Here is a 144,179-nt window from a genome sequence, read left to right on the forward strand (position 1 = left end):
ATAGGACATAGGCATGGCAATGTTTATATGGTAGACTTGAATGATTTAACTAAATTAGACATGCAATGTCTAGTTTCCTTAAATGTTAAAATAAATGAGACTAGTTGGCTGTGGCATCGTAGACTTGCACACATTAGCATGCATTCTCTCTCAAAATTAATTAAAAAGGATTTAGTTCTCGGTTTGCCAAAACTGAATTTTGAAAAGGATAGAATTTGTGATGCATGCCAATTAGGTAAACAAACTAGAGTATCATTTAAACCCAAAAACACTGTTTCAACTTCTAGACCTTTAGAGCTCTTACATATGGATTTATTTGGACCAACTAGAACCACTAGTCTAGGAAGAAAACGATATGGATTTGTAATAATAGATGATTACTCTCGTTTTACTTGGATTTTTTTTTTAGCTCACAAAAATGAAACTTTTCATATTTTCACTAAATTTCATCGAAAAGTCTCTAATGAAAAAGGGTTTTCAATTCAAAATATTAGAAGTGATCATGGAACTGAATTTGAAAATCAAGATTTTGAAAATTTTTGTGATGAAAATGGAATTGGCCATAACTTCTCTGCTCCTAGGACACCCCAACAGAATGGGGTAGTAGAAAGAAAAAACAGAACCTTAAAAGAAATGGCCCGTACCATGCTTTGTGAAAGCAACCTTCCAAAATATTTTTGGGCTGAAGCAATTAACACAGCATGTTACATTTTAAATCGTGCTTTAATTAGACAATTTTTAAAGAAAACCCCCTATGAACTTTGGAAAGGAAGAAAACCAAATATTGCATATTTTCATGTCTTTGGTTGCCGATGTTTTGTATTAAATAATGGAAAAGAAAAACTTGATAAATTTGATGCAAAATCAGATGAAGCAATCTTTTTAGGTTACTCCTCCACTAGTAAAGCATATAGAGTTTTCAACAAAAGAACTTTAGTAGTTGAGGAGTCCATACATGTTGTTTTTGATGAATCTAACGATCTTCCTTCAAGGAAGAATGAGGGTGTTGATGATGCAGAGCCACTAATAGAAGGTATGAAGGAGATCACTCTGAAAGACTCAGCAACTCCAAAAGACAAGGATCAAGAAGACGAACAAAATGAAAGAGGTGAAGAAATTCAAGAACAACCTCAAGGTACAAATGACCTACCCAAGGAATGGAGGTATGTTCACAACCACCCTAAGGAGTTAATTATCGGTGATCCTATGCATGGGGTAAAAACATGTTCTTCACTTAGAGATGTACTTAATCATTGTGCTTTTGTATCTCAACTTGAACCTAAAACTTTTGAAGAGGCTGAAAATGATCATAACTGGATTAATGCTATGCAAGAGGAACTTAATCAATTTGAAAGAAATAATGTTTGGACCTTAGTATCAAGACCTAAAGATTACTCAATAATTGGAACAAAATGGGTCTTTAGAAATAAATTAGATGAGCATGAAAATGTAATTAGAAATAAAGCAAGACTGGTTGCTAAGGGATATAATCAAGAAGAAGGAATTGATTTTGATGAAACCTTTGCACCTGTTGCTAGATTAGAAGCTATTAGACTTCTACTTGCATATGCTTGCTTTATGAATTTCAAGTTATTTCAAATGGATGTTAAAAGTGCATTTTTAAATGGATATATCTCTAAAGAAGTATATGTAGAACAACCCCCTGGATTTGAAAATCATGCTTTTCCTAATCATGTCTTTAGATTAAATAAAGCTTTATATGGATTAAAACAAGCACCTAGAGCATGGTATGAAAGGCTAAGCAAATTTCTACTAAATAATGGTTTCTCAAGAGGCAATGTAGATACAACCCTATTTATTAAAAGAAACGAAAATAATATGCTAATTATACAAATTTATGTTGATGACATAATTTTTGGGTCTACTAATGAATCCCTTTGTCAAGACTTTGCTAAGCTTATGCAGGGAGAGTTCGAGATGAGCATGATGGGAGAACTCACCTTCTTCCTCGGACTCCAAATCAAACAATCAAAAGAGGGAATCTCCATCACCCAAAGCAAGTACATCAAGGAACTACTCAAAAGATTTGGAATGGAGAACTGCAAACCAATTGGCACACCAATGAGTCCCTCAAGTAAGCTTGACAAGGATGATGAAGGTAAAAGCGTAGACTTAAAATACTATAGAGGTATGATTGGCTCATTATTATATCTAACTGCAAGTAGGCCTGATATCATGTTTAGTGTTTGTTCATGTGCTAGATATCAATCTAATCCTAAAGAATCTCATTTGAATGCTGTTAAAAGAATCCTTAGATACTTAAATGGTACACAAACTATAGGGTTATGGTACTCTAAGGACTCACAAATTAATTTGTTAGGATATTCAGATGCTGATTTTGCTGGATGTAAATTAGATAGAAAAAGCACAAGTGGAACTTGCCAATTTCTTGGAGTAAACCTAATCTCATGGTTTAGCAAGAAACAAAATTCGGTGGCACTGTCTACGGCTGAGGCCGAATACATTGCAGCCGGAAGTTGTTGTGCTCAAATCTTGTGGATTAAGCAACAACTCGAAGACTTTGGAATCAAACTTAATGAAATACCAATAAGATGTGACAACACAAGTGCCATAAATCTATCTAAAAATCCAATTCAACATTCAAGATCCAAACATATTGAAATAAGACATCATTTCATAAGAGAACATGCTCAAAATAAAAATATAATTCTTAAATATGTTTGCACTGAGAATCAATTAGCTGATATCTTTACAAAGGCCCTTAGTGAGGATAGATTCTGTGAAATCAGGAGAAATCTAGGAATTCTAGATCCATTTGCCTAAAATTTCTCAATTTTCAAAGAATTGATTAGAGCTCAAGTTTCAACATCTATCCTGGTTTCAAAAGCTCAGATTTATCACTCTAAAAACTTATTATTGAGCAAAATTCCTTCACTCAAAATTTCAAATTTTTCTGGAATTTATTCACATTTTTCCTGATTTTCTGAACTTCATGAGTCGACCCCCATAAGTCGACTCAATGGCAAACTTGTAAATCCCACAAACTTCCCACGGGCTCATTGTTTTTAAACGGAAACCCTGTTTGTGAGACGACTCATCTTCTCATCGTTCTTCTTCCAAAAGCCGTCTTCTCCAACTCTTCTTGCTCCAAATCCAAGGATCAATTTTGAGGCAATTCTCCCTCCTCTCCACCAAAAATCGCCTCCTTCAAAAGGATTTTCTGTGCTTTCTCGCTTTGCTTGGCGCGGTTGGAACGTGCCCTAGCACTTCACCGAACTTTCAAAATCCACTTCTTTTTTCCACTAAAATTCCTCTTTACTCTCTTGTGATCTCTCCTCCACTCAATTCAAGTCTTCTTGTCTGCTACTTTATTGTATATGACTCCAAAGATGAAACTTTCCCAAAGAAGGAAATCAATCCGTGAGCCTGAGAAAATTGTCCGAAAGAAAAGGCATGCTCAGTCTTCCAGTGTTCCCGATCCAGTTTCAGTACCTGCTCAAGGTCCCTCTCAATCCACCATAAGCCCCAGTATAAATCCTCTTTCTGATAGAAAAGTAGAAACCGGAAAAAATATAGATTTTCGGTTCTTTGAGAAAGAAGGCTTTACTTTTGCAAGTAAGATCAAAAATCAAGGATGGGAACTTTACTGCTCCCTTAAGGAAGTCACCTATGTTGATCTAGTTAGAGAGTTCTACCAGAACCTAAATTATGGAAATGGGTCAGTGACTTCAACTGTAAAGGGGATTGACATATGCTTGGATTCTAGGATATTGGGAGAAATACTTCCGTTGCCTAGTGAAGGATACTCATATATGGAACTCCCAATTAAAGAAGAAGGGATCAGAATTATCTTAGGAGAAGCTTTTTCAGGAAGTTTAAACAAATTGGAAACAAAGCTATTATCCATTGAGATGAGGGTCATGCATCAGATTGTAACAAAACTCTTCTTTCCTAGGAGTGGTAGGCATGATCTACTATCTGGCAGAGATGTATGTGTCATGTTTCATATCATCACTCAGACCCCCCTAAACCTCCCTGCACTTATGATAGAGGCCATGAGAGAAACTTTGAACAGATCCAAGGCACACTTGCCTTATGGTATGGCCCTTACTAGAGTATTTAGGAGGTTTGGAGTTAGCTGTGAGGGGGAGGCACCTACCAAGCTCTCACATGTGGACACTTTCAACCAACACAGCCTGCACCGAATGGGAATTACAAAGACTGTTGGTGGTTGGATCAAGGGCTCTGAAGAAAGAGCTGAGGAGAGAGTTGAGGAAAGAGCTGAAGACAGAACTGAAGGCAGAGTAGAAGAAGAAGGTCCATCTTCTCCTGTACATGACTTCAGGACAGCTTCACCAGATACCCAGTTCATTCCTGATACTGAGGCTGGCCCTTCTGAGTTTACTAGGATGCCCACACCAGTGTATCAGCCAGAGAGCAGAGCACCTCATTCAGAGTTCAGACTGGCTGACGATCAGATCGAGCATATATCTCAGCGTGTAGCTTCTTTGCTGTCTAGCCAGTGGAGTAGTACTTCTTTTGCACCTGGAGCTACCTCTTCTGATCAGACCATTACTCCCCACATCTTCACTGTATTTCAGATGATTTCAGATCAGTCCATCAGGATACAGCAGCTTGAGGACACAGTCTGGAGACTGACTGGCAGAGTTCTTGACTTGCAGGGGCAAGTCCTTGCATTGGCCCATCCCCAGCCACAGGAGTCTACTATTGAGGTCACAGACCTCACTGCAGAGGCTGGCAGGCTCAGAGGAGCACTAGAAGGTGGATATGAATTACTGAGGAAAGAGATCCGAGGATCGAGTGAGCATGCTACCACCCAGTTCACTGCTCTACTTCAATCTATTTCCAGAGCACTGAACGTACTTGATTCTATTAGACTCACCATTTCTGTTCAGTCCCTAGCATCTCAGCGTTCTCAGCCACCCAGTTCATCTCGTTCTCCTGCTCGTGCCAGAGGCAGACGGGGTAGAGGACGCACTTCTGATCCATCATCTCCTCACCCTATATCTGATGACTCCGATCATTGACTTATCTTGATCTTTACTAGATCCTAGGTGTTAGTATCTTGTTCTAGGATCTATACCTTGGGGCCATGTATTGACAATTAGCTGGTTGAATTTTATTTTTAAGAACTATGTATTGAAACAATTATGATATTAATGGAATCATCTTTTACCTATATTTCTACCTCTTTGTAATGATCATATCTTGTTGAGATATTGTCTTCTCCTTGTTGTTGTTTGCTGTTGATAATTGCTATATTAAGGGGGAGCAAATATCTGTGAAAAACTCTAAAGGGGAAGAAATTAAAGAATATTTCAAAAAAAAAAGGAAGAGTTAACTATGTTTGATGATGTCAAAAAGGGGGAGAAATTAAACAAAAACAAAAATTGAAATTAAACAAAAAGCAAAACCCTAAATTATGAGAAAAAGGGAGAGAAATTAAACAAAAACAAGAATTGGAAGATTAAACCAAACTTGAGAAATTAAACAAAAATTGGAAGATTAAAAAATATATATATATTAGAAAATAAATATTGGAGAAATTAAATAAAACTTTGAGAAATTTGGTATCGAAATTTGGTATTAGACAGAACTTAAACAAAAAGCCATCCATCAAAAGCAAAATCATAAGTACAATGCAAATAAGTATTTTTTTTATATGCTCTGATATATTTCAAAATTCAAACTTGCTCTGATACATCTTTTGAAATTTTATTCACCTTGATACATCTTAAGAAATTTGTTTTACTCTGATACACCCTACAATTTCTTTTAACTTGCTCTGATACATGATAAAATTTAATCTGATACAGTGTGAAAGTTTCTCTGATATATTATAATATTTGCTCTGATACAGTGTGAAATTTTCTCTGACATTTGCTCTAATACAGTGTGAAAGTTTTTCTGATATATTATAACATTTGCTCTGATACAGTGTGAAATTTTCTCTGACATTTGCTCTAATACAGTGTAAAATTTTCTCTGATATATTATAAAATTTTCTTGCTCTGATACATTGTAAAATCTTTTCTGATAACATTGTAAAAAAAAAATATATATTTTTCTTGCTCTGATACATTGCAAAATTTATTTCTCTTCTCTTGCTCTGATATATCTTAAACTCAAAATGATCTAATACCCTTTTCAAATCTTTAAGAAAATGGACAAACTATTTTTGCATTTATATTACATGCCAAAAGAATCATACTCTTTTCAAGCATATACACCTATAATGGATTCTTTTGAAATTAATGCATTAACATAAATATTTTTGTTCAAATATTTTGTCATCATCAAAAAGGGGGAGATTGTTGCTCCTAGATTGATTTTGATGATTACAAAGCAGATTGAAGGGATACAAACAATTTTAAATTGAAAAAATCCTTATGCTCTTCAAGGACAAAATCATAATTTCACTAAAATCCTGATTTGATAGTATCATTTGGTAGAACAAAAGATTTGTGATCCAATGGTGAAAATTTTATTGATTTTGGACTTGTATTTTGAAAGTTATGCATGTTTGAAAATCATGAGTCAACCCGTGAGTCAACTCATGGCACAATGAGCTGATTGGCACACCCTGTGAGTCGACCCTCATGAGTCGACCCCCAGGCATGAGTCGACCCCCATGAGTCGACCCCAATGAGTCGACCCCTGCAGTTTTAGGCTAAAAATTGCAGAAACTCATTTTCTGGCTGTTGCAACAGAAGTCGACTCATGAGTCGACTCCTGATGCATGAGTTGACTCATGAGTCGACCCCTACGACGGAAAATGTCAGTAACGGCTATTTTTTTGCCCATTTTAATTGCCATTTATGCTTCCTAAAATTGCTCTAACGGCTCTTTATCTACCTAAATTGTTTTCTCTTGCTTCTAATGCTACAAAATGCTTAAAATGGTGAAAGAAATTGCAGATTAAATAGCGGATCAAATGTGAAATCAAAAACGAGAAGAACAGAAGAGAGGATCCGAAATTTGCAAGAAAAAGCCTGAGATCAACGAAAAATCCAAAAAGAAAAAGAGAGAGGATCCACAATATACCAGAGATATTATGAAAGAGAAAAGCAAGATCTTTCAAGGAGAGAATCTTTCAAGCTTATTGTTTCTACCTTGGTCTAGAGATCGTTTCAAAGCTTTCAAGAGATCTTCAATCAACAATCAACCTCTTCTCAAGCATTCAAGCGTTCATCCACTTTGAGAAAATCCGAAAAAGGGGTTCTTCATTTGAGTAAAGCTTTTATTGTTATATTCGCTCATTTAAGGAGCTGTTATTGTATTAATCTGTGCTCAAAATTTTCTAACTCTTTGTGAGTTTTTGTTCTTGTTTTTGGAGGATTTCCAAAACAAGGAAAGGTTGATCCGAACCTGAAATCGGAGTGTTTTGGGTTTACTTGTACCCGGGAAACAAGTGATCTAGCTTGGGATAGCTAGTGTCGGAGTTTCCGACGTTTTGTATTCGGGTTGAATACAAAGGATAGTGGATTGAAATTCCCAAGTAGGATCTTGGGGAGTGGATGTAGGTGCAAGGTTAGCACCGAACCACTATAAATCCTTGTGTTTGTGGTGTGCTTTATCGCTTCACCTTATTTCTTTATTATATTCTTGCATTCCTACTTTAGGTAATTAATATTGAATTAAAGTCTTTGTTTTGTTCTTCATAAGTAATCTGTTGGGCTTAAAATTTTTAGAAACCCAATTCACCCCCCCTCTTGGGTTGCATAGCTGGGCAACATTTGCTGTTGGAAAAAAAGGAAGAGACCTGTGTGGGTAGCAACAAGGATTTGGTCATCTGAGGTGAGGATTTTGATTTCCTAAACTAAGTTTACACTAAACCTTAAATGATTTCTAACTGATATTAGGTTTAAATGATTTAAAGATTTTTGGATTAAAAATTAGGAAGTAAAAGCTACTACTAGTTTTTTTAAAATTTATCTGAGTTATTTTAGAAAAAGAGGTTTATGTTAGAATTGGTTGAATATGAAAGGAGTTCTGGATGGAAAATATGGATTAAATTGCTGGAATTCTCAAGTTATATTGAGGATTAGATAACTCTAGGTAAAGTAAATAGCATAGAACTAACATGAAAAATAGAAAAAGTTAGAAACTAAGTAAATAAAGCAAAGTATGATCTTCATTCTCATATATCATGTGGTACTATAATTGATAAGTATGTATCTACTTCTTATAAGAGAGAAAGAGAGCCCAAAGGGGGCTTTGGATCAATCAAGCACCAAGGTGGTGCAGCAGCTGTGGTGAGTGAAATTCTATCTAACTCTAGTGTTTCATTATATTTTGATATAAAAAGATCTTATCTTGAAAAAAAGGTCAATTTCTTATTATTTTATAGCTTATACACTTGTATGAAGTATAGAAATAGGATTGTTCTTTTGATAACTCATGAATACAACTTCTATATATTATGCATAAGTGTTTATGGTTTGAACAGCATGACAAATCATGATTTGAAATGTGTTGAAACAGCTTATCAAGTTTTTATCGAATATGTTTTCAATAGGCCACCCATAGGAGTGATTAACCTTTTGAATGTTCCTGAGTACCAACGATACCTCCTTATGAGACATTATTGTTGGGAATAGTGTCCCAAAGCCAATCGTCAGTCTGTTGACGGTTGTGCTCCTTTTGTATTAGTACATGAATTATAAATAAATAAAAATTATTTTAGTATTTTTTCATCACAAATGTTTCATCTTCTAATGAACTCCTGTGTTGTGGTGAAGTCCTTAGGACTATTTAGACTCGACAACGTTTATCGAGCATAGGTCGTTGTGTGCCATATGGGTTGGTTGTCCTCATAACCAATGAGTGTGGAGACACTGGTATGGCATACAGGTGAGATATAATGGTACATCTGCACTGAACGTGACCAACTCCGGAGCTATTTCTGCTGTCAAGATTTGCTCCGATGGGATATGGGTATAAATATCCCTCCGACCTGAGACCGCCACGGTGACTTGCAAGCAACTCACTGCACTTAGGCACTGGACTACCTGAATTTCTAATTCAATGACGGAAGACTGCTGGGTGTAGTCAAGTACATGACTTGTCGGTGCGTGTGTCAAGATGGGATTGACCACTCCAGTTTAGGAGCTGTGTACAGTCGTGTTTCAATTTAGCAAAACCTTGGCCAGGATAGTCCTAGTGAGGAGTCACAGGACTAATTGAGTTGAGCACGATTCGGATAATATCATCAGGGTTGACAGTTTAACCCTGAGTCGTCCTAAACACAGGGGTCAAAAGGGATGAATTATACGGTAACCATATTCACGTAGGTTCTGAATGTTGCGATTATGATTATTCGACCTATCCGATCGTCGGGTACCATTGCTAGATGGTCACTTCGATTAGTACAGGAATTGGTTCCTGTGCTACCGGCTTAGGTTCGAACCTGCGGGGTCACACACATTAGTGGTTCCTTTCTAATCTGATGGCTGATTATGAGTCTTATCTATCTGAGACTCTATGATTGAGAATTAGGATTCTCTGATCATGAGTTCCACACATTTTGAGTACCGGGGTCAAAATTTTGAATTTCAAATTTTGAATTTGAAATTTGAACTCTTTGATCAGGGTTTCATATCGATGGTCTCTGATGCCTGATTGCCCATCGGATTTGGACTCAATATTTATGAGAAATTTAATTAGTGATTTAATCACTAATTAACTCAATTTGATTGAGTAATTATTTTTGGATCAAGTTCAATTGAATTGGATTCAGTTTGGATTGACCCGATTAGGTTAAATGTTGACCTAATCGCTAAAGTGGTTTAGTCCCTGATTTGATCAAGGATTAGGTTTAGTTAATTCCTGATTTGATTAAAATTTTATTAAGCCTAATTAAGCCTAATTATGTTGGGTTTAATCTGGTCTAATTGTGCTTAACTTATTTTAAACTAGGTTGGCTCAATTTGAATCAAACCACCTTGTTTTAAATTCCCTGCGACACCCAACTTCCTTGCACCCATTTGAATTCACGAGAAGAAACTTCTCGTGAAATTTTTCTCACGCAAAAACCTTCCCCACGCTCTCATTTGTGCGCCATATGGATGGATAAAATAATTAGTTAGCCATTCAAATTCAAAGCATGTTTGAATTTGAATGGATAACTTATCACTTGCCCCTTCATCCTTATCCATTTTGTGCGCCACATTACTTACACGAGAAAAGGTTTCTCATGAAACATTTTTCACGCACAAAGAGCCACGCCCCTTCTCTTCTCACGTCCAAAAGGATAGGGATAAGTTGGTTTTCGTTTGAATTCAAATTTGATTTGAATTCAAATGTGTAACCTCTTATCTTTATCCTCTCACGCGGATAAGACACGTTCGACGTTGTTTTAAAAATGGAAGAAAGGTGGGGCGTGCGTAGAAAAATTAAGAAAAAGAAAGTGGGGCATGAGGAAGGCTGGTGTGTGAGGTGAAGGTCCAAAACCTTCCGAGAGAAAAAGAAAGAAAAGAGAGAACATTGGGCGCAGGGTTTTTTAGTGTGTACCCTAGGGTTTCTACCTAGGGATCGGGAAGTGAGATTGGTGTGCCACGAGTGTCGTGAGTCCATCAAATTTTAGGGAGAGATCCATCAGCCTCTCAAGCAACTGTGCAGATGATCCAGAGCGTCCGAGAAGTTGGCACACATCGATCGAAGGAGTTCGATCAACATCTGCCATCAAAGGATGAAATCACGAACTAGCATTCGTGAGGAGCTGATCAGAAGGAAGCTTCGTGTGGACAATCCGCAGAGGCCAGATATTTGTGTGGCTGCGACGTGACGATCAGAGCCCTTCGACGGTGATCAGATTGCGGTGATCGACTATCCGCAAAAGGTGATGTGTTCTGAACACAATACTGTAAAAGGTTTACTGATTTAAATTTGAATTTCAAATTTAAATGCATGCTGTTGTATCATATTTATATCCTAGTGTAAGATTAATTAGTATTAATTAATGAGATTAATTAATAATTCTGCTGTAAAATAATAATTTTGAAAAAATTTTAAAATTACCATTTTGTCTCTGCACTAAATTTTCGCTACAAATGGTATCAAAATTTCAAATTCAAAGATTGGAAATTCAAAATTTGAAATTTGGTTGAAATCTCAAATTTAAAATTTAAAATTTAAAATTTGAAATTTGAGATTTGAAATTCAAAATTTAAATTTTGAAATTGGTATATTTAGATATACTTGATCCAAGTAGCAAGTAATCTAATTGGGTTGGTTGCCATGGCCGTCCGGTCATAGGAGAAAAGTAGGGTTTAAAGGCCCTCTCTTCCCATTCGATGGGGTCTCCTATGGCGGTAGGGGTGCCGATGCAATTATATCCCATGCCGATGAAGCAGTGAAAGGACTTAATTAAGAAATTTATCATGAATGTGTTAGATTAGATCTAAAAAAAAATTTATGATTTATTTTGAGTTATTTTCTGTTATGAAATGAGCAATAGAATTATTGTTTATGAAATGTGCTGACCCGTTTGTGAAATGAGTCAACACATTTGGTGAACAGAAAATAAAATCTTTCAAAATTTGAAAATTATTTTCGAAATGCCAAACCCTGACCCATCAGCCTAAGTACTTAATTAAAAAAATTAAGTGTTGTCTAGTAGGTCTAGAATTATGAATTAAGACCTAAGACAGTTGCATAAACTTGTGGGTCAATGGGTTAGATGAATTAGGTCCATAATTGGGTTAGACCTAAGGTTAGCTTAAAAAATAGACTAAATGGAGTAATTGGTCAAATCTAATCAAAAGTTGAATTAGATTAGGTCAAGGATACTCTAGACTCAACTTCAATAGTTGTAGTTGAATGGGTCCATGTCTTTAACTAGATCAAGATGGACTTAATTCATGGCTACGCGGTGGAGCCCTATTTACTAAGTTGATCAAAATTAAAACTAATGAACCGGTTGGTGTCTAAGGTAAGTTCGGCAGTTTTGACCAGTGGTTCTTAAGCGGGAGCTACTCACATTGATTCGATCATTGACGAGTTAATGGCAAATCCCCACCACTGATCTCACTTACCTGGCCAATCTGGTAAGTTAGATTTTGATTAGATCACTTGGTGATTAGAGCTCACCCATGTCATTAGGTAAATCAGTGTGACTGATTTAGGTGCTCCTAATGCCAGCTTTAATTAAATTCTTTTTTTTAATCTGACTTGGTGAAGTCAGTGGGAGGATTGAAATTGGCTGGACGATTTCTTCTCTACTATTCTTTAATAAAATCCTCAAAATTATTAGGTCCCTAAAATGATTAAGTTATAATGATAACTATGTCATAGCCTCCCATTAAGTGAATGATAATGAGTCCATTAGTTCAATGATCATTGGAGGCCCAAAGGCCTGGTGCTCATTGGCTAATGAAATTATTATTCATAATATGATAATTTGATTGAGTCTTTCTGATGGTGGTTAGGTTGGCCGGCCAAAGTCGGGCCTGATCATTTATTGGTCCGATTCACTAAATTAAGTCATGTTAATAGTTGGACCTAACCAGATCTTTTCAGTGGAGGCCAAAGCCTACTGATTAGGTTTTGGGGCAAAATCAATTACTAGAAGTTGTTTAGAGAAACAACTGGTTAAGAACCTACCCATAGATGCACATGGGTTGACCAACCAAAGTTGGGCTCGTGTGTAGTCTGTGTGGATTCTAGTACCCATTAAGGAATTAAAGTAATTCTTCGAATTGGAGGATGAGGCTACCAGTTCGTAAAAATATTGGAAAAAACTTTAGACTAAAGTTCAAGTCTTTAGTATTAATTTATGTACTAATAGAGGTCTCATTTTTCTTTATGCAGCTATGGCCACTACCCTGTCGCTCCGGTCATTATTAGATAATGACAAGCTCATGGGACCTAATTTTGATAGCTGGTATCGAAAATTGAAAATCATCCTTGAGCATGAGCGGATCCTTTATGTAGTAACGGATCCAGCACTTGAGGAGCCAGCTCCGAACGCTAGTAAGGCGATCCGAGACACTTACTTGAAATGGCTCAATGATCGCACCACCGTTCGATGTATTATGCTGGCAGCAATGAATGACGAGTTCAGTCAAAGGTTTGAGAACGCCCAGCCACAGGAGATGCTTCAAATGTTGAACGACTCCTTTGGCACGCCTGACGATGTTGAAAGGCACAAAACTAGTTATGCCATTTTCAATGCTCGGATGAGGGATGGGGCCTCAGTCACTGATCATGTACTGTACATGATCGAGATGATTGAGCGCCTAAGCAAATTGAGCTTTCCTCTACACGAGCAGCTCGGTAAGGATGCGATCCTTAATTCCTTGCCCAAGTCCTTCCTCCCATTCCTTACTTATTTTCGAATGACAAAGCCTGCAGTAAACTACCACGGATTGTTGGGGTTGCTGCAGAACTTTGAGAAGGATCACCAACTCCATAAGGAGTCGGTGAATGTAGTGGGAGGGTCTTCTTCTCGTCGTCAACCCTTTGGAAAGGGGAAGAAGAACAAGAAGAAGAAAAATAAGAAGGTACAATCTCATGCTGGGACAGTAGCACAGGGTCAGACCAAGAAGCACAAGCACGATCAGAGCCAGGCGGAGTGCTTCTTTTGCAAGAAGCACGGGCATTGGAAGAGGAACTGTCCTCAATACATTGCCTCCCTGGACCCGAACAGGCCAAAGAAGAAGCAAGGTAATTATATGATAACTCCTTGCAACTTTTCAATTTGTGATACTACTGCCTGGGTATTGGATACCGGAAGCCCTTATCATATTTGTAATTCGATGCAGGGTCTGCAGATCAGTAGGAGATTTGATGAAGGTGAGAGGTTCCTGAACGTTGGAGATGGAAGCAAAGTTTCAGTTCTAGCTTTAGGAATCATGAGTCTTGTAATCAATTCTCGTAATATAATTCTGAGTGAATGTTACTATTGTCCAAGTTTTTTATTAAATATTATTTCTGTAGGCCTTTTGGCCATGTACGGTTATAATTTTTTAATAAAAAGAAATATTTGCAATATCATTTTGAATGGTGTTACAATATTTGTTGGATAATTAAATAATAAAATTTATTTACTATCACAGCCTGTTAATGTGGTTCAAAACTTCGATAAACGCTCTAGAATAGATAATGTATTAGAAGTCTACCTTTGGCACTGTAGGCTAGGTCATATCAATAAGAACAGGATAAACAGGTTGGCTCAAGAAGGAATTCTTGAAGTTAGTGATTATGAATCACTTCCAACCTGTGAGTCCTGTCTTCTTGAGAAGATGACCAAGTCACCTTTTACTGGAAAAGGTGAGCGAGCCAGTGAACTCTTAGGTCTGGTACATTCTGATGTATGTGGACCCATGAGCTCAAGTGCAAGAGGTGGATTTTTCTACTTCATAACCTTCATAGACGACCTATCTAGGTATGGGTATGTCTATTTAATGAAGCATAAGTCGAAATCATTTAAAATGTTCAAACTATTTCGAAATGAGGTAGAAAAATAAACTGGAAAGTGTATTAAAACTTTTCGATTTGATCGAGGAGGTGAATACCTTTTCAATGAGTTTCTGACGTATCTAGAGGAGAATGTGATTCTCTCTCAGTGGATCCTCCGGAACACCACAGCATAATGGTGTGTTTGAAAGGAAGAATCGGACCCTGTTAGACATGGTTCGATCCATGATGGGGTTTGCTGGTCTGCCGATCTCCCTCTGGGGATATGCGCTCGAATCGGCTTGTTACCTTCTAAATAGAGTTTCGAGTAAGTCTGTAGCCAAAACGCCATATGAGATATGGATAGGACGTAAGCCAGTACTCTCGCACCTTAGAGTTTGGGGATGTCCGGCTTATGTTAAACGTTTAATTACAGACAAGCTTGAAATCTGACAGATGGATGTGAAGACAGCTTTTCTAAACGGAGAGCTGGACGAAGAGGTGTATATGATACAACCTGAAGGGTTCACATCCACAGATGAGTCTAAGGTGTGCAAGCTACAAAGGTCCATTTATGGACTTAAGCAAGCATCTCAGAGTTGGAACATACGTTTTGATAGGACGATCAAAACGTATGGCTTCGTTAAGAACGGAGAAGAGCCCTGCATTTATAAGTGGGCTAATGGTCCAGTAGTAGTATTTCTTGTATTGTATGTGGATGACATTCTCTTAATCGGGAATGATGTCCCTGCATTACAGAGAATAAAGATTTGACTATCGTCACAGTTCTCCATGAAGGATCTGGGAGAAGCTTCCTACATCCTAGGGATGAGGATCTATAGGGATAGATCCAAAAAGTTGCTTGGCTTATCCCAGTCCACGTACATTGATACTATACTGAAAAAGTTCAGCATGAAAAATTTCAAGAAAGGCTATCTACCGATAGGCCATGGAATTTCTCTCTCGAAGAGGGATTGTCCGACAACACCTCAAGAGAGAGAGCGTATGGGTAGGATTTCATATGCTTCGACAGTGGGATCTATCATGTACGTCATGACATGTACACGACCAGATGTGGCATACTCACTAGGAGTAGTGAGTAGATACCAATCTGATCCAGGAGAGAATCACTAGAAGGTTGTTAAAACCATCCTGAAATATTTAAGAAATACTATGGACCAGTGGCTTATATATGGTGAATCGGACTTGAGACTTATAGGGTTTACAGACTCTAGTTTTCAGTCTGATCGCGATGATAGCAAGAGTGTGTCAGGATTTATTTTTATCCTTAATGGTGGGGCTGTCTGCTGGAAGAGTTTCAAGCAGCACACTGTGGCTGATTCAGTATGCGAGGTGGAGTATATTGCTGCATCAGATGCTGCCAAAGAAGCGGTGTGGCTGAGAAAATTCATCACCGAGCTCGGAGTAGCACCCTCCCTTGTTGGTCCAGTTCTGCTCTACTGCGACAGCTCTGGAGCCATTGCTCAGGCGAAGGAACCAAAGGCACACCAGCGGACGAAGCATATTCTGCGCCGCTACCATCTCATCCGGGAGATCGTGGATCGAGGTGACGTCGACCTTCAGAAGATCGACGGGAAGGAGAACCTAGCCGACCCATTCACTAAAGCCATTGCGGTGAAGGAGTTCAACGACTACAAGTCGAAGATGGGTATTAGATACTGCACCGATAGGCTTTAGGCCAAGTGGGAGATTGTTGGGAATAGTATCCCAAAGCCAATCGTCAGCCTGTTGACGGTTGTGCTCCTTTTGTATTAGTACATGAATTATAAATAAATAAAAGTTATTTTGGTATTTTTTCATCATAAATGTTTCATCTTCTAATGAACTCCTATGTTGTGGTGAAGTCCTTAGGACTATTTAGACTCGACAAAGGAGGATTTGTCGCTTAGTCCTTAAACATGTTCGTGACCAAATGATACGTTGTTACCAAGGACGACAACGTTTATCGAGCATAGGTCGTTGTGTGCCATATGGGTTGGTTGTCCTCATAATCAATGAGTATGGAGACACTGGTATGGCATACAGATGAGATGTAATGGTACATCTGCACTGAATGTGACCAACTCCGGAGCTATTTCTGCTGTCAAGATTTGCTCCGATGGGATATGGGTATAAATGTTTCTCCGACCTGAGACCGCCACGGTGACTTGCAAGCAACTCACTGCACTTAGGCACTGGACTACCTGAATTTCTAATTCAATGACGGAAGGCTACTGGGTGTAGTCAAGTACTTGACTTGTCAGTGCGTGTGTCAAGATGGGATTGACCACTCCAGTTTAGGAGCTGTGTACAGTCGTGTTTCAATTTAGCAAAACTTTGGCCAGGGTAGTCCTAGTGAGGAGTCACAGGACTAATTGAGTTGAGCACGATTCGGATGATATCATCAGGGTTGACAGTTTAAACCTGAGTCGTCCTAAACACAGGGGTCAAAAGAGATGAATTATACGGTAACCATATTCACGTAGGTTCTGAATGTTGCGATTGTGATTATTCGATCTATCCGATCGTCGGATACCATTGCTAGATGGTCATTTCGATTAATACAGGAATTGGTTCCTGTGCTACCGGCTTAGGTTCGAACCTACGGGGTCACACACATTAGTGATTTCTTTCTGATCTGATGGCTGATTATGAGTCTTATCTATCTGAGACTCTATGATTGAGAATTAGGATTCTCTGATCATGAGTTCCACACATTTTGGGTACCGGGGTCAAAATTTTGAATTTCAAATTTTGAATTTAAAATTTGAACTCTTTGATCAGGGTTTCATATCAATGGTTTCTGATGCCTGATTGCCCATCGGATTTGGACTCAATATTTATGAGAGGTTTAATTAGTGATTTAATCACTAATTAACTCAATTTGATTGAGTAATTATTTTTGGATCAAGTCCAATTGAATTGGATTCAGTTTGGATTGACCCGATTAGGTTAAATGTTGACCTAATCGCTAAGGTGGTTTAGTCCCTGATTTGATCAGGGGTTAAGTTTAGTTAATTTCTGATTTGATTAGGATTTTATTGAGCCTAATTAAGCCTAATTATGTTGGGTTTAATCTGGTCTAATTGTGCTTAACCTATTTTAATCTAGGTTGGCTCAATTTGAATCAAACCACCTTGTTTTAAATTTCCTGCGACACCCAACTTCCTTGCACCCATTTGAATTCACGAGAAAAAACTTCTCATGAAATTTTTCTCACGCAAAAACCTTCCCCACGCCCTCATTTGTGCGCTATATGGATGGATAAAATAATTAGTTAGCCATTCAAATTCAAAGCATGTTTGAATTTGAATGGATAACTTATCACTTGCCCCTTCATCCTTATCCATTTTGTGCGCCACATTACTTACACGAGAAAAGATTTCTCGTGAAACATTTTTCACGCACAAAGAGCCACGCCCCTTCTCTTCTCACGCCCAAAAGGATAGGGATAAGTTGGTTTTCGTTTGAATTCAAATTTGATTTGAATTCAAATGTGTAACCTCTTATCTTTATCCTCTCACGCAGATAAGACACGTTCGACGTTATTTTAAAAATGAAAGAAAGGTGGGGCATGCATAGAAAAATTAAGAAAAAGAAAGTGGGGCGTGAGGAAGGCTGGTGTGTGAGGTGAAGGTCCAAAACCTTCCGAGAGAAAAAGAAAGAAAAGAGAGAACATTGGGCGCAGGGTTTTTTGGTGTGTACCCTAGGGTTTCTACCTAGGGATCGGGAAGTGAGATTGGTGTGCCACGAGTGTCGTGAGTCCACCAAATTTCAGAGAGAGATCCATCAGCCTCTCAAGCAACTGTGCAGATGATCCGGAGTATCCGAGAAGTCAGCACACATCGATCGAAGGAGTTCGATCAACATCTGCCATCAAAGGGTGAAATCACGAACTAGCATTCGTGAGGAGCTGATCAGAAGGAAGCGTCGTGTGGACGATCCGCAGAGGCCAGATATTTATGTGGTTGTGACATGACGATCAGAGCCCACCGACGGTGATCAGATTGCGGTGATCGACTACCCGCAAAAGGTGATGTGTTCTGAACACAGTACTGTAAAAGGTTTATTGATTCAAATTTGAATTTCAAATTTAAATGCATGTTGTTGTATCATATTTAGATTCTAGTGTAGGGTTAATTAGTATTAATTAATGAGATTAATTAATAATTTCACTGTAAAATAGTAATTTTGAAAAAGTTTTAAAATTACCATTTTGCCCCGGCACTAAATTTTCGCTACAATTATGTCCATGGAGACCTAGTTGTATCAGACGTACCGTATCGATAATCTATGATAGAGGTGCACTGTGGGGTAGTCGGCGGTAGCCCAATGGCACCTTCTTGTGATTCTATATGTCTATTGGGGTCCAATTTTATCCGACGTACCGTATCAACTATCCATAGTAGGGGTGCACTGTAGTGTAGTTGTCAATAATTCGATTATTTTTTGCTTTGATATTACTTGCACCATTTTATGTTTGTTTGGCACATAAAGTTTTAAAAGCCTATTAATTGCTTATGACATATGTATCATGAGTACTACAGTAAATCTTCATGTTTTCCCACTGTTCGATGGATTGTTCACTTACTAGGACCAGTGTCTCATTATGTATTTCTATTTTTTTTTTTTTGACAGCTTTAAGGCTTTATAACTCTGCATAGCAATTGCATCCTCAGCACTCATTCCAGTGGAGATTGGTCATGACGATTAGAGGGAGAAGTATTCATTTTGGATCCTTCATCCTTGTGCATGCTAGTGAGTGTAGGGAGCTCATTTTAGGGGATCATATTTTAAAATTGTATTCTATATTGAGTTATATTTGGGGTGGAGTATGTATAGACTAAAAGAAAGTGGCAATGGGATGTACTGCAAGCTTAATGTAAAGGTATGGATATTGAATGAAACTTAGTGTAGCTCTTCAACCATGTTAAACAAGTGGAACTTGACTCTACTTTATGGTTGTGTTGATTGTTGGCTAGTATTAGTATGGTATTTGCTTTACATTGTAACAAGTTGGATATCTAGTTAAAACTTTGGCAGGTTGCAGTAAACAGCTACGATTTTATAGTATTTTGTGAACTGCGGCACAAGATGCTACCAAAACTCTATCCGAATGTCACATTTTTGCCCGATCTAGAAAGGGATGTGACATTTGTTGGTATCAGAGCAAAGATTATAGATTCCATGGGTATAAACATAGCATCAATCATTGCAAATAGTGTTGTTTAGTAAATTAATTTGAAAAGAGAAAGGTGTGGTCTTTGGAGCCAACTCAATCTTATCGGAGTTGACTCATTTTCTTCTCGAGTCGACTCAAAAATATTTTGAGCCAACTCGGATCTCGGGGTGCAAAAATTTGGCTTTCTGTTTTTCTAAGAGAGCCGACCCGAATGGTGTTCGAGCCAACCCGAGTGATGTTGGAGCCGAGTCGGCTTAGGTTCGAGCCGACTCGATGTTGTGCCAAACTTGTATACCAGCTTTTAAATTATGTTGGAGCTGACTCTATTTTATTTCGAACTAACTTCAATATCTTTTGTATGATCTTTTATATAAAATTTATTTCTAATTCATGTCCAACTTGCTCCAGGTGTTCTTAATTGTTTTCTATTCCATTTTAATATTGTTTCCCATTTATAAAAGCATTCTTAAGAATGATTTGAAGAATCATAGTATACTTTGTGATGTCATGTTTTGCTGTCATTAAAGTCATTTTGGGGGTTAATAAAAAATTTGATTGATCTAATTATATTCTGTAGGAAAATGGTTCAAATCAGATCAGATCTTGGTGGAGGACAAGCCCCAGATAGGGGAGACGTCGAGGTCGAGATCGAGGTAGACCAAGAAGAGTAGATAAGAATGACCAACCTTATAAGACAGCATCTAATGCTTCATCTTCTGCCCCGAGGGTGGAAGCAAAAGATTCATAGTTGCACGATCATGTGCATGATTTTTCATCCATTACACCAGTATCAGTACCCCCAGTGTAGATACAGATATCCATTCCTAGATTACAAGAATTGATAGATATAATCACTCAGGCTGTTGCTGCTGCTGTAACTTCTATTCTTAATTTACAATCCCATAATACCAAAAATGAAAGAAGTTATGAAAGGGCAAGAAAATTGGGAGCAACGAAATTCTCAAGTACAACAGATCCAATAGAGACAGAAAATTGGTTTCAAAAAATAAAAAAGATATTTGCACTAATGAAAAGTACAGATGAGCAGAAGATAAGTATTGCTACATTTCTATTAGAAGGTCGAGCCCGATATTGGTGGAAGTCTTATGTCGTTAGGCAGCCACAAAATTTTGCTATCACTTGGGATGAGTTTAGAAAGGAGTTTTACTAGCAATATTACTCAGCTATGTATCAAGATCAGAAGAGGAGAAAATTTCTCAGTTTGATATGGGGAAGGATGACAGCAGCTGATTATAAAGCTAAGTTTGTTAGACTATCCCATTTTGCTTCTGTGTTTGTAGCTGATGAGAAAGAAAAATACAGCTTGTTCCAAGATGGGCTGTGTCTTGAGGTCAAGGCAAAGACAAAGATGTATAACTATGATAGTTTTGCAGATTTGGTTGCAGGAGCAGCTAGGGCAGAGAAAATTGAGGAGTTTTATAACTGAAAATAGGAAAGGGATAAGAGAAGATGAAATGAGAAACAAATATCCACACTTATTTTAGATTGGAGGTAATGAAATTTTGGGATGAAATTTTTTAAAAAGAGGGGAGAAATGTAACACCCCGAGTCAAGACTATGGTAATTAAAAACTTGCATGTACACTAGCATTCATCTTGGAATGTGGCATAGCATGTCATTCATGATACACTTGAGTATTTATATGTTAACTAAAATAGCAGTAGCAAAGTCCAGATTTAATAATCAATTAAGAAGAAAATGATCGAGGAATGATCAAGAAAAAATGAAGGAATTGAATCGATACTTTTGGCTAAAATAGGGGTTCGAGTCGACTCGAATTTTAGTGGAGTTGGCTTGACGGTCGACAAACAGTCAGATGAGGTTGAAACTCTAGATATTTTGGGTTTCAATTTAAAACAAATATGTGGAGGATCTACTAAGCAGCTTCATTTCATAAATAAAAAATTGAAAATTCTCTTAGCATCACATCAATAAGTCTATAATTGAGTGGCTTTTCATGGGGTTGACATCTAGCAAATTAAACTTTAGTTTATTCTTATCTCAAAGCTTAGTCACCAATCCTTTTACTGCTGAATTTATCTCCTAGTTAAAACAGAAACGTTAGTGAAGGAAGGGAGCTAGAAAAGAAGAAAATTCTTGAGCAAAATTTGAAGGGAATTCAACTAGAAATGAATGTTTTATTGAAAGCTAGTTCGAAAGAGAAAAAATTACTGTTGGGAGAAAAGGAAGAAATCTATGTAGATAGCAGCAGAGATTTGATCATCTGAGGTGAGGATTTTAATTTTCTAAACTGAGTTTACACTAAACCTTAAATGATTTCTGGATTACAAATCAGGAAGTAAAAGCTACTACTAATTTTTTTGAAATTTATCTGAATTATTTCAGAAAAAGGGGTTTAAGTTAGAATTGGCTGAATATGAAAGGAGTCATGGAAGGAAGATATAGATTGAATTGCTGGAAAACTCTCAAGTTATATTGAGGATCAGCTAACTTTAGATAAAATAAACAATATAGAACTAAAGTGAAAAATAAAAAAAATTAGAAACTAAGTAAATAAAGCAAAGTATACATCTTCATCCTCATATATCATGTAGTACTATAATTGATAAGTGTGTATCTACTTCTTATAGGAGAGGAAGAGAGCCCAAAGGGGGCTTTGGATCAATCAAGCACTGAAGTGGTGCAGTAGCTGTGGTGAGTGAAAATCCATCTAATTGTAGTGTTTCATTATATTTTGATATAAAAAGATCTTATTTTGAAAAGAAGACTAATTTCTTATTATTTTATAGCTTATACACTTGTATGAAATATGAAAACAGGATTATTCTTTTGTTAACTTATAAATACAACTTCTGTATATTATGTATAAGTGTTTATGGTTTGAACAACATGACAAATCGTGGTTTGGAATGTGTTGAAATAGCTTATCAAATTTTTATCGAATACATTTCAGCAGACCACCCATAGGAGTAATCAACCTTTTGGGTGTTCCTGAGTACCAGCGGTACCTTCTTGTGAAATATTATGTCCACAGGGATCCAATTGTATTAGACACATCATATTGACTATCCTTGATAGGGGTGCACTATAAGATAGTCAACAGTAGCCCAACGGCACCTCTTTATGATTTTGTATGCCCAGTGGAGTCCAGTTTTATCCAACGTACCGTATCAACTATCCATAGTAGAGATGCACTATGGTGTAGTTGTCGATAACTCAGTTGTTTTCTATTTTGATGTTACTTGCACCACTTTATGCTTGTTTGGCACGTAATGTTTTGAAAGCCTATTAATTGCTTATGATATATGTATCATGAGTACTACAGCAAATCTTCATATTTTCTCACTGTTCGATGGATTGTTCACTCACTGAGACTAGTGTCTCATTTCGTATTTCTATTTTCTTTCCCTATTGACAAATTTAAAGCTTTATAACTCTGCATAGTAGTTACATTCTCAACACTCATTCTAGCGGAGGTTGATCATGGTGATTAGAGGGACAAGTATTCATTTTGGGTCCTTCAACCTTGCGCATGCTAGCGACTGTAGAGAGCTCATTTTGGAGGATTATAATTTTGGATCGTATTCTATGTTGAGTTATATTTTGGGTGGAGTACGTATAGACTAAAAGAAAGTGGCAATGGGATGTACTGCAACCTTAATGTAAATGTGTGGATGTTGAATGAGAAACTTAGTGTTGCTCTTCAACCATGTTAAATGAGTGGAACTTAACTCTACTTTATGGTTGTGTAGATTGTTGGCTAGTGTAAGTATGGTATTTGCTTTACATTGTAGCAGATTGGATATCCAATTAAAACTTTGATAAGTTATAGTAAACGACCAAGGTTTAATAGTGTTTTGCGAATTGCGGTATAAGATGCTACCAAAACTCTATCCGATTGCCACACTCTTATCCAGTCTAGGAAGGGGTGTGACAGCAGGGGCCGCAGGGTCTGACCGATGAGGTCGGGGTAGCCGCAGGCGAGGTGGGGTTGGGGTGGCTGGCTTAGGGCCACGGCGTAGGAGCTAGGCACCGATGGGGTCAAGGCGGCCATGGGCGAGGCAGGGCCGGGGCGGTGGGCTCAGGGCCGCAACGTAGGAGGCGTCAGCAGGGTCGGGATCGGGGTGGCTGCAGGCGAGGTGGGGTCGGGGAAGCTGGCTCGGGACTGTGGCATAGGAGGCATTGGTGTGGCCGAGGTGGCTCGCTTGTGGCTGGGGCGGCTCGCTTGTGGCCATGGCGTAGGAGGCACAGGTGGGGTCAGGGCGACCATGGGTGAGGTGAGGCCGAGGTGACAGGCTCAGATCCATGATGTAGGAGGTACCAACTAGGTTGGGACGTTAGGAAGGAGGACGTGCAGGGAGCATGGAACGCCGGGAAGGATGCACCAGGGAGGGGGGTCGCCGCCAATCAGGAGAAGGCATCGGTGAAGTGGGGAAAAGTCGGGGAGGAGGAGAATGAGAGGGGATTCATGGGAAGGAGGAGAATGAGCGCAAATTTTTTTTTTCCTCTGACGGGCTGGGGGTGTAGTTTAGCCGGACTATTACCGACAACAACAGCAGCCATCGACAATATGATCGGTAATACCCTCCATTTTGCATGCCAGGATATTAGCGACTGCATGTTCCATCGCTAATACCCATCCGCCTCGTTAATACTATCAAATTTTTTTAAAATATTAAATTTTAATATTAAATTTTTTAAATTTTTTTAAAATAATATTTTTTTCAAAATTATTAACGATGGCATATTATTTCGTTGCTAATGCCGTCTCTAATACTATTAAATTTATTTTAATAATAAATTTTAATATTAAAAATTTTTTTCTCCTTGGTCATTTTTTGGGTGGCTAAAAATCATTATTGAATTTTATTAAATTTTTAGACTTAATTAATTTATGGATCAAGTCTTAATTGATTTAAATTAAATTTAATTTAATTAGGCTTAACATAATTTGAGGCTAATTAGATTTTAATATTTCAAGTAGGACTTAAATTCAAAGTCTAATTGAACTAGATTTGACAAGATTTCGAATTAGACTCGAATCAGATTCGAATTGGATTGGAATTAAATTATGGATCAAGTCCTAATTGATTTAAATCAAATTTAACTTAATTAAATTTGACTTAATTTGAAACTAATTAGATTTTATAATCCAAGTAAGATTTGAATTCAAAGCCTGATTGAATTAGGTTTGACAAGATTTCAAATTGGATTCGAATCGAATTCGAATTGAATTCGAATTGAGTTATGGATCTAGTCCTAATTGATTTAAATCATATTTAATTAAATTAATTTTGACTTAATTTGAGGCTAATTGGATTTTATAGTCTAAGTAAGACTTAGATTCAAAGCCTAATTGAATTAGATTTGACAAGATTTCGAATTGGATTCAAATTGAATCATGGATCAAGTCCTAATTGACTTAAATTAGATTTAATTTAATTAGATTTGATTTAATTTGAGGCTAATTGGATTTTATAATCCAAGTAGGATTTGGATTCAAAGCCTAATTGAATTAGGTTTGACAGGATTTGGAATGAGATTCGAATTGAATCATGGATCAAGTTCTAATTGATTTAAATTAGTTTAATTTAAGTAAACTTGATTTAATTTGAGGCTAATTAAATTTTATAATCCAAATAGGATTTGGATTCAAAGCCTAATTGAATTAAGTTTGATAGGATTTCGAATTGGATTCGAATTGGATTCGAATTGGGTTCGAATTGGATTCGAATTAAATCATGGATCAAGTCCTATTTGATTTAAATTAGATTTAATTTAAATAATCTTGACTTAATTTGAGGTTAATTAGATTTTATAATCCAAATAGAATTTAAATTCAAAATCTAATTAAATTAAGTTTGACAGGATTTCAAATTAGATTCGTATTGGATTCGAATTAAACCTAAATTGAAAGTTATTTTCTTCTAATTGATTTAAATCAGATTAAATTTAATTAAATTTGACTTAATTTGAGAGTAATTAGATTTTACAATTCAATTAGGACTTGGATTTAAAGTCTAATTAAATTAGGTTTGACAGGATTTCGAATTGAACTCAAATTAAAAATTATTTTTTTAATTAATTTAAATCAGATTAAATTTATTTAGATATGACTTAATTTGAAGGTAATTAAGTTTTATAATCCAAGTAAAACTTTGATTCAAAATCTAATTAAATTAGGATTGATAAGATTTCAAATTGGATTCAAATCGAATTCGAATTGGATTCGAATTAAATCCAAATTGAAAATTATTTTTTTAATTAATTTAAATTTAATTTAATTAATTTTAACTTATTTTAAGATTAATTAAATTTTATAATCTAAGTCGGACTTAGATTCAAAGCCTAATTAAATTAGATTTGACAGAATTTGAATTAGATTCGAATCGGATTAGAATTAGATTCGAATTGAACCCAAATTATTTTCTGAATTATTAGCGACAAAAAAATATCACCATCGCTAATTTGATCGCTAATAATATTTTCAAAAAAAATATTTTTTCAAGTTATTATTCAAATTTTTTAAAAAAATTATTAACGACGGTAAGTTTTTCGTCGCTAATAATCCTAATTCACCATCGCTAATAATTATTTTATGTTTAAATACTATAAAAAAATTTAAAAAAATTAAATACTTTTAGTGATGGCATTTGCTATCCTTAATAATTATTTTGCCGTCGCTAATATTATTAGCGATGATAAGATTTTTTATCGATTTTGTGGTGGCTAAAAGATATTATTAACGATGGAATTTTTTTCGTCACTATTATTGTCACTAATATTCAATATTCTTGTAATGTTATTTGTTATGGAATATATATATATATATATATATATATATATATATATTCATTGAAATTATGACATATATATTTTTTTATAAAGGTATTTCCATTCATGCATCTGATTTGAACTCTTAGTCTAACTATGTTTAGTGGACTCTATTAATGAGGATTATGCATTGGTATTCAGCGGACTCTACTAATAGGAGTTATGTATTGGTATTCAATAAAGCATACTAATAGAGGTTATATATTACTATTTAGTAGATCCTACCAATAAGAATTGTATATTGGTATTTATTAGACCCTGCTACTCAGAATTGTATATTGGTATTTAGTAAATCCTACCAATGAGGTTATGCATTAGCACTCTAATTATTATTGAGCTTTGGCCCCACCAAAGAGTATAAATATAGTCATAGTTAAAGGCTATTGAGTTATATATGGTTTATTTCAAATCGAATTTATGATTATATATATATATATATATATGAATATTTAAAAAATTTTAATTTATACTAATTAGTATTAATATATTCATATATTTATTTATGGTATTTATTTTTAAATATCATATCCTAAGATAATATCTAAACTATCTAGTTGAGATATTTATTACTTACTAGACTATCGAGCTCATTATCTCTCCTTTCTTTTCAAATTTAAATTCTTTATTTTAGACACGAGTACTGCTTAGGAATGAGTTTAGAGGCCAGAATCGATAGTATCAATCAAGTTTGGATATAGATTTATTATTATAATTTACAAAATTATTATTTGAGATTTAATTGATGTACAATCTTTTAAATATTATCATAATTTTATGGAAGATTAAAGTTGATTTTAATTAGTTAAATTTTAGATTGAATTTATTATTAATTTTGCTATGATGTATTGATATCATGTTTGAAATACCTTACATGCTTATGAAGAGAGTTCTCCATGAATATGTGGTGATTGTCATGACCCCTAAGCTTATAAATCTTGAATCGGAGGTATGACAAATAAGCTTAGCATTGTTTCTTTTTTTTTTTTTTTTTTTTTTAGTTTAATGTAACAGATATAAGCTTTCAGTCATCTCTTGATTGGCTGCATGCACCAACAGTGAGCTAGCTACTCCTTGATGCCTGGCCACAATCAATAGGGATTTTAGCAAAATCTCCACCCAAAGAATGCACATTTCCATGATCAACTGAACTCAAGGATGACTATTTGTACATCTTCTGTATACCTTAGGAATCACAGGATACTACTCAAACGCGTAAGGTATCATAGAATATGTTATTTCACTACTTAAGCTTTACAAAAACATTAGGACATACTGAATAACTTAGCTATGTGATCGTTTACATGCTTGATTTCATGGAAAAAGAATTGAAGCTTGTTGAAACACCCATATGTTAATTTCAATTCGACAGGTGGATGGTGGTCCAGCATCAGAGATGGTGGCTGGCAAGAGACTGCGTGAAGAGAAGTGATGCAGGATGACCAAGTTTAGCGTCAGATATGCTAATTTGAAACCAAGTTCAAATTACTCATGAATAGTTCATTAAAAAATCTAGTAAAAACCTAAGTCAGAAAGTCAAGAAGGGCAGATTACCTGCTCCTAATTAAAAAGTAGATATGGGTCTACAAATATGATATGATAAACTGTTAGGTTGGATTTAGATGTTGAAATCAGATTTCAAGTTTTATTGGTTCTAGATTAGTAGATCTATACCCAAAAATCCAAAACTCGACTCAATTGTATCGATAGATAGATGGGGATGGATATACTCAAATCGATCGCTACTCAAGTTTGGTTAGATTTTGATGGGATGATGAGAATCTCGTATTGATAATCTAAGCCGTAAGATATGATCTAAAGAGCCATGACCCATGCATAAATAATTTTAAATATATATATATATATATATATTATTTAATCTATCTAATTTTAAGATTATTTGATACATAGACTAAAAAGTTTTGGATCATAAATTTTTTTTTTACATATAAATAATTTAAAGATAATACATCGTATTCACTATTTTATAATATTATAACATTCAATATTTCGGATCGGATTCTCATCATTCAATTCCGGCATGATTGAATATTCAATGGGGGATATATAGAGGGGGGGGGGGGGGGGGGGGGGAGATTGACGTATGCTCTCTTCTTGCCCTCTTACGTACAATTTAATATTTTAATTCAAGCGAGGAAACTCCGAAACTATGCCTTTACCGCTCGCATGGCTGCACCACGGGTGCAAACGGTTACGACTTAGGAAAGCCTCTCTTTCCACTGGCACGGTCACCCCGGCCAATCCGAAGAGAGCAACGGTCAGCGCGGCGGTCCCCGCACCCCCTCTACCAACCTCTTAACAGCAAACACTCAATACACCTAACAAAAACTGCCACGCAGTCATTCCAACACACACCAGTGGGGCCCACTCGCAATACATCGTCATTTGCCCTAAATGGAACCATGTTTTGCTGTTCTCTCGGAACAGCCATCCGCCTGCTTTTGCCCTCGACCACGGGGCCTCGGGACTCGCCTTGCTCCCGAGGAAAGAGACCAGTTGTGTTCGCCCGACTCTTATCTCCCCCTCCGTCTTCTATTTCGTCAAGCATATGTAAGAACGAAGAGGAAAAGAAAAATCTCTCTTTTTTTTTGGTCATTTTTTGTGTGTTTTCCGATTTTGTTCTTTTTCAGATTTCTTGTTCTTGTTGATGCCAATTGGCTTTTTTTTTTCTTGGATCGGCGTGGACTTAGGTGGGGCGCACAATGCGATCTGATCTTTACGCCCCAAGACCATGATTAAACGGGAGAACAAAGGTATGGTTCTCCCCTCCATGCACTGGGTCCTTGAATATTCTCTATTTTTGTTTGGAAATAATTTCTGGGTGTGATTGTGGGATGCCCATAATGCTGATCTCGAGATATTGTATGTTTATATTCTGGTGTCTTTTTCCCAGAATGGAAATTGAGAACTTTAAGTTTTTGTGATATCGGTTATCGATGATGTTTTGATCTTTAAGGAGGTTTCTGCGCGCGATCACCACTTACTCTGATCAAAAACTGGTTCTTGGGAAATTTGGAGATGAGTAAGAAAGAAAAGTTTTGATCTTTATTTTGTTTGCCGTTTCATTTTTATGGGGATGGTCACTTAAGCGAGCCAGCGAGAGATGGCCAGATTTTTTTTCTAAGGTATCACTCTGAGAATCTCGTTGAATTCTCTTCATGTATAATAGTATATTGACTATGTTGCTGGAATAAAGGTATGAAAATTAGTCATGGCATCCATAGTAGGTTGTCGTTATTGAGGGTCTACAGGCTTATGAACTGGAATTTTCGTAATTTAAATGTTGGGCGAAGATTTTAGTATTGTGAAAAGTATTAAAACAAAGGAAAGGAAATTGTTCAAAACTCCAAGATCTAAGTGTTATTCTTGTATGTGTTATTGTTGACTGTTCCTTCCCTTTTTTGTCTGGACTCTTTCCACATATATTGTTCTTATATCTCTTTCCAAAACTGGTCATGGATCAGTTTTCTTTTCCCTGTACCTGTCCTTTCCTAATCGCTGGATCAGATTGCATGATGAAAGAAGAGACCATCTTAACCAACAAGAACGGTGTTCATGCAAAATAAGGATCGTGTTTGTTTGTCTAAGATAGACTCAATGAAGCCCTATGTCATTTCAAATGGAACTTCTCAGATAAAAAATTTGTGGTGTCAGGTTTGCTTCAAAAATGAAAAGGGTTGATGGATAAAACAGAACTCTATATATACATGGTGTCTAATGGCAACATGGATGCGGCAGTCAAAGACATTAAAGTTGCAAGATCTAGATTTGGCTACAAATGTTGTACATGCCTATGTACATAGATATGCAGCAAATTTATAGTAAAATATCTAGGATCACTGCATATTTGGCCATCTTTATACCTTATTTGGCAGAACCAAACCGGGAATGGTTGCATGAGCAGGTGCGGGTGCAAGGAAGTTGATGTTTTAGAAACACTTGAAGTAAGGAAGCACTTGGTAAGTTGGTTTGGATTTGAGAATATTAGGAAGATTCCGAAGTGCACATGAGCCTAGGTAGACAATTCCGGTTACTAAGCTTTATACGACACAAGTAACTTTGAGATGTAAACATGCAAAACTTTGTCTGCAAGTATGACATGCGCACCCAGAAAAAACAGAGATGCTGATCTTTCTTAGCTGTACTGTCAAGCAATGCTTGGAAGCATGGGTAGTTTATGCTCCATGTTAAGGAGTTGAACATCCTAAGCTTCTTTCATTGGAAATCCAGCTTCAAATGTCATTTGGATTTTACATAATTGCTGGCTTGCTGCTTTTGTTTTATCTTTTGTGGGTTGCTCTTTGGAGTTAAAGTTAGCCCAATGTGTAAAATACACCACTCATATAACCTCTTGGTAAAAGTTTACATTTTCAATTGAAAGTCCCCATTTCTTTTGCCTACAATAGTACATTCTTCATTTCCTTTTGCTTATGTTATCTCTTTGATTTCAGAAACGATGCAAGGAAGGATCGAGGCATCCTCAGGATGCCTTAGGACCAAGGCATTTTGCCTTAACTCACATGAATGTGGTAATGCCTTTGAAAGGTTTCCTGAGCCCAAGAAGGAAATGAACATCGATCCTGGTGGTACTATGGAATCAGGCAATCCATCAAAGAGGGAGTCATCTGCACCACCAAATCAGGCATACAGTAGACCTTGCTACCAACAGGATTGGCCAAACTTTCATCCTGATGTTCAGAATTTTTGGCAAAGCCCTGTGAATATAGTAGAGACCCATTTCTACCCAATGAACAGGGAATATGCTTTTCCTGTTGAAAATAAGTTTCACTATCCACCATTCAGGATGTTTGCTCATGGTTACCCGCATGAATTTCAGTTTCAAGAATTTCAGTATTTTGTGGTTATCGATTTTGAGGCAACTTGTGACAAAGAAAAGAATCCATATCCACAAGAGATCATTGAATTCCCATCTGTTTTAGTTAATAGCATGACTGGGCAATTGGAAGCTTCTTTCCAAACATATGTGCGGCCTTTATATCATCAATGCCTAACCGATTACTGCAAGGAGCTCACTGGAATTCAGCAAATCGAAGTAATCATGAACTCATCCTTGTCAAGTTGTTTTGATTTATTATATGAATATACAGCTTTGCTTACATTCCAATTTACTGTTTAGTTATTGATGCAAGCATAACCTGTGAACTGCCATGCTTTTTCTCATTGCCTTCACTTTTTGTTATCCACTTAGTTGCTTATTTGTCAACAAATTTCTTGTGTTCTTGATGCTCATGTAACTTGCATAATTCGCAGCAGAATTTTCTGCTTGCAAGGTTTGCTTTATCTATTAATAATACTCTTTCTGAAAGATGTGGTTGCTGGTTCCTCACTGATTTGATGTTCCAAATAATTTTGCTTATTCAAAAGAATACCATTTTGATCCTGTCTTGTTGGTACTTGGTGCATCTTTTTGAAGTTCATAGTCCGATACAGAAATTTAGCTCGTTTTTTGGTTGGGATGCTCTAGAACCTATGATGTACCCTTAGAAATGTTGTAGAGAGACACAAGAAGAACGGGAGTACCACTGGCAAGTTTGGGCATGTCTTGTTGTAAGGTGGCCATAGTGTTGATTCAAAAAAGATGACATGATGCTAATGATAAATGATGATTGATGACATATGTCTCACACAAAACTAAATTGTTGATTCCAAAAGATGACATGAGGCTCAGGCATGCACAGATAATGGATTACGGGCACGAGGAGCAAAGTTTCTGTTGTGAAGATGCAGTATGCTGCAAGATTGGTGGTTAGGTTCATAAGCAAGCTGATATGCTACTGAGGACAGATTGAAGGAGCATGTAGCTTTTGGGCCAAAATCTAACCTAAGCATTATATGGTATTGCTGATGACTGAGTGGACCTCTTAATTGATGGGTTTAGCAGTTCAGAAGCACATGTTGATGAATTACATTGGTGTTGAGGTGAACCAGCTGGGGAAATTGACTATTAGTATTAGCTACATTTGTTGTCTAGTGAAGTTGATGGTGATTAAGTAATCATATCAATGGATTCCAGAATTTGCAAGTATTTATAACAAGGCAAGGCATCAGTATATGCAAGATAGGGCAAGGTTGTTGAGGCTTCTGGCAAGAAACTTTAGATGTTGAGCTGGGGCTGGAAAGGGAAAATGAGTAAGAGACTGAGTCAGTTTAGATAGTTGGTGTTGAAGCTGTAAGGATATTAAGGCATTCACAAGCTATAAGGATATTGAGGCATTCGCAAGCATTTTTGATGCAAGAAGTTTGAATAGCTAGTGCACATATGACAATAGCACATCTTGTGATACTTCAGCCTGGACACAATTTTTTGGTAAGCGAGGCAAGTCCAACATAAGTATGTTACCAAAGGGATAGTTAAAGAAGCAGGCAAAGAAATCAAGGCACAGATTTGACCTAGAGATGAGACAAAGGGCAACACCAAGACAATTTGATGTTGCAACAAAAGAGTAACATTTTTGAGCAATGATTGCATGATCGGTTATTGATACAAAATGATAATTGCACTTCAGCACAATGAAGAACCACTCTTGATCAAGATGGTGTGAGTCAAGGGTGAATATGTGAAAGCCTAGCAGTTGACTAAAGAAGGTGAGTAAGCCTTGAAGCAGAAGCGATGATTTGCTCACAAATCAGAAATAGGGTTAAGAAGCTTAGTTTCAGATAATAGGGGAGATGATACTGAACTGAAAGAGTAACACAAACATCTGTACATGAAGAAGTTACACCAAAACTTAATTGCATGATAGGTTATTGATACAAAATGATAATTGCACTTCAGCACAATGAAGAACCACTCTTGATCAAGATGGTGTGAGTCAAGGGTGAATATGTGAAAGCCTAGCAGTTGACTAAAGAAGGTGAGTAAGCCTTGAAGCAGAAGCGATGATTTTCTCACAAATCAGAAATAGGGTTGAGAAGCTTAATTTCAGATAATAGGGGAGATGATACTGAACTGAAAGAGTAACACAAACATCTGTACATGAAGAAGTTACACCAAAACTTTTGTGGTTCATGGAGTCAGCTCGCTTGACTAAAGATGCCCTGGCCATCAATTTGCGCCAATTTCATGACTGTTTGATGTTGATAGCACTTTGTGAAAAAAAATCTGCTCAATACATCCATGAGGCCTTCTTGGCTTGATGTTGTGATTTATGGCTGAAACATTTTCAAAGGAAAAGGCTTGAAAGATGATGATTTGACTGAAACAAAGTAAAAGTTTGACCTTTAGAGAGTGTTGGTTAGTGATCAGAACCCATGTAAGAGGTTTGGAAGATGATGATTTGACTGAAACAAGGTAAAAGCTGGACCTTTGGAGAGTGTTGGTTGGTGATGAGAATCCATGGATGAGAGACTTTTCATGTGATGAAGGAAACCCTTGCAACTATTTGGTGGAGATTGGTGAAGGATATCCATATCTTTTCCCATAAGACTTTGATTCGTTTTATTTTAACATGGTTCTTGGGAAGGTGATCCTTTCCTTGATATCTTGTAAGTTGAGTGTGTTTACAATTGGATTTACTATCTTGCATAATGTAACTTTCAAACACTTATACGTGCGACATCTTTCAAAGAAGATCAGGTTATCTGCACTCATCGTGCACATGTAGAGCAAGTATATTGACAACATCATGTATATAGAAAGAATGAACATGCTTATGTGGATGGTACATTAAATATCTTTCTGTTGTAATTTATTGAAATAAAAGTAGCTATGTTTGCACAAAAAAAGGATCTTGGAACAATAGGGAAAGCTGCTTGATTCTGATGAAGATTCATAGTGGCAAGTGAGTACAGTGCTTTGGTGGCTTCTAAAGGTGTCGCTTGATTTGAAAATGTTTGGAGGACAGTTCTGTGCGATGAAGATTCATGGTGGCCAGTGAGTACAGTGCTTTGGTGGCTTCTAAAGGTGTCGCTTGATTTGAAAATGTTTGGAGGACACTTCTGTGGGGCATCCAAGAGGAAAGAATAAACATAGACACAAACAAGTGTCTTTCCATGGGTTTTTCTTCTTCCTTGGTGGATCCTTCTCTGTCAATGCTTCTATTCATAGTCAAGTCTCTTAACTTGAAAGTTATTTTTGATTTTTTTAGTGAACTATTATATGAAGTCCTTTTTGTCTCACAGGTCTCCTGTTCCTCAATTCATCTTCACTGCTTTCATCAAGTAATTATGTGTCTTTTGCCCATGATTCCTGTTCTAGTTTAGTAACTCATAACTTTTCTTGAACATACATGGTTTTTGACAATATAATATCACATTTGAGGTGCCTCCCATCTCACCGACCTTGTTTCAGTTTTCTAGGTGACATCATCCCCTATATCTCCATCCTTTTAGATTTGATAATTAATTCAACTGAGGAACTTCTTCAATTTCAATAGCATCCTTGATTTTGTATAATCACACTAAGGTTTTATACCATACACTTTGTTATACTTAATGCTTGAAGCCTTGCCATTCACATTTTTTTCACTTTTTTCAGTTAAAATTTAACACCCTATCTGATTTTGATAAAACTTGGTTATCTCATAATAGCATAAACAAGTGAACCTCTTCTTGAATGTAAACAATTATATCTTAAAACTTGAAATGATTTTGTTGTAAACATCCTTCTGCATACTATGCAGATATTTCCAACCTCTTCCTGATAAGTTGTTATTTTTGGTTATTTTCTCATACATGTCTTAGATTATAAGAAAATGCACTCATTATGCCTTGAATCCTTATTACAGCCCACCCGCACACACCCCCCCCCCCCCAAAAAAAAAAAGGTTCCACTAACCAAACAAGTAGCTTTCTCTGCTTATCATTCTGTATTCTAGGTTTCATTTTTATGATTAAAGTGGCCTTCACTGGTAATCTGGCACCATTTAATTGGAATTTTGGCTTAAGCTTGATATCTGATTGTTAAAATCTACTCATTTAAGTATCATGATCTGCGACCACTCCCACTTTGATGGGAGAAGAATTGGATGATGATGTTGATGTTGACAGTTGACGGTGATATTGTTGACTTCTATTTGCAGTAACTATATTCTTTGTTTGGTTGAAAGATACTTGAAGTGGTCACAATGTTTATGTTGGTCATGATAATGTTGACTTCTATTCACAGTAACCATATTCTCTGAGTAGTTGTAAGATACTTCAAGTATTCACGTGATGTTTCATGCTAGGGTTAGGGCTGCGTTCAGACATTGGCAGACCAGAGGGAATAAGGTTTCTTAGAACTTTAAAGCTTTTAGGTGCTTCTTGTCCCAGAGAGGTGACATATCTGAATTTGATCCTAATCAAAGTGGGAAGAAGAGAGTTCGTGAAGTTGTTCTATGGTGTATGGAATGTTTCAGAACCATGTGAATGATTTCTGGGGCTCTGAGAATGTCAAACTTGATGAGCTTATGGCAGAAATTGATATTCAGGTTCAAGGAGATTTGAAGAAGTGAAAAGGAAGTCTTCTGCATCCGATCAAGCATTAATTTCATGAATCTGATGAGCTATGCTGAACTCCATCAATTAGGAATGACAACAGCATTAACTAATAATTAAAATTAAGAAGGATGAGGCTTTGATAGATCTGATTTTGATATTATGCAGAAACTAATTTAGAGCAGAGATAAACCGGCAAGTAGAGGAATACCAGTAGAAATGAGTAGGAGGGAAAATGCTAGTATAAAGAGGAGAATAAATAATAGAAGAAGAATTAAGAGAAGAGAAGCTGTACCAGGCTTTTTCTCATTTTGTCAATGATACGTTACATACAATGCTTTGGATGCCTAATGCAGTTCATTAGAAAACCAGATGGCTCCTATTCTTTCCTATTTTAGAGGCTTAGATTCTTCAATCTTGGGAACCAATTGGACTTTATTAATAATGAAAGAAAGAAAGGAAAAGCATTCACTGGGCATCACCATTTGCAGTACTGTAGCATGAACTGTGCCAAACAGTGACATCCCCTTATTTCAATTTTAAAAACACTTCTCAAACTATCTCCAGACTCAACTAAATACAACATACCCTAGGCTAAACTAAATCTGAACTCTTTGAGCAGATTTCAGACTTCAATTTGCTCTTCATAAACACTGATTCGATGGATTCTTGGATTGATGATCACACGATTTCAGCCCTCCGTTGCTTGGATAGATGACCTGACAGCCATTCGGGCTGGTTTTTCCATCCTTTGTATCCTCCCTTAGTGTCAACAAGTGATCAGATCAAGTACTGCTACAATCTGTTTCTCTCCTGTGATCGAATTAATTTTCAGTTATTCAATTAAGTATGAATCTTATAATTCATCGTCAATTGCTTTTCCTATATACAAATATTTATGAACTACAGAATACCAACAATATTTAGTTTTGTTGTTAGCATTTCTTTCACTTTTGTTTATAGTTATTGCTCTCCTATGCTTGTTATTTGCCTAAATAAATATGCAAATACATTAAAAAAAATTCCATCTTCTATTTGATTTTTTTCTGGTTGTGTTAGCCAAATCATTTTCATACTTTGAGCAATTCCCCTCATCCTTTCTTAATTTCTGTAATTTGCCTTCAGTTAAATTGTTTCCAGACTCTGAACTTATCTTCTTCTATTGGAATATTGCATAATCATCAGCCTCCTTACAATCCATTTTTCAATTTTATTCCCTTAAAAACCTCTATGTTCCTTTGCCGTTTGATGACCCTCTTAATTGCTGGTCTCTTGAACTTTAACATCCAGCACTTCATTTGTGGTGTTGCTTCAAGATTACTCTTCTCTCCTTTAATGAATTTTCTCATTGACAAAAGTTACTCTTATTCTATCATATTATGTTATTTCTCATTCATTTTGTTTATTTCAGTTCCCACTAAATGCCTTTTCCGCCATTCAGATATTTTGGTTGTCATGCTCTGTGATAGCCCAACCAAGCCCAGCCCAACCAGCAGATCAAAGCCCAAAATAAAAAAATAAAAAAATAAATAGGGGATGCAAAACCGGGAAGAAGACTCCCGATAGGAGTCTCTTTCTCCGGCAAAATCCGGGCTAGATCGGGACTCCTAGGACCCCACGGAGTCCTAGGACCCCCTATAAGAATACCCCTCCCCCTTGAGACCGAAGATCGACCTTCTCCCTCTCTCTTTCTCTCCGTTTTTCTCGATCGAAGGCCGCGGACACCCTTTGATTTCTCGCCGTGATTGCCGCCGGCGAGCTCTCCGGAGGCTGAGGTAAGTTTCCCTCTTCCTCCCCTCTTTCTTCTCCTTCCTCCCCGTGCATTGTGCGCGCTGCCGGCGATGAGAGTCGCCGATTTTCGGTCGGGGAAAGAGACCTCTGTTTTGGTCTCTTTCCCGTGGATTTTTCCGGCACCGGCGATCGAAATCGATCGCCGGCCACGCTTCTCCTTGATCAGGGGAGTGGCCCCCGTCGGCCGCCGGCCTCCGCCGCGGCGGCCGTGGCCTGAACGGCCTGGCCAAGGATGGGCCACACCGTCCCCTGTTCTGGCACGGGAAGAACCAAGAAAAGAAGAAAAAGAAAAAGAAGAAAAAGAAAAGAGAAAGAAGGAAAAAGAGAAAAAGAGAAAAAAAGAAAAGGAAAGAAAAAAGGAAGAAAAAGAAGAAAAAGAAAAGAAGAAAAAGAAAAGAAAAGAAAAGAAAAGAAAATAATAATAATAATAATAATAATATATATATATATATATTTATATATATATATATGAACAAATAAGTAAGTAAATAAATAAATAAATAAAAAAAATTGAAATTGACGAGAGAGAGAGTTTCTCTCTCTTCTTTCAGTCTGAACCCTGATTTTCTCTCTCTGGAATTGGACTTTCTCTCTCTACTTTCTCTCTAGAATTTTCTCTCTCTAGCTTGTTTCTCTCTCTCTTGATGGATTTCTCTCTCTAAAGTTATTCCTCTAGGGTTAGCGTAGGGGAAGGCTTCATCTGATGATTCTGATCGAGTTTAGAAACGAGTTTGATTTTAAGCGAGATTTTAATTTTGGGATTTGTTAGATTTAATTTTGAATTAAATTAATGTAAAAATATAATTTTGGATAATAGGCAAGGAAGAATCTCCTAGAAGTTAGTCGATCTATTCGTTCAGTGCTCCGTGAAAGGTAAGTAATGAATCATCTTCTCGAGATATTCCATATTTATTCTGAAAATAAATAATTATTGTCTGAAATTATGCATGATTTATGAAATTATATTTTGAAAGAAAAGTGCTTTTGAAATATTTTGGTATGTCGATTTATGCACATGTTCAGTGAAATATTTATGATGTATTATGATACAAAGTGTTTTGATACGGATCGGATTTATGCTCTCAGCCTAACTATGTTTCTGTGGACCCTGCCAGTGGGGGTTGTGCGCTGGTATTTGTGGACCCTACCAGTGGGGATTGTGCGCTGGTATTTGTGGACCCTGCCAGTGGGGGTTGTGCGCTGGTATTTCTGGACCCTGCCAGTAGGGGTTGTGCGCTGGTATTCTGTGGACCCCACCAATGGGGGTTAAACGTTGGTCATAGTCGAGGCTGTTGAGTTACGAGTGTTTTGAATCGAATCGAATTTATGATTATATTATATGTGAATATTTAAAATTATTGGATTTACATTAAATCAGCATGAAATATACTCTTATGTTTATTTGCAGCATTGTTCTTGAAAATTATATAATATCTGAAATATCTGGTTGAGATATTTGTTACTTACTGGGCTGTCTAGCTCATTACCTTACTTTCTATTTTTCAGATTCAGATAATTAATTTCGAGCGTGGAAAGAAATATTGGGACAGAGCTTTTAGAGGCGAGATTTAGTATTGTCAACTTCATTGAACTTAGATCTATTAGATTTATTGTTTTAGTAAAAATTTTATTGGATGTAAGACATTTGATTTAATTACTTGAATTACAGTTGAATAATAATTATTTGAATTTATTCCGCTGCGATGCATTGATATCGTGATGAGATGCCTTGCATGCTTATGGAGAGAGTTCTTCATGAGTATGCGGCGGTTGCCGCGACCCTCGATTCACAAATCTCGGGTCGGGGGCGTGACAATTAATATGGTATCAGAGCATAAGTGGATAAATTATGACACATAGAATTTAACATAATATGAGTGTAGGTGGGTAGACATTAGGAATATTGGGACGTTAGAGTATGAGCATCATAATAAACCTATCCTAACAAATAGATAAATGAATCTAATAAGGTTTTACTACTACAAGGTTACCATGCCTCCCCGTAGAATGACAAGAACTACTCAAGGAATTGCAAGAGAGACATCACAACCACGGGATGGTAGCACTCTCCATCTGACCAGTGGCACCCCTCAGGAGGAGGGAGTCGTAGATCCTAATGGGAGTGCTTCGAGAGCACGTCAAGAACCAGATATGGCTCAGTTAATGCAGACCCTAATCAGGATGGTACAAGCGCAACAACAAATGCAGCAGCAAATGTTTGAACAACAGCAGATACAATGAGATACACAACAACATCAGCATCCACCACCACAACATGGAGAGCAACCAGTACAACGGAACAATATTTCAGAATTTAAAAAAAGCTTACTCCTCCAGCTTTCAAGGGGACTACTGAACCTTTGGAGGCTGACAACTGGATAATGGAGATGGAGAAGGCTTTTGCTGTCCAAGAGTGTCTTGATGAAGAAAAGATTCGATATGCAGCTTATTTACTACAAGGAGAAGCATACAACTGGTGTCAGCGACTACAGCGCAAGCATGAACAAGACGGCGAAATACTTACCTAGAAAAGATTTCGGATTGCATTCTATGATCAGTATTTTCCTCGGAGTATAAGGATCCAGAAAGAGCAAGAGTTTATTTATTTGAAGCAAAAGGGTATGAGTGTGACTGAATATGAAGCAAAATTTACAGAGTTAGCAAAATTTGCTCCGAGATTAGTGGATGGTGAGCAAGAACGTGTTCACAAGTTTGAGATGGGACTGAGAACTGAGATTCGAAAACAAGTGGTTCCATATGAATTGACAACTTATGCAGATGTGGTAAATAAAGCACTGATAATTGAAAGGGAAGTCAATGAAGAACGCATGGAAAGGGAAAGAAAACAAAGAAAGAGAGCACAATCAAATGATACACAATGACAGAATAATAAAAACATCAAAAGATCAGCTAAGGGAGCAGTAGACAATAAGACTCAACAGGTTGATGGTGAGCCGTGCTCCAGATGTGGTAAAAATCATGAAGACAAGGATTGCTATTGGAATACCGGTGCTTGTTTCAAATGTGGACAGAAGGATCATAAAATTGCTAGCTGCCCGCTAAATACTGAAAATCAAGTTGGCCAAAGAACTCATGAAGGACAACATAAGGGTGGCGGACAGATTTCTAAAATCCAGGGAAGAGTTTATGTGCTTACTCAACAGAATCCACAGGCTTCCAATACAATGGTGACAGGTATGAAAAATTTCGAGGACGAAATTTCTTTTTAGGGGTGAAGAATGTGATAGCCCAACCAAGTCCAGCCCAGCCAGCAGATCAAAGCCCAAAATAAAAAATAAAAAAAAAAAACAGGGGATGCAAAACCGGGAAGAAGACTCCCGATAGGAGTCTCCTTCTCCGGCGAAATCTGGGCTAGATCGGGACTCCTAGGACCCCACGGAGTCCTAGGACCCCCTATAAGAATACCCCTCCCCCTTGAGACCGAAGATCGACCTTCTCCCTCTCTCTTTCTCTCCGTTTTTCTCGATCGAAGGCCGCGGACACCCTTTGATTTCTCGCCGTGATTGCCGCCGGCGAGCTCTCCGGAGGCTGAGGTAAGTTTTCCTCTTCCTCCCCTCTTTCTTCTCCTTCCTCCTCGTGCATTGTGCGCGCTGCCGGCGACGAGAGTCGCCGATTTCCGGTCGGGGAAAGAGACCTCTGTTTTGGTCTCTTTCTCGTGGATTTTTTCGACACCGGCGATCGAAATTGATCGCCGGCCACGCTTCTCCTTGATCAGGGGAGTGGCCCCTGTCGGCCGCCGGCCTCCGCCGCGGCGGCCGTGGCCTGAACGGCCCGGCCAAGGATGGGCCACACCGTCCCCTGTTCTGGCACGGGAAGAACCAAGAAAAGAAGAAAAGAAGAAAAAGAAAAAGAAGAAAAAGAAAAGAGAAAGAAGGAAAAAGAGAAAAAAAGAAAAGGAAAGAAAAAAGGAAGAAAAAGAAGAAAAAGAAAAGAAGAAAAAGAAAAGAAAAGAAAAGAAAATAATAATAATAATAATAATATATATATATATATATATTTATATATATATATATATGAACAAATAAGTAAGTAAATAAATAAATAAATAAATAAATAAATAAAATTGAAATTGATGAGAGAGAGAGTTTCTCTCTCTTCTTTCAGTCTGAACCCTGATTTTCTCTCTCTGGAATTGGACTTTCTCTCTCTACTTTCTCTCTCTAGAATTTTCTCTCTCTAGCTTGTTTCTCTCTCTCTTGATGGATTTCTCTCTCTAAAGTTATTCTTCTAGGGTTAGCGTAGGGGAAGGCTTCATCTGATGATTCTGATCGAGTGTAGAGACGAGTCTGATTTTAAGCGAGATTTTAATTTTGGGATTTGTTAGATTTAATTTTGAATTAAATTAATGTAAAAATATAATTTTGGATAATAGGCAAGGAAGAATCTCCTAGAAGTTAGTCGATCTATTCGTTCAGTGCTCCGTGAAAGGTAAGTAATGAATCATCTTCTCGAGATATTCCATATTTATTCTGAAAATAAATAATTATTGTCTGAAATTATGCATGATTTATGAAATTATGTTTTGAAAGAAAAGTGCTTTTGAAATATTTTGGTATGTCGATTTATGCACATGTTCAGTGAAATATTTATGATGTATTATGATACAAAGTGTTTTGATACGGATCGGATTTATGCTCTCAGCCTAACTATGTTTCTGTGGACCCTGCCAGTGGGGGTTGTGCGCTGGTATTTGTGGACCCTACCAGTGGGGATTGTAAGCTGGTATTTGTGGACCCTGCCAGTGGGGGTTGTGCGCTGGTAGTTGTGGACCCTGCCAGTGGGGGTTGTGCGCTGGTATTCTGTGGACTCCACCAATGGGGGTTAAACGTTGGTCATAGTCGAGGCTGTTGAGTTACGAGTGTTTTGAATCGAATCGGATTTATGATTATATTATATGTGAATATTTGAAATTATTGGATTTACATTAAATCAGCATGAAATATACTCTTATGTTTATTTGCAGCATTGTTCTTGAAAATTATATAATATCTGAAATATCTTGTTGAGATATTTGTTACTTACTGGGCTGTCTAGCTCATTACCTTTCTTTTTATTTTTCAGATTCAGATAATTAATTTCGAGCGTGGGAAGAAATATTGGGACAGAGCTTTTAGAGGCGAGATTTAGCATTGTCAACTTCATTGAACTTAGATCTATTAGATTTATTGTTTTAGTAAAAATTTTATTGGATGTAAGACATTTGATTTAATTACTTGAATTACAGTTGAATAATAATTATTTGAATTTATTCCGCTGCGATGCATTGATATCGTGATGAGATGCCTTGCATGCTTATGGAGAGAGTTCTTCATGAGTATGCGGCGGTTGCCGCGACCCTCGATTCACAAATCTCGGGTCGGGGGCGTGACATGCTCTTTCAAGGTTTACCTTTGAGATGAATAAAAAAATAAGGGAAAAAGGAGGGGTAGAATTGCCACTGGCATCATGAGACTGGGGATCACTCTAGTGCCCTTAGCCAAAACATGGATATGGATGGACTATCTTGTGGTTATGTCCCACTCGATCTCAGAGTCCATCTTATGTAGAAGTGTTCCAATGTTCAGATTCCATAATCAAGAGAGAAGTTGTCCATCTCTTTTCCAACGGATAGATTAGTTTTCCAAGGTATAATTATTGCAATGAGTATCGAGATACTCCGTATTTTTGGGTTTCAAGGCCACCGGTCAACATCTCATACATTAGTTCCCTTTCAGCAGAGGAAAAATAATCTTTTTCTGAAAATTATTTTCACTTTAAACTATTTCTCTTATAAAATCACTTCTTTGCTATTTGATCTGACATCTTTACTTGATGTAAACTACTGTGTGCAATTACATGTCATAGTAAAGTTTATATATATATAGTCTTTTCTAATTAACTAAGCCATTGTAAGTAAAATATAGGTCATCATGCAGTAAGTTTTTTTTTTCTTGTGTGTGGAACCATTTTTTGATGATACACTTGGACACTTGCCCTTCCTAGTATGACATATGTCACATCAGGTTTTCTTTTAAGTAGACAACATATCTATGTTTATGTTTGTAGGATAGGTTAGGTGGGTTTTTTTTGTCTCTATAAGTGACCAATACATCTTGGAAAAATGCTTTTGCTGTGCAGGGTCCTTAACTTTGTACCTGCAGCAGTGCAGATGAACAAATTAACAAGACATATTTCTGGTGATGGAACTTCTGCATTTTTCGTTAAAAAATGATGAGCTAGTAGCATGATGACAAAGATATGACTTGATGGAAACTTCTTCGTAATATGCTTAGCTAAGGAGACTTTATTGTGCTTTCAAAGGGCTATACAAGGCAAGGTTTTAAATTTTATGGGATGGAGGTGTCCTGGTCTCTCCATAGAATGGGATGCCCCGCTGTCCTGTCAGACCCCATCCCATCCTGATCATGCAACCTGATAGATATCTTTTGTCTCCCTCACATTCTTTTCTTTTATTTTTTTTCTTTCTTTCCTTCTTTTCTTTATTTTTCTTTTACCTTCCTTTATTTCCTTTTATTTTTCTTTCCTTTCTTATCAGTTCTTTTCTTTCTTTTTTCTTTTTTCTTCTTCTTGTTTCTTTCTTCCTTCTTTCCTTCCTTTCTTTTCTTCTCTTCTTTTTTTCTTTCATTTTTCTTCTTCTTCCATCTTTTTACTTTTTCCTTTTCTTTATCTTTCCTTCCTTTCTCTCTCCTCTTTCTTCTCTCCCCATATGGATGGTTTCGGAATCCCAACCCCATCTTGGTCCAATTTTCACACAGGAATAGGACGGGATGGCCGAGACGCCTCCCATCCCACGAGGACATAAAACCTTGATGCAAGGTATGGACTAAAACATCCAATATTGGTGAATTATTTATGCCCTTCCAAATCAATATGTGGATCACTGGCGATGATCTTTTATGCATTGCTTGTGCACTCAAGGATATTATAATTCTTAATTAACTGGATCATGGTCACGTTGGTGCACTCTGGAAGATGGCATTGTTGTTGCTGACAGACAGGCCTGGAAAGAGCCGGCCATTAGAAATTTAGAATAGTTTATGGTTTTGCTGACAGCTGAGAGTAGAGAAGCTGTTCATGTTATTTTTTTATTTTTCTTTTTTTTTTAAAGAATATATTTGACACAAAATAACTTACAGATTTAGTGGAAACTACATGCTTATACATAGACTAGGAATGCTTTTTTCTTATTCTTTTTTCTTTTCGAAGTAATTGAAATTATTGACTTCTAAACATCGATGTTATCTTCAATCTTGCAGTTCACTTTGACTGTTATTGTGTAGAAGATTTTGATTGGGTTGGTGGAAGAGCAGTACTTCTCTACCATCTGTTGCTTTCTATCCTTATTCTTTCTCTGTTGTTCTTTCATAATGAAATCCTATGGGTTATTAAGAAGGAAAGCATGCTAGATGATTGTAATAGTTTCTAGATGACAACTTAAGTTCCAACTGAAAGCCATTAGCAAGTGGTTAGCTGTCTTAAGTTTTGCTCAGTTTTCAAGTTGCTTATTTTTTGATAAAATAGAAATCCTATTTTCACAAATGAGATTCAGTTGGCTGAATTTCTTATTATAATATAGTTTATTTGGCATTCAGTTTAGTGTTGTAAATAAATTTAGAGAGGGATAGCATATTGGCCCTTGGCATGTCACTCTGGGATTATAGGGACTACAATCATCTTACTGTTTAATGTTTAGTGAATTGTTTATTTCCCACTTTTCATTCTTTCAGTCCAAATTTTTATGCAGCTAATCAGTTTCTTTTTTGCAGCTTTACCTTGTATTTTCCAAACTGTTATACCTTCTATTTTTATGGAGTGAAATGAAGTCAGAATGCATACTCAATTATGGATTACTGCCTTGACATATCATGAATGCATCTCAGTGATTCTGTTTCATTTTAGATGCTTATTTTCAGGTGATTTATTGATCAGATTATTGGCAAGATCTCAAATATGCAACCATATGATATGTTTTATATAATTCTGTTGACTTTTCTGTTATAAAGGTTTTATCCTTCATATCTTATGAACAAATATGAAGGATCTACGAAAACCCCTTGAATACATGCAATACATTTATTGTTAATGTTATTTAGAAATTCTTCTAGAAGTTTGTTGAGGATGACCAAATTATATGCTTTAGTTATTGCAATATCCATGATTAAATGGGTAGTGTCCTAACTACAGAGCTTTATGGTGCTGGCTTGTATTTTGTTTTGCAAGAGAGATTAAGCTGCAGCTATGACATAGCAATAAATTTATGCTAATTCATAGTGGCAACATTTTTTTTTGATGTGCTAATACAAGGAAGGTATGGACCTTTTACATTGTGTGCATTTCAGGTGGACAGAGGAGTTCCTCTAAGTGAAGCTTTACTTATGCATGATAAGTGGTTGGAGGACAAAGGCATTAAGCAGAAAAACTTTGCTGTGGTGACATGGGGTGACTGGGACTGTCGTGTGATGTTGGAATCAGAGTGCAGATTCAAAAGTCTCAGGAAGCCTCCCTATTTTAATAGGTAATTGACCCAACAAGGCTTCATTTTCAGAGAAAATCAATCTTGCCATTTCATATATACAAGAATCACATCCTTGTCAAATCTATTGAGTACTATTTTCCTTTTGCTTTTTCTTTTTTTGGGGTCTGCCTCTCCCTGGCAGCCTTTATATGCTTCACTATTTTTATTTTCTTTTTATTCTTTGTGACTTTTTTTCTATCTGCTAGTTTGGGCACAAGAGGAAGGTGTTGTTTCTTTCATTTGTTATTATTTGGCCCTATTTTTTTGGTTATGCATGTCAGAGCCATGGACTCTAAACAGCTGTTTTTGGCATATGCGTGCATGTAAGTGGCTATGACCTATTGTAACCATAATAGGTTGTCATTCCTTATTCTAGTGGATTCCTATAAATGCCGCTCTCCAACCCTTGCTTTGATCATGGCTAAGTGCGCTTCATAAGATCTTTGCTATAGCTTTAGTAACTTATAGCGAAAGAATAGCTCATCCCTTACTGTTTAACAGGGTTGCCTTCTCATCCTTTACCTTGTTTCTTCCAAAATACAATTACTTGCTTGCAAAAACCATTGACTTGGTTGCTTCTGACCTTAACAAGTTGCTGGAGCCCGACCATGGCATAAAGCACCTGTTGAAACTTTTCCAAGCATTAGAACTTATACTTGGAATTTCAATCAGTGAAAGCAGGTTGAACTAGTTGATTTTGCTTGGATTCCCTTGGTATTGGCAAAGAATGTCTTAAAACACCTTTTCCAGTTATTCATTTCATATCGCTTTTCAAGTCCACAAACCTTTTGCACTTGCATTTGTTCCCCCATCATAAGTGCCTTAAAGCTGTCTTGCCATTTGAAGCATCCATAGCCCTAGTCATAACCAAGAAACCAGCCCAAACTTGTCCCAACCAATCTGTCTCTTTTTGATTTGCCCATTTTCTTTTAGACCTTGTTGACTCCATTGTATCCCTCTTATTTTATCTTCAGTCATTTCCAAATGCTTCATGGATGTTCGTGTGGGTCTTTGTAGCTCTGATACCTGAATATTTCAATTTTAAGCTGCCTGGAAGTGTCAACATTTTCAGACACTTGGACATGGTACTACACAATGCAACACATCCGGGCATTCCACTTTGAAATGTCCTGCTGACATCTGCAGAAGTATTTGACACTGCACTTTTTTTGGAGTGCCAGGGTACTCTTAGTTTTTATTGCTTGACACTTCAAGCAGAGTGTCATTATATTTTCAGTATAAAATTATCATATTTATATTAACACTTTATGTATCTCAAACATCTTAAGTATCTTTAAATAAACCTACTGAATAAATTAAACAAGTTGCAACTCATGTATTCTCCATTGAATTTATTTATTAGATAGCATCTATAATTCTAAATTTCTCTTTTTCTCAACAAGCATCAGAACAAATAAACACGTGTGCATATGTAATATATGTGCATGTATTTATGTATATGTATAAACATGTGTGTGCACATGACCAATGACTCTTCCTCATGTTTATGGCCAATGTTAGATGTTACATGTACTTGACATAATCTTCTTTCTTCTAGCAGCACAGGATTTCTTTTAGAAGATGTCATGTTCATACTTGTAGGCACATCAACGTGGATTGTAATAGCATTACTACTTTACAACTCCAGTTTGTCTGTTTATTCCCAAGCCCTATGCTATGTCAATTCTAAATTCTTCTTCTTAATTACCTTTTTTATACTTTTCTTCTGATATTTTGTTGTCTTGTTTGATTTTGCTTCCTTAAATTATCATCTTTGGTTGATACTTAACCTCATTGTCAGCATCTCTCAAGTTCTTAATCTTGATGCCTGTTCTAGGAGCTAGGGGTGTAATTCGGTGCGGTTCGGTTTGAACTGTTATACCAAACCCAAAAAAACCGAATAAGAAAAAAAATGACACCAAACCAAATCCAAAATAAACAAAAACCGAGCCACACGAAACCGACTTATTCGGTTCGGTTCGGTGCAGTTTATTCGATTTTCACCATTCCCTCTTCTTGGGCTGCTCTCTCTTCTTCGTGCTTTCCGATCTAAGCCGAACCATTCTCTCCCAACCACCTCTCTCCAAGACCGCCGGCACCGGAGCATGTTTGGAGCTCGGGTGCCGCCCTCCGATCTCGATCGGGCCCTTGCATGCCGCCCTCGGCCCTCCTCATCCTCAGATTTCACGGCCTCGCCGTCTCTATCGTAGGCGACAAGGGCTCTGCCTCCAGCGCCCTAGCCATTGCCGGCACCGGCACGTCCTTCTCCGCCTCTCCTCCCAAGAAAGGCGACAGCACCCCAATCTTCATCCGGTCTACCGCCTCACGGAGATGGCCCATGAGCTTCTCCTTGAGCTCCCGAGCCCTCTGTCGTTGTCATCGTCATCGCAGCCGCCACCCTCCACCTCCTCCGGCTTTCAGATCCGCGCTATAGAAGGAAGGGCTCTCCGTTCGCCGACCGAAATTCCAAAACTGCCACCCTCCGATTTTGTGTGATGTGGAGACGTCGACGAGAGACGAGAGCGAGAAGGTCTGAGGGATCAGGGTTGGAAAGGAGGGAGGCTGAAATGAATATTAAGGAATAGGAATAAGATTAGACAATTCGGTGCGGTTCGATTTTTTCGGTTTTTCATTGATTTTAAATCAAATCGAACCGAAAATTGAGATTTCTTAAATTCCAAAACTGCACCACACTAAATATCAAAAAAACAGCACCGATTTGCCTTGTTCAATTCAGTTTGGTTCGGTAACCAAAAAAACCGAACCAAACTTACACCCCTACTAGGAGCTCCCCTCTCCCAATACTCCTTGGTATGACCATGCCTGTCCAATCTCATCTATTGACAATCTTGCCGATTTCTTATCACAATCAAGTGCACACTCCTTTTCATTGGTATTTCTTCTGAAATATCGGTAGTGTAAAACAATTTGTTTTCACAAAGAGTAGTCTAGAATTGGGGGATTGGCAAGCTCCCTTGACCCTCAAGATCTCTCTTTCATGCCTCTCAAAGAAGTGAATTCCACCTTTACCAGAAGATATCCTGTAGATAGCTTCAGAAAAGGTAGGAGCATGCACTCTCAATATCTAGTAGGCATTAGTGAGCTCCCAGACAATAACCAACTTGAGTATGAGGGTATGGTGCCAGAGCTATGGACCATATACATGTACTCTCCTTCCATATAGTACATCGAGTGAATCCATTGCCTTGTTGCAAAATAAACAAGGACATCTATAAGTTAGAATATATAGAGGTTTTTGTGCAGCATTCTCTCTTGATCCAATATTCCCACTTCAGTGTTTTAAACCTCAGAACAAATGTTGTGTTTCTACCATCTTAGCCATGAGAACCTGATAATCTCAGATGTTTCAGAGGATATTTTATCTTGCAGTACAATCATGTGACAGCTAAGTATGTTGTCACTTCTAAATGACTTCAGATTACCAGCCAGCTAACTTTTGTAGGTAGAAATATTTTCCAATCTGGATTTATTCCCATTGTCTATATAATGTCTTATTTTCAGGCTATTTTGCATTTGACATCAAAACGATTTCATTGTTCCTGAACTTGTATGCAGGTGGATCAACTTGAAGGTTCTTTTCCAAGAGGTGTTTGGTATGCGCTGCAATCTAGGAGAGGCAGTTCAGCAGGCTGGCCTGGCATTTGAGGGCCGTCCTCACTGTGGCCTTGATGATGCCCGCAACACCGCTCGCCTCCTCACCCACCTCATGCACCGGGGGGTCAAGTTCTCTATAACCAACTCACTAGTATGGCAGCCTGGGGATTGCCCGCTGACGTGGCAGTCACCACCTGACCACCCAATGGACCCTGGCCAGCAAACTCAGAAGCTGAAAGAGCTGCAGGTCCCTCCCTTCCAGTTCCATCCCTTCATGGAACCCATCACCGGGGAGATATGCGGCAACTGTTTTTGTGGGGTGAGGTGCAGCAAATCTGTGGTTCGCAAGCCTGGGCCAATGCAGGGCAGGTGCTTCTTTGGGTGTGGGAGATGGACACCTACAAGACGTGCCGTCTGTAATTACTTCAGGTGGGCCTCACCTTAAATCAAAGAGAAGATTTCCAGTACCAGAATGTATTCTCAGGAAAATCATTTCTACACAAGGGGTGAAGTTTAACCTGATAAATAGTTGGGAAAGGAATAAAACTGCAGCTTAATGGGATTGTTGCTTCCATATATATGTTGTTACATGTATAAGACTAGAACCCTTTGGTCTTTGTCTGACCTCCCAAACTGACTTCTTATCGATAGAAGTGAAGGGGGATGACTTTGCTGCTTAGGGTGCTTCACATGTATAAGACATGTTTGTTTATCTAAATGAGCTGTTAGAGTTGGACCTTGTTCTTTTTTTTCTCTTATGGAAATCTGCTAAATTTCTTGCTTGGGGAATGGCCATTGCTTCTATTAAGTTCTGATATGAGTCAAGGATAATTGAGGTATATGCAACAGAAGTTGCATACCAACTCAGCTAATGATTAAGATGTATATTTCTGTGGAAAGGGAGACTATTTGCATGAAGTTGTGTATCTAATTCACTATATTTGCTATTGATATATTATAATGACTCAAGACCTTAGCAAAAAAAGACTAGCTGAAAGGTATTACTTAGATTTTTTGATTCTGTATAAGTATGCAAAATCTTTCTAACAAATAATTGAGGTAGTGTTAAACACACATTCGTATGAGTCTTTACATACTTTTTTTATTTAAGCTCTGATATCTTCGTCAGGCTAAAAATTCAAATCCATGCATCTATTCATAAATATTACAATCAGTCCATGGTCAATTCCAATGAACTTATGTTATAGTTTCTCCTAATCCGTATAGATTATGAGCTAGATCAATTCTGATATCATTTTCAACAACCCACGATCTTATTTCAAAAAGACTAGCTAAAAGGTATTATTTAGGTTCCTTGATCCTATATAAATATTCAAGATCTTTCTAGTGAATAATCGATGTGGAATTAAATATATATACCAACATGAATTCTTATATATATTATGCTCAAGGCTTTTGTATGTTGATACTGATTGTTAATCAGATATTCGAAGATAAGTAGTAAACTTAAAAGAGATAAATATATACATTGAATAAGTTGTTTTAGCGTATATTTCTTTTTTTTTTATTTTGATTTGCACAGGAAAAGTCATGCAAAATGGTGTATTTGGAAATATAATTTTAACGTATTGGATGATTATCTAACATGGTATAAAGTAGTAGTGCGTGTATACCAAGCTAGGAGCATGGCAACAAATAGCACACAAAATAAATAGATAGGAAGGATTTTTTATGGGTGACCATATACGAAGCTTACCTGCTTTTTTCTTCACTATTGGATTGCAGGTGATGCCTTATTGTATTTCTGAATTTGATTTTTCTCAATGATCGGTGAGATGTTCCGATTAGGAGTTAGAATTTAGTCATGGAATTTAGCAGGGAAAATGCCCTTAAATTATATCTGGCCGGTGCAATGATCGATGGAGGTTAAAATTTTTGCTCTATTTTGCTTCTTTGATTGGTGCACCCATATATTTACACTAAAAAAATCCAACTCATCTCACATATTTTTATATGGTCATTAGTCATTTTACTTATTATATCCTTGAGAAATTCTTGGTACACTACCCCCATTGGAGAAAAATACACCGTTTCACTAGATTGAGTCACATAGTGATTAATAAGAGGGTAGATATTTAACGCAGCTCAATTTTTTTTTTTCAATTTTTTTCAGATAAAATGCCATTTCTCTCCTTTTTACTCTATTTTGCTCAACTAAGATGTTATAGGTAATAACAAGATGTCATAATAATGATATGACATCCTATTATATCCTACATATAATTATCGAAATATCATAAAAACTAAGATATCATAATAATATTATGACATCATATTATAATGCTATAATACTTTGTTGCATCATATATATTATTATCGAGATGTTATAAAAACTAATAGGACATCATAATCATATTATGCCATCCCGTTGCATCTTATAAATAATTATCGAAATGTCATAAAAACTAACAGGACGTCATAATATCCTGTTGCAATCTTATAATATCCTGTTGCATCCTATAGATAATCATCGAGATGCCATAAAAACTTACATGACATCATAATAATATTATGATATCTTGTTACAATCATATGACATTTTGTTGCATGCTATAGACAATTATCAAGATATTATAAAAATTTACAGGTTGCATCTTATTGACAATTATCGAGATGTCATAAAAACTAAGAAGACGTCGTAATAATATTATCACATCTTGTTACAATCCTATAATATTCTTTTACATTCTACAAACAATTATCAGGATATCATAAATGCTAATAGGATGACATGATAATATTATGACATCCTGTTACAGTTCTATGATATTCTGTTGCATCCTATAGATAATTATCGGGATACTATAAAAATTTACAGGATGTCATAATTGTTACAATCTTATGATATCCTATTGCATCTCATATATAATTATCAAGATGTCATAAAAATTAACAGGACGTCATAATAATATTATGACATTATGTTATAATCTTTTGACACCCTGTCCATCATATAAACAATCATCAAGATGTCATAAAAATTAACAGGACGTCATAATAATATTATGACATCCAATTTGTATCTTATGATATCCTATTATATTTTACAAAAAAATAATAAAATATTATAATATTAAAAAAATTATTTTTATCAAAATTATTTTAAAAAAATTTAAATTATATTAAATATTTATTTTTTTATTAATTATACTGTACGGTGCAATGTGATGAAATGATGTTTCTTTTTCTCTGCCGGGCGCCGTGGAGGAAGAATTACTGATTTCGGCCGTCAAATCTTGCTTTGAACATACACCCTCCAATTAAAGATAATTACCAGGAAGGATAATGTAATGAGTGGCCACGAACACAGGGGCCGTACATTTACTTACAGACTTGGGAGTTCACAAAACAGCACGAAAAAGCTTTCTCCTTCGTCGCCTCCCAAATCATCCATGGCGGTAGAGCTTCGATCGAACCTCTCATGGACGATGTTAAGAAAGAAGAAATCCATCGCGTCTATCCACTACTCTTTCCGCCTCGATCTCTTCCTTCTTCTTTTCCTTCTTTCCATCCCTCGATCGATCTCCGAACTGAATACGATGCAAGGGGTGAGCGTTTCCGAGATCCCTGGCTGGTCTTAAAATCCCAATCTTTCGGTCTCTGATCTATAACTCGGGTGAACTTGATGAAGTATTGGTGTAAATTTTATAGTTCTGTGCTGTTGCAAGTGATTCGGACTGCAGCTCGTCCTTTACGAAGATTTTGATCAAGGGAGGGACCGTAGTGAATGCTCATCACAAGGAGGTAGCGGATGTGTACATCGAGGACGGGATCATTGTCTCTGTGCGACCTAACATCAAGGTCAGTTTCAGATGATAATTTGTTGTTCTCGTATATAATTTCTATTTTTTTTTCTTTTCTTTTCTACTTGGATGTTGAATTGGATATAATCTATGTTAAATAGCAATACTGGAAGGTAAAATTCAATTTCTTTAGGGCCTGTTTGGATGGTTCGGCCTAGAATCCTATGGGATTCGTGCGCTGGGCCAATACAACCGCCAAACTTATTAAATTGTACGTAGGGCTAACCTATGTTTATAACTATGCTGAACAACATTGTGAGTGGGTTGGTCCGAATTTCATAGGGAGAAAAAAATAATCTCACCAGATTATTTTTTGAGATTATTTTTTTGCCCTAGCTAGAAAAAATATAGCCGAGAATAGATGTAAACATAGGCCTAGCACAGCCTATCATCCAATGCTTATGATGGTTGGGCCATGAATCCCATAAGATTTTGGGCCCAACCATCCGAACCGTCTCTATCTGCATGTATTTAAACCATACATGTATACTCCGAGATCTTAACCCTTTCCAATACTTTGAATTCTAACTCCATATTTCCCTGTTATACTAAACTTACATCTTAGCAACCTGGACTGTACTACTAATCTCATTGTCATGGCTAGTCATTTTGATTTCTAATTTAATTATACTGTAGAGGAATTATTTTACATAACAAACTCAAACTTCAGAAATGTTTCTTTCTTCTTTCTTTTATTGTGTATTCCTGTTACAATGAATATGCATTTGAATCTTTACTACAGGTTGGGGATGAAGTGAAAATAGTTGATGCAACCGGGAAATATGTCATGCCAGGTCTGTTTAAATTTTATTATACAGTCATTGTAACAAGCATATTTTTTACGTCATTGCATGAAGATAAAGAGTAAATATCTTCTGAATATCTATCTGCAAGCAGATGATAACTACAGGGATCTCTATCTGTATTGGAACAGGCGGGATTGATCCTCACACTCACCTAGAGATGGAGTTTATGGGAACTGTGATGATAGATGATTTTTTCACTGGTCAAGCTGCTGCACTGGCAGGAGGAACAACCATGCACATTGACTTTATTATACCAGTTAATGGAAGTTTGTCTGCAGGTTTTGATTCCTATATAAAAAAAGCAAAAAATGCAGTAATGGACTATGGTTTTCATATGGCCATCACAAAATGGGATGAAGAAGTTGCAAAAGACATGGAGTTAATGGTTAAAGAGAATGGTTTGTATAATTTATGCTACTCCAATGGAAACTTATTCTGATTAATGAATAAGTGTTTGATTTTGAATCCTCATATGAAAGCAGCTAAATCTGGTTGTTTGGTTTTTATTATAAGTGAACCTTCCTAAAGTTTTCTGACCTTAATATCAGGGATCAACTCTTTTAAATTCTTTATGGCATACAAAGGAGCCTTGATGGTCAATGATGAGCTTTTAATGCAAGGCTTGGTAAAATGCAAGTCTCTTGGTGCATTGGCTATGGTTCATGCAGAAAATGGAGATGCTATTGCTGAAGGACAGAAAAGAATGATAGATCTTGGAATAACAGGACCAGAGGGGCATTCTCTTTCAAGGCCTCCAGTGGTGATTCTCAAAACCTGTCTCTTTTACTATACAATATTAATAGTAGCTCTTCATTTTACTTTCAAGTTATCTAGTAAGTTTTGGGCTATTTTTCCATTTGACTATTCCTTTTCTGTATATGGGTTTTATTCTTCCTCTTTATTGAATTGTTTCTTCTATTAGGTTCAAGAATCTGTCACTTGAATCTATACTTTGCTACATACATATGTTGATATAGCTGTTACAAGCTTTTAAAAAAAATGGTATTGGAGGTTTTTGGCCAGACTGTACATTAGTGGGCCATCCCATACCGACACACGTATGGAGTTTCATATCGTTACCATAATGGAATGACCAAAAATCATTTTTAATTATTTTTTCATTATCTTTTTGCATTTTTATACATGATGAAGATGTTTAAGCTGGCTTGTTTTGTATTTTTTAATATTTAAAGGATTCTTTTAAAGGCTATGTGATAGTTGAGTGTCGATATCAATACAAATGTTTAATTATCAAACAAATATTAAAATTTATGAGTGAAGAATAGAAAATACAATATATTATTGAAAAAACGAGAATCAATATGCCTCATATGCATTTGAGTGTCTATGCCTCTCTTATGCATTTTAATAGTCCAATCTCATGTAAAGTGTCTATGCCTCTCATATGCATTTGAGTGTTGCCGGTAGTTAATCAATAGCTGGAAAATCAGAAAATTCAATAAAATAAAAGATGGCAATTTTAGAACTTATTTTGTTAATTATCAATGTATATTGCATATTTATTACATTTAACTAACATTTTTCAAATTTCTATTTATTTTTTCATTAAAAATAATCTAGAAACATGAAACATCCTTTAATTATTGAAACATGTGACAAATAAATTTAAAATATTATTTACACTTTAGGACATTTATTGACAATTCCTCGATTAAAATTTCAGGAACTTGGGAAATTTTTTATTCTTTTCTTGATTAAAATATTAGTTAAATGATTGTAAATATTTTCAAGAATATATTTCATCCACCAAAGTTGTAGCCTGTGCATACTACAAATACAAGCATGCAATGATTTTTAGGACTAAATCGCATATATTTTATTTTTTATTAAAATTTTAATATAAAAATATATAGTATTTCTTAAAGAAATAAGATATTGATTAAAAAATCATCATATTGTAGGTTGTTGCCTTCCCTAAAACATATCCAAAATTAAAATAAAAATTTTGACATGGGTTTCCCCTTTTTTGACTTTTGCAAAATTTGGGCCAAAAAAAATAGTACATTAGATGGCCTCACCAGAATGGTGTACCTTCCCCTACTGTGATGTTGATGATATCTCTCTAATGAGAGGAAAAAAAGCCCTCTCCTTCCCTCTCTCTCTTTCTCTCTCTCCTCTATCCTCTCTTCTACTATCACACTCTCTTTCTTACATTATGGAGTCAAAAGAGCCTCGTAAGATGTCTAAAAGGATCTTTGAACCGAGCTAGCCCCCCTTCTTTTAACAAAGAATCACAGGGCATCTTGGTTGGGATGGCTCATACCAACAATACCGATTTTGATATCAGTTGGTACTATTTTGTTTCTACTTGGATACCGATACAAGTGTTGTCTCGATAAGACTAGGGTTTGTTCTAGCTAGTACCAACCCCTTCTGATCGGATGCCCCGTCTAATTGGTTCCGGCAACCCAAGCCCTATGATGGTGTCGGAATTCTATCGAGAAAGTACGGTATCGCCAGTACCATCATGTTCTACTGATATTTCAAATCATGTTTTTTTACAAAAGTGTGATATCTTCAATATTGTATTCTATCTTTCTATATTTGAAAATCATAATGTTTGTCTTTTCTACAGATTTTGGCATTTTTTCGTTTCATCTAGGCAAGCACCAGGGAACTCAGGATCCCAAAGAACTTGGTTTGCTAATGGAGAAAGGTGCCGAGCCTTCTATAGCAACAAGGTTGGTATGCGCAGGTATGGTATTGGTGTCTAATCAGCCAGAAAGGTGATGATGCGGATCAAAGGGAGGATAGAGACTAGCATGGATCCAGATGCCTTGACTTTAAAGGACTTTTGTTACCGTCGTACCACCATTCGAAGGTGGATAAGGGGGTGTAATGCTAGGTTACGATAAGTGTATAGTACTAGGCTAAGATAAGTGGGTAGCGCCAAGCTACAGTTAGGGTGTAGCACCGCTTATAGTTAAAAGCTAACTTACACCTACTTCTAAGGTAAAAGATAGATTAAACAAAGATAAAAGATAAAGTCCCATTAGATTGATTGTCAAAGGTTCCTTAATACATATTCATAATTTATATTAACACACCAAATAACTATAATACCAAAGCTGGTCTTTGTAACTTTCCACATTGCCATGATCCTTAGCGATTTGATGGTTTGCCTTCACAATCCTGTGTGTGATGTAACCACAAATTAGATCACAATCCTCATCCTTTGGCCTGCGACTTAAACCGACATGTCAAGGTTAACTATGGTCGAACCTCAATCCTTCAGCTGATCGATCCAGGTGATGACCAAACCACTCATCTTCGGCCTACAACTTCACACTTAGTTGAACTCTGTTGGGTGCCACAAGGGTCACATGACTCTTGTTTGTTCTATTTTTATCAAATGTAATCCATGTGATGCTTGCTCTCAGCTAGATTATTGAGATGAGGTGTAAACAACAGCCTAGTATAGTGATCACCATAAAACCTTATAAGCATGCATATATGCATATAACATTTTATTCATTGTAGGTAATTATAAAACACATGTCATTGTTAGCCCATCAATGCAATGTTATTCCTATTGCTACTGCATGATATAAGTATAGAAGTAGAACCATTTTGTTAATGAACTAATGTCCCTAGTTCATTGATGTTGTGGTAGTTTGTAATTTAATTTGATTATTCTGTAGTTAGAAGGAGAAGCAACTGCAAGAGCTATTCGTTTGGCAAGTTTTGTCAATACACCCTTATATGTGGTTCATGTGATGAGCATTGATGCCATGGAGGAGATTGCAGTGGCTAGAAAAGCCGGTGACATTTTTTGAACTTTTCTTTTCATATATTTTTATTCTTAATGCATTTAGAATATTTTACAATATACAATTGTAGTTCTATACCTCTAACTTGCAACATGTTTTAACATCAGTTGTTGGAAAACATCACCAGTTATTGCAGTAGACTAATAGCTCTATGAGAATAATATTAGCTAACTAATGAAGTTATGTAGTTGAACTGTAGATATCTAATACTACTGATGCTACATTTCGTCATGTCTAACAATAAAATCTCAAGATATGCTATAATTAAAACAATTTATCTAGACCTTTTGCATTTTCTTGTGGGGGGGGGGGGTGGGTGGGGGGAGAGGGGAAAATGTTTATTCTTCCTGAAAATCACGTATATTGGCATGTATTCAGCTTTGATGCTTCCCGTCCAACCTGTATTTTGAGAGATTGTAAATATTCAAGATAACTTTAAACCATAAGCGATATGGCATCTGTATGGGCTTGGCTTTATAAGACAACTTTGATGTTAGCCCTCTTTAAGTTAGTGCCAAAGTCCTTAGCCATGGCAAGTTTGGGCAAGGGTAAGGCCTGATTGAGAAGCTAAGTAGCAGACTGAGAGACCAATCCAGATGGTTATAAAAGTTGATAGTTACAAAACTGAATATTGTGCAATCAGAGGCTGACCTTTTCCTTTAGACTTGGAAAGAGTTTGGTAATGAATTGCTTCTGTTTTTAAAGCATATGTTATAGGCAAAAGCCAAAATGAGGTGCATGCCCCAAATGATTTGAAAGGACTAATTTTAATCATCTCATCAAAGGAATGGTTTTTTCGGATTGGAGATGAAATTATATATCTTTTTGGTATTACAAATTTACAAAAATGCATATATATAGTTTTTCGACATTTTAATAATTATAGAAGGGAGAGAGTATGTGTGAAGGTGACCAAGGTTGAGAGAGAATAGTGACGGTGTCCGATCCTTAAATCTCAACTAGCTGTTTTCTTCCGAACCATTGGAATAGTGATCCAATCACTCATATTCACCCACCAGGCCACCACATAAGTAAACCACACATATAACCTAACCCAACTAGTGGGCTGGTTGAAATTGGCTGACATGGCCCCAACAGGCTGCATTAGGCATGTTGTGTCGGGTCAGGTTGAAAATTGCCACCCCTAGTTCCTATAGTCACTCTATTCTTGTAATTATTCAATTCTTTGGTAATTTTATTGCACCCTGATCCTTTAACTGATCTCATAAAGTATTTGTGTTGGCTAAGGATAAGGTAATTCATTCCAAGGTTTTAAATCTCGCGGGATAAAGGTGTCCCGATATCTCTATAGAATGGATGCCCCACTGTTTCATCCCATCTTGGCAGCTATCCTGATATGCATCCCAATAGATATCCTCCATATCTCTCCTCTTTTTTTCTTTCTTTCTTTCTTTTTCTTTCCTTCTTTTCTTTCTTTTCCTTTCCTTCTTTTCTTTCTTTTTTCTCGATCTTTCTTTTTTTCTTTTCCTTTTTCTTTCTTATGCTTTCTTTTTTTTTCTTTTTTTCCTTTTTCTTCCTCTTCGTCCTCTTTCCTTGCTTCCTTCTTTCCTTCCTTGCCTTTTCTTCTCCCTTCCTCTCTTTCATTTTTATTGTTCTTCTTTCCTTTCACTTTTTACCTTTTATCTTCCTTACTTTCTTTTTTCTTCTTCTCTCCCTACATGGATGGATTTCAGAGTCCCGACCTTGTCCCAATCCGTTTTCTCATAGAAATGGGATGGGACAGTTGAGACACCCATAAAACCTTGATTCATTTTATTTTTGTAGTAGACAAAAGTGGCATTAGAGTGATTAGATTTGGCTTTATAGGGCATATCATCCTTGAAATACCAGTAGAGGAGAATTTTGTGCTATTTTACTAGGTTTGAATTGTCATTCATAATCTCATATTTTGTTTTTCAACTTGAGGATTGGTCTTTCAGTACTATATTTAAGTAGGTGGAAGAAAAAGCACCTTTATTCCTAGTCTGTTTTATTCCATCATGTGCCATGGAAGCAAAATTCTGAATCCTTTTCGTGAGATAGGTATCTGTAATAACACAGTTATTCTTTTCCATTAACAGTTCTAGCCAATAAGATTGTTTGTTACAACATTGTTTTCGTACTCTGTTCTTTGTTATATGCACTCCTTGAGTGAATTGAGTTTGTCATTTATATTGTTGACAGAACCCTCATTATAATTTATTTGGAGTCTACAATATATACACCTTTATTGCTCTAATAAATGCTTAATATTACATTGGGACACTGCACGGCTTATTGCATTAAATTAATAATTTCTTTTATAAATCGTTGTGAACTAACACTTCTATTTAAATTACGTTTGCAGGGCAAAGGGTCATCGGTGAACCTGTAGTTTCTGGGCTAGTCCTTGATGAGTCTTGGCTTTGGGACCCTGATTTCACTACTGCTGCAAAGCAAGAATTTACACCTTTTTCTTGCTTAATTCATCCTTAAAATTTATGAAGGTGCTGTTTATAATGCTCATATTTGATGTTGTAGGTATGTAATGAGTCCCCCGATAAGAAAAGCTGAACATGGTAAAGCCCTTCAAGCTGCACTTACAACAGGAACTTTGCAGGTAGTATATTATTATGACCCTTTGTGTTGTAAACCTGTAATCATGAACCTACAACAGTAAACAGCTTCAGATCATGCAGCTAAATTTGCTTAAATACTTGACTATTATGGGTTTTGTCATTTTGCCCTTTTGGTGGTTGTAGACGTATTGGTATTATACAGTTCTCAGTACATAACTTGTAATTTTCATATTTTTCTCTAAATGAATTGGTCTTTCGCGAATTTTTCATACTTGCTATGTTGCCATGTGTAGCCGTTCTGTGATCAGAAACTTTCAGAATTTGGACAAAGACACAGTCCATTTTCCCAACAGATATTGAATATTTTTTCTGTTCTGGTCTTCCAATTACTTTGTGCTGGTCCTTTTGTTTGTCCCATATCCAATATATTTAATGATTGAGGAACAACTGGAAGATCGTTCTGGCTTTTTGCAGCTTGTAGGGACCGATCATTGTGCCTGGAACTCTACACAAAAAGCTCTTGGTATTGATGACTTCCGGAAAATTCCTAATGGCGTCAATGGTATGCCTGTGTATTGGTAACTCAAGGACCAAATTCCATGTCTATTTCACCATCCAGATTTCTCATATTAGGATAACTGCAAACTGAATTCCAGGTATAGAGGAAAGGATGCATTTAGTTTGGGACACGATGGTGGTAAGCTGCAAATGACTTACAGCTGCTTTTGTAGAAAACATCTCATTGCATATTCTGCTGCAGCAATTGATGTGTTTTTCTATGGACTACCAATATTGCTGCAGGAATCTGGCAAAATATCTGTCACAGATTATGTGCGGATAACAAGCACTGAATGGTATTTCATCATCATGATCATGTTCACAACATTGTAAAATTTGTTTTTTTCAGTCATGTCCTTGGATTAATTGAAAATTCAGACCAGATTCAACTGAAATTTACTTTCCAGATCCTTCATAGAGTTATTTATATGCTTCATTCATAGCGTGTTTTTAATCACACTGATAAACGTAATATTTCTGAATGCTTAATTTCCTATAATTGCAGTGCTAGAATTTTCAATATTTATCCAAGAAAAGGGGCAATATTGGAAGGATCTGATGCTGATATAATTATACTAAACCCTAATGCAACCTTCAAAATTACTGCTGCTTCTCATCATTCTAGATCTGACACAAATGTGTTTGAAGGGATGACAGGAAAGGTAAACTGTTTTCTATATCATTCTGCAGGCTTGATTGCATGTATATTAGGAGGACAATATTGATGTCAATTCTTTGGTTATTTGTTTGCGTGGCCCAAAAAAACTATTGAATTGTCAATACAGCAAGAGTTTCTATGCATATGAGCATATCCGAGCAAAGATATGAAATCTAAAAAGACCTGCATATATATTTTTTCCCAGTATCCTAACACTAATTGTGGTTGCATGCAACTGTACTGCTATCATGTCTGCCATTAAAATTTTGAGTTTTGTTGTGGTTGCATGCGACTATACTGGTTTTATGTCCCGTTACTTCAACTGCTGTTTTATGGCATTTGCTTCTGCTATAAGTTCAATGTTAACATGTAATTCCAACACTTAACAGCCACTATATATGCTAAAACTTGATCGATATTGGAAACCACCATGGGCTGTGTTTCAACAACTCAGCTGGGGCCTTGGGGGTAGTTGTGAAAGTAAATTTAAGTGGGGTTGCCATGGTTCGAGATCCATTCAACTCTTCTTACTTGAAATCACTAGCCAAGCAAATCTAAATTTACCTGAACTTGGTAAAACCTTTCTAACAGTCACTGTGCTTTTGCTTTGTCATGCTATTATTGATGCAGGGTAAAGTAGAAGTTACAATATCAGGAGGACGAGTAGTATGGGAAAACAACAAACTGAACATTATGCCTGGGTCCGGCAGGTACATTAGAATGCCACCTTATGGTTATCTTTTTGATGGTATTGACAAGGCAGATGCTGCATATCTGGCTTCTCTTCATGCTCCTGTTCATCGGACCAAAGCTGCAGCCTGAGCTTATATCACCTATTTATCTTCTAGATAATTATCAATAAAAGAAAAATAAATGAAAATAGGGCATATAAATAGAAAGGATGTTGTTCTATGGAGATTAGGCTGGTAGATTATCCTCTGGGGTAGGTTCAACAAGGAGATAATCAAGCAGATTGCAACGTTTCTATGAAATGCCTGTATATATATGTAAGCATTTTGACACTACACTTGTACATTTATGTAAAAACTCTACAAATATGTGCTTGATATATGTTCTATGTAATGGTGTGGCATAGCAATGTTAGACGATTTCATGTCAAATTCCTGTCTGTCTTTTTTTTTTTTTTAATCCATTCGAATGCCTCAACAAAGTCGGAAGCTCTCATAGGGATACAAGTGCAAGGAAAGTATAAGTCACATACAGGCTTAATTGCTGCTGCTCTCTCTCTCTCTCTTTCTCTTTCTCTGAAAGAATCCTCACCTCCACCAATCAAGTGAAAAAATTGCTGGAACAATGTCTTTTATATCCATTATACTTTATGATAGAGCAGCTCAACCCTCCCCCCTCAACAAAACGAAAGCTCCTGCCTTTCAACAAGGAATTCGTTGAAGTGTGAGACTTATCACTTCCTTATTTTTAATCAGATTTTGATTCGAGAGTTTCCTTTAATGGCCATAATAAAAGTGGGTAGGAGAATTATTGCCATGCCCTTTTCTTTCACAAAAATAAAAATTAAAAAAAAATGAAAATGTAACACTATTATACAGTGAGAAATTTTTTGTGTACCATGGGTGGTATAGAAAATCTAACATAAAATGCACCGTCTCATCCGATTGGTCCACATAGTCATCACTTTCCAATGTGCATTTAATACCTGCATGTCAGTTTTTTTATTTAAAAATTTTATATGATGAAAATACTCTTACTTTTTGAAATAAATTATGACATCCTGTGACGTAATATAATACAGGATGTCATAATATGGTCTAAGATATATAATATGAGAGTAGTATTTTTGTCCAACTATTTTTTAATGTGCATTTAATGCCTGTAGGTCAATTTTTTTATTTAAAAATTTTGAATGATGAAAATATTTCTGTTCTTTTAAAAAACTTATGATATCCCGTATATATTATGGATGCGGGATGTCATAATATGGACATAGAATGTTATAGCTTTTCCAAAGGGCAGGGGCATTTTCATTATACAAAATTTTTAAACGAAAAAGTTGACTTGCAGGCATTAAATGTGCATTGAAAAATGATAATTATGTGATCAATCGGACGAGATGGTGCACTCCACATCGGATTTTCTTCACTGCACTCCACGTCGGATTTTCTTCACTGCCCGCGGTGCACAAAGAGTTTTGCATTATATAGCTTAGTAAGAGGCCGAGCCCGAGAGGACTTATAACCCAGCCCATGAGACTAAAAGGTTGCCACAAATTTTTATTTTCGAGTAATTCTTTGTCTACCACATTCGATGGAGAAAAAATGCACTGCTTCACCATATCGCATCACGTAGCATAAGTAATAAGGGGACAGTCATTTAATATGGCTCAATTTTTTTTCAGATTTTTTTCTGATCAAAATGCTATTTCTTAATATTATAACGTCTTGTTGCTTTTTAATAGAATGCAACATGATATTATAGGATGCAAAAAGGATGTCCTAATTATTATGATATCCTATTAATTTTTATAATATTTTAATAATTATTTATAGATATAACAAGATATCGTAAAATGTAAATAAGATATCATAATATTACTATGACGTCTTGTTAATTTTTATGACATCTCGATAATTATTTATAAGATATATAACATGATGTCATAAGATTGCAATAGAATATTAAAATATTATGATGTCCTATTAGTTTTTTTGATATCTCGATAATTATTTATTTTTATATTATAGGATTGCAACATGATGTCTTGTTAATTTTTATGATATCTCGATAATTATTTGTATGATGTAATATAATGTCGTAGGATGCAAACATTATGTAATAATCGTCCTGTTAATTTTTTATGACATTTCAATAATTATTTAAAGGATACAACAGAATATTATAGAAATACAACAGAATGTCATAATATTATTATGATACCCTATAAATTTTTATAATATCTTGAAATCATTTATAGGATGCAATATCATGTTATAAGATTGCAACAGAATATCCTATTAATTTTTATGATATCCTAATAATTGTCTATAGGATGCAACAGGATGTCATAGAATTACAACAGGATATTTAATTTTTATGACATCCTGATAATGATGTATAAGATGCAACAGGATGTCATAAGATTACAACAAGATATCGTAATATTATTATGGTATCCTGTTAGTTTTTATGATATTTCAATAATTGCATATAGAATGCAATAAGACTAATGTCATAGGATTGCAAAAAGATGTCATCATATTATTATAGCATCCTTAGTTTCTATGATATCCTGATAATTTTATATAAAATGTAATAAAATGTAATGCAACATGATGTCATACTATTATTATTATCTATGATATGCTGGCTCAGTAAAATAGAGTAAAAAAAGGTAAAAGATATTTTGTTCAAAAAAATTAAGAGTAAATTATGTCTTCAGTCCTGAAACTATATTCTATTTTTTTAAATGATCGCTAAACTACAAAAACCTAAATTTTAGTCTTTAAACTTTCTAAACCATTTTAATGTTGCCCTTCTGATGATTTTCAGTGACATTCTCTCACCGGTTTACTTCTTTTGCCTTGAACCGGTTCTTACGTGGATAATTAAGCTTAATCGGTACCCCGCACGAATTGCAAAGCACCTAAAAAAAAAGAGGAATGAAGAAGACTCCTATAAGGAGTGTTTTCCTTCCTCCCAATCGACCCTTCAACCACACCCTGACCCACCTCGATGCACCCACCAGCCGCACCCCCGCCCGTCCCGGTGCTTGTGGGTTGTACGCTAGTGCCCCCCCGACCCCACCCTGCCCCACCCTCGTGTGCCCCTATGGTTTCCACCGCCACCCCGCCCCCCAACACCGGTGGGTTGTGCATCCCCCCTTGTCACCATCGGTGGGTTCTGCACGCCCCCCCGCCTCCCCCATACCCTCCCCCCCAATAGGGTCAACAGGATGGGAGGCTTGGAGTGACGGAATAGGGGCGGCCGATTTGAAGATTTTGGAATGCATCGACAGCCAATCTTCCACCCTCGGCCTCCACCCCGACTCCCCAAGCACCTGCGACGGGGTGGAGCGGAATGAGGTCGGGGGGGAGAGAGGGGGCGCCAGCGCACAACCCACCATAGCCAGAGCCGATGGGGGTGCGCTAGGGTGGGGTAGAAGCCCCGGGCGCTGAAGAGGGGGACTGAAGGGGCGTCGGAGAGGGGGGCCGAAGGGGCAGGCCGGTGGGGGGGTGAGGGCAAAGAGAAAATAAAAAAAAAAAAAAATCAGTTTCAATCAGTGCCGTTGCCATCTGTTCAAATGAATGGAGCCACATAAACATCGGTGACTGCTATATGAGATTTTCGATACTAGAAAATTATTGAAAATAGGCAACAGATAATATTAAAATGGTTTTAGAAAATTCGAGGACTAAAATTTAGATTTTTAAATTTTAAAAATTATTTAAAAAATAATAATATAGTTTAAAAATTAAAAATATAATTTATTAAAAAATTAATTTAAAAAAATCTGTATTAAATATCTATCCTCTATTAATTATGCTATGGCCGACTATATTTTTTATATAGAGAATTATTTTTATTCGCTGTATAACTCGCGCACCCCTAACCTAACCGCCTCTCTCTCCCTCCGTTGTTTTATTTCTCCTCTCATCGGCTGCCCTGTCGTGAGTCCTTGTCCCTCCGGACCATCTAGTCGTCTCTGCCCCGAGATCTTAGAAGTTCCCAGTAGAAACCTCTCCTCGTCGGAACCCTAACCCTAGCTCGGGCTCGTGAGATCGCCGGAAGAGGAGAGAGATGGCAGCGATCAGCCTGCGGAAGGGGAACACGCGGCTGCCGCCGGAGGTGAACCGGGTTCTGTACGTGAGGAACCTGCCGTTCAACATCTCGAGCGAGGAGATGTACGACATCTTCGGCAAGTACGGGGCCATCCGGCAGATCCGGATCGGGACGAACAAGGACACCCGAGGCACCGCCTTCGTCGTCTACGAGGACATTTACGACGCCAAGACCGCCGTCGACCACCTCTCCGGCTTCAACGTTGCCAACCGCTACCTCATCGTCCTCTACTACCAGCAGGCCAAGATGTCCAAGAAGGTCGACCAGAAGAAGAAGGAGGACGAGCTTGCCCGCATGCAGGAGAAATACGGCTTATCTTCCTCCAAAGATAAGTAAAACATTCTAGTCGATCTCGGAACAAATTCGAAACTGGTGGTTCTGTGGGATTGAATCCTTTGTGCGTGTCTTGCTAATATGAGTGCACTTCTATATCCCTAGAACTTGTATGATATGATGCTTTTATGATGAAAGGATTGAATCTTTAGTGGATTTGATGACTTTTAGGTTTGGTTCTTATGTCATCCATGACATGGACTCACTCCTGGATGGTTTTTATCTATGAATTTATGGTTGGATGTGGACTTTTGCACACAGGTCTTTAGATTAGTTGATTGCATAGACATCTCTCAGGGTTTTGAAATTTTGGCTTTTCTACAGGCTCTTTGAAGGAGTTTATTGAACTCTATCGGATTGGCAGGTTTAATGGGCACACAGGAAAAAAAAAAAAATTGTAGATATTAGGATTTTCATATATCGTCTTTGCTTGGTTCATGTGATGACTTGGAATATCTCTTGGTCTCTATGAGTTGGAATGTGGATTTGATCTCTTTTTTTGCATCTTGCTGGTTTGCTATTCTTGGGTCTTCTTAGTTCTTTATTGAAATTGTGTTCCATAATTTCACAATTCTTATGCCTTGAGCAATTTAAATTATTTAATGCAGCCCTAAGAAAATTTAGAATGCAGTCTTTGGAAGGGGATGGTATTACAAAACAATTGAATCAAAACTGAAATCCGGTTTGTATTATCTGGTACTAACACTCCTCAAATATTTCCATTTCTTCCTAAACCCCTCTCAAATAGTAGAACCCAGTTGGCTAATTTCCTATTTATTAGACTCAACTCTTAATCAAATAAGCCATATTTTGATTAATAACACACACCCAACATGCATGAAGTTTCCTACTTGAAATCCTTGTCATCGCTTGTATTGAAAAGCCATATTGGAACTAACTGAGATATAAATACCCTTGATTTCTTATATAGTTATACTTTGCATTGACTCACCAAGTGGGATACTTCTATCTACACTAATTTTCAGACCATTGTAAGGTAGCACTTACTTTAATAGTGACCATCACATTGCAATTTCCTTTTTTGTTTCCCCACTGCTAGAGTTAAAACAAGGTATTTCCACCAGTACTTTGCACTCGGAGACCACCTGTCTACCTAGCCAGCTAGTGATCCAGAATAACCTCCATCCGAAGAAGCTTTAACATCCACATCAGTATTTGAAAAGGGAGGAGGCCTAGATGGAGGATACCTGTATGGAAGCAATTGTTTCATTCCCCATGGGCATCAAAAACCATGTGGGAGTAGTATATCCTCAAATGAACTATTGCTAACTCAATGTGTTTTGTTTGCGATCAAACTCAAGAAAGGCCATTTTTTAAAGTGAAAGTTTTGTAACCTTTTTTTATGAGGTTATTAAGACCCTCACATCTGAAAAGCAATCATAGTATGGTTTATTATTTTACAAAACCTGATTGTTTTTATCTTGGCACATAGGAAAGTAGAAGCCTCCTATGATATCAGGATGAGATATTTGCCCTTAGCAATTCCATGGCTTTGCCCCCCCCGACGTTGGAGCACCTAAGATACATATCCCGACCGCATGGGCCGCGAGTCCCATTTGCACGGCTGCGGATCCCTGCCACATGGGTTGCAGGTGCTATATGCATCAATCTCGGGACTAGTTTTTGATGATTAATTATTTTTCTATCTCGGTTGGGAAAGTTGATTTTAGTTAATTCTAGGGAGTTTTGATTTTTTGTGAACTTTCTTTTTGAGAACTTTTGATGTTAATAGGAAAGTTAGTATTTAGGATTCTTTGAGTAAGAAATAGGACTTGGAATTCCACATTGAAAAGTTGAAGAAAAGAGATCTTTTTCTCTACTTATAAATATCCCTATTGGAGCTCCTCTTATAGCCGATACTGAAGATCTATGAGTAGTAAAAATTCTATTGTGAGATTTATTCTTTCTCATGCTCTTCTTCTTCCCTCTCTTTTTTGCGGCTGCTTTCTTGCTAGATGACACAAGGAAATAAAGTCCCTTTTGCTTTCTTCTTGCTCAGACAAAATAAGGACTGTGTTTGTATGTATTGTGTGTTTGTGTTTATGTTGTATAATGTGTATGCCGTGTGTGGGTGCTGATATTGTGTGTTTGTGATGTCCGCATTTGTCTGACTCTTGATGCTCAATGTGTGATGCAAGACTGTGTATGTGTTTCTATATATGTGGACCTGTATTTAGCTATCCATAACATTATTATTTCATTATATATGTTGCAACTTTATTTGCCAAAGCATGTGCCTTGCTTTCTGCTAGCACTTAGATTTCAAGAGACTGGCACCTTGGTTTGATCTCCTCGGCTGCATCATCAAACTGCTCCAAGAACTAAATTTTTTTTTCTCACCCTCTCTGATTCCTGACTCAATGATCCATAGAGCGGGTCTGTCATGAGGACCCACAAAAAACTGTTTCAAGGGCTTAAGCACCATAATTCCTTTCACCGATGAATTCTTTGGAGGCAAAAGTGTCCATATGAAATTAAAAACCAGACTCAGATGGGCTCTATTAGGGACTCAAGCAAAAAGGAGACCAAAAGGAGCAAAAGGAAATAATCAGCCTGATGATTGATGGATTTGTTCTCAAGGAAGGGAAAAAAATTCTTTTTAAACCCCAAAAGATAAGGGACCATACAGAAATTACCTAGATTAGAATGTTAGTGTAGAGTTCAAAATAAGTGACTATCCTCCACAAAAATTGGTTGGACTTTCAAGACTACGTTTACTTTTCACATATCCGGCCTCTTAATTGGGGAGAGAAAATGACAACCTGGTTGTCTTTTTTTTTTTTGAATTGAATTGTATGGCTGAACATTAGCTTTCTTATTGCATATGATATGAGTTTTTGTCGTATAATTATGCCATATGATGTTACAGCACACTACGAGCTTGAATTTTCTTGAACTTCTACAGCAATCTGTCCATATCCTATCATTAAGCTCATATAGTCGGTTGATGAAGCTTTCGTTATTCCAGATTGAGCTTTTTGGGTTCCAGGTGGTTTATTGAGTTGCCCATAGCGTGTTTTATGCTTACATATACATAAGGCTGAAGTGGGTTGAAGCATTTAATGGAATATAGACCTTAAGATTAGATTTCCTTTAAATAATATATGGAAATGCTCATTCCAGTTCTCAGTTACGGCTTGTGTTTATTGGGCCATATGTGCATGTACATGCTTTTAGTTGAGTTGATATAGGACTCCCCAAATTTGTTTTTGTTGATCTTGATAGATTTGAAAATCTTCCATTTGTTGTTCTACAACACCGTTAGAATTATTTGGAGAATGTTTTATCAAGTTTCCTGGGGCTGTGTTTCATCTACTGGTGCATTTGGTTGAGAAGGCTTGTTTCCTACTTTGTTCTCTCTCTCTCTCTCAGCATGAAGTGGGAATTTTTTTAGTTTTCTATAAGTTTGTAACGTCAACTGCCAACTCTTCTAGACACTTGAGCATGGCATGAGACATCTACTGAGACACTTAATCTACCAAGTAAAATGCTTAATTACATCATTATTGAAGTGTATTGAAGAGTTGCATCTTTCCTACGTATATAGACTAAAGTGTCTTAAACCGTGTAACGACCTTTAGATTTTTTGAAGAGCATCTCCAAGCTGTCTTAAACCATATGAATCAAATATTGAGACTCTCTTGAGTTTTTCTCCAATTGCAAGTTCAACCATGATGCAGCGGTGTGTAATATATATGATATAATTCTATGTTTGAGCCAAGTCTGATCAAGAGGGGTCAATTTTGGCTTGGCTTGAAATTAACTTCCAGCCTATTTTGCTGGTTCAAGATCGGTTTATTTAGCTTCAAACTAAGCATTTCCCAAGCCTGGCTCGAGCTGCTCAGTTTGTTGGACAGATTATTCAGCCGACGAACCATGATCTGGCCACCAGAACTGGGGCAAATGAGCACTGCAATTATTCTAGAGGACTATTTTTACATGGACATTAACTGTAATCGTTTCCTAGTCCTTTTCGAATTAGTAAGAATGCTTGCGTGGTGTTATCGGCACTGTCAGGTTTTGGCCCCACATAATTACAGCAGAATGGTTCTGCTCCCTCTCCCCGACGACTCTATAGACGTTTTTTCTGCATCAGTTCGAAAGGTAAAGATGTTTCTTTGGGAGAGAGGTAAGATGTTACAATGGCGCCCAACGTCTGATCTACCGTTACATGTCCAGACACCTGTCAAGAAAAAAAATTAGGACAAGTGTCAAGGATTATTATGAGAATGATGTGGTTGAATCTGTGATTTTTATGTACCATTTGATTTAGTTGAAAAGATATTTGTTCCTTCGACCTCATGGTTTGGGGACGTTTGCCAGCTCTCGAAACGTCAGCTACAACATACATATGTTATGCGCTCTAAACAAACCAGAAGATATTTTACCAAAAAGAAAAACGACAAACCAGAAGACGCTGTAAGGTTCTAGACGAAGGTGAAGGGAACGAAGTCATTGGATGATCTGCAGTGGTTAGGATATCCAGGTGGAAATTTTGTTTACTAAAGAAGTTCCGGCAGGTGCGAATACCAGAGCGACAAAATGCTGTCGAAGCTTTCTCTCTCTCTCTCTCCCCTCTCATCTTTTATAACATCTAACGAGTTGAAACATATTTTTCATAAAAAAAATCGATAATTAAATAAAAGTATCATTTTAAATACTCCTATTGGAATATACTGACTGATCCCTGTACGCCGACTTACCCTCAGATCGGTCCGACCGACGTCCGACTCTACCGACCGGACCGACGGATGACTCCGATAATGATTGCCGACAATCGCTGACGACAATATCCAGCCGAAGATATACCGGCCGAATAGACCCATACTGCTTCTAACCGGTCGGACGGCCAAACCCGTATCACCGACTCACTGTCGGGGGTGGCAGCCGACGTCCGACTTCCACAAGGCACCAGATCAGCCGACGGTGTTCTCGAGTCATCACCCGATGTTCCGGCAGCCAAATACCGATATATAGTCGGCCAGCCCGCCCAAACACCGTACAACCACTATATGCAATTGTCCTGTCAAGGACATGCGGTATGGCCGCCCTGGGGTATTGTCCTGCCAAGGACATAGATTAATCCCAGTGACTTGACAGTCCCCGACGATTTGACAACTCCCCAGTTGTCTACATCATTAATGGCGGGACCATACCGTATGCTATTATAAAACAGGGTAAGGCAACAATCTTGGTAAGCTTTCTCAAGCTCTCGAAAAGCTCTTAAGCTCTCTCTCTCTCCCCCCCGCTGAGCCACTGATTTTTCACTGTTGCCTAGTCTTCTCTCTGACTTGACCGTCGGAGGGTCCCCGTCGAAGGCATCTCCGGTCAGTGAGGATTTTTCTTGCAGGTGCGCGACCCCGGCGATCGAACGATGGAGGGATTGGCCGCAACAGATTTGACGCACCAGGCAGGGGATTATTCGACAGAGGTAAGACAACGAGCTCCACAGAGCTTGAAAAAATCTCTCGAGATGACGAAAATCAGGACTCAGCGATCAAGAGCTACCAGATCAACGAGGCACTCTTCCCGTCGGGAAGAGGCCCCTCCACCTTCCATGGTGGAATCCAGCTCTCCGCACCCGGTAGTAACCACGGAGGTGCAGATCACGGCAATCGTGCGGTAAATGACCGTTCTGACGGACGCGGTCAAAAACCTCCAACAGCAGTCGACTCAGTTGCCGCAACCACCGGCGGAACAGCCTGCGGCGCACCCTATGCCGTCCAGAAGCAGCCGCCGACGCCCACGTCAACTTCCGTCTCCTCAGCCGTCTCAGCACTCCCACCGAGGAGGGAGGCGGCCACAATGTGACACCCGCCGGTCTCGACGTCCCTCTCCTTCCCAGCTGGAACAAGTGAGGAAGGAGAAGCGGCCGCGGACACTGTCCGCCTCACTTTCAAATTCGTCGGGAGGTTCGACCCCTGGGATCTCTCAACACCGATGGTTGGACGACTACGAACGTCAGTTCGAAGAAATTGACCGTCGGCTTGCCCAGCTCCAGGCGGATGGTCAGAAGTCTTCGAACGATGTCGACTTCTGGACCATCCAACCTCTCTCCTGATTTATCCTCGATGAACTGATCCCTAGTCGGTTCAAGATGCCTCATGTGGAGCCTTACGACGGCTCCACCGACCCAGTTGACCATCTGGAGAGCTACAAGGCTCTCATGATAATTCAAGGGGCAACCGATGCCCTCCTCTACATCGGCTTCCCCGCTACGCTCCGTAAAGCTGCCAGGGCCTGGTACTCCGGCCTCCGCTCGGGGAGTATCCACTCCTTTGGGCAGCTTGAGCATTCTTTCGTGGGCCATTTCAGCACCAGCCGGAAGCCGCCACGAACCTCGGACAGTCTTTTCTCCCTCAAGCAGGGAGAAAATGAGACACTCCGACACTTTATGACCCGATTCAACACGGCCACACTTGAGGTCCGGGACCTCAACGAAGACATGGCTATCTCAACCATGAAGAGGGGGTTAAGGGGGGTCCCAATTTACATATTCCTTGGATAAGACCCTCCCCCGGACATATGCCGAATTATTGGAGTGCGCGTATAAATACATGCGCACGGACGAAGGAGCTTCCGACTGGCGCCTGATCGAGGGCGCGGGCCAGAAGGAGAAGCGAAAGAAAAATCGAGCTCCTACTGAACCCAGCAGGCCCCTCACTGATAAATGGATCTCGCCCCGACGATGGAGTCCGAGATCGCCTCGACGGTGGAGTCCGAGACCGACGCATCGTAGGTATGACTCCTACACTCCTCTCTCTGCTCCTCATGCACAGATCCTGATGGAGATCGAAGGAGCGAAATATCTGCGACGGCCTCCGCCTCTGAAGGCAAAAGGCCTCGATCGGAGAAAGTACTGTCAGTTTCATCGGGGCTACGGTCACAACACCGAGCAGTGCATCCAACTCAAGGATGAAATAGAGGCCCTAATATGACGAGGGTATCTCGAAAAGTACCGAAGGGACCCGCCGGCTCGGCCCCTTCCCGACCAACGACCCCAACCGACTGAAGAGGCAGTGAATAACCAGCCTACTGCTGGAGTCATCAACATGATCTCCAGACAACTGGATCGAGGAATGACTGCTGAAGGGGAGTCGACGAAGAGGCCGCACCAGGACGATGTAATCATCTTTACAGATGAGGATGCTCAGAGAATCCAAACTCTCCATGATGACACTGTTGTTGTCTCGACGACAATAGCAAACTATGATGTAAAAAAGATTCTTGTTGATAATGGAAACTCCACTAACATTTTATTTTAGTCGACCTTCTCCCGAATGCGACTGTCGACCGATCGACTCAGGAGAGTCTCTACACCCTAGTGGATTTCGCCAGGGAGGCCGTCGCAGTGGAAGGAGAAATTACTCTTTTCGTGATGGCTGGGGACGAACCACGATAAAGCACCGTCCACATGATCTTCACGGTCGTCCAAGTACCTTCGGCCTACAACGCCATACTTGGAAGAGCCGGACTAAATGCCCTCAGAGCGATAGTCTCGACGTACCACTTGCTAGTCTGGTTTCTGACTAAAAACGGAGCTGGAAAAATACGCGGAGATCAACAACTCGCTCGGCGATGCTTTCAAATCTCTACTCAAAGCAATGAATCAAAGGACTCTCTGACGGTCGACAAGCTGGACCAACGGAAAGAGGAGGAGCGGGGTGAACCGACTGAACAGTTGATTTTCATCCCGATGACAAAGAATCCTGAACAGGTCATCTAGGTTGGGTCGCAGTTGTCCGACCCGGAGCAACGACAGCTGATAGAGCTGTTGAAAGCTAACGCCGACATATTCGCTTGGTCGGCAGCGGATATGTCTGGCATACCTCCAGAAACAATGACTCACCGACTCAATATCGCCCTTGGCGTGAAGCTGGTGAGACAGAAGAAACGGTCTTTGGCCCCCGAAAGATAGAAGGCCATCGACGAGGAAGTGGACAAGCTACTCGAGGCGGGCTTCATCAGAGAAACCACCTATCCCGACTGGCTCGCAAATGTCATCATGGTGAAGAAAGCCAACGAAAAGTGGATGATCTGTATCGACTACACCGACTTGAATCGGGCCTGTCCGAAGGACGGCTTCCCACTGTCGAAGATTGACCAACTGATGGATGCGACGTCCGGTCATCGACTGCTCAGCTTCATGGATGCCTTCGTCGGATATAACCAGATCCGGATGGTGCCCGAGGACGAAGAGCATACGGCCTTCGTGACCGTCAAGGGCCTTTACTGCTACAGAGTGATGCCCTTCGATCTGAAGAATGTCGGAGCCACCTACCAACGCCTCGTCAATAAGGTCTTCAAAGTTCAAATCGGGCGCAACATGGAGGTGTACGTGGATGACATGCTGGTAAAGAGCGCGTAGGCTTCAGATCATGTCCAAGATTTGGAAGAAACCTTTCGCACTCTTCGACGACATCGGATGAAGCTAAATCCGACTAAGTACGCCTTCGGGGTAGCTTCGAAGAAGTTTCTCGGATTCTTCATTTCTCAATGCAGAATCGAGGCCAACCCCGAGAAGATAAAGGCAATCATCGACATGCGGCATCCAAACACCAAAAAAGAGGTGCAGCAGCTCAATGGAAAGATCATCGCGCTCAGCCGATTTATCTCTTGATCGGCTGAGAGGTGCCTCCCGTTCTTCAAAACCCTGAGGCAGACGAAGGACTTCTCTTGGCCGAATGAGTACCAGCAAGCCTTCGAAGACTTGAAGAAGTACCTGACTTCTCCATCCCTACTTGTAAAGCCAGAGGTCGGAGAAATATTGTACCTTTATTTGGCTACCGCCCCAGAGGCGATTAGTTCGGTACTCGTCTGGGAGAACGAGAGCCGAACTCACCAGCCCGTATATTATACCAGCAAAGTGCTCTACGAAGCCGAAACTCGATACTCAAGGATGGAGAAGATGATATTTGCCCTGGTCATATCCGTGCAACGACTCCGTCCGTATTTCCAAGCACACACCGTCGTGGTCCTCACCGACCAGCCCCTGAGGGCGGTCCTCCATCCCCCCGACACATCAGGACGACTGACGAAATAGATGGTGAAGTTGAGCGAGTTCGACATTCAGTACCGACCGCGACCTGCTTTGAAAGCCCAAGTCCTGACCGACTTTGTTGCGGAATGCCCGACAGCCGACCAAATATCGGAAGGTGGGAGCTCCAAAGAAGCTGCAACCTCTGAATATGAACCCGGGTCGACCTGGGTGTTACACATAGATGGAGCTTCCAATGTCCAAGGGAGCGGGGCTGGGTTTCTGCTCACCAACTCGGAGGGAGTAGTTATCGAGTACGTCCTTCGATTCAACTTCAAAGCTTCCAATAATCAAGCCGAGTATGAAGCGCTTCTCGCTGGCTTGAGAGTGGTGAAGGAGCTCGAGATCGACAGCCTCAGAGTCTTCTCCGGCTCTCAGCTGATTGTGGGGCAAGTCAAAGGCGAATTCGAGGCGCGGGATCCGACCATGGCGAAATATTTTTAAAAGGTGAGAGATCTCGTGGCACACTTCAAGTATTTCGAGATCTCCCATATTTTCAGATCGGAGAATGCCCGGGCCGATGCACTCTCCAGGCTTGCGACGTCCGCCTATGGTGCCTTGGACCGGACACTTATGGAGAGTCTCGAGCAACCAAGCATTGACAGGACTGAGGAGGTGCTACAACTGACGACCTAGCCAAGCTGGATGGACCCGATCGTTCAGTATCTAACTGACGAAACCAGCCCCGAAGATCCCGTGGAAGCCAAGCGACTCCGGTGGATGGCCTCCCAATATGTAATGATGGACGGGCGACTCTACAAAAGGTCATTCTCCCTTCTCTTACTAAGGTGCCTGGGACCGACGGATGCGGATTACGCACTCAGAGAGGTGCATGAAGGGATCTGTAGGAGTCATCTGGGGGGCAAATCTTTGGCCTATAAAGTCCTGCGGCAAGGTTACTACTGGCCCACCATGAAGAAAGATGCGACTAACTTGGTTCGGAGGTGTGAGCCATGTCAAAAGTATGCCAACTTACAACACTGGCCCGCCAACCAACTGACTTCCATCGTCGCCCCATGGCCCTTCGCCCAATGGGGGATCGACATACTCGGCCCTTTCCCTCCGACGTCTGGCCAAAGAAAGTTTATAGTTATCACGATCGACTACTTCACCAAGTGGGTGGAGGCCGAACCCCTGACACAAATCACCGAGTGTAAAATGGAAGACTTCATCCAGAAGTCCATCATCTCTAGGTTCGGACTGCCACACACCATCATCACCGACAATGGACGACAGTTCGACAACAATGATTTCAGAGAGTTCTGTGCGAGATTTTATATCACGCACAAGCTGACCTCGATCGGACATCCACAGTCCAACGAAAAAATCAAAGTAACCAACCGGACCATTCTGCATGGGTTGAAGACTCGACTGAATGAAGCTAGAGGCCTCTGGGTCGAAGAGTTGCACTCGGTCCTGTGGGCATACCGAATGATACCTCGGGTCTCGATCGGAGAATCTCCTTTCAATTTGGCCTATGGGACGGAGGCAATGATCCCACTAGAGATCGGGCTACCATCGACTAGAGTTGAGCAATATTATGAACCAGACAACTCCGAGTGTCGGAGAGCTGACTTGGACCTCCTACCGAAGCTCCGATGAGAGGCTCAACTCCGCATGGCTTCCTACAGACAAAAAGTGGCCCGATACTACAACGCTAAAGTTAGGCCAAAATCTTTCAGACCCGGAGATCTGATTTTAAAGAAGACGGAAGTCTCGAAGCCTCAGGATCAAGAAAAACTGTCCCCAAACTGGGAAGGACCCTACAAGATAGCAAACACCTGCAGGCCGGGCGCCTACCGACTTGAGACCCTGGAAGGGACGGCCATTCTCCGGACTTGAAATGCCGACAACCTGAAATTGTATCATCAATGAATTCTGTATGCCCTTGCTCAGAATACAATTTAATTTCAAAACTTCAGAGTTTACAGAGTTCGGCCCTCCGCTGAGGGTCGGCCCTCGTCAGAAGTACGAGCCTCGATGCCCCGACTTGGGCCCAACGTCTCGTTGGGAACCTACGGCTCGATCGCCGAATCTACGCCGAATCTATGTCTCAATCGTCGAATCTACGTCGAATCTACGGCTCGATCACCGACGACACATGACTCTTACGAGAACCGCTCTGTCTACACTAACGGAAGGTCAGCACTGGTGATGAAACCTTTCTAAGTTGAAGCCGCGCTCCATCCACAGTCGACTCTCGAGCAACGTGGCTGGCTAACTCGCCGGCTTAGCTTCAACTAAGAAGGGCAAAATACCAAGATGACCGCAGTCGCACTCGCGACATACCGACCTGATCTCGATCGGTCGAAGAATATTTGGCTTGCCACCATTTATCGTGCACCGTGATGTACCCATCCGACCAAGGTCTGGGCAATGGATATTCGACTTGCGACACACCGACTCGATCACGATCGATCAAAGGATATTCAGTCTACTACCATTTATCATACATCCCGACGTGCATGCCCGACCAAGGGCCGGACAATGGATATTCGACTTGTCATCGTTATTCTATCCGAATACGTCGGACACTACTCGACTCCGAGCGGCAGACACTCGACCTACAATCGGTACGGCTCTCGACCATCGGATCCTACGCTATCCATATGACGGTCGGGACGCCGGCCTTCGATCGGGACTTGTTCTGCCCTTGGGGGCGTGCTTTGATCGTCTACGCTAGATCCTACCGAACGTCCGAACGAGATATGTCGGAGCTACGACCTATACTCTCGGGGATGGCTCGACGAGGCATACACTTTGAACCATTTGCGGGAAAAGATTTGAAAAGTCTTTGATTTCATTGAAGTGACTTACAAAATTGGGCCGAAGCCCGATTACAAAATTGGACCGAAGCCCGATCACAAATATCAAGGACAAAACAAAAGCAAAAGAATACAAAGATAACGGGGTGGGCACTCCGACTATTCGTCGGAATCGACTTCCTGCACCGGGGATAGTTCGAGAGCAATCGACGTGCCCGCTCGGGTTGGAGTGGTACCGAAGGTTGGAGCCACCTCACCTTCGGCCGCTCGGGTTGGGCACTCCACAGCCATCGGATCCTCCGGCATTGGGTCGGCCTCCTCCTCTGCGGCTTGGTCCTCCGACCCTGGAGGGACGATGCTGCTCAGGTCGAGCTCCGGGTGCAGACTCTGAATTGCATCCCGGGCGTCCTCGTACCCCACCCGATAAGAGGCGAAGCCGCTCTCGAGGAGCTCCTCCCGATACTCGTCCGAGCCACGAAAGTCCTACACTGCCCGGCTCAGCACCTCTTTGGCCGACTCCGCCTTCGCTATGTCGGCGTCGGCTTGGGCAGAGGATAAGTTCTCTTTGGCCTTAGCCAGGTTCTCCATGCTAACTCGAAGTTGCTCACGCTCGGCCTCGAGCTCTCTGACGCAGTCATCCCACTCACACCGTAGCCGGTGAACGGAGCGGGTCTTACGCTGGACCTGCTCGCGAGCCGACTGAAGTTCGGCCTCCGAGGCGGCTAGGCCGTTGGTGAGTTGGGAGATCTCCTCCTCAAGCCTAGCCTCGCAGTCGACCGACAACTTCAGCTGGTCCACCAACGTCGCCTTTTCAGCTTCGACGGTTTCGGCCCTGTTCTTCCAGGCTGCCCAGACGTCGCCGAACCTCCGGTACTCGACCTCCAGCTCGGACATGTTGTAGATCAGCTGCAAATAGAAGGCCGATCGTCAGGAAAATAATAATGAAGAAGAAAGAAAAAGAAAAAGAGCTCACCTGGATCATAGTCGGGTAAAAGGAAGAAAGCATGTCGGACACCGACCGACCCTTCAAGAGCTCCCGATCGGCCGGGAGAATGGTTGCCTAACACAACCTCCTAGCCAAATTGTGGTTGGCCAGGGCCGACGCTCCTTCGAAAATCCAGACGTCGGACGGTGCGACACGGTCCGCCAACCTTGTGTCGTCCGCCGGCGCCATCGGAGCCTTCCCCCGATCAGTCGTCCAGGCCCGAAGATCGGAGAGGGACGGAAAGCTCGAACTCGACTGGGTCCCTCCCGAGAGCACGACGGGAGCCGCCGCAGGTCGTTCGGGCTCACGTGCTTCGGCCCGAACCTCTGCCGTGGGTGGGGGAGCCGACACTCCTTCGGCTGCCCCCGCAGCCGCCCCTTCCTCGGACGGCGCCTTGGGTGGCACCGCCGGCGCCGACAGGGCGATGACCGGCTCAAAGCCCGACGCACGTTCGGTGTCGGGCTGCACTGCTGCCGTCGCAATGTCGGTCGGGGATGATATCTGAGGCCTCTTGGGAGACTGCGAAGGTCCGGCCCCGGGCGCCAGTCTCTTCTTCGCCGCATGTTGCCGAATGTCGGCATCTGTCAATCTCACTCTCGGCGGCATGCCTGTAATTTTAACAAAAGATTAGCACAAGTCCGAAGACGGATAAAAAAGATAAAAAATGACCGACAGACCGAACTGTACCTAAGTGGGAAATCGAACTTAGGACGGCATCGTACAGAACTTGCTCGGTGACGAGCTCCCTCTGCTTCGGCACCGACACATCCTTCAATCGGTGAAAGTCCTCTCGGTCTCCAGCCTCCACCCGACTGTTTTCGTTCGGCTGAGTCTGAGGATCGCCCCAGCGGGAAGGGAACCCCCAAGGTAGCGAAGAAGAAGCAAAGAAAAATTAGTTCTTCCACCCGTGGATCGACGATAGAAGATCGGTAATAAACGAAAGACCCTTCTGGAGATTGAAGAACCACCACCTTCGGGCTTTCGGGTGGGGTCGGAGGACGAAGAATGCCCGAAAGAGAGAGATACGGGGAAAGGTCGGCAAAAGCTGACACAACAAAGCAAAACTGATTATCAACCAGACTGAGTTCGGCGCCAGTTGCGCCGGGCAAAGTCCGTAATAATCCAAGATGTTCCGGACGAACTCCAGAATCGAAAAGCGAAGACCTGCCCGAAGGTCCTCGACATAAAAGGCCACCTGGCCCGGAGGCAGGTTGTTAACCCGACTCTCAACCCCGGGGGCGAAGAGTTCGAACTGCTCCGAGATACCGTACTGCTCCCTAAGTCATTCGATGTTTGCCCCCGAAAGTAAAGACACCTCCACCTTTGGGGTCGATCGAAAATCGTCGGTCGGGTTCCCCGACTGACTTCCTCTTGGAGAGGTTCTAGCCATAACGCTAGCCCCAAAAAGGAGAACACAAAGAAAAATACCAAAGGAGAAAGGATGCAAGGAGACAAGAATGGAAAAAACTTCGAGAAAAGCTTTCAAAGGAAGAGGACGGAAACAACTATCTGGAACTGGGGGAAAACTCGACAGGGCCTCAGCGTCAGAAATAGATTTACAGCAAAAAGTGAAGTTTTGGATGTAAGTAGCCGCATATATATATATGGCCCTTCGACAGTCGAGATGAAAGCGCGTCGAACGAGGGTTTTTCGGATGTCGACACATGACAGCGCCTGGGTCCTTCCTTGGTCCGACGATTCGATGCACCCGTCCCAGATCGAGCCACGTCGCCTCCATCCGCATGAGCGGTTCCGGCCCAATAGCCTCCCGACACATGGCGAAAAAATCGCATCTCGGAATTAATTAACCAACGGCGGTTTGCACTCCCAATGAGACGGCGGTTTGCGTTTTCAATGAGACGGCGGTTTGCGTTTCCAATGGGACGGCTGACATCGGATCGTTCGTTGGTACGGTCGTCAGAGTCGGAGCAAGACATGATGGAAAACTACTCCTTTCGCCCGAAGCCGTCGCCCACATGGAAACACTGGCCAACATGACATCCGACTCAGGAGTGAGGGGCAACTGTTGGGATATACCGACTGACCCCTGTACGCCAACTTACCCTCGGACCGATTCAACCGACGCCCGACTCTACCGACCAGACCGACGGACGACTCCGACAATGACTGCCGACAATCGCTGTCGACAATATCCGACCGAAGATATGCCGGTCGAACAGACCCATACTGCTTCTAACCGGCCGGGCGGCCGAACCCGTATCATCGACTCACTGTCGGAGGTGGCAACCGACGTCCGACTTCCACAAGGCACCAGATCAGCCGACAGTATTCTCGAGTCATCATCCGACGTTCCAGCAGCCGAATACCGATATATAATCGACCAGTCTGTCCAAATGTCGTACAACCGCTACGAGCAGTTGTCCTGTCAAGAACATATGGTATGGCCGCTCTGAAATATTGTCCTGCCAAGGACATGGATTAATCCCAGTGACTTGACAGTCCCCGACGATTTGACAATTTTCCAGTTGTCTGCATCATTAACGACGGGACCATACCGCTACTATAAAACGAAGTAAAACAACAGTCTTGATAAATTTTCTCAAACTCTCGAAAAGCTTTTAAACTCTCTCTCTCCCTCGTTGAGCCACTGATTTTCTATTGTTGCCTAGTCTCCTCTCTAATTTGATCGTTGAAAAATCCCGTCAGAAGTATCTTCGATCAATAAAAATTTTTCTTATAGATGCACAATCCGACAATCAGACGACGGAGAGATTAACCGCAACAGCTCCCTTTGTTGATCTGGAAATTGGACATAATACTGTACATCCTTCAAACTGGACCATCACATCGATGTGAAAATTAGATAGCACGTCAGGAAAATATTGACATAGTACCGTATATCCTTAACAGCCACGAAAGAAAGGTTGCTCTCTCGGATCGCTCGATGTGACATTTAAAATTTAAATACTTGGGAAGCCACGAGAAAGGTAGTCCTTGGTAATTTCAGAGAAAATATGAAATTTAAAATTTCAATATGAAGCCAGCTAGCATACATGATATATCCTAAAAGACTAAATTATTGTTACAGCAGCATTTCCCACGTCGAGCAAGAATGGCTCTCAAATCCCTGCACACCGAAAGCATAGGCGTTAGCTTTGGATGAGTCCAGTAGTGGCTCCGAATCAGAAGTACAGAAGCAACTTCAATCAAGTCCCGAAAAAGCCAATTTAGAGGTCCCTTTCTTCTACGAGCTTTTTCCAGGATACAGCAGACTGGAATAACACCAATTTTATTGACAGGTTCGATCAAGCTTGGTCAATTTTGCAATTGAGGTACACAAATCATTGTCTCCGGGACAAACCATAAAATGTATAGACCAATGTAACAGGAAAGCGTGTAAATTAATTTAGCATATAATAAACATTCACAAGTGTTTCCTACACGAGGAGATGGTACAGAAGGGCTCCCCAGGTCAAATATAAATAAATCATCCAGAGGCACCAAGGGATGAGTTCTCAGATGTCCTAGTAACCAAATCTAGGCCTGATGCCATTACCTGCACAACAGAGTGGTCTGCAGAAGCCATCCATTTAGCCCTCACTCTCTTGGCCGAGCAAGCCACAGAGAGCTCAAGGCACGGAGCCGTGAAAAGTAGTCATGAATGGCGAGGAGGGCACGGGCAGATTGGCGTGTTGTTAGTATGCGAATCATTTGTTGCAGGGTCTGTTGACGCAGATTATCAGCCTGGAAGATGGATAAAAAGAACAACTGGTTATGATAAAAAATAATAATAATTGGTTGAGATAAAGATGCTTCATGCCCTCAAATTCCATCAGCAATATAATAAAAGAAAGCCTATTCCCCGTCAATATAAAACAAGAGTTTAGCGTGGGAAAAAAAATTACCTGGCGGAGGAAACTTTCAAGAGTGCCGAGCTTTCCCATGGCCATCGCCATCTGACCCATGTAATTTGCTACATTACCCGATGACCCTGCAGGCCCAAGTGATCCAGAAGCCAATGTTTCCGCCAAGGACTGCTGCAATGCTTCCATTCCCTGTGAAAGTGCATCCTCAGCCTGCTGGGAGGACTGCTGTAGGTTGCATATCCCCACCAACTGTTGCTCGGTAAGTGGCTCCAGTTGGTTTGCAAGCAACTAGAATGTTGCAGTGTGGTTAGCATACAAATTAACCATCAAAAAACACACATCAAGCAATCTCTAACTTACATGTCATCAACAAAAGTGCATACAAAATTTGCAGATTCAAAGAATTTACAATAATGGACCAACAAAAAACAAACTAGTCCAATTATCTAAAGAAGAAATCTTAATGGCCAAGAATCACCCTGATATCTGAAGATCACAAAGAAATATCACAAAATTTATTGGTTTTTCCTACTAATTTTGGCATTCTGAGACATAAGACACATGATAGGCAGCATTTTAGTGAAATAGGCTTTCAATTAACTACCAGGAAAGTGAAGCGGTCAGAAAATAAATGCAAGCATCTCGTATAACCTGTTAAGGCTATAAATTTTTACTCAGATGGTTTGGCAAGGAAACAGAAACTTTGCTGCATCAAGTTGTTTAAAAAGCCTGCACCTTGTGAACTAAATATCAAGAGAATACTTCATTCATTTGTTTATAATAGAGATTCTCTCTATTGAGTGAATGAGAGAGAGAGAGAGAAAGAGACAGAGCAAGAGAAGGGGGCTACTATTGCAAGCAATGTGCTTTGATATTTGTGAATATCAAATTTTATTAATGAAAAAGTAAAGTTACCTATATCTGATCCTCGCATCCCCTAATTGGCGTTCCCCCTCCTCCTTCCATGCACCTCTAAACCCTCCTAATCTCCCACCCCTTCCAACCCCCAGAGTTGGTGGCCCCACCTCCCTACAACCTCAGTTGCAAATTGCAAAATACCCACACTCCAGCCAGTCATGTACCTCCCTCACTTGGGTCCATCAACCTCGCTACAACCACCTTGCCCACCCCATACCTCCCATGCCTCTTCCAACCTCCCCCCACACCTCCATCGCCTCACCCTCCCGACCCATGTTCTAGCAAGATCCCCACGTAGGTGACGGATCTTAATGGAGTATATTGCAGTGACTGACTCGGGAAAAGGTGAATAACAGATATAGAGACCACAGAAATTTGTGTGAACTATAAGGTGAACCTCCAAAAAGCTTTTACAAAAGAAACTGAGGAATCCTCCATCTTGACACAATTTTTCACTTTTAGATGCTCTTAGGGTGTTTCTCCTCTAGTTTCCTCATTTTCTATGATTCAATTACCAGAACACAAAAGAAATTAACTGGTTCATAAAACCGATGATATCTTGTTATGAGAACTACAAATTAATGAACATGAAAGAAGATTTGCACCTTGAGAAGTTCAGATGACCGGAAACCCCCAAGCCACAGAAAACACCTCTCTGCAGGCGTCTTCCACATCCCTGATAACATGTGGAAAACATCTGCTTTGGCTGCCACACCTTTAAGCCTAAAAATTTCATCATAATGTGCCATAATGCTATCAACAATAGTGCGAAGGTCATTGTCACTAGCATGTGAGTTCACTGCAGCCCTCAGCTCATTAATCTGTCGGTTGTGTTCTTCTAGCCATCGAGCGTATTCCATGTCAAATGCCAGAGCCCCTGCAAGTTGAATAGCATAAGATTTTTCTTTGACATTAACGAAAGAGTCAAACATTTGCACAAATCCAAAAAAAGAAATGTACTCATTTTTTAGGCATATATGATTACCTAGAATTTTCAAGCAATTTTAGTAGTTTTTTTTTTTTAGTTGTGGGGTGGGGGGGGGTGGAAAGAATACAGTTGCCCATATACCTGAGCAATCTCAGAATTTTAACAGGAAAAAAAAAAAGGCTAAAATCCTCCCAATTAAATTAATAAATCCCACAGATATGGTGCATTGCTAATTTACTGAAGTTCTGAAGTCTCCATGAAGAAAAAACAATTAGACAATTCAGCAATTCTCGTTAAGAAGCTCCTATCCATTAAGTTCATTTTAGAAAACTAACCCATGCAAAATAGCTCAGTGAGCTAGTCTGTCGGGTGCCTATTCTGAAGCTATTCTTGTCTAGTAATCCAATGTAAAGCTTCTGATGAGAATATCAAGTGAACATTCATCTGTTATTGGGACTGATGTTTTACAAGAATTTGCTGACAGGCATGCATTCATGGCATTCTCTTTGAGTGTAAAATGCTCAGCTGAGTACTACAATACAGGTTTCAATACAGTTCCTAAATCATTATCAGAGTAGAGGCTCTTAGAATACCATTTCCACCCATTGAATGTGACTGGTCTCCTGAGCTTGAAATGAAGATGCCCTGAAACCCCAAAAAAAAGGGTCCAAGTCAAGAGAAACAACTACCGTATTTTCTGACAGAAATCTGTTGAGAAGGGATAGTGAGCATTACATTAAGATCATACCTGTTGGCGTGCTCGCTGAAGTTCCTGCTCAAGTTGAGTAAGCTTTAACCTGCTATTCTCTAGTTGTTGCACATATGCCTTACAGAAGAAATAGCAGCATTAGTATATACTGCATTATCTAAGAACATATAAAGATCCAAAATGATTTTTTGAATTAAATCAATTCTCCCAAAAGTCATAGCAGTCAATAAGAAAATGCAACCGAAGAAAATTTGCTAACAACCAATATCACATTAAGCAATAGAGATTCAATCATGGCAATCATCGATGTGGGACCTTGATTATCTAATTTAGAACTGACCAGATCTGAGTGGAGCTCCACTCATGTGTAGCCAAGTCCAACTCTATATACATACAAACATATGTATTTATATAATATATACACGTGTATGTATGTGTGTAGGTACATATGTATGTGTGTATGTATATATGTGGGTCTACTCTCCTTCCGGAAGGATTACCATCTCAATCCTTCCAATCCAAAAGCAATCATGGAGATGATATATGAAGGATTCATACCATTGATTATAATCAATCATAAAAATTACTATAAGACCAAAACATGGATTCTAAAGGTCATTTGCTTATAAGAATGCACCTGGTGGAGGACTAGAATCTTGTCGTTCAGATTTTAACTTGGATATCCAGACCGGACAATGGAGATCCGACACCAATGTCCTAAGTATATCTAGTACCTCTAACTTGCTTATACACCAAAAATCATGTGACTTGGAGACTCTAGTCTATGCATCAAATTGTCAAAAAAACAAACAGTTCAAATAATATGACAGTGCATGTGTTTTGACTACTTGATGCATAGTCTAGGGATCCTCATGTCACATGATTTTTGATGCACAAACAAATCACAGGTAGTAGATTGCATCCAAAGGCATGGATCTTCGATGTCAGACCCTCGTCATCTAATCAGGACCGACCAGATCCAACTTCAAATCCTATCAATCAGATTCTACTCCACTTCATGTGTATGTATATATACATACATACATATAAAAATATATGTGTCTATATACATGTGTGGATGTACACACACACACACACACATGTATGTATGTATGTATGTATGCATGCATGTAATGGATATACACGTAGATATACACATATACATATGCATGAATATAAAAATGGGCATCCAATGCACAAGGCTCTCGCCATAGTGGGGTCTAGAGAGGTTCGAATGTCCACAAACTTAACCCTACATGCAGTGTTGTTTCTATATTTCAAACCTGTAACATCCAAATCATAATGGAGCAACCTTATCATTGTGTCTACATAATGCATAGCAACTTTTGGTTTCTAGGTATTTTTAGTGGTATAGATCAAGAGATGGCGTGGATCTTTGACTTTTGAATGCCCCATTATTGATTTTGGAATCCAAAAGAGTAGATACCTTCTCCTCCTGGGAGGAGCAATGTCCATCTCATATGTGTATATACATGTATGTATGTGCGTGTGTTTGAGTTTCACCCATGAACCCCTAATACTTGAGCATAAAATCTCTTCTTCAATGACCATATTTTGAACACTAGGATCAAACAAAAATTCACAAATTACTCACTTGTTAACATTGAGAAACTTTGAAAAGAATTTCTTGTCATCTAAAGCTAGGACTAGTGATAACAAAAGCAACCTCAGTTGTAAAGCTGTGAAAAACTACAATATAACTATACCTTTCAGAGAAAGAAAGAGATCTAATCTGCATGTCCAAAAATATAGGCCAACTTACAATTTGTTTAACCAGTGGGATACGAGGACTTCTTTTCTTAGAGCATATCATCCACACATAAACCATATGACAGAATTCCACCAAACACTATTGTTTAAGATGATGACACTTTTAGCACCCTCCAAAGATGGTCTCTCATATGATTGATTTGCAAATAGAGAACTTCATCAAAGAATGAATTAGATCAACAAGAGGTTATTTAACATTATTTTTAAAAAAAAAAAGAAAAAAAGAAAAGAACACCTGCAGTGTCAGTTTCACCAGTTGATGATGGACTGTGGTTCAATTTAATAACAGAAGTGTATGGATACATCTGAGCAAACTTAAACATGGCACACATCACAATTTAAGTTGACCCATGGCTAATGACCATTCCAAAAATGTGAACCATGTAACAACAGGATCAACTATGTAACTACAGGATAGACTAACAAAGTCAACCTGATGTAGCTTTTTTAGGTTTGTTGATGTTTTCTATTGCTTTTCTCCTCCATAAGCATTGTCAAAATAAAAACAGAGTGCTAATAAACAAACCAAATATTACAGGGAAGGACCAATACCTTAGACTAAGAAAAGTGAGCATTCTTTTTGGTTGAGCATTTAAAATGATGAATATTGTAATGCAACATGCAATAATTGACAAGGCACAAAAAGAACAAATGAAAATGCATTACCTTTTTTCTCAACCGGCTTTTTCTAGCCGCTTCACGATTTTGAGCCAGCCGCCTAAGTGTCTGTAGGGAAAAAATTTAATACATGATGCTAGAAAATATCACTGCATCAGGAAGAAACTATAGCTGCTCAACTACCTTCTGATCCAGTTTATCCTTTGATTTGTCGCTAGAGTCAGAAGCTGCGGCAATGGCAGCTTGTCCTTGTTCCAGCTGAATACCAGAGAAAATTGACACAGGTGATTAATGAGCTCAATCAGGATGCAGCATCCTAGTTTAAACTAACTAATGCAGCATGATTACATGTACGGTAACAAATCTCCAACTAAATTAAACTAAGAGTAAAACATTAAAAGGAAAGGTATTAAGAAAACATGCAAATTGCTAGCTGTAATTTGTCTTGCTTAACTAGAAATTTCAGTCCTATGGCCTCAATTGGAAAGCAAAGAACATCGGAACATAAGGGAGAAACAAGTCTCCCATAACAGCATTAGAACAGATCAGGTGTAAACCATTTTAATCAGCCCTAACTTATCTGAACAGCAACAATAGCACTGCAGCCCAACTAACATTCACCTGTCTCATTGAATGTCTTCCACCTGTTATAATACATCCTACCTTTGTTTCAGCAACAGTGAAAGACGCACTCTCAGAATGTCACCAGAACGGGTGCAAACCTGGTTTTGGTATCATACACAGAAGGTTGGAATACTAATTCAGGGCCAAAATGCCAAAGTTGCCCTCAATGGTTCCTAAAAAACTGTGGTCCACAGCCATTTGAGGTACCTTTCAGAGGCGCACAGAATTTTTCATTCTAAAAGTTCTTAGTTCATAATACCATATTAGATTTTATATACAAAACCTGCCGCACTATTCTCAGCATGAGAACCTTCTAGGCCAGTGTTCAAACATAGCATACTTCTCCACCCAAATCACTGGACATACTCCAATCGTAATACCCAAATCCAAGACCTCTATAGTGAAATTCTGCACCTCCACACTAGACACATTCAAAAAACCATATACTGTAAAATGTTGGTGACAAGTTAGGCCGAAACAACATCATATATGATATCTCTCCAGAAGCAACCAAATCTCCAACACAGGCTGGCAAGCCATGACTATAGGATGAAAATATATAATCCAAGTCATGCACACTAAATGCCAAAAAGTCACAAATATCTTTGAACATCCTTAACCATGTTCAATTAAAAGGGTATGGTAAGCAAGCTCCCCAACCACATCATAGTGATTGGGTCCTCTTCTTTTATTTTTTGGTTGAGTTGGGAAAACATGACAGGTTTATGTCTTGAAGAGTCACTGAGTTTCCCATGCAGAAACCTTCCGAGTTCTGATAGCCACCATGTCAAAATTTATCTCTACTTTCCTGGCTTCATCTTACTTTTGATGCAGTTTTAAAGACCATATCAAGCTTCCAAGCAAGAGTTCAGGATAAGAAGAGACCTCATTAATCAAATAACCACATCACACAGAAGCACTCACCAAATTTCTTTTCAGACTGTTTTTAAAACAAACATTATAACTTCCCATTTGTCTGAATATATAGATGCATCATATTGCTAGCAATGAGAACCTGAACAAGTTTAAGTTTAGTCCCATCCGTGATCAAATTTTCTACTAATTCTAAGTTCAGACTTTCAGGAGTCCAATCTCTACCAGTCATTACCAAAAGCAAGACTATCACATATGCAATCCTGTCATGCTAACAAACTAAAACTTCAATCAATAAAGATTTAACAGCAACATTGAAAGCACTCAAACAAAACCTAAAAAAAAATTAATACTAAAGTATGAGGCATAGATAAAGTTCTAAAGAAAAACAAACAATCACATATATTAGTACTTATAACGTAAATTCTGCAACCTCTTGTTAGTATAAGTCAAGGTTTTAAATCCCATGAGATGGGGCTGTCCTGGTTTTCTCATAAAACAGGATGCACCGCTATCCTCCCCCGTCCCAACATGTGGGAGAGGTGATGCCCCAAAACATCCCAATCGGGATGCTCAAATGATGGTGGGATGGTCCTGTCCCGACAAATAGGATGATACCTCATCCCGATGTCCTGCAGGACATCCCGTCGGGACCTAAATCCTTGGTATAAGTAATATGGCAATATGCATGATCCTAATAAACATACTATAATAAAGGAGTGCTGTTTATGATAGGTCATTCCATTAACCAAAGCAGCATTCTATAGAGATGACTTCCGAAATGACATCCTTGTCAAGAAATTCCTTGGAAAGCTCGAGAAAAAAAGGACACCCCAGCTTAAGTACAGTCCAATATTCCTGATGGTCCTGACCCCAAAAAAATGTTTACAATCTTTAGATCATCTATATCCTAAGCAATTTTAACCCATAATGAATGTATAAAGTGGATTCTTGTTTAACTAATTACCTAATAGAGATTGAAATGCTATTCCAGGGAAAGAGTACAAGGAAAAGCTTCAAAAGATCAAGAAGAGAGGGGAAGAACAGAAAGAAAAGCAAAACAAAGCTAGACAACAACCGCACATAGCACCCTTTTTACATTAAATAATGCAAAAGACACATGCTGCACATGTGGGGGAGGTGTCATCACGCCTCATTTTTTGTTTATGCATGATGTGTTGATAATATATTTATAAGTAATAATTTCATCGGCCTTGCTATAAAGCATATTCTGGCTGAATAGTAAACATTTGCTTCTAACAAGTTTATTAAATTAAGCTATCTAGCATGTCAAATGCAAAGGTTGTAATTCTTAGTTCACTAAACTGAATGCTCCACCATTTTCATATCAGGGTAATCAATCAATTAATCATATGTGTCAAATCGGATAACCAGATCCAAAGAATTAAGATGCAGTAGAACAATAAGTGGAACAAAATACTTAACCCTATACAGCCATCCAAAAAAAATAAAGAGCTCAAACAGTCAATGAACATCACTAACGCATGGTGATAGAATGTAACATTACCCTTTGGTTCTTATCATCAGTGTCCACATCTGTTGAGGTATCAGTCCTAGGACTGGTATCTGCCATTGTAGACTCTCCCCAGTTCTCAATATGACCGCTGGATGATGACACCAGATTAGGCTGCTGCCCCTTTTGTTGTGGAACTGTAAGTGGCCCAACTCTAGCGGATGCTGGGGAAATATCAGTAGAAGGAAGAGCCTGTTGTTGCGTAAAAGAATAATAAGTGAACTACATCAAGAAAATCCACAGATGCATCACTATGCAATATTAAAAGCAAATTATGTAATGAAGAATACATCTAATTTTACCTTACTATAAGCACCAAATTGTAGAGGATCAGAAGCAATAGATTGGCCACTTGATTTTGGATTAAATAAAGGATCTGCATAAAGGGTTAAATAAATAAATGAACATAAGCTAGCTTCACTAATGTGCAAAAAATTGAACAGTGACAGCTGATATTGCCTCCCTCTTTTGTAGTTATGGAATTAATTAATAGGTAAGCAAAGTTCGCCTCAGAAATAAAACAGAATTGCCTTGAACTAAGAAATGACTTAGTAAGATGATATTTGTGATATTTAACAACCCAATGACACCGAAAAGTTGCTCTACTTTGAAAATCAAACATGCAGAAATAATAGGCCTAGCTGAAAATGATATAATATGGTCCATAAGTATAACAAATATTCTAACAAACCATCAGACTGCTCATAGATAGTGCTGTAGCATAGCAAGTCATTACAAGAATAAGATAAAACAATTAAACACAATATATTGCTTTTCACTGTCCTACAAAAAGGGTAATAATCACATACTTCTGCTTAGATCAACAGCTTCTTCTATGCGAAATCCAATAGACTGCTCAAGTGCTGCAAGGTCAGAAACTCGAGAAGCGTGCATGCTGTTTCCCTCTGTCTCACTAAGGAAGCCAATCAGAAGAACAACAAGGCAGAATCATCAGTAAAAAAGAACAAGGTAATGATAAATGTTACATATAAAGATCACCAGTTGAGCAGAAAATCTTAACCTTATCGAAAGAATATAGTTAAAGAATCTAATAATAGAAACACACTTCTGTCTTTTGAATATTCTTCCCCAACAATACTGCTCAAATCATTTACTTGTATATTTAGGCAAGAATCCTAAAAAGACACTTTAGTCATCTGAAGTTTGCTATAAGTTTTCAAAGACAAACAATCTTTTACACAATTCCCTCCATTAGATTTTTAGTTGCGTCATCCAATAAATATATTGATGAAAAATCTAATCCTAGAAGAACATTTTTGTCTTCTTTAGTTTCTTATTCAATGGTACCATTGCAACAGTGGATTTCATGCAGAACAATCTTTCACATATTATCCATCCTTGATATTTCAAAACACCTAAAATATTGAACAAGTTTTTCAGTTAGATAATTCAGTATATCTCTAGCATAGCTGATCTAAGTGAACAAGCATGTCAAATAGGGACTATGGACTTCTACATCTTACTAAAAAGCCTGTTTATATTAAACAGGGGTCAAAACAGATCTTTGCCATTTTCTTGTGTTTGTCTTGTGCTATAATCAGGTTGATTACTAAGAAATACATGATATGCAATTCAAGCAAACAGACCATTAAAAGCTACGGAACAACAGATTCTATCTGAATATAAAATTTGACCCAAGAAAGAAACCCCTAATATCCATTAAATTTTGTATAATTAAGTCAGATGATGGTTAACATTGTCCTACCAATTGGTAGACAATATCCCGTAAAGGTCAAAGTTCATTACGAATGGACAGTTAATTACTGAATTTCTTTTCGTATAGTTTATTAAATAAAAAGAACTTTCCTTACCCTCAACATAAGGATAACATGCATGTCGATCCCATGTGCTTCACATGTGGTCAATACATGGTTGTGCATGCAACATGGATTCATGTAGTTATAATCAAACTAGAGTTAGGTAGGTGGGATGCACATTAAAGGAATCATAGGCAACTGGGATCCCCCAATCACAACTTGATACGGGGCATGTGGAGAGCAGAGAATGGAGACTTGTAAAGTAGTTGTCCAAGCAAACAAGTTTGCTTTGCAAGAATAGAAACTATGAATCTAATTCAACCATTGGACTGAACTTGATGCCAAATTCTAACATCCATAACCAACATGAAAGCATTAGCCTCAAACAAATCATATGGTTATGATTTGATCTCTCTCAAATTCTCAATATGACCATTCCTAAGCTCATGCTAGCCTATGGGGCATTAAGCCAGGCTTTATTTTGGCCAGGTCTGGATCAAGACAATTACACATCTCTCGGTCAAGCCAACCTTCATTTATCAAGTGCAATTTCAATCCAGACCAATAATCTACTCTAACCCAGCCCAAAACCATATGCATATTTAATATAAAAACAAAATAAATAAACTATGCATCATGTTGTAGCTCTACAAATAACTGGTTAATACTGTAACCCCAATCTAATACCCTACTCCTTTTGCTCGCCTTGTCTCCTCCCATTTCTCTTTTCCTCTGCCATCTCGATGCCCTTCCTCTCCTCTCCCTTCCACCCAAGCCACAGCATGCCACAACCTTAAACTTAGGCAAAAGCTAACTATATTGTCTTCAGTCTTCACTCCATTGGACACTTGCAATCTCATCTTACATCATGTCCAACTTCCCCCAGCAACCCCCTGCCCCCACATCTCTTCTCTCATACCCAAGCCATCTCACCAATAGGGGTGAAAATGGATTGAATATTATCTATCCTAATCCATTTCTACACCCAAATCTATCCAAATACAAATAAAATTACATCATCCAACTACTATCTCTATTTATATTAGTGTCCATCAAAGATATATGGAAAAAGATATAGATGCACCAATATCCAATTTGTATCTGGATTTCTGATTCCATTTGCAATCCTATGTAGTTGCATGTAGCTCTCACAAATTCCAAACAAAAATAAGTAGCAACATCAACACATCTTAGGTTTAATCTTCTCTCCGTATAGTGATATCTTTGATTAGGTGGATTGCATTCTTAATAACCAGTTTTTTCATCCAAAGTACATAACTTAGCAGAATTATTAGGATCTACTAGAAAAAAAAATCAGATGATTAAGTAGGTCAATTATATCTTTATTGTTTTGTATACAATCATTTGTTTGATTTAGAAAATAATTATTAAAAAAAAAAACTAAGAGGCTTATATACTTAAAACGAGTTAAAAAAAATATAAATGGAATAACAGTTTAACTATATAATTTATATCGACATTAACCTGTATCTTTTATTCATATCCAAATCTAGTAAAACGAACACAAACACAGATTTTAGCATCTAACTAATATCTGTATCTACATAGCGTTCGCCAAATAAAATGGGTACCAGTATCTAATCCATTTTCAGCCCTACCTACCAACATAGCCTTTCATCCTCATCCCATCCCCCACCAAAAGCATCGATCATCTATTCTCCAAAACAAGGATTAAAGTGCCAAGTCTACCAATCAATATGGACTAGCGCAAGGCATGATTGCAGGCCAATGCATGCCCAGCAAAATATACACCACATAGCACTTGAAACCTTCACTACATGCTTGTTAGTTGCTCCTTGCAACCCAAACACCAAACCTAAATAACTAACCCACCCTACCTTTCAGTAAACAAGGAGGACTCAAGCCAAAACCAAGCTATGGTTGCCTCTTTCAGGCATGCTTGCCAAGATTTTCACTTGAAGTCTAGGTGAAGCATGGAAAATCTGAACAACTAGATCCAAGCCAAGAAGTTGCTATCTCCTGAGTGCCTTATGTCTACCAAAAACCTATGCACCAGGTGGACCTCTAGCACCCACCCACAATTCAAGAATAAAAAAGTATCATATGATGGTGTTGTCTACAGTTACTAAACCTGGATTAAGACCAGCCAGTATGACTGAAAAACCGGTGAACCAGACCCCTGGGCTATCTAGTTTTCCCAAATGACTGAGATGTAATTGATGCAGATAAAACCTTCAGAGCTGGCCAGTTTTCAAGAAAAACCGGTGACTCAACCGATTCAGGGAGAACTGACCGATTTATTATTTGACCAAAAGACTGTATTATCCTTGGTTTTAAATTCAGGTCTATGTTATATTAGCAATATTTTGGTATTTTAGTATTAACAAAAAAAAAAAAGAAAAAGAAAAAGCCTAACTCAATCCTCCTCTCCCCAATCCCATTCTCTTCATTACTCTTTCCAATGGTCCCTTCGATGCTGATGGAGGCAATGTTGATGGCCTCTATAGTAAAACCACCCCCCCCCCTTCCCTCCCCACTTCTCTCTCATGTTCTCCCTCCTTCCCAACCTCCCTACCTCATGTGAACCATAAAGGCCCACCTAGCCTCCCTCTCATGCCTCCTGCCTATCTTTTTGCGCACCTCTCTCTCCCTCCCTCCCGCTAGCCTCTCTTCTAGCTACAACATGTCCCTGCGCCAACAGACAGCTGCACAGGGCACAGCCTCCCCCAACCCCTTCTCTCCCTCTCCCCTTCCCTCCATCCTCTACCATGGTTTAGCCTCTTCTCATCTACCTTCTTCCCCCCCTATTTGATACATTATAATTAAATATTTATTTACTTAGTGACTTCATAATGTTTTTCACTAATTATTTTTATTTACTTAGTGACTTCATAATGTTTTTCACTAATTATTTTCAAAAAGATGATTAACAATTATTTTACATTTATACTATAATCAAAGAATTGTGTAAAATATAGATCAACATTTAGTGCATCATTTAAATATGATATGCATATTTCTAATTATTCCATATTTTTCTTTATGACATTGATTGTCATATATTCACAAAAAAAAGATATTGATGATCATTATTTTCTAGCATTATATTCAGATATAATAATTATGCTCTTTGGAATGTAAAATATCATATAAGTGACCTCTTAATCATAAAATATAAATCATTGTTAGAATATTACAAAGTTTTTGTATTCAAATTTTATCGCTGATAATGCATATCTTACTCAAATTATTTTTGATATTTTTAAACTTCAAAAATTTTAAAATTTAAACGTGATCTAATCAATTGACTTGGTGCTTAGACATTCCACTAGCATGGTAACTACCATGCCAATACCCTCTAGCACATTACCAACATCATGCTAGCATTGCCTGCTGGTAAGGCACAAACATGTTGCATACCATTCCATGCCTACGGGTGCAAATGTGCCAAGCTGCTTGCAAGTAGCTCGGAGCTCGCCTAGATAAGAGCTTTTTTGAGCTCAGCTCTACAAGGAAATGAGTCAAGTGCAAACACATTTCAAAGCTCCTAATCACCTGCACTATTCAAATATAGTGGGAAGGCTCAACTTGAAGCTTAGCCAAGCCAAGCAAAATTTTGTTAAGCTCGGCTCGAGCTCGAGCGGAGCCTGAGTAGCCTTGTACTCGGCTCGGCTCAGCTCATTTGCACCCATAGACATGCCAACCAACTGGATGGCACTTAAATCCATGCCAAGGTTAAAGGTAAGTTGTAGCAAAGCAAATTAAAAAAATTGTTTCCTCCATGTCCTATCATTCCTCTTTCTGCCCTTTATCCTTCTTCACACACAAGGCAAGACAGCAATCCATAAGAAGCAATAAAAGCAATATTGCTTCCCCATTTGATGCATGAAATTGATAATTCCACACCGTACACTGATATATAGCCACCATCTTTGCTTTTAGCAATAGTCACGATCACTGTGGAAACCAACCACCATTGCTATGAAATCACAACGGGAGAAAACTGAAAAATAAAAAGAGGTGCCTAAGGAAGAAAGGAGAGGGACCAATGGAAAGAGAATACAAGAAGAAAGATTTTTCCTTTGATGCTGATATCGGACACAACCAAATATCTTCACCAAGAACCACCATCTATGTGTTTTGTCGTTGAAGTTAGGTGTCACCACCACCCCAACTTTCCTTATTCCTTGTCTCCCCCTCTCCCCACTCTCCTTTTCACCCTCTTCTCTTTCATAGATGGGAGGGGTTCTATATTTAACGTGAAACTTACAAATAAGCCACATTGCATACTAGGCCTAGCAGGTCACACACTTGGCTACCCAAGGTCAGTCTATCCAATTGGCCTTTTAACCTTAAGTGAATCACCAAGGGGCCACCCAACTTAAAGCAATAGTTGGGGATTTTCTTTCGAAAAAGAAGGATCAAATATTATTGATAACTAAATTTCTTTGTTGTCCCGTTCTACCTTAACAAATAATAATAGCAAAGAAAGATGACAAACAACATGCTTTCTCCAACTTTTGGTTTCTATTATGATCTTAAGAAGATTACATAAAACTATAGCATTTCTGTAGGGTGAAAGGACAATTTTCTCCATTACCTACCCTTTAAAGACATCAGCTACCCATAAAAATTTATTGGAAATTATTTAACCAAGTCTGCAAGTCTTCTTCTCTGCCATGTACTTCCAAACCACTTTGGATGTTTCCCCTTTTCTTGTTTTCAGCCTTGCTGACTGAGTGTAAGGGTTCCAATTATACTGTATAAAGGACATTTCAAGTGTCAGCATTGTATTATTTAAATCTACATTTCCTACCTTTTAATCTTGCTTATTATGATTTTCTTTGGCTCACTGTTTGTCCGTCAGAGCTTTTCAGACTTGGAGCATCAATCTCTCATTCCTTTGTTCCACCTTCCTATGGAATTTTAGAAAATCTTCAACCATATCAGATCATTAGGAGCTAGATAAATGAATATAACAAATGTTGCTTCTCTTCCACTTACCACATACACATGCATATATATATATATATACACACACACACAGAAACATTCGTACATACGTACATACATACACATGTATGTGCATGTGCGTGTGTATGTCTGTGTATATCAATCTTTCCGTAAAAGACCACATAACACATAATTAAAGCATTATCTATTTTTATGGTCAATTTTTTTCTCATATTTTTAGATCTCTGACTTACACACAAATCTCATAGATTATACTTTCTTGCACACAAAAGATATATGTTCACAACTCCGACAGTTTGACAATATGCACAATATATATCAGTTTTGAAGATTTTAACTTATTTTCAAGATTGAACATCATATGCGAAGCAATCGTGCCTTGTTATTGCTTGGCAGGCTTAAATAATATGTGGTTTTAGTATCAAAACAAACGAGGCACACATGCAATTGTCAGAATTTCAAACGCTAACATTTTTCTTATAATTGTTTGCATACTAAAATATCACCAGCACCAGACTGAAGCATTCCAACAGGTTACCGCTCTAAACCAAAGAAACTAGAACACAGTCAAAACAACCCTAACACTGTTGCTTGCTATTTTAGTTTCGTCGTTTGATTGATTTCATCGAGGAAGCCCAGAAAGCTTGCTCTGTGAAGTCTTCAAATAAAGAAAGAAACAAGTCCATCGAATGTCACTTAGTACCTTAATATCAAAACTGAAGCAATTTAACTTTTTTTTTTTTTTTCCAGAGAAATAGTAGCAAGATCACTAATTTGAAGCAGGAGTCCCAGAACTAAACAAACACAAAGGATTATGTAAAATCAAATAATAAGAAGAGAAATATCAAGCAGATAAAACTGCTCGAGAGAGTGAGACACACATACATGTGATGAGCCCCAGGCAGCGCTGAAACGAAGCTCGGCATCCCTCTCTTCGCCTCCTTAACATCTTCCACACCAACCCCAACTTTTCTACTCCCCATCCACCACCATCATCGCCTCACCACCACCACCACACAATCAAACAAACAAAACCTCGATACCCCTCGGAAATACAAACCCAGATCCCAAACCAACCACACGAAACCCAGAACAAAAACTAAATCTAATCCGATCCGATCCGAGTTGAAATCTTCGAAGAAGGAGCAAAGAACCCAAGAAACCAACGACCAACCCCCCTTCAATCCTTGGGATCGAAGCAAAACCCTAACGACCCCACAACTGCAACCCAGCTGAAGGAGAGACGAGGAAGAACCCGAGCCCGTAAACCTAATTCCGGCGCTGATCGATCCCCCGAGGCCGCGACTCGGCCCCTAAAGAATCCCCTGGATGCTCGCTCTCACGGAACTCCGAGCGATCGATGGGTTCCGGATACCGCCACTCCAACCCCTTCCGCCCCTCTCTCTCTCTCTCTCTCTCTCTCTAATAAATTTCTATCTATTTTTGTTCTGGGGAAAAAGAATTCCAACTTTCCACCAGCCTCGAATTCCGAATAATATTTTAATCTGGGGAAGCGGGTGACCTTTAGACTATTCCAATCTTCAGACGTCGTTTTCCCCTACTGATATTTTTTTTTTATTTTCCACCTCTTTTCTCTAATACTGTTTCCTTTTTTTTTATTTTTTTTTATTTTACTGGGGAGGGGGCTGTCAGAATCGTCTTTGGGAGCGAGCGGATTCAACGCCGACGGGGGTGAGATTAAAAGAAAAGGGTTATATTCACCACTGTATTTGCGGGTAATTGAGGTTCCGCCGCTACATCTCCCAGAGCGCGGGGTAAAAAGGTGAGTTGCAGTAGCCACTTGGTTTGTGGATAATTAAGGTTATGCCCCTACCGAACCGGCTTGTCCCGGTTCCACGGGGTCCGGTCAGATGTGGACTAAAGTTGATTGATTAGATCTTTCACGAGATCTGGAGCGTTGAAAGTGGAATGCTGACCGTGGACAGTTAATGATCCGTGTGGGGCCCAGGATGGTGTTGGAAGTTGTGTCGGGTTTGTGGGGTCCAGGGGGAAAATGGGCGATTGGGGACTGGGGATGGTTGGGGAGCTCCTTCTTGGGAGCAGTTAGTGTGGTTGTTCTCGTGGGTGGGGCCCGGGGGCTTAGCAGCCAATCTGACTTCATTTGGCGTGTGTTTTTTGACCATGAAATAGTCATGGAGAACAATCTTGGCATGTGTTATTAGAACATATGGGCTGCGTAGAGAGGGCTTAAAAATGGTGCTGCAACATTGAAACGTTCAGAGGAGTGCCAAGGAAGCGAGTTGCTGCAGCCAATCCCCCTTATACCTCTTTTTGTTGCTTACATTATATAATTTCCATGGATAAGTTGAGCATCCAATGGAGCCCTAAGCTTTACATAGTCTACTCCAAAACTTGCATGCTTGATAAATGTAACACCTAATTAGTTAGTGCCACTTGAGGCTCTTTAACATAAGTAAAATTAGCATATCTTCGATCGAATCCCCTCTCTTCTGCTTTTGTATAAGTATGAAACTTAGATACATGGAGACACATGGAAATGTACAAGTTGGATATCTAAACATTGCACGCATGGACACGTCAAGCAAGCACATTCAAACTATGACAAACATGCTAGATTACCATAAAAATGGAACTACAATATAGCCTTGCTTCATGGGCTACATGTTGATGGAAGGCAGCAACTAGCAAGCACTAAGTGGTGATAGGAAGCAACTGTTTTAGATCCTGACTGCTATTCTTGGGACTCATCTTTGGACACTCTTTGGATCAGTCGAAATATTGAGATGGACTCCAAATGGCGAACAGCATCGGACATCTTAATAATAAAACGAATGACTTCTTCGGACTTTATCCTCAGCCATATCTCGAAGACATCAATATGTTGCTACTAACCTTACCATCAACCAAATACTGATGATTACAATCAATGACTCATCAAGACCATCATAGAGAGCTAGAAGGGAATAATCTCATCAGCTCCCATCCAACCCCCTGACTCGGATGCCTGTCGACCTCAAGGTTGGGATCTTGCCGACCACACAAGATAACTTTCCGCATCCAACGTCGACGAGAACACATTTAAGTCAAGATCTCGATCGTGTACCAACATCGGGTTATCGATCTATTCAGCCATGTGAGTCACTATCAAAAATTTTTATTGAAATATGGCCACTATCCATGACTAACAACCTCCGATTTGTAGATTTAAATGGTCTAACAGATCATGATCTGATCTACCGATCTATATAATGGACTATATTTCTATCTCTATATAAAGATGTAAGAAGGAGATCTTCGAAATACACGCAATAGAACACAACATGAAGCTCATACTCTTTTTCTTTTCTACTGTTCTCAAGCTTCGACTGACTTAATTATCGAAGAATCCCCCATCAGAAAATCTTCGATGAGTGTAGACTTCTTTTGTAGATCTCTATCGGTATTTCGGTACTTAGATCGTCCTCCGTCTTCGGCCACATCAGCATCTTCAGAGCCAATAATAACTAATAATTCTCATGCAATCATACCATGTTTTGAATTACATTCTTTATTATAATATTAAGGGTCATAAATGTCTGCTCTCGAATTCTCTTGAATCCTAATAAATTGAAAATATATATAAACCTAACAACACTCAAAAATTATCCAACCCAATTGGTTCTTATTTTTGCCCTTTTCACAATCATCATTGAAAATGCTAACCATGGAAGGAAAAATGATAAAGAGACACATCAATTGAGTGAGACCCTTTAAATCATGCTAGATTTGTTTGCTCATAGAATAGTCTGATAGTGTTGCGCTGAATTCAAACTGCTGGGCCTTTATTAAAAAAATAGTTCAGAATCTCAAAAATATAGATACACTAAAGAATTCAATGTTTAGCTTTAATAGTAAAAAAAATGAATTGAAGGAAAAAAATGAAGCACATCATGCTCACCATAAATTGTGTTAGTATCTCACTACTAAGAAAATGGTGTCCTATATGTAATTGCTATAAAAATTTCTAGAGATTCAATTTTTTTTTATTTTTATATTTATAATTTTAATACTTGCTATTCCATTTACTTTATATGAGGTTTTCCATTCTCTAAGTAAATAAAAATTATATTGGTCCTTGTCAAGCTGACATATTCATGCAAGCTCTCAATCCAATAGTAAAAAAAAAAAAAAAAAACATACTTTCAATTTAAACAAATGATATCCACACTTGTATAATTTTTATAAACTATTTAATAAAAATTTTTTGTGCAATCTTTTCATAAATAAATTTTAATTAATTAATCCTCAAATCTTATGCAACTTCTAATACCAAATCATGCCAGCGTGATATTTTATCATTTGTTGGTCTACCTAAGAGATGGAGAGTATTTCCATCTAGCTATCGGACATATATTTCGTTATTAAAAAAAATAAATCTATAAATAATAAAACCAACCGCAAATCTATGCCAAATTTATTATCTCCTTGGCAACGATGCCATCCACGGTATTTTGCCACTTTTGCAATTGGAACTATAATTCTTATTTTTCCTCAAAAGGTAAATAGTAATTCTCACTGTTTGCAATGGGAGCTGTGACTAACGAATCTTGCGTATCAGGCCGGTGTGGTACATTATCCAGTTCATTTATTACGAATAATAATAACACTAGTAGCAAGGGCAAATAATCGATCCACAACCCCGTGATGAATCTACTCTACACGCACTCGAAAAAGGGACTAAAAAATGTACTTCTCTGACCTGGCGCCGATGCTTCTGAAAGGTCCCAGAACGTTCTCCATGGCTAATCACGTAATTTTGGATGCACACCGAGTCTAAAGTTACGGCATGGTAGAGCGTGCCGGTGGCACGTGCGCAGGATCTTCGCCTTTGTCAGGCGTTCACACCTGCAAGTGCCTCCATCTTTCCTTTCCCGTCCGCTTTTCAAAAATATCAAAGTATTATTTAATTATGGATTGATATTTTAATTTTGGAAATTATTACTTTAAGCCGGATGTGGTAAGTCTGTGTTGCCTTTTTATCCTAGCCGCCTGCAAAAGTAGATTACGGAGATCACCACGAAATCATTAATTAATTGACTATTAATGATAGAATGGTGAAAAGACGACTATGCCCTTAGCAGCCTGAAGTCAACTGGGGGGACGCAAAAACAAGAGTAAGACAGCTGTCCCCTACGAACCGGTGCGGTCCGACCGGGGGCCGAGTCTGAGCCGGTTCTGCAAGATACGGTTTTTAGTTTTTTTTTTTTTTTTAAGAAAATTACCGGGTTGCCACTAACCGGTGCCGACGACGTAGCTGAAGTTGCAGGTGGATGTTGTCTTTCTATTTAATTTAATTATTTTTTTAATCAAAGTCGAAACTATTTCTGTGGTTGGCGGTTGGGCTTTATAATTTCGTTTGCTTGTGCTCCCTTCGACCGCATAAGCAACTGTAATATTTACCGAAAACAGTGGAGAAGGGCATGCATTAACTACATGGACCACATCCATAGAAGCAAATTCATTGATGCCTTATCTGAGATTGTTATTGACATTAAAATTTTTAAAATTTTTTAAAAATATTATTTATTATTTGATAATTATATTAATAAAATTAGAACTATCAATTTGGATTGGATCCATAGGGTTGGCCAGTCCAGTCATGTAAATAGAGTGGGTTGGATTTATATTTTAGCAATCCGTTAAAAAATGGATCAAATGATTTGTCCCGTTTGGATCAATGGGTCAGAGCTTGCTGACTCACCTCTTTATATATATATATATATATATATATATATATATATATATATATATATATATTTCAAAAGAAGATCTTTATATTATTGAAAAGATAATTGATGAAAAAAAAAGAAGAAGATGAAGAATTGAATGATGAGGACCACAATAATGATATGGAGGATAATTTTTTGGGACTTTAATTTGCTTCTAAATTAGTTTGAAAATTGAAACTTAAAGTCTTTTAAGTTTGAATTGTATTAAGTATTTAGTTTCAGTTTGACAATTTCATTTTATGACTCTAAGAATTGAGATGTGAAATTTTGATAAGTTGATTTGAACTCAAATTGAATATGAAAATAAGTTTATATTACTGTTTATAAATTTATTTATTTTTTTTAAATGACGGATTGGCCCGTTTAACCCGCGGCCCATGGCGGATTGGGGTTTTTCTAACTCGTCAGTTAAACAGGCTAGCCCGCCCCAATCCATTTAGAGACGGGTCGAAATGGGTCGGAGCGGGCCCATCTTGACAGCTCTAGATAAAGTACTTTGGAACTTTAACATATGTTTGATAACTAAAATAAAAAAATATTTTTGGTATGATAAAATGATAATAAAAAATATTGCATAGAATTATATAGTAGAAAATAATATAATATAATATATTATAATATTATTATAATTTATAATGTAATATAATATATTAGTTATAATCTAACGTAATAATATAATATAATTATATTGTATTATTATTAAAATATTATTATGTTATATTGTATTATTATAATATAATAATATTGTAATAGATTATATTATATGTGTATAACATAAATATTATTACATTTTAAAATATTATTTTATTATATAATATTATTATCATACAATGTAATATAATATAATGGATTAATCTAATCTAATAATAAATTACAATATAACATATTATAATATATTATATTATTATAATATAATAATATTATATTATTAATAAATATTATTATATCAAATTATATTTTAATAATATAATAATGCTATACTAGATTACATTATATATTTATAGTATATTATAATATTAATTTATTATTATATTATATTATTTTTATAGTATAATAATATAATATGATATAATCATAAGATTTGTTAATGAATATTTTTGTCATTAAAAAATTTTATTTAAATCAAAATAGCTTCTCTACATTACATAGAAAGTATTTTTGCGAAAAGCTTCAAAATAGAGCTTTCTCCAAATAGATCTTTTCAGTTTTCGATAAAGTCAGAATAGTTTTTCGATTTTTTACCAAACATCACTGTATCATCTTAAAATACTTTCTTAAGATTAGAAAGTGCTTTTTGATATTTGAAAAACTTAATCAAACAGAACCTTACTGACTCAGCGATAATGATTGCATGGATAGCCTGACAAAAGTGTTAAGTGGATGACCATTCTATTGAAGATATGTAGAGGATAGCTAGCAGTTGTATCTTCCTTTCATTTATTATGAAATAAACAGAACTATAGATGTGGTTTTCTTCTTTCATCATATTTTAATTTTTAATTTTATTGGAGTTATCCAAACCAGAAATGTATGATTCTTCCATCTCTTTAAAAAAAAAAAAAAAAGAAAAAAGAGTTGAGAATATGGAGTGGAAAAAGATAGATATTAATCATATTGTTCAAAGCCTATATTTTACCCATTTTTTTTCCACGCGGTGGATAGCCGATGATGATTTTGTCCTTACTTTTGCTTTTTAGTTAATCGGGTTGGAATTGTTGTCCTAATTATCATTGAATTGAAGAGTGGATGGAGAGATAGGAGGAGTAAGTAAGATTTCATTTTCTAATATTTGCATGACATGGAAAAAGAGAAAATGTTGGGTTGGACTCTTTGCCAACCTAGAAAAAGGTGTTAAACTTTTCTTTTTCTTCCTTATTTTTTTGAATAATATAATTATTTTTTAATTATTATTTTATCAAATTTACCTTTAGAATTTGCATTTTTTAATGAAAACAGAACAACAAGTGCAAAGGAGTTGTAAAGTTACATCTTTATTTTTTTTTTCCTTAATCTACTAGATCAAAAGTTGATTTTTTCAGTCATATAGTTTACAAGAAATTACCATAGAACATAAACAATGCAAAATTAGTTGATTAATATTGTATGGATTGTCTTGTGATATCTTATATGCATGTTTGCTATACTTCCTCAAATACTGTTTTACCAATATTTTTTTACATGATCATATGTTTTTGATTTCTCAAGTTGGTGTGTGATACTGATATGGCACATCATACTTTTGCTTAAAGTCCTTATTTGGTGAGCTTGTCCTAACTTATAGTCACCATCATTCTCATTGATGCTGTTGGATCACATTGAGAAAGGCTGGAATTGCAATAATTGATCTGAAATAGTTGAAAATGATTTGTTACCTCTTATATCTGCTCCATGCTCATACTTTGTTCACTAAATCATAGCAAATTGTTGCAATCCCATCATAGGATGCTGCCGCTGCTTTTGACTTGCTTTTTTTCAAGGGAAAATATATGAGGTCAGATTTGGAGAGCTGAACTTGCAAAACCAGCATACGGAATTAATATTTAGAAAAATGGGAGGAACAAGAAAATAAATCAAGACATATTTTTTATTTTATTATTTAACAAAGATAACTAATTTAATTAGTAACATGACGTAAATTCAGTAGAAAAAACTAAATATAATAATCAAATTAAAAATTAAAAAATTAAAAAATAAAATATGAAAAAGAGTGAAACACAAATTGAAACATTAAAAATGGATAAAGTAAAAAAGAAAAATAACAACTAGTGCAAAAGGATGTAAATGTTAATTAAGCTATGGATACGAAACACGAAAGAAAAAAAAAAAAAAAGGTAAACAATGAATACAATTGTAAATGGTAAAATAGAAAATATAAAACATTCTTAACAAAAGAAGAAAATACAAATTAAATAAAATTAAATAGAATTAAAAAGCATAAGTACAATAATAATAATATATATTAAAAATATACAAATAAAAATAGATAAATGGAATAAATAAAATCAGTCAAAGCGACTTTGTTTTTTCCGCATGTAAATGAACGGAGCCGGATATTACATTACTTGAGCTCGGCTCAATGCATATCTAGACTACTCGAACTCAGCTCAAGCCAAACTTGTCCTTGGTTGTTCAAGCTTAGCTTATATAAGCTTTCGGCTTGTTTTCTAATTGAGGTGGTTTGGAGTGAGCTGAACTCAAGCTGCTCGTGAGCAGCTTAGATCATTTGCAATCCTAGTTTTCTCATGAAAAAAGTGACACACATAAAGAAGTGCTTGAGATTTATTCAGAAGACACTTTAGAGTGACTATGGGGGGTGTACTCATTAGAAGGGCGGGCGTGTAAGACAAAAAGGCGAGGTGCATGTTCATTATTCTACTCCAGAGGTGCCTTTGGAGAAAAGATGCATGGGCCCAAGTCTGAGGAGCTTGTCATGATACTAGTCATTAAAGTTGTCTTTCTTGAAGGTCCTCCTAGTGAGGAATTGCTGACAGAAGACTAATATAGGATGATCCTTATGCACATTCTCTATTTTGGAGTAGTCGTCCTTGGAAGAATAATCCACTGTACCACAGCCCAGTCCAAATTGATGGATTAAGCAGAGCTTGTTTGTGCTTGTTCTTGTTAGCAATGCTATTTATCTATTAGAGTGAACTGCTAAGCAGTGCTACGAGGACTGCAACAAAAGCCTAATCGGACAAGAGTCTCTAATGGCAATATCCTAGTGTGAAGTAGCTCTGAGGCAATACAGTCTGTTCAAGTTCACACTTTGTGTTTATATATAATGGCAAATGCATTTTCCAGTTTAAGTGATGAACAAGGTGCTTTTTACCATAAAATTGATCAGATACCCAAGCATAGTAGATGATGAAGTTAATATTTTGAGCTTAATGACCAAACAACTAGGACCATGGAGGCTTCCGACTACTATGAAAGAAACCAGTATGAGGTTAACCATCTCAAAGTGAATTGGCTGAAGGCTCTATACCTTTACCTTGGTAGTGTTAAAATATCACAAACTTTCACAGATTCAGGATGGATGTGTCCAGGGTTCCTCTCTTCGCAACATGTCTTAGGCCTATAGGCTGATAACCAGATTGCTGGATATAAGCCCAATGTCAAGCTATCTATTTCCATCTGCTACAATCCCACTCCCATCTATGTTAACCTTGTGCGCAACATAGGTGTTGAAATCGGCAAACTATATCTGGAGGATCAAACCATGATGTCCCCCAAAAGAATAGAATTTCCTTCAGATCCCCTAGGTGATATTATAGCCCTTTTATCCCCGTTAATATCATGAAATCTAATCACCAGAATAAACATATCTTGAAATCCATATTCCAAGATATTAGTGTTTATCCTTGAAAGTCTTGACAGTTCATACACCCATGTATTAATGACCAAGGGAATTTCAGCTTAGTGTGGTCTTTCGCATACTAGGCATCATCGACTAGAAAGATCACTTGCCTAATTCATTGCTGAGAAAAGATTAGAAAAGACCAACCTCCCCAGACCCCCCTGAAAGGTTGTTGATTACAATCCCAGCTTAAGGCCATCCCACAATCAACATTGTGTAGAGATATTTTCGAACAGGTTTCACTAGTAGCATGAATGAATTCCTTGAAATTAATTTCATGAGTAGTTGCTTCTCCTTTGAATGCACCCCATATGATCATCATGTCAATACACCAGAGTAGCTGATCTTCCACTACCTGCAGTCCTGAGTGCATGCCAGATTACACGAACACATCACGCCGCTTCTTTGGGTTTGGATCAGGATTCCCTTTCTTCATCATTGCCACAAACTCAGTGTAATTGATCCTTCCATCCTGCAAGAAAAACACATATGAGAACAGAAAGAGCTTCGGCATACATGTGCATTTGGTTGGTCCAAAATGCTCATCGATACAAGTCAAGGCTAACTGGGATTGTACACTGGTTTTGCATTGGCAAACTGTAATTCTGTCTTTAATTCATTCAATCTGTCCAGAGAAAAAAGGCCGAGCTTTTAGTCTTATATTTTTCACTTACATTGTCAGAGTCAGCCTCCGCAATGATGTCCTTGATTTCCTGACCATCGTACAGGCCTTTCTCCTTGAGGGCTTGCTCGAGCTCTTCTTTGGTAATGAACCTGAGTTACAACAAGGAAGAAACTTAGGTATTGCCTGTCCAATCTGGTACACCATACATTCTTTCCATAAACACCAGGTTTCATTGATCTAATTTGCAAGAGGATCATGATCAAATTTCGGTAAACTTATCCTAGCTTGGTTGCACATACCCACTGCCATCCTTGTCAAAGTATTGGAATGCTGTGTAGAGATGCTCTTCTCTATCCATTCTGTTCATGTGCACCGTTGCTGTGATGAACTCTTCATAGTCTATCGTTCCATTGCCATCTGCGTCAGCCTGCACCAAACGGTTTCAGGAAAGAATAAGAGAATGAATCTAAATGCAAGTCGATCCTGATTTCGATAATTTTAAATGAAAAAGTCAATCTTTGCATGTAATAAGAGATCTTTAAAATATGTAGTTTCCTTTGTTTCTGAAGAACTTACAGCTTGCAAGAGCTGTTTAAGTTCAACCTCAGAAAGTTTTGTTCCTTGTTTGCAGAGTCCTTGTTTCAGTTCTTCTAGTGTTATAGTCCCACTATTATCGGTATCCATGTTCTTGAACATCTGCTTCAACCCTTGAATCTCTTCCTCTGATAGACATCCTGCTATAACCTGCAAAATTTGGAAGCGGAGGCACAAACTCAGATGCAAGCCGCAAGAGGTCTATTTTTGCTTCTTATTTAGCAACTAATTTGTTACAGTTTGTAATATATATTGAGCAAATGATCAGTTTCTAATTACTAGCAGCTTAATAGCCTCATAGAGTAGTGGCAGAAAGAAAAGTTTACCCTCAGTGCTGCTTTCTTAAACTGGTTCATTGCTCTGAAATGTTTCAGCCTATTGAGAACAGCATTGTCAAGAGGCGTATCAGGTGCTCCTCCATCTTCTTTGATCCATGGGTGATCTGTTATACCAAACCGATTCCATTTTGGTATGTATTAGGAGAGAATAAATAATACCCATATGATAAATATAACTGACTCATTTAGTGAAATATGGGCTTCTACCATGATGATTTAGAATTTATTATTATTTTTTTTAAAAAGCACGGTTCCTACTTCATAATTGACCTGCCACTCTTCGTGACAAAAACTAATGAACCCAACAATCCTTAGTTTGTAGTTTGTTTTGTTTCTATCTTGTTTCACTTTAAATTTGATGCTACTAGGCCGGGGTACTTCAGTCCACCGGTTAGCACCTCCCTCAACCCTTGCTCTGTGAGAGATTATGGTATTAGAAGTTTTTGTTTGCACTCTCCACCCAACAAAAAAAGAAGAAACTGAATCTTGCTTACTGAGGACTTGGAATGCTGTAAGCCTCTGCTTGGGGTCTGAAGTGAGCATCTTTCTCACAAGATCCTTGGCACCAGATGAAATGTTTGGCCAAGGATCACTTGTAAAATCAATGTGGCCTCGCAGGATAGCATTGAATATTCCATTCTCGGACTCTGTTGGACAAATTCGAACATTCTAATTAGTCCTTCCATCTAAAACAGCATGAGATCTTTAAGCAGCATGAGTGACAAAATAGAGAAAAGAGCAACCTACCAGCCCAAAAAGGTGGAACTCCACACAGGAAAATATAGAGCATAACACCAATGCTCCATATATCTGCTTCTGGCCCATATTTTCGCTTTAGGACTTCAGGTGCTATGTAGTATGCGCTGCCAACTATGTCCTTAAACACCTCTCCTGTTTAGGATGAGCAATCCTGTTGTTAGCTCAGATGCAAGTGATATAAAACATCCAGTGGCACAGGGCACACCTCGATTTCATGCTAAAAGCGTTAGTGACATTGGGATCTACTGAAGTGAAATGTCAAGGAAACACATATAGCTCAAAGCAAAAAAACAAGATTCTATCAATCCTCTATAGATCAAGAAGCAGAATTAACTAGAAAAAAAGAATTCAAATATTTGGTGGTTGTATGTTGGAAAACACTAGATGTCATTATTAAATAATTTGCAAAGAGATGACTATCAATCAACAAAAGATGGATAATATTAAATATGTTATGTATGTTGACCAGTGTGATTGTGATTAAGATAAAGACCTAAGGGTTCTCACTTGGAAAGGTGCCTTTTGGGAAAAAGGTACCTATTGGGAAAAGATACCTTCTGGTAAAGGTACATCATGAAAGAGTGTGATAAGTAACCATTCGAAAGAGTTGTGAATAAATGGGTATAATTTAAAGGTTATGATGGTTTAGAGAGACATGATGACATGGTGTCTCAGTGTCTATAAATAGGATATGGAGGCATCACTTCAGGTACAACAATTTCAATTATCCTTTCTCTTCCTTTTCTCTCTACAAACATCCTATTCTTCCCTAAAGTTTGATCCATGTGAGATCACCAGTCTAACGACAAGTGGTCTTTAATCTAAGGCATAAGATTCAACTTGGGCAACGATGGTATCAAAGCCCGATTTGGGATCAACTACAAGGACAACGAACAACTATTTTTTTTGAAGGCAGTTCGGTTCTCCTATCCTACATTTACTGGTCAATTATTCTACTATTCTTTATATGTGCATAATGGCCACCAAGAATACTTCTGTTAATGCTTCAAAAATAGAAAAGTTGAATGTCATAAATTTCCATATATGAAAAAGGCATGTCTCCTATTTACTAGTTCATGATAGAACTTTTTATGTGGTGCAAAGTAATGTGCCTTTAGGGGATGGGAAGAAGATAATCAAGTTGCAATGGCTGTTTTACTTAGTCATATGCAAGACAAGCTTATCCCATTATTTGAAGATTGTAAAAGTGCTGCAGAAATTTTTGAAAGATTAGAACAAAAGTGTGGAGGAAAATCCAGTACTTATGTTCAACTTTTACTTGAAAGGTTTAATACTTTGACTATGTCCGAAGATTCTAGTGTGGTTAATCATGTAAATCATATGACACTCATAGCAAAGGATTTAGCAACAGCTGAGCATCCTATCCCAGATAGGATGCAAGTCTCTACAATCCTCAATAGTCTTCCACCATCATAGGATTCCGTGGTCACTTCACTGAATTGTGGGAACAACAAGTCTAGATTCCTTGCCATCAACCTAGGCTCTTGAGGAAGAAAGGAAAAAGCATTGAAAGTGCTCTAACCTTATGATGGCAGAAGATAATGAAAATCCAGCCAAGAAATGGAAGTCATCATCAAAAGACTATAAGAAGAAGCAAAAGCAAAAATATAAGAGTGGAGAATGCTTCAAATGTGGACAAAAAGGGCACTACAAAGCACAATGCCTTAAGAGGCAGAAGCATGAAGAAAATCAAAGTACAAAAGAATTGGTTCTCACTGTTTTAGAAGCTATGATTGTGGAACCTACACCAAATAATTGGTGGATTGACTCCGATGCAACAAGGCATGTTTGTAAGGCAAGAGAAAATTTTATTGCAGTCAAAGAAAAGACTATTGAAGACCATAGGCTATATATGGGAAATAATACATATTGTGATGTTCTGGGTATGGGTGATTGTAAGGTGAATTATGATGATGGCAGTTTTACTTTATCTAATATATTGTATGCCCCAACCATTAGAAGAAATTTAACTTCTGTATCTATGCTTGATGGGAAGGGCTATGAGATTAGATTTAAGAATAACTAAATAACTATTGGAAAGGAGAATCGGGTTCTCATAAAAGGATGGATGGTAGATGGAATGTACTAGTTATCTAGTAATAATAATATTAATATTTCTTCTTATATTTTTGTGTCTAATGCTACTAGCTCTTTTATATGGCATTTAAGACTTGGGTATATAAATAGACATAAAATGCAAAAATTGAGCAAAAATGGATTATTACCTGATTTAAAAGAAATTAGTTTGGGTGTTTGTGGACCATGTGCTTAGGGAAAAATATCTAAGAAGCCATTCAATAAAAAATAGCAAACACAAGAACTTTTAGAGATAGTTCGTTCAGATTCATGTGGACCAATGAGAGTCAACGCACACAAGAGAATGGAATATTATATTACATTTATTGATGATTATTCAAGGTTTGGTTATGTGTATTTAATTTCACATAAGTCTCAAGCACTTGAAAAATTTAAAGAGTTTAAGAAGTTGGTTGAGACACAATTAGAAAGGCTGATTAAAGCTTTGTATGCTGATAGAGGTGGTGAATGTGGTTTGGAAGAATTCACCATATTTTGTAAGAAAAATGGAAGAAGACATTTGAATACTATGTTTTATACACCACAACAAAATGGAATAGCTGAAAGAAGAAATATAACACTCGTGGATATGGTTAGATTAATGAAGGCCTATGCAGATTTTCCTTTGAATTTTTGCGGAGAAGCAATCGAAGCTGCCATGTATATTTTAAATAGGATCGATACAAAGGTCAAACAATCGACACCATATAAGTATTGGACAGGAACAAAAACAAATCTATCACATTTAAAGGTATGGGGTTGTGAAGCTCTTGTGTTAATCCCAAAACCACTAAGAGATATATGGAGACCTAAAACATATGAGCGCACTTTTGAGGGGTATCTAGATAATAGATCTGGGTATAGATTTTACACAAAGAAAAATGTTTTATTGATACCAGGGATGCTATGTTTTTGGAAGACGTGCAATAAGTGACAAATGTGGAAGATGTGAAATTGTTGGAAGAAGATAAAGAAGTTGATACATCTTAGCCAAATAGTATATAAAAAATGGCTAGAGATGATTCTCACAAGAATCTTTCGATATTATAGTCAAATTCTCCTTTTGACTTTGAAGCACAAAATCCCCAAGAAAATGCTTTATTTAATAGGAGAAAAAGAATGAAGATGCCATCTTCACTATTTAAAAATTATTATGCTTTTGAAGCATTTTGTGGGATAACTAATAATGAACCAAAAAATTATAAGGAAGCAATGGCATCAAATGAATCCAAGTTTTGGTATAAAGCAATGATGGAAGAATTGGATTTAATTAACAAAATTAATGTTTGGGAATTAGTACAATTGCCCAAAGGTAAAGTTGCCATTGGATGTAAATGGGTTTATAAAAAGAAACTCCGATCTGATGGAACCCTTGACAAGTATAAAGCAAGGTTAGTTGCAAAAAGGTATACACAAAAACTCGAAATAGACTATGAAGGTATACATTCCCCTGTTGCTAAGTATGTATCTATTCGGATTATAATGGCCATTGTTGCAAAACTCGATCTTAAGTCACATCAATTAGATGTAAAAACTACTTTTCTCAATGGCAAATTGAAAGAAGATATTTATATGCAACGAACTGATGGTTTTGAAGTCAAGAGAATGGAAGACAAAGTGTATAAATTGCACAAATCTTTGTATGGATTGAAATTGTCTTCTAGATAATGGTACTTGACATTCCATAATGCCATTCTCGATATTGGATATCGTGTCAACCCCTTAGATAATTGTGTTTATGTATGGAAATGTCAAGAGTGTTTTGTAAAATTGTCTGTTTATGTATATGACATATTACTTGCAGGCAATGATATAAAGACGATTGCCAAAACCAAATCATGCCTCAAAGAACATTTGACATGAAGGATATGGGAGAAGCATCTTATGTATTAGGAATACGAATAACCAGGAATCATGAAACCAAAACTTTGTGTTTAGATCAAAGTATCTCAATGAGATACTGAGAAGGTTTCATATGAGTGATTGCAAGGCAATATCAACACTAGTATGCAAAAGAGAATATTTAAGTAAATTCCAAGCAATATGATATTAAGGTAAATAAGATGGATGATATTCCTTATGTTCAAGCAATAGGATGCTTAATGTATGCCATGACAAGTACTAGACCTGATATATGTCATGCTGTAGGATTTGTAAGTCGATATCAAGTCCATCCTGAAAAAGAACATTGACAATTTGCGAAAAGAATTTTCAGATATTTGCAAGGAACTAAACATATGAAATTATATTTTGGTTTGGGAAATTTGAAATCGATAGGTTATTCAAATGCTGATTTTGCTGGTGACCATGATGATAGGAAATTAATGAGCGGCCATGTGTTTTTGTTTGGAGGAGGAGCCACTTCATGGCCAAGCAAAAAGCAAGGTTGTATAGCCAGAGATATGATAGAAGCAGAATATATTGCGTGCAGTATTACAACCACTCAAGCCATATGGATAAACGGTTTTATAGAAAACCTAGATATTGGCTTGGAAAACGGGCCCGTAGCAGTATTTTGCGATAATAAGGCTGCAATAGCATTGATAAAAATTGGTGCCATAAGTTCAAAAGGTAAACACATTGATGTTAACTACCATTATGCACGTAATGTGGTAGAAAAGGGAGCAATCAAAGTTGACTTTGTACCTACTGAGGATATGCTAGCAGATCCTATGACAAAAGGATTGTCACATGAAAAATTCAAATAGCATTAAATGCTAGCATGGTTGGTTGAGCCCTCACTTATATTAAAGAAGGAAATGTTAAATTATGTGAGAGAGTCACACTAGTATGCTTAAGTAATTTGAAGGTGTTGACAAATAAAAAATGCGACTGCGTATTTATTAAAAAGTAGAATTATCAAATTACAATCAAGTAGGAGATGTTGACCGGTGTGATTGTGATTAAGATAAAGACCTAAGGGTTCTCACTTGGAAAGGTGCCTTTTGGAAAAAAGATACCTATTGGGAAGATGTACCTTCTCATAAACGTACATTATGAAAGGGTGATAAGTAACCATTCAAAAGAGTTGTGAATGAATGGGTGTAAATAAAAGGTTGTGATGGTTTAGAAAGACATGATGAAAGGGTGTCTTAGTGTCTATAAATAGGACATGGAGATATCACTTTAGGTACAATAATTTCAATTATTCTTTCTCTTCCTTTTCTCTCTACAAACACCCTATTCTTCCCTAAAGTTTGATCCAAGTAAGATCACCAGTCTAACGACAATGGTCTTTAATCTAAGGCATAAGATTCAACTTGGGCAACAATGTATTGGTTTTGATACATAGATTTTTCCTAGAAAAAAGATATAACCATATACATAGAAAGTATAGAAACTAAGCTACTTGAGATCAGAGAGTCAGAAAAACATCAAGAAGCTAGTGATGATGTGGGAACCATGATATTATATGAATGCTATATCACACAGAGATTCATCAAACATTTCCTTTCTTCTTTATCTATGTATCAAAATCCATTCTTCCATGACACAAATGGGACGTGAAACGGTGAAAGAAATCAGGAGAAAGGGAAAAAAAAAACTCAATCAATCCAATCCAAAATAAGGTAAATATGAAGATATAATTGCTGCCCCACAAACCTTCCTTGAAGAACACGGAGAGCCCGAAATCCGTAGCCTTGAGCGGCGCGTTCTCATCTTTGCTCAACAAGAGGAAGTTCTCCGGCTTGAGGTCCCGGTGAATCACTCCCATCGAATGGCATGTGTGCACGATCTGAACGATGGTCCTCAGGAGGGAAGCGGCTGCCCTCTCGGTGTAATGCCCCTTGGCGATGATCCTGTCGAAAAGCTCCCCTCCGGCGCAGAGCTCCATGACCAGATGGACGGAATGCTTGTCCTCGAAGGCGCCCTTGAGCTCCACGATGTTGGGCTGCCCGGAGAGATGGTACATGATCTGGACCTCCCTCCGAACGTCCTCGATATCCTCCTTGTTGACGAGCTTCCGCTTGGCGATCGTCTTGCAAGCGAATTGCTCGCCGGTGAGCTTGTGGGTGCAGAGGTGCGTCACGCCGAACTGGCCCCGGCCGAGCTCCTTCCCCATGGTGTAGGCGGACTTGACGTCCTCCATCGGGCGGCCGAGCACGGGGCCGATGGGGGCCGGCTTGGGGGAAGGTGGGGAGGGCTTCGGAGGAGGAGGGGAGGGTTGGGGGGTGGGGTTAGGGGGGTCGGTGGCGGGGTTGTCGGCGGCGGGCTGGGGGGATTTGTCGTTGGAGAAGCAGTTGCCCATGGTGGGATGGGGGGAGGGGGTGGCAGGGGAAGGGTGGAGGCATGGGTTAAGAGGGGATAATAGGAGGGAAGGAAAGGGGAGAGAGAGGGTGGGGAGGAGTACAGGTAGGATGGGGGAGGGAGGGATGGATTTGGGTGGTGTGAGAGATTTCAGGAGGGAAGTGTGAGCTGTATTTTTGGGTGAGTGTGGGGAGGGGGGGAGGGAAGAAGGGTGGGGAGAGATTGGCGGGAAGGGACGGTTTTTTCCCCAGTTGGGGGAGATTTGATCAATGTCGCAAAAGTAGAGAGGTACATGGAGTAATCGGCAAATGGACTTGGTCACACACTCGCTGAGTCTGGTGCGTTGCTGCTAGCCAACCTTGGCAGCGCGTTCTTGGGAGGGTTGGGGGCATCTTTCGCACCAAGAAGTATAAACCTTCCTCCATATAAATCCATCGTTGGATTATTCACTTGTCATTTTGAGATTTATACAAACGGATGAATGAGTTTGAAATACTTTAAAATTTATACGGTAATGATCCAATACTAGGTTCGTGCGAAAAAAAGATGAATTCTTTTTTTTTTTTCTATCGATCTTTTATTGGGATGGTTAGGGCTAAATATTTTGTTTGAGATAAATATATGGAGTTATTGATAGATGGATTTAGTCACGACGAATCAATGATTTGGTGCTTTGTTATCAGTCAGTTGCTTATTGAGATTTCAAGGGTTTTTTAGATCCAAATTTTGTTTATGAGAGGAGGATGTGAATTGATTTAGCAGGTAAAATCACTGGGACTGGGTACTAATGATTTGGGTTTGAATTTGTGTTCCTCGTCAATTATGATCTCTATGAATTTTTGTAAATCTTAACTATCATTTTATCAAAAACAAAAAAAAAAAAAGAAAGTTGCAGGAACCCACTAATTTTGGACTTAGCAAACATGTGAATGATATTATGGTAGGATAGCAAACAATAAAAGAAAGTAACATATTACGAGAACACTAGTAATTTATACTGTTTGACAAATTACTTATGTTCATGAAGGTGTAACATCTGATCAAAAAAGAAGAATAGATTAGTTAACAAAAAAAAAATAGAGATACTCATCTTCTTCAGATTGCTGGATGGGGAACATAAGAGATCAGGAAGGAGAACTGTAGCTCTCAAAAACCCCGATCCAGGCTGGACATATCCCTCTCTTCCTCAAAGCGGCTAGGATTTCAGAAGATTCAAAGGGTCAGCTAGGGTTCCGGAGAGAAAGAGAAAAGGAAACAGGAGAAGCAACAGAATCCAGAGGGTTCCAAACCCTTATATTCTATTGATCCGGTCAGCAAATCCAACAATCCGCTCCGACAAGCCTAAAAAATATCTTCACATATTTCATTTCACATTTCATTTCAGGAACATTTGCATTTCATTTCACATTTGTATTTCATTCTGGCAAAATGCCATCTCCATTTAATTAGAGTTGCATTTCATTTCGGGAGCATTACATTTTCATTTCCTGTAACTGCATATAAATACCAATTGTAACAAAGATTTGAATCAAGCAATGAAAGTATTCAGAATTCCCTCCAAAAGTTCTCCTTTTTCTCCGATCTGATCTACCTCTCCGATCTGATCTATCCTTCTCCTATAAACTCCATTCTTCTCTCAATTCTACTCACAGATCTACACAAAAATCTCACAGAATTTCTCTCTGGAAGTTTAAAATATTACAAAAATTTAATATCAGAGCACAGATCTGAACCTTGGACCTGTGGCAAGAAAGCCTGAAAACAGCAGTTGAAGCTTACCTGATGCTGTAATCGGCAATCAGTGAGTCTGCCAAGTCGGAGATCGACAGCAGAACTCTCAATTCAATCAAGTAAGAAACATAACATTTGGTAACATTCTCAAAATTGATTTGAATCTATTTTCAATATAGATTGTGGTGAATGTATCAGGGTCTTTAAGGGGTGATTATTATTCCAATAAGTTAGGAACATCAATCTGGCCTCATGAAATCATCATTGACCATCTTGAATTAAATTGCTGTAGCCAGGAGTTATAAAATTTTTACTCTCTATCAAACAGTTTCAAAACAATTTTAAAAAAAATCTTCTGGAGTGTAGTAAAAATGGCAGAAGGAACCAGATTAAAAGAGATCTAAGAAAACATACGAGCACTGGAAGAAAGAATGCAAACATTTCCTACAGACTGCCACAACCATATTGAAAACAGATTACAACAAGTATCTGAGGAATACATTACAAAGTTGGGTGTGTTTGCAAGACAGTTAGATGAAATACAGATTGAGGAAAGACAGAGATATGAAGCTTTACAAATTGAAGCTGCAAGGAGGCATGAAATTATGATGCAGGAACAAAATTGCAGGCATAAGTAGTTGCTGAAGCTAATTTTACTGCAGCCATCAGTATCTCAGCCCACTCCTTCATTCACTACAAATAATAATCCATCAGCCATAAGAAATGAAAGAACAAACAACTCTGAGTCACCTGGCTGCAGCTCAACAACAGTAGCAGCTGAAGCTAGAGATAAAGGAATACTATCCATATCATATTAACAATTGGATAGGATGGGTGATATTCAAAATAGGACTCCATTTCACTTACCTTATCCGAAATTGGAGTTCCCTGCTTTCAATGGTGAAGAACCCAAAAAATGGAGCAGTAAAAGTGAACAATATTTTAAAATATATCATATTCCAATAATTCAATGGGTAGAGATAGCTACAATGCATTTCATGAGAAAGGCACACAGATGGAAGGAATGATACTTAATTGATAAACCAAATTTGAGTTGAAAAGAATTGGTAGAAGCAGTGAATAGAAGATTTAATAGTGAAAATATGAAACAGTTGATCAGAGAATTTAATAAATTGGTGCAGATAAGTACTGTAGAGAAGTATCAAGAAAAATTTGAAGATATGAGAGTTAGGATGATACAATATAATCCAGTATTAACTGAAAGATATTTTGTAGAAAGCTATATCAGTGGGTTGAAGGAAGAATTGATATCCTATATTGATTTATCTCATCCTACAACTTTAGAAGAAGTGTATGAACAAGCTAAATTACATAAACAGACTTTGTTAATGGTGTGGAAAAGGAGCAAAATGATTTGCAAAATATCCACAACTAAGTCAGCAGATTATTTTCATCCTAAACTAGCAGTATAGAAGGAAAGCACAAAATCTCAAACCATCAGAAATCAAAGTTATTACAGAAGGATAATAAACAACAGTGGGAACAAAAAAGAACGGCTGGTCTGTTCTTCAAATGTGGAGAAAAATACCATCCAGGGCATCAATGTTCACTGAAGATGAATCAATTTGTTAATGCAACAATAGAAACTGATAAAGTATTTGATGAATAGTTATTGCACGAAGAGGAGGAAGAAGAAATAGAGGAAGAGGCCATGACAGAAGAGGAAAAAGATAAAGAAATAGAAACAACTGTATATGCCTTAATGGGACAAAATTAAAATGAAACTATTAAGATTCAAGGAGAAGCCAATAACAAAACTCTAGTCATTCTAATTGATACTGAAAGTACTCACAGCTTTATTGATTATCAAGTGGCTAAAGAAGTAAAAGCTATAAGTATTGCAGCAAACCCATTGGTGGTAACAGTGGCAAATGGACACAAAGTGTTGAGTAAGCTCAAATGTGTTAATTTTAAATGGACTATGCAAGGAGAGCAATATCAGACAGATTTAAGGGTGATTAGACTAGATGGATCTAGTGTAATTCTGAAAATTGATTGGTTAAGAACCTATAGTAAAGTAACTTTTGATTATTTGGATAATGCTGTCACTTTTATTAAGAAAGAGAAACAGCTGACATTGAGAGGTATTACAGAAGGATCTAAATTAAAGACTACTAAGGTCAAACTTTAAATGATTACTGCTATACAGTGGTACAGATCTAGACTTAAAGGTGATTGTTGTGCAGTAGGACAATTGAAGAATTTTGATGGAAAAAAGACAGAAGCAGAGATACCTGATTCAGTTAAGGAAGTATTAGAACAGTACACAGATGTATTCCAAGAACCTAAAGGGTTGCCTCCCAGTAGACCACAAGATCACAGAATATCTTTATTACCAGGAATCAATCCTGTTAATATCAGACCATACAGATATACTTATGAACAGAAGAATGAGATTGAAAGACAAATACAGGAAATACTTAAAACTACTATGATTCAGCCTAGTACCAGTCCATATGCATTACATGTACTATTGGTAAAAAAAAAGATAACAGCTGGAGATTTTGTGTGGATTATAGGTAGCTCAATAAGGCAACAGTGAAAGATAAATATCCTATACCTTTAATTGATGATCTTTTGGATGAACTTGAGAGATCCCAATATTTCTCTAAAATAGACTTGAGATCGGGATATCATCAAATCAAAATAAAACCAGAAGATGTATACAAGACAGCATTTAGAACTCACATGGGACATTATGAATTCTTAGTGATGCCCTTCAGATTAACTAATGCACTAGCCACATTTCAAGCTACCATGAATGAGGTGTTCTCTCCTTATCTTAGAAAGTTCATGTTAGTATTTTTTTATGATATTCTAGTATACAGTAAAATCTTGGAGGAGCATGTGAAATATCTCATTGAAGTATTGACTATATTAAGAAAGAATCAGTTGTATGCAAAAAAGTCCAAATGCTTTTTTGGGCAGCAACAAGTGGAATATCTGGGGCATATAATTTTCAAAGAAAGTGTGGCAACTGACCCTGAGAAGGTAATAGCCATGAAAAGGTGGCCTAAACCATCTACATTGAAGGATTTAAGAGAATTTTTGGGGCTCACAGGGTACTATAGAAGGTTTATAAAAGAATATAGATCCATTAGTAAACCTTTAACAGAGCTACTTATAAAAAATAATTTTCACTGGGATGAAACCACACAAAAAGCATTTGAGAAGTTAAAAGAGATAATGTCCATAGCACCAGTTCTAGCTATGCCAAATTATTCTTTACCTTTCACTCTGGAAGTAGATGCCAGTGGATATAGAATTGGAGTAGTCCTTACACAATAAGGAAGACCTATAGCTTACCTCAGTAAAAGACTAAGTGAAAGGAATGGAGTACTTTCTATCTATGAAAAAGAATTCCTAGCTATTTTGATGGCTATAGAAAAATGGAAGTACTACATTAGTTCTCGACCTTTCATCATTAAAACAGATCACTAAAGTTTAAAATACTTATTAGAACAGAAAGTAACTACTGCAGCACAGCAAAAATGTATGATGAAGCTTATGGGGTTGGATTATGTGATACATTATAAGAAAGGAAAAGAAAATCAGACTGCAGATGCTCTATCGAGGTGGAGATTTGAGGAAGAAAAGATACAGGCTATTACAGCAGTGGTACCTACATGGAGCTTAGAAATAGCTAACAGTTATGAAGGGGATCAACAGACTCAGCAAATTATAGCAGAAGTACTCATAGAACCAGAATCAGAGGCTGAATACACTTATAAACAAGGAGTGCTTAAGTACAAAGGAAGAATTTACATTGGGAAAATATGAGAGTTGAGACAGAAACTCCTAGATCTGATACATTCTTCAGTATTAGGGGGGCACTCAGGAATGAACCATACTTATAAAAGAATCAAATAATTATTTTATTGGCCAGGAATGAAACAGTAAGTGGAGAAACTAGTAAAAGAATATGAAATTTGTATTAAAAATAAAATAGATGGAACTCCATATGCAGGGCTACTACAACCTCTGCAAATTTCCATCCAAGTCTGGCAAAAAATCAGTATGGATTTCATCGAGTCATTACCAAAATCAGAAGGTAAAGATACTATATTAGTAGTGGTGGATCGGTTTACTAAATATTTACATTTTATTCTTTTAACTCATCCCTATTCAGCATAGAATGTAGCAAAATCATTCTTAGACACCGTATACAAGTTACATGGAATGCCACAAAGTATTATATCAGACAGAGATAAAATCTTCACCAGTCAGGTATGACAAGACTTATTCAGATTAATGGGGGTCAAATTATATCTGAGCACTGCCTATCATCCACAGACTGATGGATAAATAGAAAGAGTAAATCGATGCTTGGAAACATATTTAAGATGCATATGCTTTCACAGTCCGTACAGATGGCTTAAATGGTTATCCCTGACTGAGTGGTGGTATAATACCAACTATCACTCCGTCCTAGGGATGACACCTTATCAAGCCTTGTATGGACATCCACCCTCGATGTATCCCATAGTTAACATGGACATGCAACAGCAAAGTACAGTAGCAGATTGAAACAAAGAAAGAACTAAGATGCTACAGATCTTAAGAGATAGACTCAAAGAAGTACAGAACCGCATGAAACAAAATGCAGATAAGAGAAGAATAGATAAAGAATATCAAGTAGGAGAAATGGTATACCTCAAACTCCAACCCTACCGGTAGACTACAGTAGCCATGCGCAAAATCTGAAGCTTATCTCACAGTATTTTAGACCTTTCAAAATATTAAAAAAAATTGGTCCTGTGGCTTATGAGCTTAATTTGCCTGGAGGATCTAAAATACACCCCGTATTCCATGTTTCATTACTCAAACAGGGGATTTAGAAATTCGAGCAAATATCACCAACAGTATCCCTCACAGGAGAAGAAGGACAACTATTAGCCCAACCAAAAAAGATTCTAGACAGAAAAATGGTCTGCAGGGGAAACAGAGCAGTTACCCAAGTGCTGATCAAGTGGAGCAACCTCGACGAAGAAGAAGCTGCATGGGAAGACCACCGGTCTCTCAAGAACCAGTTTCCTCAATTCAATCCTTGAGGATAAGGATCCTCTGAAGAAGAGGGGAATGTAACATCTGATCAAAAAAGAAGAAAAGGTTAGTTAAAAAAAATAAAAAAAAATAAAATAGAGATACTCATCTTCTTCAGACTACTGGAAGGGGAGCATAAGAGACTAGGAAGGAGAACTCTAGCTCTCAAAAACCCCGATCTAGGCCGAACACATCCCTTTCTTCCTCAAGGCGGCTAGGGTTTCAGAAGATTCAAAAGGTCGGCTAGGGTTCCGAAGAGAAAGAGAAAGAAAACAGGAGAAGCGACAGGATCCAAAGGGTTCCAAACCCTTATATTCTGTCAGATTCGGGTTATGGATCCGGTCAGCAAACCCAACAACCCGCTCTGACAAGCCTAAAAAATATCCCATCATATTTCATTTCACATTTCATTTTAGGAACATTTGCATTTCATTTCATATTTGTATTTCATTCCGGCAAAATACCATCTCCATTTAATTAGAGTTGTATTTTATTTCGGGAGCATTATATTTTTATTTCCTGTAACTGCATATAAATACCAACTGTAACAGCGATTTGAATCAAACAATGAAAGTATTCAGAATTCCCTCCAAAAGTTCTCCTTCTTTTCCGACCTGATCTATCATTCTCCTGTAAACTTCTTTCTTCTCTCAATTCTACTCACAGATCTACACAAAAATCTCACTGAATTCCTCTCTGGAAGTTTGGGATATTACAGAAGGCAAGAAAAATCACTTTAAAATGAAAGAAAGGAAGGAGATTTAACATGATTATCTTAATATGTATCCCAGAATATCATCATGTCTCTCTGTAGTTTTGAATATTCCAAGATCATTTGCAAGATTATCAACTATGTATGTTGGCCAAAAGAGTTATGCCTACGGTGAGCTTTGTCAACAGCAGGATATGATGCTTTTGTTTCCGTCTGGGCTTGGCAACTTCTTTATGGATTCTAGTTTGTAGAAAGGCACCACATCCTACAATGGATGTGACTTTGGAATCCATTTAGCATTACTCTGGAAGGAAGGAATAAGGTGCTTGTGAGATAAGTCTCCTACAATCAAAATTTTTATTGGAAGGGTGGAGAAAATTAATCCGAGTGTTGCTCATCCTGGCAGGTTAGATACTTTCACAGGAGTAGTTTCTCATAGTTTTCTAAATCTGTTTAGGCACCATATATTATTGTAGTTATACATCAGTCATTGCTGAGATTCTTGCCCCTTTTAATCCAAAACTATGTCTATTAGTCTGTTGGATTGATTGAAAAAAGGGTTGAATTGAAAGCAAACCATTAAACTCAAGGTCTCCACATAGGGTTATCAATGTACTTCAGTTAAAAAAAATCCAGGTTCTAAGAGCCACTCTAAGTTAAAAGCTTGAAGTCCAGATGAGTTTATCTAGGCTCCAGATTTAAAATTTAGGTGAAAAATGGTTCGCATCCAATCAGAGCTCGATTAGGATTATAACCAAACCCAAAGTTTATTTCGGTGTGAGTATGATATTGGATTTGAGGTTTTTTGCTACGATTTGTGATTCTCTGATTTACCTGAATTTATCTCCATGCGAGAGCAGCGGTGATAAGATGCCAAAAAAAATGTTTTTTGACAAAAAGGAAACTAGTCGCCAGGTGACCACTGGGGGTGTAGCTCATATGGTAGAGCGCTCGCTTCGCATGCGAGAGGCACGGGGTTCGATTCCCCGCACCTCCATGGATCCAAAAGCTTGTGAGGTGGTGATTTTTTGGGAATAAGATTTAATAAGAAAAAAATCGCCATCCCAGATTTTTCTTTTTTTTGTTTGAAATAGACCGGGACAAAAGAAATTAGGTAGGATAACTTCTTACTATTGCATGAAATAGAACATTTTGATCAAATGGCAGAATAGTCCCATCTGACCAGAACTTATCCAGGATAACTTCTTACCATTGCATGAAATAGAACATTTTGACCAAATAGTCCCATCTGACCAGAACTTATCCCATTTGATTGGAAAATGCTGTTTTGTAGCTCTTAAATGGTTTTTCAGGATAACCCAAACACATCTTTAGAAATATGATTCCCATTAGAAAAAGCAGAATATTACATTCATGGGTTTTGCATATATAAAATTTAAGGTGAAGGTGCCCAAGGTTGAGTTGGAAGTCTAATTGATTGAAAGTTTTAAGCATTGACCTTCAACCAAAAAAAAAAGGGAATAGTAATTTTACCCCAACAACGTAAACAATAAGGAAATAGAAATTTTACCCCAACAAAATTCTTATACACAAACATACATTTATATTAAATGAAAATTGAACAAAGATTTTCTATTTGCCTCTATAAAATAAGTATATAATAGGATCATTTCTTTTTAAAAAAGGAATGACCGTAATCCATATTAAAAATGATGTTTTAGAATTGTTTTTTTATCAAATTTCTGCATTAAACCTAAATACCACAATCACCTCTTGAGAGTTAATTTTCTTCTAAGGATTTGTTTAGACATTCCTGTTGGGCAGAAAATACTGTGGGAATCGAAAATGTTAGTGTATTCTACCCAAATCCTAATCTTTGAACCGTAGAATATATATATATATATATAAACACACATAAAGATATATTTTTTATTCTCTGTACAGGATGAAAGATTGAGTGATATTTGGTTGATAAAAGGTTATACTTAAAAAATGGATGGCACAATCAATGAATCCTATAAAATTTTTAAACAGATCTGGTGGAAATATCCGAATAGATCCTATAATTAAGGATTATCCATGCAACTCTCCTAAATAAAAAAAAAAAAAAATAATAATAGTCAAGGAAAAGACCAACTCACTGTCTAAAATATGTCCGAAAGGATATTCGTGTATGAAAGCGGCTTTTGAGAGATGACGAAAATATTTTCGAGTGCAATGGAGAGTGAGTACAGACCACAAAAAAAAAATTAATGTAAGTAATAATACCGAGATGCATGCATGACTATAGATACAATGCTGCTTGTTTCCATGCCATGCTTCTGTAATTTTGTGAGAAAATTATTTATACATCTCTAAATTAATTTGGTTTGATTTTTAAAATTTTAAATTTTTTAAATAATTTTTTTTAAATTATTTAAAAAATTATTTTTAAATCTCCTCATCTACAAATTTATATTCAGACTACACAAATTTATGTTCAGATTACATAAATTATACAAATTACATAGTCCTCTGATTATCTAGCTTTAATAATTGATTATGGAGATTTATTTTTAGATTACACAGATATATGTCTTGATTATATTATTATTTTGTCCAATTATATAGTTTTATTATTCGGTTATATGATTAGATGGCAGGGAGCTAAAAATATTTTTTTAAATAGTTTAAAATTTTTTTATTTTATTTAAAAATTTAAAATTTAAAAATAAATTTAAAAATTTATAGATAATATTTTTCAAATTTTATCATGAACTTGCTGTGATGGAAGGACGAATGGTAGGTGAGAAGCAATTACCAGTTGAAGGCCTTATCACCGTATCTTTTATTTTAGTTTATAGTTTTGCATGTGTGGGTGAGTTGGTTGCATGCATGCATGTGCCCACGTGTGTCAGCACATGTTACATAAAAAATTATATATTTAACGAATACGAGCTATCAATTTTGCAACCACGTCACTAAGCTATGTTAGATGAGGATGTGCTGCATTGTACGAGTCTAAACTGTGCTAAAGTGTATTAACTTGTGCTGACCCACATCCCTGCATAAACCCAGCCATCATTAAAGTGTACACTCTCTCTCTCTCTCCCCCCCTATCTATCTATCTATTATCTATCCTCTATCTATATTATATATATTTTGAGCCATTTACTTCTCCACTGCTTTGTTTTAATGATATCCAGGATTCGAATCTTGGATCTCTTTTAGATGAAATATTTAGAGGAAAGCTGCCAATAACCTAATTATTAGCTACTTTTCTGTATCATTTAATATACAAGAACATCATGACATTCGAATCAAAGATGAGTGCATGCTTATGTCTAATCAAGATAGCTATAATATTCATAAATAATTAAGAGTGCATCTATTTTCATATCTAGCACATGTAAGATGCAATTTTGGGCTCATGAGTGACGTCGGTGACACTAATAATTAATTCAAGTCAATTAATATTTATGAAGTTCAAAGTATTCCTTCAAAAAATTGACCCGACCCTAACTATTTTGGCATTAAAGCTTAGCCTGATTTGAGCAATTCCCATATCATTTATCTTTGTGTATCTTCACAATAATCAGTAATTAAATAATTCTATCAACATCATGTACCAAACACACATCTCAAAATTCATTGTGTGCTACATGTATATTTGCAATATATTTTTTTCCTAGAAATGCATTGAAAATGCCAACACCAAGATTCATTTAATAGAGAGAAAGCTACCTTGCTTCCTAATAGATCTAATCCATATCAATTAATGCTCCATGTCACATGATATGAACAAGCTAACCAACCTTATTAACCATCAAACAAGATTACTCTGCCAATCTCGTATAGTTTCCGTGGAAAGAGATGAATGCAAAATATATGGGGTCTTAAAGACGGCTGGTCCCCCATAAAAGAGAGACTATAGGTAGAGAAACGCAGCAATGATGAGACCGGGACACCAGTTAGGTAGGGCTTCACCATCCGGCAGGCTCCTGTGCTTGGATGGGACACTGACAAAGACTACTGCATTGCACCTGCTCTTCTTAGTGCGAGGTGGAGGACCACTACACTCTCTTGTCTTATAAGGCAAGTGGTGACCAAGCAAACCTAAAAAGATCTCTCCAACTCTCTTTACCTTAGCCGTTCGGTCACTTCCCAAGGACAAAACCACCTCTTATATATTATGTGGAAGCTAAAGGTGGTTTATGTTTGTGGATCACTCCCATTGGTTGCTTTCATGCTGTGTTAAGATTTCTGAGAGAGTAAACTTCCAAACCTCCGCACTAGAAAGAAAGTTTAGCTTTTCTGTTGATAATTGTGGAAAGAACGTATGGTTTGGTAGTGGGTTATGCTCTCAAAGTAAAAGACTGCACGGAATTGATAGCCGGCACACACGTGTTGAAGTGTGCTCGGGTTGACAAAGGTTTAGGCCCATGGTGGAGTACGTACGTACATGCAGTTGTTAAATGAAACCGATTCCTCTGCGGTGCACCTGTCACAACTAGCAAACGACACATACCATATATATATATATATATATATGGTTTTATTATATCTGTATATTTATTATTTGTTGACCCTCCATTCTACAATGGATGGTTGGCATGATGTACTACTGCAAAAGATTCGTGATCTTTTTAGATAAAACCAGCTCTATTGTGGTGCATGTGATGCACCACACATTTTGCTGATTATGGATGGACAGTCAGCATGACACACTATATATATGTTGCGGTGTACTCAGAGAATCTGTACATTTTTTAGATGAAATAAGCTCCGTTATGATGCATCTTATAGTATACGGTGCATCATGCTGGCTGTGCATCATGCATAATGCTATTGTGATTTGTGACATCTTAAGCATCCATGACATTACAAATGGTTGCAATTTTTGATTCAAGTAAAACATATTACTTTTATTACCCTTGCTTGTGATTTGATAAGTAAAATACCTGTTACCCCAGAACCCAAAATCTGAAATAGAGTGAATCGACTTAGATGAAATTAGGCTGAAGCAATCTTCTCGATCTGATGAAAGCTCCTTCAATTAAATTAGTTAAAAAATCGAATGGAGATCTTTCGATTCTTGATCCTTCGATGTTTAAGTCAATACGAATTTTGAGAACAAGAGTGGAAAAGAATGGACAAGCAAGAAAAATTGAATGAAACTAAAGAAAAATTGAGTAGAAACCAAGAATTTGGTTTGATTTTCTCCCGACAGAATTTTTCTTAGTTTTCGAGAATTGTACTTATCCATGAAAGATTTCTGATCCTTTATTTATAAATAGAGAGATTGTGAAGGCTCTTCTAAAATTTATTAAATTATTAAAAAATTTATTAGATGATTAGAAACACGTGGCATTATTAATGTCTTACTTTCTAGAGATTGATTTCCCTTGTTTCGGGAATTAACCCATCTGGACCGTATGTTTTTGAGCTATATTTATTTAATAAACGAGAGTACTGGCAGACGAAAAGGTGGAGCCTCATCACAAAGAAATGAGTGGACTCTGATGGATAGTAAACATTCTAATATTCTAATTATGCCATTAGGACCTTGGAAAAATGAGCATATGAATTACAGAGTAATTCATATTAGAGTAAAAACTTAAATAAGTCTCACAGTTAATTTTTGCAACTTTCCTTATTAGTACCATCACTGCAAGGTAGCTCATTTTGTGCCTCTATGAAATAAGGAATTAAGAACACAATATTGCTTTTGCCTGCGTATGTTTGAATTCTTTTTTCTTGACATGGAAGAAGGTGGTTCTCCAAATTTGTTTCGTGGTATAAAATCTTAAGCATAATCTCAAAATCTAACTTGCGTGTGTATTTGTATCTTATTTTCCTTTTCTTTCCTAAACGGAAGAAATATGAGCTCTGTTTTTTAGATTTTTTTTCTTTTTTTTTGTTGGTCAGCATCGAATCTTATTAGGTACAAACTAAACGGAGAATCTAGGACTTGTTGCTTTATGTGTAACCAATATATATATATATATATATGAGACCTGCTTAAATTAGCCTGGTCATAGTGCCTTCACATTTCAATGCTATATCCAGATGATGGATACAGGCCTTGCGGAACTCTCCGTTGGGACGTCAAAAGCAATTAAATCCCAAAAGTTTCAATGCAAACCATCCAGCAAGATAATGGTACGGTTTGGTTCTTTTGAGAAGAACCCAATACGCAATTTGGTTAAAGCTTGTTTACTACAAAAGATCATATCCTTCGGAAAAATATGCTAACAAACTGAAAGTTCCAATTAAGATTTATAATGATGTTATTCTATAACAGATCACAAAAACCAAAATCATTATTGACCATTATAATAATTATAATAGCTATTATTTGCTGGATTTAATGAGATTTGAAATTTTTAGTATTAAAAAAATATGTTATAACCCCGTTAGAGTAGCATTATGATTATGAAAAATGAAAGGCAACAATAGAAAGAAAATATTGTTGTTGTCCAAGTTCCTATTTAATTGATAAAATATATAATATTTTTAGATGGTACTATTTTTTATGAAAATTTAGCATAAAAATTAATTTTGAAAAATATTAGTTTTGTGGTAACGGTGTAAATGTCAAATAACGAGTGCTATTTTTGTTATTTGAGTATGATCATAATAGGTTCACAGACTGATAACAACCAATATCAGGATTTGTTGCAGTGGCCGTCACGCTGAACCATTCCAATCAAGAGATTCAATAATAATAATATTATTATTTTTTAGATTTAATCTCTAAGTAAATTATTATCGACCGTCATAACATATATGATCTGCAGTATTGTTCCACTATATGCAATTTGGAATTTTTAGTCTTAAAAATAATGTTAATTATTTTAAGGATGTGATCACTGTTGCGGTCAATCTCTTTGTCGTCCGATCGCCGGTGTCGCGCACCTACAAGAAAGAGTCCTCACAGACCGGAGATGCCTCCGGTGGGAACCCTCCGACGATCAAGTCAAAGAGGAGACTAGGCAACAGTGGAAAATCAGGGGCTCAGCGGGAGAGAGAGAAAGAGAGCTCAAGAGCTTAGAGGCGCTTCTCGTGACTTAGAGCTTGGGACTTAGAACCTACCAATACTGTTGCCTTACCCCATTTTTATAGTGGACCGCGGTATGGTCCCATCATTAATGGTGCAGACAATTGAAGAGTTGTCAAATCGTCAGGGGCTGTCAAATTGCTGTGGATTGTCAAGTTACTGGGATCAGTCTGTGTCCTTGGCAGGACAATGCCCCAGGGCAGCCATGCCGTATGTCCTTGATAGGATAACTGTCCATAGCGATCGTACGGCATTTGGGTGGGCTAGCCGACTATATGTCGGTATTTAGCTGTCGGGTGATGACCCGGAGACACCGTCGGCTGGTCTGGTGCCTTGTGAAAGTCAAACGTCGGCTGCCACCTCCGACAGTAGGTCGATGATTTGTACTCGACCGCTTGGCCGGTCGGGAACGGTATGGATCTGTTCGATCGATGTACCTTCGATCGGATATTGTCGGCAGTCATCATCGAAGTCGTCGGTCGGTAGAATCGGGCGTCGGTCAAACGGGTCCGAGGGTAAGTCGGCGTACAGGAGTTGGTCGGTATATCGCAACAGTTGCCCCCCCCACTCCTGAGTCGGATGTCATGTTGGCTAGCGTTTCCATGTGGGCGACGGCTTCGGACGAAAGGAGTGGTTACCCATCACATCATGCTCCGACTCTGACGACCGTACCAACGAACGATTCGATGTCAGACGTCCCATTGAGAGCATGAACAACCCTCTCTTTGGGAACATGAACCGCCATCTCCTCGGAAACACGAACCACCATCTCCTTGGGAACATGAACCGCCGTCTCCTTGGGAACATGAACCGCCGTCTCTTTGGGAACATGAACCACCGTCGGTTAATGAATCCTGAGACGCGACTTTTCCATCACATGTCAGGGGGCTATTGGGCCGGAACTGTTCATGCGGATGGAGGCGACGTGGCTCGATCTGGGAGTAGGTGCGTCGAACCGTCGGACTGAGGAAAGGCCCAGGCGCTGCCACGTGGCGACATCTGAAAAACCCTCGTTCGACGTGCTTTCATCTCGACCATCGAAGGGCCGTATATATATGCGGCCATTTGCATCCAAAACTTCACTTTCTGTTGTAAATCTTTTTCTGGCACTGAGGCTCTGTCGAGTTGTCCCCCAGTTCCAAGTAGTTGTCTTCGTGCTCTCCCCTCGAAAGTTCTTCTTGAAGTTTTGCCTATCCTTGTCTTCTTGTACCCTTCCTCCTCTGCCATTGTCTTTTTGTTCTCCTTTTTGGGACTAGTGTTATGGCTAGAACCTCTCCTCGAGGGAGTCAGTCGGAAAACCCGACTGACGACTCCCGATCGACCTCGGAGGTGGAGGTTTCTTCACTTTCGAAGGCAAATATCGAACGGCTTAGGGAGCAGTATAGTATCTCGGAGTAGTTCGAGCTCTTCGCCCCTGGGGCTGAGGGTCGGATTAACAACCCGCCTCCAGATCAGGTGGCCTTCTATATCGAGGACCTTCGGGCAAGTCTTTATTTCTCGATTCCGGGTTCGTCCGGAACATCTTGGATTACTATAGGCTTTGTCCGGTGCAACTGGCGCCGAACTCAATCCGGCTGATAATCAGCTTTGCCTTGCTGTGTCGGCTTTTGCCGACCTATCCTCGTATCTCTCTCTTTCGGACGTTCTTCGTTCTCCGACCCCATCCGACAGCCTGAGGGTGGTGGTTCTTTAATCCCCGGAAGGGTCTTTCGTTCATCACCGATCTTCCATCGTCGATCCACGAATAGAAGAATCAATTTTTCTTTGTTTCCTCTTCGCTACCTTGGGGGTTTCCTTCCCGCTGGGACGACCCTCAGACTCAGCCGAATGAAAACGTCGGGTGGAGGCTGGAGACCGAGAGAATTTTCACCGACTGAAGGATGTGTCGGTACCGAAGCAGAGGGAGCTCGTCATCGAGCAAGCTTTGTACGATGCCGGCCTGAGTTCGATTCTCCATTTAGGTACTGTTCGATCGGTCGGTCATTTTTGTCTTCTTTATCCGTCTTTGGACTTGTGCTGATCCTTTGTTGAAATTGCAGGCATACCGTCGAGGGTGAGGCTGACAGATACCGACATTCGGCAGCATGCGGTGAGGAAGAGGCCGGTGCTCGGGGTCGGACCCTCACGGCCTCCCAAGAGGCCTCAGATATCATTGCCGATCGACGTTGCGATGGTGGCAGCGCAGCTCGACACCGAACGGGCATCGGGCTATGAGCTGGTCATAGCCCTGTCGGTGCCGGGGGTGCTACTCGAAGCGTCGTCCGAGGAAGGGGTGGCCGAGGGGGCGGTCGAAGGAGTGTCGGCTCCCCCACCCACAGAAGAGGTTCGAGCCGAAGCATGTGAGCCCGAACGACCCACGGTGGCGGCCGTCGCGGCCTCGGGAGGGACCCAGTCGGGCTCGAGCTTCCCGTCTCTTTCTGACTTCCGGGCCTGGGCGGCCGAACGAGAGAAGGCTCTGATGGTGCCGGGCGACGACACCAGGTCGGTGGGCCGTGCCACGTCGTCCGATGTTCAGCTACCTGAAGGAGCGTCGACCCTGGCCAACCATAATTTGGCCAGGATGTTGTGTCAGGCGACCATCCTCCCGGCCGACCGGGAGATCATGAAGAGTCGGCCGGTGATCGCCATGCTTTCTTCCTTTTACCCGACTATGATCCAGGTGAGCTCCTCTTCTTCCTCTTTCATCTTCATTATTGTTTTCTATCAGTTCAATTTTTTGACAACCGGCCTGTTACTTGCAGCTGATTTACAATATGTCCGAGCTGGAGGTTGGGTATCGGAGGTTCGACGATCTCCGGGCGGCTTAGAAGAATAGGGCCGAGACTGTCGAAGCTGAGAAGGCGACGTTCGTCGATCAGCTGAAGTTGTCGGCCGACCGTGAGGCTAGGCTCGAGGAGGAGATCTCCTGACTTACCAATGGCCTAGCCGCCTCGGAGGTCGAGCTTCAGTCGGCTCGCGGGCAAGTTCGGTCAAGACTCGCTCAGTTTACCAAATGTGGCGCGAGCGAGACGGCTGCGTCAGGGAGCTCAAGGCCGAGCGCTAACAGCTTCGCGTTAGCCTGAAGAACCTGGCCAAGGTCGAGGAGAACTTGTCCTCCGCCCAAGCCGACGCCGACATAGCGAAGGCAGAGGTAGAGTTGGTCAAGGAGGCACTGAGTCGGGCAGTGGAGGATTTCTGTGGCTCGGACGAGTACAGGGAGGAGCTCTTGGAGAGCGGCTTCGCCTCTTATCGGGTCAGGTACGAGGATGCTCGGAATGCGATTCAGAGTCTGCACCCGGAGCTCGACCTGAGCGGTATCGTCCCTCTAGGGTCGGAGGATCAAGACACAGAGGAGGAGGCCGACCTACTGCCAACGGGACAAGTTGCCGAAGGTGAGGCGGCTCCAACCCCTGGTCCCTCCCTGACCAGAGCGGGCACGTCGGTTGCTCCCGAACTCTACCCGGTGCAAGAAGTCGATTCCGATGAATAGTCGGAATGTCTGCTCCGTTATCTTTGTGTTTTTTATTTCTGTTTTGTCTTTGATGTTTGTAATCGGGCTTCGTCCCAATTTTGTAGCCGGGCTTCGGCCCAATTTTGTAAGTTATTTCAACTTAACAAAATCAAAGACTTTTCACACTTTCTCACGTGCGGTTCGAAGTGCCTAATTTGCCGAGCCATCCTCGAGTGTATAGGTCGTAGGTTCGACACACGTCGTTAGGACGTTCGGTAGGGTGTAGCATAGCCGATCAAAGTGGTTAGTAGCGTGTGCCGTGCCAAAGTCAGCGTGAGCCCCTATCGCAGGCCGACATCTCGATGGTCGAGTGCCGCACCGATTGTAGGTCGAGCGTCCGCCGCCCGGACCTTGGTCGGGTGTGTCCGTTAGGCCGAGCATCGACCAACCACCGAACGTAGCTCGTCGGCACGATCATTCTATAGAGTCTGGTAGCCGAGTGGTGTCCGACGTATTCGGATAGGATAACGATGATAAGTCAAATATCCATTGTCTGGTCCTTGGTCGGGCGTGCACGTCGGGACATATGATAAATGGTGGCAAGCTGAATATCCTTCGATCGGTCGTAACCAAGTTAGCATGTCGCAAGTCGAATATCCGTTGCCCAGACCTTGGTCGGGTGGGTATGTCATGGCGTATGATAAATGGTGGCAAGCCGAATATCCTTCGATCGGTCGTAAGCAAGTCGGCCTGTCGCAAGCGCGACTGCGGTCTTCCTGGAGTTTTGTCCTTCTTGGTCAAAGCTATGTGGGCAAGTTAGCCAGCCGCATTGGTCGAAGCCCCTTTTGCCTTTAGAGGTGAAGGCCGTTGGTTCGACGATCGAGTCGTAGATTCATCGTAGAGCCATAGATCTGACGTAGAGTCGTAGATTCAGCGATCGAGTCGTAGATTCATCGTAGAGCCGTAGATTCGATGTAGAGTCGTAGATTCGGCGATCGAGTCGTAGATTCATCGTAGAGCCATAGATTCAGCGTAGAGTCATAGATTCCGCGATCGAGTCATGGATTCGTAGATTTCCAACGAGGCGTTGGGACCAAGTCAGGATGTCGAGGCTCGTACTCCTGGCAAGAGCCGACCTTCGGCGGAGAGTCGAACTTTATAGACTTTAGAGTTTTGAAATTGTATTGTATTTCGAGCAAGAAGGGCATACAGAATTCATTGATAATACAATTTCAGGTTGTCAGCATTCCAAGTCCGGAGAATGGCCGTCCCTTCCAGGGTTTCAAGTCGGTAGGCGTCCAGCCTATAGGTGTCTGCAATCTTATAGGATCCTTCCCAGTTTGGGAACAGTTTTTCTTGATTCTGAGGCTTCAAGACTTCTGCTTTTCTCAAAATCAGATCTTCAGATCTGAAAGACTTTGGCCTAACTTTAGCGTTGTAGTATCGAGCCACTCTTTGTCGGTAGAAAGCCATGTGGAGTTGAGCCTCGCATTGAAGCTCGGGCAGGAGGTCCAAGTCGGCCCTCCGACACTCGGAGTTGCCCGGTTCACAATATTGCTCAACCTTAGTCGATGGCAGCCCGATCTCCAGTGGGATCATCGCTTCCGTCCCATAGGCCAGGCTTAAAGAAGATTCTCCGATCGGGACCCGGGGTGTCGTTCGGTATGTCCACAGGATTGAGTGCAACTCTTCGACCCAGAGGCCTTTGGCTTCGTTCAGTCGGATCTTCAACCCATGCAGAATGATCCGATTGGTCACTTCGACTTTTTCGTTGGATTGTGGATGGCCGATCGAGGTCAGTCTGTGCGTGATATAGAATCTCGCACATAACTCTCTGAAATCGTTGTTGTCGAACTGTCGCCCATTGTCAGTGATGATGGTATGCGGTAGTCCGAACCTAAAGATGATGGATTTCTGGATAAAGTCTTCCATCTTGCGCTCGGTAATTTACGCCAGGGGTTCGGCCTCCACCCACTTGATGAAATAGTCGATGGCGACAACTATAAATTTTCTCTGACCAGACGTCGGAGGGAAAGGGTCGAGTATATCGATCCCCCATTGGGCGAAGGTCCATGGGGCGATGATGGCAGTCAGTTGGTTGGCGGGCCGATGTTGTAAGTTAGCGTACTTCTGACACGGCTCGCACCTCCAAACCAAGTCAGCCGTATCTTTCTTCATAGTGGGCCAGTAGTAACCTTGCCGTAGGACTTTGTAGGCCAAGAATTTGCCCCTCAGGTGACTCCCGCAGATCCCTTCATGCACCTCCCTGAGTGCGTAGTCCGCATCCGTCGGTCCCAGGCATCGTAGCAAGGGAAGGGAGAACGACCTTTTGTAGAGTCGTCCGTCCATCATCACATATTGGGAGGCTGTCCACCGAAGTCGCCTGGCTTCCACGGGGTTTTCGGGGCTGACTCCATCGGTCAAATACTGAACGATCGGATCCATCCAGCTTGGCTCGGTCGTCAGTTGTAATACCTCCTCAGCTCTGTCGATGCTCGGTTGCTCGAGACTCTCCACAAGTATTCGGCCCAAAGCATCATAGGCAGATGTTGCAAGCCTGGAGAGTGCGTCGGCCTGAGCATTCTCCGACCTGAAAATGTGGAAGATCTCGAAATACTTGAGGTATGCCACGAGATCTCTCACCTTCTGGGAATATTTCATCATGGTCGGATCCCACACTTCGAATTCGCCTTTGAGTTGCCTCACAATCAGCTGGGAGTCAGAGAAGACTCTGAGGCTGTCGATCCTGAGCTCCTTCACCACTCTCAAACCAGCGAGAAGCACTTCATACTCGGCTTGATTATTGGAAGCTTTGAAGTTGAATCGGAGGACGTACTCGATAACCACTCCCTCCGAGTTGGTAAGCAGGAACCCAGCCCCGCTCCCTTGGGCATTGGAAGCTCCATCTATGTGTAACACCCAGGTCGACTCGGGGTCAAATTCAGAAGTCGCAGCTTCTTTAGAGCATTCGTCTTACGATATTTGGTCGGTTGTCGGGCATTCCGTAATAAAGTCGACCAGGACTTGGGCTTTCAAAGCGGGTCGCGGTCGGTACTGGATGTCAAACTTGCTTAGCCTCACCGCCCACTTCGCCAGTCATCCTGATGTATCGGGGCGACGGAGGATCGCCCTCAAGGGTTGGTCGGTGAGAACCATGATAGTGTGCACCTGGAAATATGGACGGAGTCGTTGCGCGGATACGACCAGGGCAAATATCATCTTCTCCGCCCTTGAGTATCGAGCTTCGATCCTGCGAAGTACTTTGCTGGTATAATATATGGATTGGTGGGTTCGGTTCTCATTCTCTCGGACGAGTACCGAACTAACTGCCTCTGGGGCGGTAGCCAGATAAAAGTATAATATTTCTCCGGCCTCTGGCTTCATGAGCAGGGGTGGAGAAGTCAGGTACTTCTTCATATCTTCGAAGGCTTGTCGGCACTCATCCGACCACGAGAAGTCCTTCGTCTGCCTTAGGGTTTTGAAGAATGGGAGGCACCTCTCAGCCGACCGAGAGATGAATCGGCTGAGCACGATGATCCTTCCATTAAGCTGCTACACCTCTTTTTTAGTGTTCGGATGCTGCATGTCGATGATCACCTTTATCTTCTCAGGGTTGGTCTCGATTTCGCACTAAAAAATGAGGAACCCGAGGAACTTCCCCGAAGCTACCCCAAAGGCGCACTTAGTCGGATTTAGCTTCATCCGATGTCACCGAAGAGTGCGAAAGATTTCCTCCAAGTCTTGGATGTGGTCCGAAGCTTGTGCACTCTTCACCAGCATGTCATTTACGTATACCTCCATATTGTGCTCGATTTGATCTTTGAAGACTTTATTGACGAGGTGTTGGTAGGTGGCTCCGACATTCTTCAGACCGAAGGGCATCACTTTGTAGCAGTAGAGGCCCTTGGCGGTCACGAAGGCCGTATGCTCTTCGTCTTCGGGCGCCATCCGGATTTGATTAAATCCGACGAAGGCATCCATGAAGCTGAGCAGTCGATAACCGGACGTCGCATCCACCAGCTGGTCGGTCTTCGACAGTGAAAAGCTGTCCTTTGGGCAGGTCCGATTCAGATCGGTGTAGTCGATACAAATCCTCCACTTCCAGTTGGCTTTCTTCACCATGACGACGTTTGCAAGCCAGTCGGAGTATGTGGTTTCTCTGATGAAGCTCGCCTCGAATAACTTGTCCACTTCCTCGTCGATGGCCTTCTGCCTTTCGAAGGCGAAGCCCGTTTCTTCTGTCTCACCGGCTTCACGCCAGGAGCGATATTGAGTCAGTGAGTCATTGTTTCTGGAGATATGCCGGACATATCCGCTGCCGACCAAGCGAATACGTCGGCGTTAGCTTTCAACAGCTTTATCAGCTATCGTCGCTCAGGATCGGACAACGACGACCTGACCCAAATGACCTATTCAAGATTCTCGATCATCAGGATGAAAACCAGTTGTTCAGTCGGTTCACCCTGCTCCTCTTCCCGTTGGTCCAGCTTATCGACCGTTAGGGAGTCCTTCGATTCGTTGCTTTGAGTGGAGATTTGAAAGCACTATCGAGCGAGTTGTTGATTCCCGCGTATTTTTTCGACTTCATTTTTAGTCGGAAATCGGACCACCAAGTGGTATGTCGAGACTATCACCCTGAGGGCGTTTAGTCCGGGTCTTCCAAGTATGGCGTTGTAGGCCGAAGGTACTCGGACGATCGTGAATGTCATGTGGACGGTGCTTTGTCTTGGTTCGGTCCCAGCTATCATAGGAAGAGTAATTTCTCCTTCCACCACGACGGCTTCCCCGACGAAACCCACTAGGGGCGTGGAGACTCTCTTGAGTCGGTCAGTCGATAATCGCATTCGAAAAAAGATCGAGTAAAACAAAATATTAGTTGAGCTTTCATTATCTACAAGAATCTTTTTTACATCATAGTTTGCTATTGTCGTCGAGATAATAACAGCATCATCATGGGGGGTTTGGATTCCCCGAGCATCCTCATCTGTAAAGATGATTACATCGTCCTGACGCGGCCTCTTCGTCGACTCCCCTTTAGCAGTCGTTCCTCGATCCAACCGTCTGGAGATCATGGTGATGACTCCAGCAGTAGGCTGATTATTGCTGCCTCCTCAGTCGGTTGGGGTCGTCGGTCGGAAAGGGGCTGAGCCGGTGGGTCCTTTCGGTACTTTCTGAGATACCCTCACCGTATGAGGGCCTCTATCTCATCCTTGAGCTAGATGTATTGCTCGGTGGTGTGACCGTGATCTCGATGGAATCGACAGTATCCCCTCCGATCGAGGCCCTTTGCCTTCAAAGGCAGAGACCGTCGCAGGTATTCTGTTCCTTCGATCTCCATCAGGATCTACGCACGAGGAGCGGAGAGAGGGGTGTAGGAGTCATACCTGTGAGACGTCGGTCTCGGACTCTGACGTCGAGGCGATCTCGGGCTCCGCTGTCGGGGCGAGACCTGCTTGTCGGTCGGGGGCCTGCTGGGTTCAGCAGTAGCCCGATTTTTCTTCCGCTTCTCCTTTTGACCCGTGCCTTCGGTCAGGCGCCGGTCGGAAGCTCCTTCGTCCGTGCGCATGTATTTGTACGCGCGCTCTAGCAATTCGACATACTTTCGAGAGAGGATCTTGTCCAAGGAATAGGTGAATCGGGACCCCTTTAGCCCCTTCTTCATGGCTGAGATAGCCATGTCTTCATTGAGGTCCCGTACCTCAAGCGTGGCCACGTTGAATCGGGCCACAAAATATCGGAGCGTTTCATTTTCTCCCTGTTTAAGGGAGAAAAGGCTGTTCGAGGTTCGTGGCGGCTTCCGGCTGGTGCTGAAGTGGGCTACGAAAGAATGCTCGAGCTGTCCGAAGGAGTGGATACTTCCTGAGCGGAGGCCGGAGTACCAGACCTGAGCAGCTTTACGGAGCGTTGTGGGGAAGTCGATGCAAAGGAGGGCATCGGTCGCCCCCTGAATTGTCATGAGAGCCTTGTAGCTCTCCAGATGGTCAACTGGATCGGTGGAGCCATCGTAAAGCTCCACGTGCAGCATCTTGAACCGACTAGGGATCGATTCGTCGAGAACAAATCGGGATAGAGGTTGAGTGGTTCGGAAGTCGACGTCGTTCGAAGACTTTTGGCCATCCACTTGGAGTTGGGCAAGCCGACAGTCGATTTCTTCGAACCTGCGTTCGTAGTCGTCCAACCGTCGGTGTTGAGAAACCCCAGGGGTCGAACCTCCCGACAAACTTGAGAGTGAGGCGGACGGTGTCCGCGGCTGCTTCTCCTTCCTCGCCCGCTCCAGTTGGAAAGGAGAAGGATGCCGAGACCGATGGGTGTCGCGCCGTGGCCGTCTCACCCCCTCTCGATGGGAGTGCTGAGACGGTTGCTCTTGAGGAGGAGACGGAAGCTGACGCGGACATCGACGGCTGCTTTTGGACGGCAGAGGGTGCACCGTCGGTTGTTCTGCTGGCGGTTGCGGCAACTAAGTCGGTTGCTGTTGGAGGCTTTTGACCGCGTTCGTCAGAACGGTCATTTGCCGCACTATTGCCGCGATTTGCGCCTCCGTAGTTACCACCGGATGCGGAGAGCTGGGCTCTGCTATGGAAGGTGAGGGAGAGGCCTCTTCCCGGTGGGAAGAACGCCTCGCCGACCCGATAGCTCTCGATCGCTGAGCTCTGATTTTCGTCATTTCGAGAGGTTTTTCAAGCTCTGTGGAGTCCGCTGGCTTACCTCTGTCGAGTACCCCTACTTGGCGTGCCAAATCTGTTGCGGCCAATCTCTCTGTCGTCCGATCGCCGGCGTCGCGCACCTGCAAGGAAGAGTCCTTACAAATCGGAGATGCCTCCGACGGGGACCCTCCGACGGTCAAGTCAGAGAGGAGACTAGGCAACAGTGAAAAATCAAGGGCTCAGCGGGAGAGAGAGAGAGAAAGAGAGCTCAAGAGCTTAGAGGCGCTTCTCGTGACTTAGAGCTTGGGACTTAGAACCTACCAATACTGTTGCCTTACCCTATTTTTATAGTGGACCGCGGTATGGTCCCATCATTAATGGTGCAGACAACTGAGGAGTTGTCAAATTGTTGGAGGCTGTCAAATCATCGTGGGCTGTCAAGTTACTGGGATCAGTCTGTGTTCTTAGCAGGACAATGCCCCAGGATGGCCATGCCGCATGTCCTTGACAGGACAACTGCCCATAACGGTTGCACGGTGTTTGGATGGGCTGGCCGACTATATGTCGGTATCCAGCTGTTGGGTGATGACTCGGAGACACCGTCGGCTGGTCTGGTGCCTTGTGAAAGTCGGACGTCGGCTGCCACCCCCGACAGTAGGTCGGTGATTTGGGCTCGGCCGCTTGACCGGTCGGGAACGGTATGGGTCTGTTCGGCCGATGTACCTTTGATCGGATATTGTCGGCGGTCATCGTCGGAGTCGTCGGTCGGTAGAATCGGACGTCGGTCGGACGGGTCCGAAGATAAGTGGACCTACAGGAGTTGGTCGGTATATCCCACAACTACAATTCTTTAAAATGTTAAGTGATGATCATTATTTTTATTATATAACAGCTTTTAAACAGTCAAATAATGATTATTTCTAGATATCAACTCCGCACAGAAAGACAAAATTCTCTCCAAAACCATTGTAATGCCCGTTATTTTTTTTTTGGTAAGATTGTAGTAGCCGTTGTATGCTGCATGATCCGAAGGCATGGTTTTCCAATTGATAGCATCAAGAAACAAAATTTGATAGTTAAATAGCATAGTATATGTCCAACGGTTTTTTGTCTTCATCTCTGTGAGTACGCATCACAGGTCTCAGTTTTTTTCTATTTTTTTTCGGTTGGAAAAACAGTCTCCGCGGTTCAAATCTGGGTAGGACTATTCACACTCCTTTTATCAACATATCATTTTTGATATAGAACAAAAAAAAAATATTTTTTATATATATATCTTTCTAAACATTCAAATTTATATGAATATTATTTTAAAATTAATATTTATATATATATTCTTATAAAATACTTATTTTGCATGTATATCTTTCTTTTTTCTTAATTTTTTGCATATGTATCTACATCATTTAACGTCATTAAAAAATTAATGGTTTAAAATTTAAATGACTAAAATATCCTTATGAATAGATGTACAAAAAAAAAAATTATAAGGGTTTATATATATATATATATATAGTAATTTCATAAAGATATTCATGTAAATTTGAATATTTAGAAGGATATACACGTAAAAAATTTTAATTTAATTTTTATCTATTTTATCTAGATGGATTCAGACTCTCTTACTCTATAATGTAGTAATATATTACATAATATAACAACACAATGACGATATTATATAATATTTTATATATTAAAATACTATATTATATTATATTTTTTTGCAAGATGGGATGATTATGTCTATCTTATAACAATATGATATACTTTATACACTTCACAAAGATATTTTTGATAAAAATTTTTAAAACAAAATATAATAAGATTATAAATTTTTATTGTTATATAATGTCCAAATCCACAACTATATCTATTCTATACAAATATACAAACTATTCATTTAATATCAGGTTTAGATACTTTCTTAGAAACATATTATTATACATTAATTAGAGAAAATATGAATCGTTACGATCTATTTATCTTCTAGATAAAATAATTTTGATCTATTATTTGATAAAAAAATTATTTTATCTATATAAATTAATAAATTAAGTAAATTTATTACTTAATTATATATGTTAATTTTTCTCTGTTAGAATAAGGAAAGAATTAATGAACCAAGAGAGGTGTATTTATGTTAAGGATTTTTTGCGTGTATATCCTTTCAAATATTCAAATTTACGTGAATACCCTTATAAAATTGCTATTTGCATATATATATCCTTATATTTTTTTTTTTGCATATTTATTCATAAAAATATTAATCATTTTAATTTTCAACTGTTAATTTTTAACGGTGTTAGATGATACGAGTACATATTCAA

At 38.9% G+C, this 144,179-nt stretch overlaps 5 protein-coding genes and 1 non-coding gene across 9 annotated transcripts; 4 read left to right on the forward strand and 2 right to left on the reverse strand.

Moving 5' to 3' along the window:
* The first annotated feature begins 28,840 nt into the window (after nucleotides 1-28,840).
* Nucleotides 28,841-50,535, forward strand: LOC105032044 (uncharacterized). Of its 2 annotated transcripts, XM_010906383.4 has the most exons (5): nucleotides 28,841-28,966; nucleotides 29,107-29,169; nucleotides 30,868-31,469; nucleotides 46,006-46,181; nucleotides 49,758-50,535. In XM_010906383.4, exons 2-5 carry the CDS (start codon nucleotides 29,148-29,150, stop codon nucleotides 50,239-50,241), a joined length of 1,284 nt encoding a protein of 427 aa, XP_010904685.1. In that variant the 5' UTR covers nucleotides 28,841-28,966; nucleotides 29,107-29,147; the 3' UTR covers nucleotides 50,242-50,535. The 2 variants fall into 2 exon arrangements, with proteins under 2 accessions (XP_010904685.1, XP_073100571.1); XM_073244470.1 differs by lacking the exons at nucleotides 28,841-28,966; nucleotides 29,107-29,169 and adding an exon at nucleotides 29,394-29,541.
* A 2,557-nt stretch (nucleotides 50,536-53,092) lies between these two features.
* Nucleotides 53,093-63,112, forward strand: LOC105032045 (dihydropyrimidinase). Of its 2 annotated transcripts, XM_073244553.1 has the most exons (14): nucleotides 53,093-53,365; nucleotides 53,469-53,618; nucleotides 54,363-54,414; nucleotides 54,555-54,824; nucleotides 54,975-55,186; nucleotides 58,089-58,209; nucleotides 60,565-60,652; nucleotides 60,738-60,816; nucleotides 61,069-61,152; nucleotides 61,250-61,337; nucleotides 61,432-61,472; nucleotides 61,577-61,629; nucleotides 61,839-61,995; nucleotides 62,622-63,112. In XM_073244553.1, the coding sequence occupies exons 1-14, from the start codon at nucleotides 53,108-53,110 to the stop codon at nucleotides 62,811-62,813; spliced, it is 1,845 nt and encodes a 614-aa protein (XP_073100654.1). In that variant the 5' UTR covers nucleotides 53,093-53,107; the 3' UTR covers nucleotides 62,814-63,112. The 2 variants fall into 2 exon arrangements, with proteins under 2 accessions (XP_073100654.1, XP_010904686.2); XM_010906384.3 differs by lacking the exon at nucleotides 61,069-61,152.
* Nucleotides 63,113-66,580: 3,468 nt separating this feature from the next.
* LOC105032046 (splicing factor 3B subunit 6-like protein) lies at nucleotides 66,581-67,395 on the forward strand. The gene has a single exon (XM_010906385.4). It carries the CDS (start codon nucleotides 66,765-66,767, stop codon nucleotides 67,140-67,142), a length of 378 nt encoding a protein of 125 aa, XP_010904687.1. The 5' UTR covers nucleotides 66,581-66,764; the 3' UTR covers nucleotides 67,143-67,395.
* Nucleotides 67,396-83,290: 15,895 nt separating this feature from the next.
* Nucleotides 83,291-99,960, reverse strand: LOC105032048 (transcription factor TGA2.3). Of its 2 annotated transcripts, none has more exons than XM_019846165.3 (11): nucleotides 99,389-99,960; nucleotides 92,579-92,682; nucleotides 92,072-92,145; nucleotides 91,764-91,961; nucleotides 88,922-88,996; nucleotides 88,787-88,846; nucleotides 86,369-86,446; nucleotides 86,214-86,265; nucleotides 85,298-85,569; nucleotides 83,814-84,062; nucleotides 83,291-83,652 (listed from the first exon to the last, which is right to left on the reverse strand). In XM_019846165.3, the coding sequence occupies exons 1-11, from the start codon at nucleotides 99,484-99,486 to the stop codon at nucleotides 83,506-83,508; spliced, it is 1,407 nt and encodes a 468-aa protein (XP_019701724.3). In that variant the 5' UTR covers nucleotides 99,487-99,960; the 3' UTR covers nucleotides 83,291-83,505. The 2 variants fall into 2 exon arrangements, with proteins under 2 accessions (XP_019701724.3, XP_073100188.1); XM_073244087.1 differs by lacking the exon at nucleotides 99,389-99,960 and adding an exon at nucleotides 98,346-98,364.
* An 8,741-nt stretch (nucleotides 99,961-108,701) lies between these two features.
* Nucleotides 108,702-117,423, reverse strand: LOC105032049 (calcium-dependent protein kinase 2). Its single transcript, XM_010906390.4, has 8 exons — nucleotides 116,627-117,423; nucleotides 110,915-111,058; nucleotides 110,662-110,814; nucleotides 110,156-110,271; nucleotides 109,812-109,979; nucleotides 109,535-109,662; nucleotides 109,285-109,384; nucleotides 108,702-109,082 (listed from the first exon to the last, which is right to left on the reverse strand). The coding sequence occupies exons 1-8, from the start codon at nucleotides 117,270-117,272 to the stop codon at nucleotides 108,990-108,992; spliced, it is 1,548 nt and encodes a 515-aa protein (XP_010904692.2). The 5' UTR covers nucleotides 117,273-117,423; the 3' UTR covers nucleotides 108,702-108,989.
* Nucleotides 117,424-125,702: 8,279 nt separating this feature from the next.
* On the forward strand, nucleotides 125,703-125,775 carry TRNAA-CGC (transfer RNA alanine (anticodon CGC)). Its single transcript has one exon. It is a non-coding gene; the product is annotated as a tRNA-Ala (tRNA).
* Nucleotides 125,776-144,179: the final 18,404 nt, after the last annotated feature.

Source organism: Elaeis guineensis, chromosome 10 (genome assembly GCF_000442705.2).
Source record: "Elaeis guineensis isolate ETL-2024a chromosome 10, EG11, whole genome shotgun sequence".
NCBI classification, from domain to species: Eukaryota; Viridiplantae; Streptophyta; class Magnoliopsida; order Arecales; family Arecaceae; genus Elaeis; species Elaeis guineensis.

Coding starts and splice junctions, on each gene's coding strand:
- LOC105032044 (XM_010906383.4), top strand. CDS start 29,148: ATGATTAAACGGGAGAACAAAG. Junction 31,470..46,005: donor CTGGAATTCAGCAAATCGAA/GTAATCATGAAC, acceptor TGTGCATTTCAG/GTGGACAGAGGAGTTCCTCT. Junction 46,182..49,757: donor AAGCCTCCCTATTTTAATAG/GTAATTGACCCA, acceptor ACTTGTATGCAG/GTGGATCAACTTGAAGGTTC.
- LOC105032048 (XM_019846165.3), bottom strand. CDS start 99,486: ATGGGGAGTAGAAAAGTTGGGGTTGGTGTGGAAGATGTTAAGGAGGCG. Junction 92,683..99,388: donor CTGCCTGGGGCTCATCACAT/GTATGTGTGTCT, acceptor TGGCTTCCTTAG/TGAGACAGAGGGAAACAGCA. Junction 88,847..88,921: donor AGGATAAACTGGATCAGAAG/GTAGTTGAGCAG, acceptor TTTTCCCTACAG/ACACTTAGGCGGCTGGCTCA.
- LOC105032049 (XM_010906390.4), bottom strand. CDS start 117,272: ATGGGCAACTGCTTCTCCAACGACAAATCCCCCCAGCCCGCCGCCGAC. Junction 109,980..110,155: donor TTAAGAAAGCAGCACTGAGG/GTAAACTTTTCT, acceptor CAAATTTTGCAG/GTTATAGCAGGATGTCTATC. Junction 109,663..109,811: donor TTAAACAGCTCTTGCAAGCT/GTAAGTTCTTCA, acceptor CGTTTGGTGCAG/GCTGACGCAGATGGCAATGG.
- LOC105032045 (XM_073244553.1), top strand. CDS start 53,108: ATGAGTGGCCACGAACACAGGGGCCGTACATTTACTTACAGACTTGGG. Junction 53,619..54,362: donor CTGTGCGACCTAACATCAAG/GTCAGTTTCAGA, acceptor TCTTTACTACAG/GTTGGGGATGAAGTGAAAAT. Junction 60,653..60,737: donor GATTTCACTACTGCTGCAAA/GCAAGAATTTAC, acceptor TTGATGTTGTAG/GTATGTAATGAGTCCCCCGA.
- LOC105032046 (XM_010906385.4), top strand. CDS start 66,765: ATGGCAGCGATCAGCCTGCGGAAGGGGAACACGCGGCTGCCGCCGGAG.